This window comes from Patella vulgata, chromosome 9 (assembly GCF_932274485.2).
Source record: "Patella vulgata chromosome 9, xgPatVulg1.2, whole genome shotgun sequence".
Classification (NCBI taxonomy): Eukaryota; Metazoa; Mollusca; class Gastropoda; family Patellidae; genus Patella; species Patella vulgata.
The window spans coordinates 30,477,822-30,579,870 of record NC_065887.2 but is presented as its reverse complement, the minus strand read 5'-3'; the positions used below and the strand labels follow the sequence as shown (position 1 = coordinate 30,579,870).

At 36.7% G+C, this 102,049-nt stretch overlaps 3 protein-coding genes and 1 long non-coding RNA gene across 5 annotated transcripts; 3 read left to right on the top strand and 1 right to left on the bottom strand.

Annotated features, from left to right (window-relative positions):
* The first annotated feature begins 32,117 nt into the window (after positions 1 to 32,117).
* On the top strand, positions 32,118 to 42,878 carry LOC126832649 (dnaJ homolog subfamily C member 28). Of its 2 annotated transcripts, none has more exons than XM_056103156.1 (6): positions 32,118 to 32,170; positions 36,392 to 36,806; positions 38,048 to 38,158; positions 39,430 to 39,596; positions 40,180 to 40,380; positions 40,938 to 42,878. In XM_056103156.1, the coding sequence occupies exons 2-6, from the start codon at positions 36,405 to 36,407 to the stop codon at positions 41,332 to 41,334; spliced, it is 1,278 nt and encodes a 425-aa protein (XP_055959131.1). In that variant the 5' UTR covers positions 32,118 to 32,170; positions 36,392 to 36,404; the 3' UTR covers positions 41,335 to 42,878. The 2 variants fall into 2 exon arrangements, with proteins under 2 accessions (XP_055959131.1, XP_050419465.1); XM_050563508.2 differs by lacking the exon at positions 32,118 to 32,170 and adding an exon at positions 32,178 to 32,336.
* Positions 42,808 to 85,594, bottom strand: LOC126832647 (WD repeat-containing protein 75). The gene is made up of 19 exons (XM_050563504.1): positions 85,464 to 85,594; positions 79,236 to 79,365; positions 76,490 to 76,555; positions 73,710 to 73,806; positions 56,230 to 56,345; positions 55,552 to 55,622; positions 54,803 to 54,898; positions 53,812 to 53,900; positions 53,303 to 53,458; positions 52,574 to 52,770; positions 52,221 to 52,408; positions 51,057 to 51,220; positions 50,149 to 50,335; positions 48,031 to 48,122; positions 47,139 to 47,225; positions 46,144 to 46,355; positions 44,387 to 44,515; positions 43,791 to 43,882; positions 42,808 to 43,520 (listed from the first exon to the last, which is right to left on the bottom strand). Exons 1-19 carry the CDS (start codon positions 85,586 to 85,588, stop codon positions 43,307 to 43,309), a joined length of 2,508 nt encoding a protein of 835 aa, XP_050419461.1. The 5' UTR covers positions 85,589 to 85,594; the 3' UTR covers positions 42,808 to 43,306.
* Positions 59,902 to 66,615, top strand: LOC126832653 (GDP-D-glycero-alpha-D-manno-heptose dehydrogenase). The gene is made up of 2 exons (XM_050563515.2): positions 59,902 to 60,173; positions 62,535 to 66,615. Exon 2 carries the CDS (start codon positions 62,572 to 62,574, stop codon positions 63,556 to 63,558), a length of 987 nt encoding a protein of 328 aa, XP_050419472.1. The 5' UTR covers positions 59,902 to 60,173; positions 62,535 to 62,571; the 3' UTR covers positions 63,559 to 66,615.
* A 13,704-nt stretch (positions 85,595 to 99,298) lies between the features above and the next one.
* On the top strand, positions 99,299 to 101,039 carry LOC126831893 (uncharacterized). The gene is made up of 3 exons (XR_007684412.2): positions 99,299 to 99,407; positions 100,474 to 100,519; positions 100,793 to 101,039. It is a non-coding gene; the product is annotated as an uncharacterized LOC126831893 (long non-coding RNA).
* Positions 101,040 to 102,049: the final 1,010 nt, after the last annotated feature.

Below are 102,049 nucleotides of genomic sequence, written 5' to 3'. Positions count from 1 at the left end.
AAATGATTCTTACAGATCGTAAATGATTCTTTTCTGGTTCTTACACATTCGTAGTATTCGTAGCAGTTCGTACCTCGATCACGAAAGCTTTTGTTCGTCAAAAACTTTTGTGACCGGTCTACGAACTGTAGAATTCGTGGAATTGCGGCATTCTTAGATGTATCGTAAACCCGTCCTAACCCTTTGTTATCGTCCGTAATAGCTTCCTATTCGATTCCTAGAAATTCGTGGTCATTCTTCGTGGCTCCCTAAAATTAGTGGAACGTCGTCGAAACCGCCTCGTATGTCCCGAATCTGCCAGCAATCAACTAGGAATAAATCCGGCCCACCCCTTTCCCCGAATTGAGACGATGATTGGTTGGATAGCAATCGGTGGCTGTTAATAGCGCTCCGGGACTCAACAATATACCAAATTGCCATCAATAGTGTCGAAATATCCTAAACTTTTCACAGCTCTATCGGACCCATTTGTGGAGATAGAAGTGTATTCGTAACTGAATTCGGAATATTCGTTAACAGTTCGGCATATTCGTAAACAATTCGGCCTATTTTTAACTCTTTCGTAACTGAATCGCTACAATTCATGACTTTCGATATATTTTTCTCCCAATTGTCCACGATTTATCTTAGCTCATTCGTAAACTATTCGGGGAGGGTTCGGTGTTTTAGTAGTTTGATTCCAGGTGGATTCAAGACATTCGTACCTGTTCGTCGGTATCACGAATTTTAAGGAGCCACGAATGACCATGAATGTCAAAAGCCAGGCTGACACTTGCACGACTTTTGGCCACGATTTTGTCGTGGCAAGTCGTGCCATTTTAGGGCACGAACTGGGAGGCTCCCGCACTGTTCGCGACTAGTTCACGCATAGTTCACGACGAGTTCACGAATGCGTGCCCATCAGTGTCCACATTGACACGAACTGGCACGACGAGTTCACGCATAGTTTGCGCATAGTTTGCGCATTGTTTACGTACTTCCCGCACTGGCACGACGAGTTTGAGCAATTCGGACGGTGTCGTGCCGGCTTGGGCACGCCATATAAAAAGGGGGCCTCCCCAACCCCTGGTCATTTTTGGATTGGCTGTGGAAGAGACAACATGCTGAATGTCAGAGACACAATCATTGCAGGGAAGAGAAGATGCTTATACCTGGAAGCTGCTCTAGCCATTGTTCAAGAGCAGCAGAAAAGGCTGGAAGAGGCAGAAGAGCAAGAAAAGGCAACCCCACTTCGAAGAAAGACACAAAGGAAAGTGTGGGTCAGGGAATGGTTGACCAGAAGGCAAGAGTTTGGACAGTATGACAGTTTACTGACTGAACTCCACAAGGAAGATCAAAGGGGCTACACAAATTACCTCAGAATCACAAGTGACCTGTTCCAAGAGATGGTTGAAAAGTTAACCCCTCGCCTCCAGAAGCAGTCCACCTTCATGAGGGAACCGCTTCAAGTTGGACTCAAGCTAGCTGTCACCCTCCGCTTCCTAGCCACTGGAAATTCCTATCCAAGTCTGCAGTACAGCTTCAGGGTTGAAGCAAGTACCATCTGCAAGTTCATATCCGAGGTGTGTAAAGCCATCATCGCGGCTTACAAGGACGAAGTGCTGCGCTGCCCCAAAACTGAAGATGAGTGGAAGGAAGTTACTGCCAGGTTCAGCTCCAGATGGAACTGCTACAACTGTCTGGGGGCTGTGGACGGCAAGCACATCGCCATGAAGAAGCCACCCAATGCTGGCTCTTACTACTACAACTACAAGGGCTTCCACAGCATTGTTCTGATGGCAGTGGCAGATGCTACCTACAAGTTCCTCTATGTGGATATTGGGGCAGAGGGTGGTGCTTCGGATGGAGGAACATGGAGTAACTGTTCCCTGCATGATGCTGTAGAAGAGAACAGAGCTGGAGTGCCTCAACCAGAACCACTCCCTAATGATGACCAGCCAGTGCCCTATCACTTCGTAGGGGATGACGCCTTTGCTCTCCGAACCTGGATGATGAAACCATTCTCCCATCGGTCACAGGTCCTACGAGAACGCACTTACAGCTACAGGTTGTCTCGTGCCCGACGTGTCGTGGAGAATTCCTTTGGAATTTTGTCTCAAAGGTTCCGTTGCTTCTTCACGACGATGCATCAGCACCTCGACACTACCAACCTGATCAGCATGCGCGCCTATGTCCTGCACAACCTCATCCTCATCAGATACCCACACGCAATTTCAGAAGTGGACCGCGAAGATCCGGACACACATGATCTGATCCCTGGTGGATGGAGGACTAACCGACACCTGCAGGGGGTGCTGATAAGTTGTCTCTTAGCTGTCGATCTCTGGAATGGCGAGCAGTGTCCAGGAAGCCCTATATATACACCTGCACCGACGCGAACGCCACTGTCGCGCAGTAGTCGTGAACTATTCGTGAACTATTCGTGACAGTCGTGGCATGGCGCGCACTGCCACGCACTGGCACGCATCCTCCCGCATCTTCCCGACGAGTTCACGACGAGTTCTCGAACAGTTTGCGCATAGTTCACGACCCGGTCGCTAAATTTTGTCGTGACCAAAATTTTGAACATTTCAAAATTCTCGTCCCGACATGGCCATGGCACGCAGTCACAACGGGTTTACGCACACTTCACGCCAGTTTACTACTAGTTTGCGCACTGGCACGACTCGAGTCGTGCCAATGCGCGCCACGGAATCGTGCAAGTGTCAGTCTTGCTTTAGAATCGAATGATAGGAAAGGGTTACGACGGGTTTACGATACATCTACACATTCCGAAATCGTAAACTTGCCACATAAGTTTTTGACATACAAAAATGTTCGTTGTCAAGCTACGAACTTCTACGAACAATACGAATGTGTAAGAACCAAATAAGAATCATTCGCGATCTTCAAGAACCATCTACGATTTATCTACGAAACGGGAAAAGTTTGGATTCGGGACAATTCGTGAACTTCGTAGCCCACGCAAAAGCCCGGCATTAAGAAGTCTGTGTTCAGTTGACTAGTCTCGACCTTCCATCTAGCCAATGAATAGTCGCTTTGACTGACGTAAGAATGGTTTTAACCAATTACAATTGCTAAAATTAGACCTAAAATAGCTACATGCGAGAGCATTACGCCCAGACAATAGTGTTTCCGCCTTTTACGTTCCAATTTTTGCGCGAGACCTGTCTTTCTCTTTCTCTTTGAGCGACTAGACACACTTTCCTTGTTAACCCCGCAACCTAGCTCCAGAAATGTCAAATATCCTTACTAGTCAGGGTAAGAAAAAAAACGCAATGGCCGATTCGAATTAAAACAGGACTTCGTCGATGAACTATCACAGAAGAGAACTTTATCTTTCGGTATGAATATATAACATCACTTTCGCATGTATATTATAACAGTAAGACATAGTACTTTTTACGCTTGACCATTGTGAAGATACCCTAACATTTGAGACCGAGTACTGAAAATAGATCACGGGACGGCTGCTGGCGTAAAAATAACCGAAATCAGAGAAAGCACGGCCATGTGAAAAACTACCCGGTGCTGTCTGGACCACGGATTCACCCTGGTCGCACTACGGTTTATTTATTGCCATAAATGAGCTATGCGCCTGAATAAACCTATCTTAATAATTAATGGCATAAATGTGATATCAAGTCCAGCAAATTATTTAATCGATTTCTGGGATCGAAATCATCTCATCTTTCTGTCTATATACGTCCCCAGTATATTAAACCAATGTTTAATGGACCAAATTTTATTGAAATGTATTCACGGATGATTGGATCGCTCCATGCACTATGGTTAGGTTGCCCATGGATAAACGGGCATATCTTTTAAAAGGCAGTAGCACACCCATGATTTGTTGTCGGCGACCAATACAAATTTATTTAAATAGATAGTAAACTAGAATGTAGGTTAGGTCATGTCATGAAGTCGATGTTAACAGATACAATTGAACTTCAAATTTCTACTCCACCCTAGCTAATGAAGACGGTTATACGCCATGCAATGCGTTATGAGGGAATTTTTGCCCGGACATCGGCGCTACGGTCTACTCTTCTTTCCAATTCCAACAGTCAAGGGTTCTTTAACAGGAAGGCCAAGGTGTACAGAGGATCTCGGTTTTTCGTACCATCCCAACGACGTCCCTTCCCAGCTCCTCTGTTCTGCACGACTGACAGGGGGAACAGAGGATTCTCTACTTCTGTCATTAGAACAATAACGGCAAATTCCAACAGTCCGCCGGAACAGTCTCGTACTCGTAACCAAAGTAAAAGGAAACGAGGTATTGATAATATAAGGAAAAGACATCTAATATAAACTACTGTATGTGTTAACGGTTGTTCTCGTGTTGTACCTTTAAGTTACCAGTGTGTATTAATCGACCAGGGTTATTCTCTGGAATGGGATGATTGCTTCTATCTCTTTATGCTAATGGATTACTGTAATTTCTGGGAATTGATATACATGGTGTAAAATGTAATTATACTTTCTAATAATATTATTCTACATATGGATTTCCCTGTGGAGACAATATAACCATCATTTCTAAATAACTTGTTTCGGCATATTTTCTGATTTAATGAGCTCGATATGACCTAACTATTTTTTTTAAATTTATACTTTAATATTAGCATTACATTATTCATATTATTTCCAATAAAAAAGCAGATAGACACGAATTGAAATGGATTATGTTTACCGCTCGTTTATAACACAGTACACATAATACTTTCAGATTATTTTAGGCTAATGCGAGAGGGTATTTGGCCAAGACACCATCATAATTCATCTACTTAATTATCTTTTATGTGCAGGTTTTATAAGGGAACGTCGACTCACATATATCTAGTCTCGGTCACCCAAAACCTCATAGTCTTCAACATAAGGAGGGTAAAATAGACTTTGTTGTTTTGTTTTTTTTATGTGGGGGGGGGGGTGGTCGAATGGTTAGCACGTGCGTGCTGTGTCTGAAGGCCTGTCATTGATTCAACTGGCGTGGTTTCGAATCCCCGGTTGTACGTGACAATGAGTTGGGTCGCCTGTCCAACCTCGTGGGTTTTCTCCGGGTCCTCCGGTTTCCTCCCACTGCTAAAGACCCCTATGCACAGGCGAATTATTGAAATAAAATTAAAGTCCCCTACGCGTAAGCGAATTATTAAAATAAAAATAAACCATATTATGTTAGTCCCGCAATGACCTAGTTTGTGTCGAGTGGACGTTAAACTCTCTCTCTCTCTCTCTCTCTCGTTAAACTCTCTCTCTCTCTCTCTGTTTCTCTCTCTCTCTCTCTCTCTGTTTTTTTTATGTGGTTGATTATCCAGTATCTTTGACCAAGTCAAGTAAGAGTTGCGCTCCTTCCCGCAATAAATGCCATAATTCTTGATTATTATAAACAACCATGAATCGTGGGGAGGAATTAGGATTCATTTTTTAAAAAAAACCATTGATATGACCCATGAAGTGAGAAATATTACAATAAAAAAAATTAAGAATGTTGGATATTGAACTAACAATGCAATCAAATTGATTTTCTTAAATGGTATTCATAAATTAATTTCATCTTGTTTTAGGACTAGTTACCCCCCTTACACTCTGTTTATGATAATGTAAAAGATCAGATAATCCAAGCCAATGACCTATTATTCTCAAACGTTGTCAACGCATCGAGGCATGCGCCAATTCCATTGAACTTCGATGATCAGACTTTATAATTGGACATCCGTTGTTGTAAATTTTGTCCTCTCGCTACATAGCGGTGTCCGCCCATGCAGTAGCCATATATAGCTCGGACGGGGTAGACAGTCTCGTGTCGCCTTCTCACATTAATATTCTTTTATTTGAATTGCGTTAGTCGTCGTTATCTGTTACTAGCGCCTCGAAATAACTAGTAATACAGGCGGGTTTCAAAAAGGTGATCAATATGTAAAATGTTTAGTATATAATCACTTTCACTAAATATTTCTGAGTAGGTTGTGTAAGTAATAATTCCCCACGCCTCGCCGCCATACAATAACATAAACTCCCCCCCCCCCCAAAAAAAAAACAGCTTTGCTTTACTGCGCTTACCAATAGATATGTCAGTTTGACAAAGCAACCCCAAAATTCCGCGCCTCTGCTTAGTAGAGTACAGAGAGGTAGAAAGTGAAGCCCCATTTCATTTCACTTCTGCTCAAATAAACATGGTAAGAAATAGAACCTTTCTTTCTATTAGTCGCCATTATCTTCCAAATTTTAACAATTTGTGACAAATAATAGATACGACGTGTTAAATCTCTGTCTCAATACTCCAGATTCAGAATTTTTTATAACAGATAGCAAACGACATCTGCTAAAAGATACTTCAACTGAATGATATTGAATACGTTTACCGTGTAAACATGAAAGCAGACCATATCGATACTTTTTGCAAACACTTGATCTTTTTCATGAAATATATGAAGTGTTACAAACTTTCATCTGGTCTAGACTCAAAGGCCCATGGGGACAAAGTCCGCCCTCTTGAATTCTTTCATACCTTGGCACAGGTTCAGGTAAATAATGCCAATTCTACTGTCGAATTTATAATGTGTACACATTGGCATTTTATACTTCCAGTTCATAGAATTGCGTTGAGAAATGTAATTTCAGCCAAATCAACTTGTTACATTTCTTTATATCGAGTCAGCATCTGATTGCGTTTCTGGATGTTAATGGTCTTTCATTGACATAAATAATTTTACTTGTGTGTCCCAATAAGTGGTCTATTCGATGTATATGTGATGTTATCTATAATCTTGCACTTCGTGGAACATGTGCATAGCATGCACCAGTAGCCTAAACATGTTGTCGACAGTACGATTGACCATATGATTGTGACCTGTTCACCCTGTGACCCCCCGGAGATCACCGTCAAGAAAGGGCGCATCTTTAGGATCATATTTGTTTGCACTTAATTGTCAATACGATGTATTTTTGGCACCAGAAGACGGTCGTGTGCGGGATCTGTTTAAAACAAATACGATAGTAATATAGTATGGATCATTAACCGAGCATGACGTCGTCGCAGCCATATTGGAATTGGAATTGTCTGAGGCATTCGGCAAACCTCGACAGATCCTACGCATCTAATCTCGGCTGTATGACGAATTCCGCCATATTGGAACTATTTAAAAGGTCCCGGATGAAAAATGGCTGCGCCCATGGAGATTTCTGTGGAGAGTGTATTATATCAACAAACGTCAAGTTTGGCATTGGGTTTGGGGAATTACCAGGGAATTATATCAAACCAGCAGCCTTGAGACAATATCTCTGCTCGTTTAGTAATATACACTCGACAAAAGACGCCATTTTGGGACTTTTTTGTAAAAGCGGCACGTTTTCCTGTTAAAGTAAACCGGTAGCCGCATCGCAAATGTATCATACAGCCGAGGTTAGATGCAGGGTACCGGAATCTGCCGAGGTTTGCCGAGTGTTGCCTGAGGAACACGTTTTCCAGGTTTCTTGTAAAGTGTACGTAAATTGGCGGAGATTAAGGCTTTTTTGGAAGAGCGTCTCTCGCAATAAGACGGAGCAATTATTGGTCCAATAACGTTGTTTTCAAAAATTATGTTATGTTTTCAAAGTCTTCTAAAGTAGAAGGGGATCACGTGGCTAAGTGGGTAAGACGCTAGCTCGCTAGCCTGGGGGTCGGGTGTTCGATCCCTGCATTGGCCGAGAAAGTTCATCCAGATTTTCCGGCGTGGTTCTCCCTTGTCAGTGATGGAGGGGCTGACAAGGAAAGCTGTCTAGTCGTTCGCGTGTACACATTGGCGTGCACGTAAAAGATCCCTTGGCAGTTGGAATTCGATATAAGAGTAGGCCGTAGTGCCGTTGTCCTGGCAAAATTTCCCTCAAAGCACACTGTATGGCGTATGCCCGTCTTCATTAGCCCAGGTTAGGAGCAGAACAGTAGGACGTTAAACTCCATTTCATTTCATTTCATTTTCTAAAGAAGAAATGGGAGATTCTTTATATTTTATTCAATAAGTAGCATTTAAAAGGAGAAGTACAGCAATTGCAGATTCTCTATATTACATGTATACATTATGTGGCATTGAAACAGTGTCAACCATGCACAAATCGTTTCGTTTTTAATTATATGGGGGGGGGGGGGGGTAGCTATACTATAAAACAATGCTATAGTATTCGCAAACACGAGCAAATGATTTTGGTTATAAATAGTGACCGATATCCCGATAAAAATGAGTTGGACTCCGGGTCCTGCATAAAACTGTGGAAACTATATAAAAAATTAAAAAAAATAAACAGAATCTGCAATGGCTTGAACTCCCCATTAAAATTTTTACTCGTTAATTATGTTGCCTCATTTAAGTTACTATTATTAGTGAATTACATTTATACGGACAAAAGCCAGGATTACAGCGGATAACGCCTACATTGGTGAAGTAAATAATCCGTTAAACATTATAATGCAAAATCCTGTAAATGAGAAGGTTCTTTTTTGTAGTAAAGATGATACAAACTAAAACGATTGCATTAAGCAAAAAAGAGTGTCCCTTTCCTCTACGGACAATAGGAGAGTCCCTTGAGAAGAATTTTAATATCATTTATTTTACAAAGAGGCATTTATAAGCCAAATGCATTTTTCTCATTTAATTTACTTAATAGAATACTGACCCTTGTGGAATAGACCGCGCTTTGTTATTAGGCTGTCATCTATATCTGATGTGTCATAGAATTTCGTTTACAGACTTTGATTCAATTAAATATCCCAGTAGCGTTAAATAATCCATGGAATCTTGTTAGTAATATATCTGATATATTGTCTACCGTAAATTTGATATGTCATATAAAATTATTGATATTAAAAATTTGCAGATTTATAGATATCCTAACAATTAGTTGATTTATGGAGGAGTAACACAGGCTTAAAAATTCCAAAACATCGAATATGTTGCATGCTAAATAAAATATTTTAAGTCCTTCTCCCGTAAAAAAGGGGGGGTATCTGTGTGTCCTAATGGGGCGAAAAGGAGTACGTGTATATACTTGTCCGAATGGGGCAAAAAGGACAGACCCGGTATACCAGTGGTGCACGTAAAAGATCCCATTTACATGTATATCGACTGACTTCCAGTCATAATACTATATATGCTTTTTTTTTTTGGGGGGGGGGGGGGACTTTTTATACTGGATTAGGTCAAGGGGTCAAAAATCATGAATTGAAATCAAATCGACAGAATTTTCGATAAAGATTAACACCTCAAACGAATCACTTCATTGGAGCAAATCAGGAACAAAAGCCATCTGAGGAAATCCTTTGGAATGGTTGATAATTGTGAAGCGATTTCGAAATGTTCCTTTGACAAGGGAGCCACGGTGGATCAGTGAGTAAGACGTTGGCTCGCTACCCTGAAGGTCGCCTGTCAGATCCTGGTGTTGACCGATGAAGTTCATCGGGATTTTCCGACCCGGTTCCCCCTTTAAATGGTGCAGGACAGAGAGCCTGGTATAGTCGTTCGGATGGGACGAAAAAGATCACTTGGCAGTTGAAATTCGATATAAGAGTAGGCCGTATAAAGCAGCTGTCCTAGCACAATGTTTGTCATAGCACACGGTATGGTGTATGTCCGTTCATTAGGCAAAATCTGGAGGTGACCTTATTATTTAGACCTAACCGACTGATCAATTCTAGCTTGTGGTCGTGGGTTTGATCCCTTGTGTGAGTGTATGTGGCTTGGAGATATTTGCGCCTTCTTAACCTTATGGGTTTAGCAAAGACCCATGCGCAAGGATTGAATTTACTAAAATAAAGGTTTATCAGTGAAGCGTTGCTATTACCTTTGGAAAGTTTAGGAAAAGCTATGATGACATCGATATTATTATGACGTTTCAAGTTTAGTTACAGATCTAATTGTGTACGCATAGCTTGGTTAGATAAATGATATGGCCAATTGCAGACCAAAAAAGACCCGGCGAAACCAAATATAGATTCTTGCAATTAGCAGGTCTATACAGAAAAACACGTAATTATTTTGTTTCTGTTCTAAAATGTAACAAAAGTGGTGTTGTCACGCCATTTGTACATCCAATGAATTTATTACGCGCATTAAGACCTACAGTTTTTTTAACTATTACGAAACAGATTAATGACCCCCTCGTGAAACTTTGACATTTTCCCCAAACAAATTTGCAGCTACATAAATGGTTGACAGGCAAACCACCAAAGTTATATTTTGGCGGTTAAAAATTGAAAAACAATTGGACTGCCATGTTGGGACAGACCAGAAAACAGCGAACTAACACACTTCCTATTATACACGACAACCTATGACGTTTCGTTTATTAAGGCAATTCCCATTTCAATTCCTAACAAAAAGAAGCGCGGTCTGAAACCATTATCTTCCTTCTAGGCATGACAATCGATCATTCAGTAAAACCGATAAAAATTAAGCGTTTAACTAAATTTTCCCCGAGACATACTTCCTCCGACTTGTCACGTGCTTAATTTTTTTGCCACCAAATCAAAATACACAGTAGAATATCATGTACTTTCTGCGTATTTAAGTGTCGGAAGATTCCATGGAATTTTGTCTAATCTCGTAAAATGTCACGGCAATCCCAAGTTGATGTTAAAAAAACACTAGATTTCTAAACGGGTGTTAAAAAAACACTAGATTTCTAAACGGGTATAATCCTTCATTTTTCATTCTTAATAAAAATAATCCCAGAAGATCTTCAAATTATTCACACACTATACACACGTGATTTAGTCTTGACCATTTGTTGTTGTTCACGTTGGCGATGCACCAACAAATGTTGCAATTGGACATAAGATTAGTCAAATTATATTCTCGTTTGTGTGGTTTTGCCAGATGGCACACATTTTCCAATTTATATCTAACTTCCTTACTAAGAATGCATAGCTGAAGTTGACATAATTAATTATTATAAAGAATTTCTATCTCAGTGACCCAAAAATTGAATTATGTGTTTTTGGTAACTGTACTTGCATGCAAATGTGGTAAAAGTGCTTCTGTTGAATTAAGTGGATTTTACAACATAGATTTCGACACTTACTAGATCAATTTCTACCATACCGTCAAGCTGAAATTGCAAAATTCCCATATTTCAAAGGGGTCATTTTGAATCCAAAATGGTGACTGAATATGGGGCCACATCGCGTGTGTTCCACTATTATTTGAAAAAGAACACACAAAAAACTACCCCCAGTGTGAATGCTCCAGTCAAAAGTGCCCGAAGCATCCGATGCGGACTAGTATTTATTTCCACCGCCTCGCTTTTGGCTACTCGTGCGGGCTTTCTTAAAATAAAAGTCTTTGCGGTGAAATAAAATACAATTTTGAGTTTTGATATATTTGCGAATCAAATTGCGAACCATCTAGCTTTGTCCCCTTTAAAGGACAATATTGGTGCCAGTCATTATCACATATGTGATAGAGCTGGTTAAACACATTCCAAATATTATTTTAACACAGAGATCATTGCTACGATAGCTGAGTAATACAGGTTTCCTGAATCGGAAGTGACGAGTGATAACAGATACACGGCCGAATTTCTGCTCACTAATAATTCCTTCCAAGACCAAAATTTGCTATATTGGACTGTAAGAGGATACCTGACAATTCAATAAAGTAATTGAATGTCATTAGATAAGAGAACACGAGAAAAATAGAAATAGTCCGTACATTCCCTTGTTTATATTCATTTTATACCTTATAAAAACATGGTAATGCACGGACTTTTTCTGTTTTTCTTTCGTGTTCTCTTATCTTGTGGCAGTCAATTCTTTTTATGAATTGTCAGATATCCTCTCAGATAACCTTCCGATTCAGGAAACCACTCAGCTATCTCAGCAATGATCTCTGTGTTAAAATCATATTTGGAATTTGTTTAACCAGCTCTATCATATATGTGATAATGACTGGCACCAATATTGTCCTTTAAGTGTTAGATTTGATTAAAACACAGATATAAATTTTGTTTCGTTATTTTATAACGAAATGTGAGCTATATATGTGAAAAAAAAATATCTCTAGAAAATTGAAAAATCCTAGGTTGTTAAAAAAAAACGTGATCTTTTTAATGAAATCTGTTCGTCTGTTTTTAAGCGATATGTTTTCATAAGTAAATAGATTTGCGAAAAGGACTTTCTTCGGCCATTGTCTGGGTGAAAAAAGATAAAATGAAATATATATCTACAGAAATTGAATCTGCAACTATCATCTTGGGTGATAATTAATTGGGAAAAAATCCTGCAAGGTATGGGTGTCAAAATGATATAAAACTTGTTGTAGGGAGTTAAAAGATCTCTCCGGTGTATTCTAATGGAATTGAATGTACATTTACCACAGATATATAAGCCGGTTGACATTTTCTATATCGAGTTATTGGGTTATTATAACACCATGCATCGCATTAAATCTAGATTTATTCATGTATAAGATAGTTGTATGTGATTAGCTTTCGTCTGGTGAAGACACGAATAACAGAATTTACAAAGTTTAAATGTGTAAAAATACATATTAGGTTTTTTCCCAACGCTATGATAGCATGTAAAGGTTGTTTTTTTTCTTTATGTGGAAAGGCGGGGGGTGGGGTGGCATACTACAGGCGCGGATCCAGGGGGGGGGGGGGGCGCTCAGTCCCAGTGAGGCTGGTCATCACTGTTCAGACCATCACCTGCAGCCAGCAATGGGATTCCCAGATTTTAGTTTCTGTTTAATGAAACCACTAATGCATGCGGCACTCTGATGATTACCATTTGCTCCAATGTATGCCCCCCCCCCTCGACAAAATCCTGGATCCGGGCCTGTACTATCATATATTTCAAAGGTACAACCCCATGGAGTTTTTTTTTATCCGTGTCGTTAAAGCCATTTCCATTTATCAAGGTGGGGACGAATATGGGTGGTACATTACAATGACCCTGTCGTTGCTGGCATCATAATGTGAATAAAAAGTATATTTCTTCTGTTTTGACATTACTTAAAATGTCTTCCTTCACTAACAGGGGGGTTGGATGGCTGAATGGTTAGCGTGCGCGCGCTGTATCATAAAGTCTGTCATTGAGTCGACTGGCGTGGTTTCGAATCCCCGGTTGTACGTGACAAGGAGTAGGGTCGCCTGTCCAACCTCGTGGGTTTTCTCCGGGTCCTCCGGTTTCCTCCCACTGCTAAAGATCCCTATGCGCAGGCGAATTATGGAAATAAAATTAAACCATATGTTAGTCCCGAAATGACCTAGTTGTGTCGAGTGGACGTTAAACCCCATATCTCTCTCTCTCTCTCTCTCTCTCTCCTTCACTAACAATTCTCAATATTAGGTCCTATAAATAATCAAGAAATTTTCCCGGGCACTACTGACGCTTTCTTATATATTGTCAGCATTTGATGACAGATTCTGTTTCCTTTGCACTTTTATAATCATACTATAAAAGCTGGACGCATCCCGGACACGTCCAGTGCAGTCTGTTGTTTTAAAATGTGTTCTGAAATTCATTAACGTGCTCCAATTTGCCAAACTCGATTGTTTTAAACACGATCTATGAATGTGTTCTAGGCGTTAAAATCTAAATAAATGCCAAACGTTCAGGACACAATTGAAAATTTTTTCAAAGATACAAATACATTACTCAAAATTATTATTGAAAAATCACGTGGAAATAACAACTAGAACTCCAATGAGTACTGACGTGTTTCGCTACATCAGATCACGTCTTGTCACGTCAACAATCAAGTTACACCATGCATTATTGAGTATAGTAAGATCCAATACCTATTAAAGTGGAAAAAACTGTCATTTTGAACTCTTAATAAAACCGGAAGTTATACTTCAAGACCAAACATTTTGATATCCATTAGGGTGATTCACAGTTCTCAAATACTTGTGCTAAAAAATACCTTTTTATCAGCCTGTTTCATCTGTGGTCACGACATAAATGAGCAATGTTCAGTCACGTGCACGTGCACTAAAGGCAGAAAACAGGGTGGTACTTTTTACCGCCGATCACCGCCGACTACCGCCGACTACCACCGACCAATACTTTTACCGCCGACCGTCGTGAAATTACCGCCGACCAAATACTTTTTACCGCCGACCGCATTGTAATGACTTTCGACCGTAATATAATTACCGCCGACCAAATACTTGTTACCGCCGACCAAATGCTTAATGATTCCTGGTTACCACCGACTATTTTACGGTTGGTTTATTTTTTGGTTATAAATAAATAACATTTTAGACCTATCTTCTATTAGTGCGAACACTTCTACAGCTTTTGGTTTGATGGGGTTTTTTGGCTGGTAATTTTGCTTTCTTTACTACACAAAATTTTTTGTTTGTTGAACAAATAATTTCTTCTTCGTCGCGCTTCCTTTTCGAGTCTTTAAGAAAATTTGCAAAACATTTTTCTTTTTGCTCTTTGCTGAAACAGCGCCACTTTTGTTCAGAAACAGAATATGCTTTATAGCTACCACAAAGTTCATAATCTCCAGAAAAATACAGGGTAGATCTTAAATTAATTAATTGAAAATTCATACACATATACAGCTTCTCGGTTAATTCTGGAGCCTTTTGGGGTTTCCAGTCAATGGCACATTTAAATATATGGTTTGCGGATTCCGCGTTGTTATTTGTCCATAATTTGACTTCGTCTCCTTTTCTCTTTAGTATATAAACAAAAGCAAAATTTCAGTAGCTGAAACAATCTTGATATATTTGCCCTTCAATATCTAAATTGTAGTTTTGTCCTTCCATATTCTTTAAAATATATATGGATGTTTTTTCGACAATTGTACGTGATTACATCTCAAATAAAAAATAACATTCTTGTTGTATTCTTTTTTATAAAAAAAACAAAAACAACCGTAAAATTATGGTGGCTGAAAGCGTCAACATTTTCAGTGACACTAGGGCAAATTAAAATTTATGAGTGTTACAGACACGTGTACTTTCAAAACCTGTTTAGTTACACTGGAATTAGATTTAAAATGTACACGTCTTTATATCACTAAATATTTCCCCATTGATTTAATGTTAATTCTCATATCTTGGACCAGCTCTAACTTTTTCCCAAATTTCCGTTGGGTAGAGCGCTTTCAGCCACAGATGGAGCAACATGTGGCAAACTCTTGCACAAAAGCATGTATGAGGTTCACCATGAAAAACTTAAAATACACAAGTTGGAAGTAGAGACAAGTAAACATGCAATTTTCGGCCCTACATTTCAACCTAACCGACCTCTCAAAATCATGAATATTCACCAAAACCTGGCAGAAAATGTATTTTCGAACCCCTTTCTTCGATTCTACACCAAAAATCGCCATGCAAAAGGGGGAAAAAGGGAGAGAAAGACTAAAAATAACTTTCGCCCTACATTGGTAGGTGACGGCGTAGAAATATTTGGTGATCTGTGTGCCTAAAATGTAGCCATTGCGCATGACGTAACTAACTATAAACTTCCGAGGCGAGAGTCGCCGATCGTCGCGTGGCTTAACGGCGACTCTCGCGTTGTATCTAGAAACCCGCCGATCTAAATGGACGCTTTCAACCACCATGGTCACCATAGTAAAATAGTCGGTGGTAACAAGGAATCATTAAGCATTTGGTCGGCGGTAATTACACGACGGTCGGCGGTAAAATGCATTTGGTCGGCGGTGGTCGGCGGTAGTCGGCGGTGGTCGGCGGTAAAAAGTACCACCGCAGAAAACATTCGCCCAAAATAGACAATCACATGACAATATTCATTCACTTATTTATCAATGAAGCCATGAAAAAATAATCTTCTTTGCTCGTTGCACTTTTAAAAATACGTAGTTACGAAGTTGATTAACACTTTGGCTAAAACTCGGCGATTTTATTTCTCATTTAGTTGATTGTAACAAATGACGTATATATATTGTAACGGTTCTCGGTTCAGAGTCAATTCATGTAGTTTGGTCCCTTTTCTATCTTTTAAACTCATTATCGTGGCACTTACCGACACCGTAAGACTATGAAATTTACTTTTATTTAACCGTAAAACTACGTGGTTAGTTGTCGCCGTAGTGAGTCTAAATGGTTATATCCTCAAAAATCAAACATGGTCAGACTTCCATTGTTGATGTATGCAGTTTTTATGGTAAGCCTTGTCATATAATGTTAATATAAGCCCCAAATATTGTCTGTCTGTTGGGTTTTCTTCAAACCCTGAACCACTCTATATTAATTGTTAGTAAACATGAGGGTCATCATATATGAAAAGTTCAAGGGTCATGGAAAGGTTAGGTCACCATCTAGAAGGAGAAAAGTCGATAAAGATTCAAAGCGAAACCGGAAGTAAATAAAATGGAAATTCAAAAATTGGTTCAATAAGAGGTTCAATACAAAGAAAAGTTTTCGAAAAATCAGAATTAAAATGGCGGCCAAGCGGTTGAAAATGTTATGGAACAAGGTTTGTGGTAATGTTAGATAACATCCGGGGCTAACACCACATGACATTTTTGTCTATTTGTAAAATGGAGAGAACTATTCATGTTCTGGAAAAATCGGAAGACCTCGGTAATTTCCGAAAGTTTCCGGAAATTTTTTAATATGCCATTTTGAAGGTATCGATGTGTTCCTTATTCCTACCAAGTTTCAACTTGATACCTCAAATAGTGACGGAGATACGCCATCTCGAATGTCGAAAAACTGATGAAGAAAACTATCGCAAATCTTTGATACCAATACTAATCGAAAGAACCTCCGAATTTCGAAAACCCGTCAGTTATAGCCCATATGGGATTCGCCCAAAGAATCTAAAAATGAAAACCCAAAGAAGATCCGTTGAGAAATAACCGAGATATGGGCAATCTGGGATTATTTTTTGTCTCATCCGTTAAACACTTCCTGTCCGTCAAAATGACCCAATTAGAATTTAATAATGTTTGCACCATGTACAGTTTTGGCTGCACAAACGGACTAAATCCCCCCCCCCCCCGTCCAAAAAAAAATAAATAAATAAAAAGAACACTTACAGAAACAATACGTGTTTCGACGTGTTTGCCTGTCATGACTTTATGTTTTATTATGATATATGACTTGCAATGTTTCTCGCGAGAAGGGTCTTTTCGGTTAATGATTTTACCTTCCATAATAATATGTTATCTTTTATTAAACTTTATCAGTTATCTCCCTTTTAATTCAAATGACATCAGTCCTTCTTGCGACCTTGGACGCCATTTCATTTGCTCTTTCTAGAGTGTACTGCCATCGACGTAGAAATCCCAAAACTCAATGGTACGTATGTCAATGAATAAGTGAATAAGTGAAATTGTTTACAAATTGATTAAAATTTTATTTCAGATAACGTATCAAAGGCCTTTTTGACCTAAAATCCAATAATTACAATGTTCGATTCACTCAACTCTAGGCTAGATCGCTAGCCTCATGCAGTGGGTCCTATAATAATGACAATGGTGTGTCTATTTGAGGATTTTTAAAATCTGTCTTGGTGCAAAGATCTTTTTAGAACACAGTGTTCTGCTAAGAATACACAATATTCTCCTAACTTTAAACAGTGTTCTTCTGCTCACAACACATCATGATCTTGTGAGGTTTTTTACGGTGACAAAAATGTTCTGATTACGATTACTTTGTTGTAAATCAACGACATAAACATTTTCGAGCTCTGACCAACAGATAATTAATAGACACCAAAAAAATCCAACTTTTTATGCAGCTTGTGCTTCTATTAATCTGACAATGTTGTTGCTTTCGGGATAAATTAAATAAGATATCATCAAAATGATCCGAATTTGTATGCATTTTGTAGAATAGGATCATGTTCCTTCCTCAACTAAAAAGTGTGTAAATTATCGAGAGCATTTACACAAAAAACACAAATGTCACAATGCAGAAAATGAGGTTTTTAATTTAAATGGTCTCCAAAAAATTATAACCCATTGGGAATGATGCGTGCAATTAAGTATATTGAAGCACTACATCGTGAAGGGAAATCATTAAGAAGTACAGATTGAGACAAATAAAGTAAGTGGTCACAAATGAATCAGTTATTCATGGCATATGATTGTGATGAACTTTGCAGTCTTAGAATTAGAGCTGAATATCACTGATCTTATCAATCATTTAATCAAGCCTTTTTTTTTATTTTCAGAATCTATGCCAAATGAAACTGTAAAGAGGCGTTTCCTTCAAATTATATGTTTTAGTTATTACATATCTCACTAATAGGTTTCCAAATATGTATTCAGATTTTACATGTCCAAATTTGAACAAATGTGGGAGTATATTGTCGCCACGCGTGGCTGGGGGTCAGTACATTTTGTGTATAGACCACCGTTTAAAGTTGTAATCTGCGTTTGATGAAAATATTCGTATACAAGCTAACGTTCGAATCTCTTCCGATTTAAACTTTTTATTCAAGAAGTAATATCCTTGATGTCTAATTCTTATGTGCAAGTTGCAAGCCGATTGTGAAAACAATTGGTACACAAATTTAGGCAGCGATAAGGGCCTAGTGGACTTTACTCAATCCGTAATTTCGTTCTAATTTCTAAACTAGAACAGTATGGGTTTTAACCTAATACGGTATGTGTTCTAACACAGAACAGTACGTGTTCTAAGTGTGTGTTCTAACATGAACTAACAGTATTCAGCACAGAACACATAGCCAAATGGACGCGTCCCCAGTGTTCTCAATCTGCTAATACCTAGTGTTCTCAGTAACAGTAATAGAACTGGAATAATTCTGTAAGATACTTAGAGTGTATAGTATTCTTATAAAACACCGTGGACAGAGTGCAAAGGCCCGGGCAGTATTAATTGAAATAGTACATATAGCTAGACTCCCTGTATGGATTTCCTATTTTTAGATGTCTGGGAGGGAGATTGAGGGGGGTAGAACTAGAAGACCCCTTCATAATCCTTCTGATTATCTCCCACTTTTTGGAGTCCTTCAAATTGACTATAACTACTTCAAGAATATTTATAAAACTGCAATGTAGATTAGGGTGATAGAAATATCAGTTGAGTACCGCGGTTCCTTTATGTAGCAATTGGTGCTCTACTGATAAGGGGATAAAGATGGGTTAGATCGTTACCCCATTTAAGCATATTAGAGAGAAAAATGGGAGATGAAGAACGAGATATTCAAATGCTAACCAGAGATTCTACTCCCTTCAATGGCCTCCATTTATATTCCCTGTAAATGATTTAAACGGTTTGGTAACAGCAGAATAAACAGACTAACATTTAATTTGTAATCAGCTATCAAATCCCTCAAGTAAAATGAACTTTGGTCAAGATAACCGGAACGAATCCATCGGATTTTGATATGAAGTAAATCGCTATGTCGCCATAACAACCATTTTCAACGATCCTGTGGGTTATTGAACATAAGAACGGGAAATCCCCTTGATTGCTTTTAAACAAAGATAACCGAAGTTTATATCTAAAATAAGTGTGTAATATTTATGAAGGCATAGATACAATATCTACATCAGTAGCGTCATTGTTTATCGCATTCTTTATTAATATCGACATAATTCCCTCTTGTATCATTCAACAAATTAAAATGAATCGGTCCTTAATGGGATATGGAAAAATTATACCTCCCCATCGTCGTTAATAGATTACGGTTATACACTGTATTTATAACAATAGCGTTCTGCAGACAAGTAGTACCTTTGGAATTAATTGTTATTAAAATAGTTCATTTTTTTGTGCTACATCATTGTTTAACTAACAACTCTATTAGTCTAATGCATGCAAATGCTATTTATAGAATACTAAATCTAGCGTTTTTTTCCGATTTAAAGGGGCTAAACATCTTTGGTGTGATGTTTTGATTAGCAATGGGACAATCTCTATACGGTTAAATTTTTGTTACGAAATATGAAGTGGAAATCGGTTTGATTAATTTTTTGCTCACTTTGTCGACAGTGGAATGCACAATGCAGATGTAAAATGTTCAATCAACAGGGATTGTCATCCCACAAAAAAAAGCAACATATAAAATCCATATTCTTTAGGAGGCGTTTAGAAACTGGATAGAGCAATACGCAATTACACATATTTATGGAAAAACAGCTACTTATTTATTTGGGCGACGCTTCGAAGAATATTCTCTCAGTTGAGAGAATACTGTTCGAGATGTCGCCCAAAAGGGATTACTCTTCGAAACGTCGCCCAAATAAATCAAATCCAGTGATATGTTTAATTTATATTTGATCCAATCCCAAGAGGTTGTGCCATTTTAAATTAAATGAAAAAAATGATATTATAGCACATGATTAAAATGGACCATTTTTTAATAAAACACTACAAAAACCTTCGAGTTTTTCCAGATGTCCCGGCGATTATAGCATTTTAAAACTGAAAGGCGTCCTTCCGAGCAAAGGTGCAACGAAGACTATTTTCACTAAAGCAGTGGACACATTAGCCGAATCGTTCGGCCGAATGGGTGGACACACTAGCCGAATGCTTCGCCCGATTCAACCTGTCGATTGCATCACCTTTCACGTCACATGATTAAACATGGCGGCGTCTATGTCTTAATCTTTCACGTGACTTCTCGATATGAGTGGTGATTGGCTAATGAATAAAAATTCGGCCGAATGCTTCGGCGAAGCGGACACACCAGGCGAATATAGAATATATCAAACATGTTTGATTCGGGCGAATCATTCGGCCGAATAACAGTGGACACACTAGGCGAATTTCGACGCCGATTGATTCGGCCGAAGCATTCGCCTAGTGTGTCCACCGCTTTAGGGAGCCATTCATCACAGTGGACACAATATTGCTTCAAAGAGAATGAGAGAACTGAGAAAGAAATAAACTGAAGACCAGATGAAAGAAAACAAAAATAAGCTTATCTGTCAAGCAATTAAAATCTCGTTAACTGTAGCAAATGTGAAATGCTTATAAATGTTTGTGTTTAGCGTGAACGTTTAAATGTAAAAGTCATATTATGCTTTATGATATGGGGGTATCAGGAAACGCAAGTGCTACAATTCTCAATTAAAATCTAGTAAAATCAACATCCAATAAACACTCAGTACATTATGTAATGACTAACCGCTGAAGAACACGAGTGAGCACAAGTATATATACTATTCAAAAAAAGTAGGGGATATTTGATTTTGGGGGCATAATACTAAAATATGCAAATGACTACGAAAAAAGTCACTATATAACCTAACAGAAGAAACATTTCCAGTTACATGTGACGCCCAAACGCACCAATAGCTACCGCATGGAATGCAGGTGATGCTTGGGATCATCATGGGGTCCAACCCAAGATTTGCACGACTCTGACTTTGAATGTTACAGTCATTGTGGCATTGAATTCCAGGGTGGAAACATCAGTTTAATTGTTTTAGTGACCAGAAAACAAATTTTTTATATGCGTCGGCTTACCCAAAATGAAAGATTACGTGCCCTTGGCATGCTACAGATCGGCACAACACAGGCGGTTGTGGCGCGGACGATGAATGTTTCTCAGTCTGTCATAAGCAGGCTATGGTCCAGATACCGTGATATACAAACTGTACAGGACAGACCACGCTCAGGTCGACCAAGGGCGACAACTCAAGCCCAGGATCGATTTATCCGTACCTTGGACTTGAGAAATCATGTCATCACAGCAAATCAGATCAGCGCTCGTCTTCAAACAGACACTGGTGTGAGAGTGAGTGGCCAGACGATTCGGAATCGACTGCATAGGGGTCACCTTCGCGCCCGACGTCCTCGCGTGATCCCTTGTTTGAGAGATCATCACATTCAGGCAAGACGTCGTTGGTGTAGGGATCGTCAACACTGGGATAATCGACGCTGGAGCAATGTGATGTTTTCAGATGAGTCAAGGTTCACTGTTGATTTTTTGGACAGACGTAGGAGGGTGTGGCGTCGTCGAAACGAGCGCTTCCAAGACGTTAACGTCATCAGACATGATCGATTTGGGGGTGGTTCTGTTATGGTGTGGGGAGGCATCACTGTTGCTGGAAGAACGGCTTTACATGTTGTTGCAGGGCGTGTTACAGGCCAGTACTACCGGGACAACATCTTGGCAGTCCATGTTGTGCCGTTCGCACGACGTCATGGCCGCCGTTTCATCTTCCAGGATGACAACGCAAGATGTCATAGGGCCAGGATCGTTACAGGTTACCTCCAACAACAGAACATCACCACATTACCTTGGCCAGCACTGAGTCCCGACCTCTCCCCCATTGAGCATGTCTGGGACATGCTTGGACAGAGGTTACGTCAACGTCAACAACGTCCTGCCAATGTCCAAGAACTTGCTGCTGCGTTGCAACAGGAATGGGACAATCTGGACCAAAATGACCTTAGACGTCTCATTAGGAGTATGCCACGTCGGATCAATGCTTGTTTGGCAAACAGAGGAGGATTTACCCGTTACTGACTTGGTTGTGATGCTGTGGTAACTTTGCTGTTTGACCCCGGGTATCATTTTACCCTTATAATGGTCAGTCTGTGCCTTACTTAGTCTAACGATCATTTGGAATAAATCGATGAATGTGAACTTCATTTCATTTTGTCATTTGTTTCTTCGTCAGTTTCATTAGGTGACTTTAATAACACTTAAAAATCAAATATCCCCTACTTTTTTTGAATAGTATAGTATGGTATCGATGGATGGGATTAAATATCTACATCGCAAAAACTATCTTCGGACTGTCATCGACTGGAATAGATTTGACAAGTAAAGACGGAACAGGTTACTTTGGGCACGTCAAGATCAACACTGGCGACGTCAATTAACTGGTGTGTGCCACGGTGGCTCAGTGAGTAAGACGCTGACTCGCTAATCTAAGGTGTTGGGCGAAAAAGTTCCTCGGGATTGTCCAACTTGGTTCCTCCTGATCATTGGTGCAGGACCGAGGACCTGGCAAGGACAGCTGTCTAGTCGTTCGGATGGGACGAAAAACCGAGATCCCATGTACACATTGGCGTGCACGTAATAGAACCCTTGACAGTATCAATTCGAAATAAGAGTAGGCCGTAGCGCCACTATCCGGGCAAAGTTTCCCTCATAGCACACTGAATGGTGTATATCCGTCTTCATTAGCCAGTCGGAGCAGAACAGTAGGACTTTCATACCAATTTTATTTCATTTTTTTTATTTTATAAATTACTACACCAAATCAGTCTTGTACCCAAAAGATGGATTTAAACGCCTAAATGAAATAAGGTTTAACGTCCTAATGTTCTTCACCGATTGGACTAATGAAGACGGGCATGCGCCATTCAGTACGCTATAATATATGGGAGATTTTGCCCAGACAGCGACGCTACGGCCTGTATCTTATTTTGAGGGTTCTTTTACGTTTACACCATTGTGTACACGTGACCTCGGTTTCCCGTTCCATCCCAACGACTAAACACTGTCCTTGCCAGGTCCTCTGTCCTGCAACACTGGCAAGGGGAAACCGCGCCGGATAATCCCGACGAACTTTCTCAGTCAACACAGGGGGCGAAACCGAGATTCCCTGGTTAGCGGGCAAGAGTTTTATTCATTGAGCCACCGTGACTCTTCCCTACATCACCATGTCCTACTTACTATATCTTGGCATCCACCCTTCATTTCACCTGATCGTCAGTTAAAACTATAGAGATCATCCAAAATAAAAACCAGAATGAAATAAAATACCTCAATACAATAGCTAACAATTCTAATGACTTGGCATAGCGGATTGAAACCCATTAAATTTCTAAGATCACTCCGACCGGGGCAAATTTAAATAATAAAAATACCTTTATTGTGATTGTACACAGGAAATAAATATCGATTTCGTTTCTAGACATCAAACAGCTATTTCAGGAACTTCAACTTACATTACGTCAAATACTGTAAATTAGTTACAAATCAAATAAATCACATATTTCCTCAATCTTTATACAGTGCATGTTTCTGGTTTCAAAGGGACCAGTCATTAAAAATAGTGACACTGTTGTCAACATCAAACAGTTTGCAATCCCAATAAAATTTAATTGACTGAACGACCTTTAAGAAGTGCATGTTAATAGCACAATGGTGCTAAAAAAATGACATAATTGAAGATTGATCCAGTTGTAAGACTTTTGGTTATGCCGCCGATCAGTGTTAGAATTGACGTAATCAGATCAATTTTATGCCTTATTTGAGATCCATCTGTCAACCAAATTCCCAAGATCCAGATATTTCTAATACTAATAGATAAAGATAACCCATTTAACCCATTTAGAAACTACATTTTTGTTGAAACGGACAAATTATAGGATTAACATACGGTTAATGACAGTCCCTTGTGGTCCTATTTTGGCTCTCTTATGACCCCCCCCCCCCTCATTATTCCAGATATCCACGAACTAATACAGCGTGGAATTTTGGGACTTATGATGGACACGCAACATGGAACAGAAATCGTGTATCTTTAAACTAAGGGCCTACTTATCGAACCTCGTGGGTTTTCTCCGTGTTCTCCGGTTTCCGTCCACTGTTAAGGACCCCTGCGCGCAAGCGAATTATTGAAATAAAATTAAACCATATGTTAGTCCCGAAATGACCTAGTTTGTGTCGAGTGGACGTTAAACCCCATTTCTCTCTCTCTCTCTGTCTCCTACTTATCAAACTTTAATTAAAGATACATTATGTAAGATTTAGATAAATAACTAGCCATTCTTGCTATAATAGTTCGAAAGTAGATGATGTAAAATGAATAATTTGAAAATTTCATTCAAATTACTCAATTGCAAGCGAAGATATTAGCCTTTGAAGGTTTGACAGACGTGTGCAATAATTTCAACCACCGTACTGGTTGATCGAAGCTAAGTCTTGGTCCTCCATATTTGATTAAATCAGAGTATCGCTGGATCAGTTTATTAATGTCTAATTAATACTTTAGAAAACATTTCAGGCCTAAAGAAAGACCTGCAATAGGCAGATTTAGCTCTTGCATAATGCATGTTTAAGTTGGGTTTCCTTCAAGGCAATAAGTCTGGTGGCTGAAGGGGGGGGGGGGGATCGCCACCCGAGCTGTGAATTTACTAGACCAAGTTTTTCTAGACCAATTTTTTGCGTAGATTCCCAATCTGGGTGGTGATCAGGCGTTTGAGGGGGCGTATTCGAGATATATGGGGGTCCAATGTCTACAATGGGGGGGGGGGTATCATTATGTTGACATAATGTAACACTTTCGTAGTGATAACAGAGGTTAGTTTAATAAATATAGGGTTTATTTACATCGGAACAGAATACAACACATCTACATAACTACAACAGCAATACAGGTACTTAGAATATATACAGGAACTCATCAAGACGGTACATTAATATGTTCACTCTACCATTCCGCCTCTCTGCCAAGGCAGCGGTTGAACTCGGGTGAGTCCATACGCCTGTCTGTGCGCTCTCCGTCTTCTCGAAACAGAGAGACCCTGCTCGGGTGGGCTCGAAAGCTCCACTGATTTGCCCAAAAACCTCAGCTAATTTATACCAAACTTTGATATCTTAAGAAGTTAATTAAAACGTGCATGTACATATATTATTGATATTAACTATATAAAATAAAGAACTACACAATGAATATCATATTGGTGTTGGTAATACTGCGGTCAACAATCGGCCAACCTAATATAATCATATTGATTTTGGTGACACAGCGGGTTAGCGATCGGACAAGTATTGTTTAACTTGAACTCCCTCACCCTGTTACAATAAAGTTAATGATTATCATGTTATATATTAATAAAACATAAATTTCTGGGACAGTCCATTTCTAAAGAAGTGTGTTTGATGCCCCTGGACAACCGTTTTGATATGTGGCGAAGTGGGGTGGGGTGGGGTGGTTGCAGGTTTGCGGGGGGGGGGGGGGTAAGTTGGCGGTAAATGAGCTCACGTCGATTTAAATGATGATTTTCTTAGAGCTTGATGAAACATCTGTAAATATGTTTATAAGATTCCCATTGTCTGGGGGTGGGTGCCCGAGGGGGGGGGGGGCAACATGTGTTTTTGTGGACAGAAATCGTTTGGTTCAAAATTGACCTTACAAGTTTAAAAGTGCTTTCTCGTTAGCCTTTTCGTTCAGTACCTATTTCGTCATTCAATATTTTGAATTATAAAGGTACTTCTCAAGAGATTTGGAAATGTAAATCAAAAACACAGTAAATCAGAGACAAGTTTAGATATTAGTTTATTCTTAGTCTTCATCAGAAGATTCAAAATCAGGGGTCATAATATGAGCGGAATAAATATCTTCTTGGTTGCGGACCAACAGCTCGCATATATCCTTTGCATATGCTTCAGATACCAATTCACATTATAAAGCCTGTCTCCATATTGTTGCAACATAATTGTTGCGTTTAATGTGCAGCAAAAGACTACTCAGGCAAGATGGTAAGAAAGAAAGAAAGGTTTGATATTTTTCATCACAATTAAAATTCCTCCAGAAAATCTTTCTTATATTTATTCCGCTCATATTATGACCCCTGATTTTGAATCTTCTGATGAAGACTAAGAATAAACTAATATCTAAACATGTCTCTGATTTACTGTGTTTTTATGTACATTTTTTAGATCTCTTGAAAAGTACCATTATAATTTAATATTTGGAATAACGAAATTCGTACTGAACGAAAAAAGCAAACCGGTTAAAATACAAATGTATATTTCGTTTGGTTTTTCTTATACTTTAGATGGCCTACACTACATGAAGATCTGACCAGTTGTACTGGGGGGGGGGGGGGGTCGCGTCAGGGGTCATATGAGCGGCTTTTGACCCTATGACGTCAGACATTGATTAATCAATCAGCGTTGACGTTTGGGGGGGTTTACCCGCCGTTCCGTGCAGAGCACGCCAAGAACGCGCCGTAACAGACCGCTTCATTGGCTAATTTTGAACCAAGTGGTTTCTGTCCCCAAAATTACACCCCCCTCCCCCAGCCCCATACAATGGGAATCTTACACCCATATATAGAGGTGTGCAGCGGAATTAAACAGTAATGTTTTACCAAGCTCTAAGAAAATCATCATTCCCCGCCAATTTACCCCCCCCCACCCTCCATACACGCTCACCTGCTACCCCCATCCCACCTCCCCACAAATCAAAACAGTTGTCCAAGGGCATCATACACACTTCTTTAAAGATGGACAGTCCTAGAAATTTATGTTTTATTAATATATAACATGATAATCATTTATGTCAATATAATGACATTGCCCCCAATTGTAGACATTGGACCCCCATATATCTCGAAAATGCCCCCTCAAACGCCTGATCACCACCCAGATTCGGAATCTACGCAAAAAACTGGTCTAGAAAAACTTGGTCTCATAAATTCACAGCTCGGGTGGCGACCCCCCCCCCCCCCTTCAGCCACCGGGCTCTTGTTATATACATGTATTGTCTCGTTATATCCCACTAAACCAGTCCATGGCCTAAGGTCGTCAATGGAAAGATTGCAAAATCATATTTTAACACACCAGGTCGAAGCGTCGGCTCTACCACGTCTTGTCTGCAATGTGACGTTTATGGAAGCAGACGTTAAAAAAACAGTCATTCAGTCATCTCAAATATTATCATTACTTGATAATTACTAGAAAAGCTATAGTCGATACGTCGCTCAGTAATAAGCAGTAATTGTATTCCATAGAATTGTGACCTGTATATTCCAGTTCAATTACTAGGATAAACGTTTGCATGCGTCTTTCGGTCCAAATTAACGAATGTTATTCACTATATTCCGTAAGTGTTCCTTTAATAGAGAAAATGGGTTACAGAGCGAATAGGTAGGTTTATTAATATGTTTATAAATTCCTTGGGGACGATGCTTTTAGATTTAACTCACCCCTGTCTAAACTAAAGTTTATCAATATGTTTATAAATTCCTTGGAGGCGATACCTAGATTTAATCCACCGCTGACAAAACTAAAATTAGTTTTCCATTAAGCCAACCAGTGTATCTGTCAACTTATAAACTAAATATGTTTATTTACCGTTACAGAGAAATCCAATTATATATAGAGTGACCGTATATAATGAATGTTGTCGATACTGATATAGACGGTTGTGTAGTCAGAAGGGACTGGTCTGTAATTCACTAATATAATAAGTAATGCTTAATTGATGTTTTACCCACTGACCTGTGTGAACCCAATTGACAAAATTCTTTCTGTAATATTCCACAATGAATACATGTTTCTGGGTTGAATATGTACAAGTTCGTGTAGTACTGTACTTAATCTGCTTTGGGAATTTAAAGAAACATCGGGCCGCGTAATTGCCCCTCCCCCCACCCACCCACCCACCCAACCCTTCTTTTAATACTTTGATCAAGAAAATAAATATAATTAATTTTACACGAAAGCACATTAAAAACAAATATAGACACGCCAAATTATCAAACATTTAAGCCCTGACCTAAATAGAGCCAGTTTTTACATATTTAAAATATGTTCCTTTCTCACATGGCTCTCGTGGGCATATTATCAAAGAGTTGGCCCCGGAAACCACCAAATTTCAATACGCCATTACATAGAGCAAATTATTGCTTGAACTCCTTGAACCCGGTGAGGGCGGATTTTTCAATATCGAAGATTCGGTCCACTAGAATTTTATATCGTTTGACGGTCGATCTGATCCCGAAACCATGAACGCAGATGTAACCATTCTAAAATTCTGTGTGGGACATATTTGGGACAGTGATTATAGTGCCTCAGAAACACAATTACCTTGTGTTTGTCTTAAAATAACCGAACTATTGTATGAACGAGACATTATACCCAAATCCATTCCATCCATATCCTGGAATGTACAAGCACATCGGTGCCTTAAAATGTTATTTTACTCCACTTATGCAATGCGTTACGATAGGATTCTCCCTATTGAGATCCGTTTGAATACGGTTCGATACGATTAACACGATTGCTACGACTGACCAAAATATATGGTAAGACCTGATAGGATCATCACGATTACTCCACGATCAAAATCACAATTTCAATCGTAGCACGAATCGTGATTGTGGCAGCTTAAAGGCTCAATACCACTCTTGTTGTAACAGAATAACATGTCCCAATCTTTATTCTGGTCAACAAATTGTACTATTTTACAATATTCCAATTAGTTAATGATACAAATTTCATCTTGACACACCTAATTTTAAAAATTGGAAAAATTCAACTAAATGATTTGAAAAGCCTGACGTAAAGCTTTTCAAATGTGACTTGGATTTAAAAATATTTTTGAACCCTTTGGACAAGTAAAATAGGATTTAATGGATAATTTACACAACAGGTAGGACACTTAACACATCTAGTACTTAGAATAAGGCTATTTTATATTTTCTGGAGCTGTCAAGCCAGCAAGAGTGTTATTGTCCCTTTAATAAAATATAAAGCATCGAGATATTTTCTTCTTTTTTTTTTTAGAGTTGACGTTAATACATCAACAGCTGTATGCATATTCTATTATGAACAGCATTTGAGAAAAACTTTAAGTACAAAAAATGTTTAATATAGCTACGTCTCTAACTCAATATCATCCAGAGTCTTTAACTTTAAAAACACGAAGTATTTGTCAATTTAAATCGACGTTGATGTTGTGATCTTACCGGGAAAAGTTGAGCTCCTGATATCCAATTTAAGAAAAAATAATATTTTATGATTGGTACACGATAATGTTTTTCAGCGCCATTTGTAACAAGGGACTCGAAGGACGATGATAGACATACTCCACAAGTCATGTCAAACGGTGACGCCATTTTCTTATCTGTTGTTGTTATTCTTAGTGTTTAACGTCCAGTTCAACCGAAGATGATATCGCAGACAAATCATATTTTTTTTTATTATCTTAGCGCACGCACAGTGGGAGGAAGCCGGAGTACCCGAAGTAAATCCACGAGGTTGAGCAGGTGCCCCTATCTCCATGCCACATACGCTCAAACCAGGGATCGAAACCACAATCGCCAGAGGTGATCGGCCAGCTAGAGGTCGAAGGGCGGCATTCTAAACCACTTGGTCATCCCAATAAATACTATCCGTGTAGACTGGAATAGCCAGACGCTAAAGGATGTCATTCGATTGAGACTTCTGGCGTATTTCGCCGGACATAACTGATTTGAAATTAGAGTAAAATGGAAACGACTGATACCTTATAATATCTATTACAATAAATTGGTTGACATGGGTTATATTTGTAGTCTCAATTCTAGCTATAAAACGTATAAATCAGTTTATATACATTCATATTACATTATTATATGCGTTGCGACCCATTTGTGTCAATTTCTAGGTACCAAATATTAGCGATTTAATGCCTTTAATACATGGAATGATAAAGTTAGTCTTTCTCTAAAGCGCCATGTTTTTCAACAAAATACTGCGAAGATACATGCTGCTTTATCGGTAAATGATATTTACTTAGAAAAAAGTGTAGGATTTAACTGAAGGGAGACAACTACATCCTTGTCATATGGATTAAGACTAGTATTGACTTTCCCCTTTTGAATGGCAATTTAAAAATAATTAAAATACAGATGTGACGTCATCCTTTGATGTTGGAGTACCATTATTTCAAATAATCGTACGGGCTATGTGCCAAGCGTAACTTGGTAAAATATTGAACTCGAGTGACGTATTTCATTGCAAAGCACGTGCAAGTGTCTGTATTTTAAGTTGTTTAATGGTGTCGAGCTTAAGACATTGCGTAATATATTATAAAAACATTCGGGCCTCACGGCCCTCATGTTGTTACAATATATTACTTAATGTCTCGCTCTCGACCATTAAACAATACTGAATCGAAGAAGAGTGTTTCAATTTCCATGTTCTGCCAGGGTTTGCGCCTACTAATATTATGATGTCACTTCTCATAGATTCCTTTGACCAGGTCTACGGGAGTAAATCGAAACATTCAACACCCTTCGCAATTCTTCTTCATACAACGGTACTAGTACTGTCGTGGTGTGATCGTCTGATCAAATCTCCACACAATCAACCTTTTCGTCAATAATTCATCATCTCATTAGATCTTACTTCTGTTTCATTCTTGAAAATGCAGATGCCTGCGTTTGTTTTGTTTTTTTTTTTTATATTGGTTTTTTTTTCTTTGTTTTGTTGTTTTTGATTATTTTTTTGCGAATCAATGGATGTTTCGATACAATAAAATCTTATCTTATATTTTATCAGATGATTGTGGCACACTGGGCTGTTTAGGGTTAGAAAGATTGCGGTCATCGGAATGTTTAAAAAAATATTGTGGTGCAAGAAATATCATGGATTTAACATTGAAGTTAATGGGTTGTGAGAATTACTTGTCTATGTCCAGCGGACTTTATATTCTTCAGAATACGTGTATTTATGTAAGTAATTTAACTACATAAATATATTATGACAATTTCCGTGGATTCGGTGTTTATTTCTAGTGGAAACGTGTTAAGCAAAAGTTTTTTGGTTTGTTTTTTTTTTTATTTTGGTTTATTTGTTTTGTTTTGTCTTTTTTTTTTTCAAATTTAAATAATATTTAGACAATTGTTTTATCCAGTAGGCCTAACGAATATTACATGCCCGGATGGCAGTCTGTAGTCACAGAGTTAGCAGGCAGTAACGCTAAGTTTGCGATAATAGTTGATTAAATTCCCATAACATTTATAAATATTCCACGAAGAATAGTTCACAATTTATTGGGGAAGGAAGAAATGACAGAAGCGGAAGCTGCATGACACCCATCTTCAGGCTAATATTTAGCCTGTGTAAAATTTTAGCAAATTTAATTCTAAAACACCGCTGAAGGAATTTATTTCATAAAATATTTACAAATTAAAAGAAAGTATTTTCATTATTATATTAACAGAATTTAACGGTTACTTTTACTACCAGTTTGGTGAATATTAACGATTTGAAATCCCCTCAGCAAATTATCATTTCAACAATAGGATCAACATTTGGATCCGCATTGTCAAAAACAAATCGTGCGAGTTGCCGGCCTTCAAACTATTTTGAACAAACAATCGTGACATGTTTGAATCTTCTTAATATAAAGTTTACTGTTTATAAAACTTCAACCTTGATAAGTTATAGTACAGGCCTCGATGGCATGAGATCCCTAAATGAGTAGTCTGAATCCTGATAAGTTGGGGAAGATCACTCTAGTGTCTGCAAATTGTAAACAAAAGTTGTGTAATATTAATAACGGTAAATTTCTGATGTTTTCCAGGTTTTCATAGTACAATCAAGTCTATCATTATAAAATGTTTGACATGGGTTGTATTTATTTGTAGTCTCAATTACTGTAGCTAGGCCTATAAATAATCAAAAGGTGTAAAACAAGGACGTGTACCACCACATTAGGCCTTCTCGGGTAAGATTAAAGTAGTTCAGCTCTGAATGTAGGTCTCATTACACTCGACCTGTAATGAGACCTACGTTCAGAGCTGAACTAAGATTAAAGGAGCTAAATTGCTAGCCTAATAGTAATAGCCTATTTCTAGAAATTGACACAAATGCATATTAAATAATGTAGGCTATGCTAATAAAAGGGCCTAATGTAAACTGATTTACATTCAATCGTTTCCGTTTTTACTCTAGCGTATAAATTTCAATCGAATAACAATCTCCAGCATCTGGTTATTCCTGTCTACACCAATAGTATTTATTGCGCATGCTCTCCAGATAAGAATATGTAGGGGTGATGATTTTCCGTGATCGCGGAAAAAACGCGGAAATCGCGGAATTGTCCACTCAAAACGGAATTTGAAATCTCACACGGAAAAAGACGGAAAAGCCGATATTTGCTGATACTAAACACAAACTCAAAATAATTTTGCAGTTATCCAAGTATTTTATCTTTTTATTCATAAAAATCGGAAATATTGAATGATATCGCGTGGTTTTGTTACTGTCTATTTTAGTATTTCGCTACTTTCATTTCATCATTTAGGAATCATAATTTTAATCGAAACGAAAACCCGTCTTTCATGTATCCCATTATAAAATTACTCTGTAGTTTAACTTGAATTAAACATTGTAATGTATATATATGTCTTTAAAAAAACTTCTGTCACTTCATAAAAGTAAAAATCGTTTCATTTACTTCTTATTTTACTGCCGGGCTCGTGACTCGTGTTTATCCGCATTAACCACGTGACATCAGAAATATACCGTAGCCTTGTGAATCCAGCCCTTATTCTCGAAGAAACGGTAGTAACTACGAAGATGTCTGGATAAATCGCGACTACACCTAGCAGCTGAGAAACATGACTTCGTCTGCTAAAAAGATGAAACGAGCTCACAAGATGTAATTTTCTGTTATTTAATTCGGGAAACAGGTTTAAAGAATAACTAGTCATTGAACATTACAAGTCATTCACAATTCAACATTTGTTATCATTGGTTTAAAATGATCCGTTTTGTAATAAAAGGCATTTTAAGATGTTTTATTCATTTATTCATAAAATAACATTTTATCTCGAAAAAACGGAATATGGTCAGTTCAGAAACGGAAAATAACGGAATTAAAAATACTTAAAACGGAATTTGCTATTTTCTGAAACGGAAAATCATCACCCCTAAATATGTCGTCACTGTTTGACATGACTTGTGGAATATGTCTAGCCTCGTTCTTCAAGTCCCTTGCTACAAATGGCGCTGATACGCATTATGGTAGCCTACATGATTTGTGTACCAATGGTAAAATGTTTATTTTGTCTTAAATATTTCTTATCAGAAACGCATCTTTTCCCGCTAAGGTCGCAATATCAATGTTGACTTAAATTGACAAAAAATTCATGTTTTCAATGTCAAAGACTTTGGATGATATTAAGTTAGAGACATAGCTAAGGTAGGCCTACTTTAAGTTATGGTATAGTACCGTAGCTTTTAAACAAATATTTACTTTAATTGGTGGACATATTCTTATACCGGTATCACTCTACTACATGTAAATTACAGTATACCGGTATTTATGCTGATTGATTTGAATTAGAATTATGCATAACTTGGTTAAAATCTGAACTATCAATATTTTATGTGCTGTCATCAAAAGTACAGGCTGGAAATAGATATGGAATTCATAACCCAAGTAGCCAACAGGTTTGAAATAGAAATGGAATTCAAATGTAATATGTATTATTGAATGTATATGACTATGTCTAAGTGTATAATATACATAATGTATGCATGCTGTCCTTCATGGACGTTTTGATGCAATAAACATCTTATCTTATCTTAACCATAGGCGTATGAGCGGCCGCCCCCCCATTTTGGGCACCAAATGCTGGGAAAATTTGGGCACACAATTATACTTTGTAAAAGTTGTATAAAAAAATATTGTGTTCTTGAATGTGTCCAATTTAACAGCGAATTTAAATTCAGAGTGTCTATAGTTAGGCAATTAAATAGAAATCTTAAGACTCGTACCCTCTATTGTTTGGAGTAGAATAAGCCACGAGTTACAGTTACATAAACAACTGTTTTTAGTTGTGTATATTACAAGTAAATAAAATTTAGTTCTCTTTTATTGATGATTTAGAAGTTACGAACTTATTCATCGCAAAAGAGATTATTATTATGTAACATACTAAGAACCTAACTACATTTTTGGGGCACCAACCACCACCGCCCCTCAGTCAAAAATTTCCCCGTACGCCTATGATCTTAACCCAAGTACCGGTACATGAATTCTTTACCTTGGATACTTACATTCATAATTGATATTAGGGGGAATGAAATTTTTATAAGCCAAAATGTTAATCAATTTATTTTTCCCTTAATTAATCCAAATAGGCTACAGGTAGGACTTCCACAGATTGATGGACGCAATTCTTATGGATTGGAAGTAGTCTGCCATAACTATACTATTCAAAAAAAGTAGGGGATATTTGATTTTGGGGGCATAATACTAAAATATGCAAATGACTTCGAAAAAAGTCACTATAGAACCTAACAGAAGAAACATTTCCAGTTACATATGACGCCCAAACGCACCAATAGCTACCGCATGGAATGCAGGTGATGCTTGGGATCATCATGGGGGTCCAACCCAAGATTTGCACGACTCTGACTTTGAATGATACAGTCATTGTGGCATTGAATTCCAGGGTGGAAACATCAGTTTAATTGTTTTAGTGACCAGAAAACAAATTTTGATATGCGTCGGCTTACCCAAAATGAAAGGTTACGTGCCCTTGGCATGCTACAGATCGGCACAACACAGGCGGTTGTGGCGCGGACGATGAATGTTTCTCAGTCTGCCATAAGCAGGCTATGGTCCAGATACCGTGATACACAATCTGTACAGGACAGACCACGCTCAAGTCGACCAAGGGCGACAACTCAAGCCCAGGATCGATTTATCCGTACCTTGGCCTTGAGAAATCGTGTCATCACAGCAAATCAGATCAGCGCTCGTCTTCAAACAGACACTGGTGTGAGAGTGAGTGGCCAGACGATTCGGAATCGACTGCATAGGGGTCACCTTCGCGCCCGACGTCCTCGCGTGATCCCTTGTTTGAGAGATCATCACATTCAGGCAAGACGTCGTTGGTGTAGGGATCGTCAACACTGGGATAATCGACGCTGGAGCAATGTGATGTTTTCAGATGAGTCAAGGTTCACTGTTGATTTTTTGGACAGACGTAGGAGGGTGTGGCGTCGTCGAAACGAGCGCTTCCAAGACGTTAACGTCATCAGACATGATCGATTTGGGGGTGGTTCTGTTATGGTGTGGGGAGGCATCACTGTTGCTGGAAGAACGGCTTTACATGTTGTTGCAGGGCGTGTTACAGGCCAGTACTACCGGGACAACATCTTGGCAGTCCATGTTGTGCCGTTCGCACGACGTCATGGCCGCCGTTTCATCTTCCAGGATGACAACGCAAGATGTCACAGGGCCAGGATCGTTACAGGTTACCTCCAACAACAGAACATCACCACATTACCTTGGCCAGCACTGAGTCCCGACCTCTCCCCCATCGAGCATATCTGGGACATGTTTGGACAGAGGTTACGTCAACGTCAACAACGTCCTGCCAATGTCCAAGAACTTGCTGCTGCGTTGCAACAGGAATGGGACAATCTGGACCAAAATGACCTTAGACGTCTCATTAGGAGTATGCCACGTCGGATCAATGCTTGTTTGGCAAACAGAGGAGGATTTACCCGTTACTGACTTGGTTGTGATGCTGTGGTAACTTTGCTGTTTGACCCCGGGTATCATTTTACCCCTATAATGGTCAGTCTGTGCCTTACCTAGTCTAACGATCATTTGAAATAAATCGATGAATGTGAACTTCATTTCATTTTGTCATTTGTTTCTTCGTCAGTTTCATTAGGTGACTTTAATAACACTTAAAAATCAAATATCCCCTACTTTTTTTGAATAGTATATTAAACATATGTTCTTAACTCTTTTTTCAGAGACTATATTGTCATGTATTCAATTCAAGTGGCAAGTTTCCAGAGGACTTTCTTTCGTCAGGTTGTGAAGCGAATATGTGCTGGATATTATTGTTGTAAAGTAACAGACAGACAGACTGAAGCATCAGTTATTTACAATATTGGTCTGAACTTTTGTGCTAAATTCCAAAGCTTGCAAAATGACAATTGTTCCTTTCGAACATTTTCAACCAGTAGAACATTATGTATTGAAGTCAAGTTAAAATCAGATGTGAACAATGCCTGTACGATTTTAGGTGTCGACCCAGACTGTGATATCGGTGAATTGAGAGAGGCCTATTTAACCTTAGCAAAGAAATATCACCCCGATAGTGGTTGCGCTACTGCAGATCCTCGCAAGTTTTCTCAAGTAAAAGAGGCCTATAGATCCGTTCTGGTAATCACATTTTTGGCATTCTAAAATCCTAAGTAGGCTACTTATCTGAGTATCTTAGTGTGAAGTGTGTTTTTAAATCTATAAATTTGATACAGTATTATTTTCTGTCCAAGAATTGTGATATCTATAATAAAAGCTCGTCCATTCATGGGGGTTGGATGGCCGAATGGTTAAAACGTGTGCACGTTGGGTCATAAGGTCTGTCATTGAGTCAAATGGCATGGTTTTGATTTCCCGCATGTGCGTGACAAGGAGTAGGGTCACCTGTCCAACCTTGTGGGTTTTCTCTGGGTCCTCCGGTTTCCTCCCACTGCTAAAGACCCATTTGCACAAGCAGAATATGAAATAAAATTGATACGTAAGTCCCGAAATGACCTAGTTTGTGTCCAGTGGAGGTTAAATCCTCTCTCTCTCTCTCTCAAAAAAATAGAATACGATCTTGCCATTTCAGGCTTGTGGGGAAATTATGAATTATGAAAATTAGAATCATTGTCCATTCAAAAGACTTAACTACAATCTTTCTATGACTTTTTTCTTCAAAGACATACCAATTATATATACAATATATAGGTTATATTGTGTTGGGCACAATTTCCAGAATACAAGTCGTAGATAGAACTGGGATATTTATTTGGAAAGATAACTGAGCTTTCGATCAATGTACGGTATCAGAATATCATAAAAGATGTTTCGGGAATCTGTTCGAAAATTCTGAAAATCATAAAAGATGTTTCGGGAATCTGTTCGAAAATTCTGAAAAATATCCTAAAGTTTGTTCCGAAAATTGAGAAAAAACAGGGCTTTATAATTTTGAGCTGCCCCTATCCATTATCCCTGAAAATAACCATGAAAGATAGGTTGCCAGGCAACGAAACATACGCCTACAGCAGCTAAGTCGTCCGGGGAGTCAATAAGGATTGTCGCATATTTTTTTTTGAGTGATCAAGGACCATAACTCTGGCAGTAATTATCGGAAATCGTGTAAAACCATTGGGCTTCTTCGACTCACGATCTTAAATACTGTGTACTGTGTACAAATTAAAAGTCCATAATTGCTTGTGGACAGCGGACCGACGGACGGAAGCAACGACAATATACGACGACATTTCATTGTGGGTGTATAAAAAAAGGTTAGGGAAAGAGTAGGTATTTGTTTTGGATCAAAAGGCAGGGATTAGGCCAGTAGCCCCTATAATACGTATGTGGTTAAGCGGTATGATATATCAATTTGTTTATTTCAGGAAGCGAAGAAAGGTGGAATACTTGAAAAAGATGATCCAGATGACCCAGATAAATATATTTATGACATTAAACACACAGCACCACAACATCGTCAGTATCTATCTTTTGAGGTATGACAGCCACTATTTATTAGACTATTAATTAGATTTCAAATAATATATTGGTGTTGGTTAGTGATCATATCAATATAGCCAGTTGAAATCCAATCTACTTTATTATCCCCCGAGGCAAACAAAGGAATGATATTGTATTGTGCTAGTACCTCACGATTTCGTTTCTAAAACATTCGATATATTATACCTTTTGCTGGATTTAATTATTTTCATATGCCCACATATTTATGTGGACGAATTATGCTGTCGTGCCGGTCTGTCCGTCCACAATTTGTTTGTGGACACTCTACAGGTCACAATTTTTACCCAATTTTGTCAAAACTTGAAGTATAGGTCTATCTTGATTCCTTTCGATATTGGCATGTATCTGACCATAACTTCATGGATTATGGCCCCTCATTGTACGATAAATCACGTTTTTAGCTAGTGGACACTCTAGAGATAACAATTTTCATCTGATTTTGATGAAACTTGATATGCATGTTTATGACCAAAAGATATTGGTTCCTTTCGATATTTGCTCATATCGGATCGCAACTTCCTGAATTATGGCCCCTGATTTTACGAGAGAGAGAGAGGGAGAGAGAAATATGCTTTAATGTCCACTCAACACAAACTAGGTCATTTTGGGACTAACATATGGTTCAATTTTATTTAAATAATTTGCATGCGCGTGTAGCTGATTGTACGAAAAATGGCATTTTTAGTTTGTGGTCCCTCTAGAGTTCACAATTATTATCCTATTTTTAAAAAAAAACGTTTGAATATGTCACCGTAATGTTGATTGAGTTTGAATTTCGTGAAAATCCAACCAAAATTGCCAGTCAGAATGGCCGTCCCATGTACACAAATAATGTAAAAATATGGTATATCAAGGTTGTGGACCCTCTAGAGGTCACAATTTTGATCAATGAAACTTGAAATACATGTTTATAACCCAAAGATCTTGATTCCTTTCCGTCCGAATTTGCATATAATGTCACATTGTTTTAACGCGTCAGTTCATTTCTATTAACGTGTTAATCTCATGGTTAGTGTGAAAGATAGCAAGTAAAGATAACAGAAAAATACACAATAGCAGCTATTTTGTCAAGACCAGGTCTGGTGAAGTTGAAGCAAAGACAATACAAGCCAGGAATGATCAGGCAGGACAAATCAGAAATAATTTTTAACCAAAATAAATTACCTCCAAAAATATAGACCATACTGTTAACACTCTGAAAAAATATCAGTCCTAAATTTATTGATCAAATCTGTATTATTTCCAGGGAATTGGTTTTGGTAGTCCCAGTCAAAGACAAAAACAGTATGAGCAATATAGAGTGTGGAAAGCTGCTGCCAATGTTCAAGAGCATCGGATACAAAACTTAGCATCTGAAACTGAGACCGCTTTAGTTGTTCAAGATAAGAAACATGCTAAAAAGATCAAAATAAGGTACAGCACAGAAATATCTGATCAGTTTATTTTAATACCAGATAGTAATCAATTTTATTATTTAACCTTTATAATCGTCAGTTTCATACAGCATGGTTAAAACTTGCTCATCAAACGGATTTATGTTCTTTATGATGTGACTGACATCTGTAACTAATATCAAAAATTCAGTCACTCCCCCGGGTCTATTTGCCCATGATGTATACACAAATTTCAACCCTGTGGCAGCTCTAGTGTAGCTGCTGCCACCCCTTAACAAACAAGTCACAAATATATACACTATAGATTTATGAAATAAGACAATACAGGTCAGAGTTCTTGATGGAATCCTTAAAACTCAGTGGGTTTTTGATAGAGGTATCAGGAAGAATCTTATCAGAGATTTTGTAATTTTCAAAGCATTAATTTCTAATGTGTTTTGTATATTTATCTTTCCATTCATATTTGTTGAAGCTTGGGAGTTCAAGGTTTTGCTTTAAACCTCCCCTGCTGGATTTATTGAACTATTTTTAGAGCTAGTATGGACGACTATGCTGGTGGTTGGTGTATTTTGCAACTTGACAATATCCTGTCTATGTTTCAGTAATGCTATAGAAAGAGTGGTGGAAGACTTAATACAAGAATCTATGAATAAAGGAGATTTCGATAATTTAAGTGGATCAGGCAAACCTCTAGAATATGTTGGCAGAAATCCCATGGTTGACACTGAAACACATAATTTAAATAAAATACTTATAAATAATGGCTTTACACCAGAGTGGATTACTTTACAATCAGAAATAAGGTAAACAAGTAACATATGGTCATATATTACCATACCTCTGTCATTTGTTCCAAAAAACAATTCCCTGTGGACGCTCTATGTAGGCAAAACTTATTGTCGGATCTTTAAAAAATTTGTTTTATTATATTGAAGTAACTGTGCATGAATTACATGTCGGAAAATATCAAATATCTTACGGATTAATCCTCACTCATACATACTCCGGATGATTATTTAATTATGAAACAGAATGGCCATGGGCCTGTTTAAACAGGGAGCAGTACAGATCAATGAAATTTCAGTTGATCATACATTTTACAATATTGTAGTCTACGCTCCTATAGCGCTCAAATCACGCTCAAAGACTTTAAGACAAAGACAGTTGTTGCCCTTGGTGACTTTGCAGAAACCTTGTACAATTTTTTTACTCAGATCTTTATGATTATTACTTGTAAAACTAGCACAATGCAATAATCTTTATGGACTCATGTTTTCGGAGGGTTTTTTGTTATGCAACCTAGTTTTAACAGCTCAATTTTAATAAATCATGATTATTTCTCAATACAATTTCTTTTCAGGAATGAAATGAAAGATGCCCGTCAAAAATTATCAATTTTAGCCAAGAAGCTTAGACAGGAACCAGCAGAGGAAATGGAGAAAAAATGGCAGTCCCAGATTAAAAAGTATAAATTAAAAGTTAATGACATCAATGAGAAGATTGACAAATACAACATGATTGTTCCCTTTATTGATAAACAGTTTGCACATTTTGACGCAGAAAAAGATATCAGAAGGATATCAAATAATTTTGAAAAATATCTTCCCAGTGAAGAGGAAACAGAACGTATGTACAATTCTCAATTTCTGACTCAAGAACAATTCTACATCCAAAACTTGAATCATGGTGAAAAAATCAAATGGAGTGAAGTATGGCATAACATTAAATTAGTCTTTAAATCCACATCCACTGCATAATTTATTATGAACATCTGTGAAGAAAGTTAAACCATGTTTGATTTGGTGTGATTTTCAAACAAACAGTTTATTATGAAAAAAACATGTTAACACTCTCCAAAATTCTAACTTATCTAAGAATATGAATAAAACAGCAGTTGCCAGGCAAGATATGGACAACCTTGGAATGACATACTTTTACACAATTTGTGTACAAGGAGCCGCCATTTTGTCAGGCAGTTTTGGTCCGATTTTCACGAAAATGGAACTCAACTGTCATTAGGGTGTAACGTTGTAATGTTTTTTTTTAAATTAGATAAAAATTGTGACTTCTAGAGGGTCCACAAGCTAAGAACATGATTTTTCGAACAATCCAGGAAGTTACAGTCCGATATGCGCAAATATCACAAGGAATGAAGATTTTGGGATTATAATCATACATTTCAAGTTTCATAAAAATCGAATAAAATTTGTGACTTCTAGTGTGCCCACAACTTTGGTATTACATACTTTTACACTATTTGCATACAAGGAACGACCATTTTGTCTGGCAGTTTCGGTCAGATTTTTATGAAATTCGAACTCAACCTTCATTGATGTGTAAGGGTGGTATATTTAAACAATTTATTAAAAACTGGAAGTTACATTCGGATATGCACAATTATTTCATTAAAATCGGATAAAAATTGTGGCCTCTAGAGGGTCCACAACCTTGATACTATATTTTTACACTATTTGCGTACGAAGGGTGGCCAATTTGTCAGGGTGTAACAGTGATATATTCAAACGTTTTTTTTTTTAAATCAGATAATTGTGACCTCTTGAGAGACCACAAGCTGATTTTTATCCGCTCACATATTCATGCGGATGTATATTGTCGTCGCCCCTGTTTTTGTTTGTTTGTGGGTGTATAAAAATTATATGCATTGACATTGACAGTTTTAGATACGCCCCCACGACCAATTGTCACGTGTTGATGATGTGAGTCCTGGGAAAAATAAAACTTTTCATGATCTACCAGATGGCTTTCATTATATCAGTTTTTAATTATAGCAAATGTTTAAATTATTTGTAAATTGGTATGTATACTATTAAAAGTCTCTGATAATTATTTCAGGGATGAGTAATCTTTTGCCAACTACAGTTATCTGAAAGTTGAGCCTCAAAGGAACTTCAATTCCAAAATATATCGATTCTATTCTGTATTTACAAAGGTATGATATGGTCAAAACACCTATCATCATCCTCCCTAAAATCTCTTTTAAATCCAAAGAAATCTAAGCTTGAGGATTCTCTAGTGTTGATATTTTGTTATTGAAACTAAAGGATTAATAATTAATTTGGGTACATGGATCAGGCCCTGATAATTATATATTATTGTCCTAAAAATACAATTGACGATCAGCAGCTTTTAAAGGATATTAACTCCTTGACTGTATGACTTCCCACAATTTTATGATTGATGTATGTCAGAAATCAGATAAATACATAAAACATATTTTCATGTTTATTTTTATTTTACAAATTTATACATAAACAAATTAAAGAACAGCCCTCTCCCCTTTGATTTAGATACTGACTTGAGTTGAACTGATTTGTTATTTATATTAGTGATAAGACAAACTCTATATGATTAAATAATTTAAGCTGAAGTCAATTAATTTAGTTTAATTTTTTTGCTTTCTGTGTCAACACAGATATGACAGTTGATTATAGCTCAACATTGCCTTTATATAAGGATACAAAATTTTGAACAATGACAGTTTGTCATTCTACAAAACAAATCAACATATACAATCCATTGTTCCAGATCAAAGAGGGGGTGCCATTTAAATCTTTAATAATATTATTCTCTGAATGTCCGAAGTATCATTCCATTAACAATGATTTGCATCTGTAGCCTTTACTATATTTACACAGATAACTCAATGTCACAGACTAGGCTACCACTGTTTATCAAATAAGAGTTTTTATAGCGATACCTTATTTTCATTTAGCTTATATTAAACCACAAGAATTGTTCTGTCATAACTTCTGCAATGGCTGATGCCTCTTTTTCAATGTCCTGTTTTTCATTAGTATTACTACCGTCTACTTTAGGTTCAACTGTTTTTTTAACCTTCTCTGTCATTTCCTCATCAGAATCAAAATCTTGATTAGTTTCTTTTTCTATTGTATCATCTTCATCTTCCATATCCTCTGAAGACCTTTAAAATTAGACACAATCTAAATAATTTTCATTATTACAAAACATAGTTTGCCAGGCAAGGTAACATACAACCCACCACTAGCTAAGTTGTCAGTACTGTACATGCTTCATCTCATAATTTTTTCCCCTCACATAGTTTTCGGATTAGAGGCCTGTAAATACTGATGTGACAAGTTTGAAGATTGTTTCAATAACTGCCACTGCCCCAACAAAATTCTTCCTGTATTCAACCCAACTTAACTAAAGAAATTTAAAATACAATACTTACTTTTTAGATTTATTAGATATAAGTAAAGATTGTAGAAATGTTTTACATAAAACTGTTACTGGTGGTTGTACATGTGGTGATGTCATCAATATCTGTATAATATATAAGTATAAGGGAGTGTTGTGAACCAAAAAATAACAACATACTATATACATGTATTGTAAGGTCTTTCAAATCAAAAACCTGTACTAAGGGCAACATTAATACATAACCAGATTGGTTTCTCTGTGCTTGGGAGTAAGCCTACCCTGCCCTGTGCATGACACCCACCATTAACTTAACTGGCGCAATGCTTCGTTTACAGTGGAAATGACCGCTCCCCTCAAAATGTCAAAATAGCTTGTAACTTGTTTTAAAGATAAAATGATTTGAATGTGGAGTTTCACAGGGTTGAAATTATTTCGGAATTAGATTATGTTAAATATATATCCTTTAAATCTTTAATTATTCTTGTAATCTGCAGGTATTAGCAAATTAATATTTACATGAAAAGCAAAACAAAAATTGCCAGATTTGAACTAAAATAACTGGCATCAGAGACTTACTGAACATAAAGCAGCCATTTTCTACATTAAACTACTTATTTTCATACTGACCTCTTTAACAAAACTATCATTCTTATGTAAAAACTCTGTAGAGGTTGTATCTCTGAGAGGATCTCTAATAGATTTCTCAGCCATAAGTTGTCCAAATGGTGTTTTGGGTAGATTTTGAGATACTGATAACTGGAAAAAAAATATAGAAACTGATAACTGGAAAAAAAATATAGAAAATGTAACTCATTAGGCCAAACAAAAACCTTTTTCTGGCTCTCAGATAATCTTAATAATTAGGAAGGTTTTTGTTTTTATTTTGTCAATGCATAGTGTACTATACTGACAAACATCACATTTCAAGTTTCTGAATTTATCTCTTCTTAAGTTTAATCAAGTTTTACAGGTATTCTCTTAAATAATTTCTAAGAAATGTGTTACATCCACATCTAGACTTTACCTGCTTACTGCTAAGCTAACAATAAGTTCAGATTATAATATACATGCATGTTGCTTAAAAAAAAACAACTCTCATAAATAGAGAGAGAGAAATGGTAACGGTATTAACTTTCACTCAACACAAACTAGGTTATTTCGGGACTAATATATGGTACAATTTTATTTCAATAATTCGCTTTCACATAGGGGTCTTAAGCAGTGGGAGGAAACCAGAGGACCCAGAGAAAATTCAAGAGATTGGGCATATAACCCTACTATTTGTCACATAGAAGATTGGGATCGAAACTATGCCACAGGATTCAATGACAAACTTATAATGTAAAGTGCACGTGTTAGACCACTCATCCAACCAACCTGCCATCATGAATAAAACAAGCCAACAGTGAGGCTGATGTCCCCCGCCGAAATCCCCAAATAAATAGATGACACATATTAATTAATCGCACATCTATTTTTTTCCAAAGTATCAAGCAATCAAACTGATTATCAACTATATACTAAGTTTCATCACTCTCTATCAGATAGAATCAAAGTTATCTTGTCCCAAAGCAGGAAATTGCTTATCTCTGCTTAGCTTTAGCTCGATATGTTAATCATTGAACTCAGTCAAGACGAACATCTACATCAAGTTTAAACATTCTACCTCAATTAGAAGAAGAGTTTGTCCAATCAAAATGCTTATTGCTCGTTAGCCTAAGCAGAAAATTCTCATCATCGAACTTAGTCAAGGTATTGATGTAATGAAACTATACACCAAGTTTCATCACTCTCACTTAATTAGAACTAAAGTTATCGTGTTCCAAAGCATCAACCAATCAAATTGCTTATCTCTGCTTACCCTAAGCAGAAAATGCTGATCTTCGCACTCCATCAAGGCATTGACCTCATAAACCCCTACACCAAGTTTGAACATTCTAGCTCAATTAGAAGGAGGGTTATTGTGTTCCAAAGTCTCGGCCAATCAAATTGCTTATCGCTCTGCTTACCCTGAGCAGAAAATGCTCATCATCGAACTTAGTCAAGGTATTGATGTAATGAAACTATACACCAAGTTTCATCACTCTCACTTAATTGGAACTAAAGTTTTCGTGTCCCAAAGCATCAACCAATCAAATTGCTTATCTTTGCTTACCCTAAGCCGAAAATGCTCATCTTCGAACTCCATCAAGGCATTGACCTAATAAACACCTACACCAAGTTTGAACATTCTAGGTCAATTAGAAGGAGAGTTATTGTGTCCCAAAAAGTGTGACGGACAGACAGACAGACAGACGGACGAACGAACCCATTTTAATAGTCCCCTGCTTTCTTCCAAAGACGGGGGACAACAAGAAAAGATATAATATCTGTATGTGACTTACTGCTGATGTATTACCCTCCACATTATCTTCATAATCTATTGTAGATAGCTGTTGATCACAGTTGATGAAATATAGTTGAGATGATTTCTGCCATGATAACCTTCCCTGATCTTTATTTACATGAGGTATAAACACTGCTGCTATAATCTCACTTGTAGAAGCAGATGAATGATTGTAGATTGGCTCCGATATAGAAGGATCAAATACAAACACTATATTGGATAAAAAAAATGTGGTTTAACGACACAAACCATTTCATTTTGGGGCTAACATATAATTCGGTTTTATTTCAATAATTCGCTTGCACGTAGGGGTATTTAGCAGTGGGGGGAAAAATGAAGGACTCAAGAGAAAACCCATGAGGTTGGCCAGGCAACCCTACTCCTTGTCACAAAAAAGCGGGGAATTGAAACCAGACCACTTTATTCAATCACAGACCTTATGATGCAACATACTTTTTGAACCAGGGACTGGGTCCAATACAAGCGCTACTCATCTCGTTCTTGTTGGAAACGACACTTCAGAAAAAAAAAACAAAGGCACGACCAATTCAAGTATGATCGAAAAGGAACTAGGCGTACTTGTTCCTTGGCTAATTGTACATAGATTGACAGACTTTGATTTTTGAAATATGTAACAATTCAAAGATGGCAACAATGGTGTCATGCTCGGTTCCTGGTTCATAGTACACTCATACTTGTTTAATATACATTTTGGTTCAAAGTTATGGCCATGTTGATGTTTACAGTGGTTTCTATTAATTTCACACAGGGCCTTTTATCTTTATTTTTGTTACATCATGGCTGGAAGACTTATACATTAATTTTACACTAAAATTCCTGCTAGTGGAAGTTCTCGAATGTGGCATTATGTAAAAAAGACTATTTTCCTTGAGTTAATTCCTTTTCTGTTGGGATCTAAATAAAGACTAAAATACAAAAAATTTAAAATTGCTGAATTTCTTATTTAGTTATGATACTATTTACTATACTTACAGTTCCTATCTTTGGTAAAAGCTGCCATACAATTAGTAAATGGATCAGCTACTAGAACATTTACTTTTAAACTCACTGTCCAGTGAACTATAAAAATAATGTATGTGTAAAATATAGATAGATCAATCATACCAAGTAAGGAATTGAAAATCAGTAAAATATTAAAAGAATACTTATTCAACAGTCTTGTTCATTGACAATATATTGTAGGTATTGTGTATAACCAGCTATCTGGTGGTTTCGTGTATACAGATTACCCAATGACTTGTTGAAAATGTTGTGTGAAGCAACCAGTTAACTATGCATTTACATACTTCAAATACAATGTGAAGGTCATAAGACATACACGATTCTCTATATGACCTTTCACACGGTTTACAAATTTAGCAATATTTTATCCAGGCTATGATCCAGACAATATAGGCTTTTGAAGTTGTCAAGAGTTTAGAAACAAAATGTTATTCTATCTAAAATTTGAGACAAATATGACACAAGATCAGTTAGATGTAGATGGTTCAAACTTTCAACTGACAAGCATATAACGTCGCCGCTTGTGCATTTTTCAAACAATATCTTAAATTTTCATGGCCTAATCCACACTAAAGTAAATAAAATGCCGCAAAATGGGGTTTAACATCTACTTTTCTGCTCCATCTGGGCTAATGAAGACGGGGCCACACCAAAGTAGGTTGGGGCTTGGATTTCCCACAAGTGATGTTATGGTTATTTTGAATAAGACATATATCATTCAAAATTAATTACATTTATTTTCATGCTGAAGGTGATAATGCCTCTTTAAGGGATCATATGAACAAGAGAAAATGATCAAATTTGTTTCTCCATTTTTTCCATCTGATCTGTAATTATGTATATCAATAAATTAGTAATATACCTGATAATGTTAAAAGATTCCAGGATGTTATATGTTGATCTGATGCTGTTACTAGATATTGACTGCTACCATTATAACCAAAACATATATGACTGAAAACCAAACAATTATTTGAGAAATGTTGGCCAAAACAAAACAGTTAAAACAAGCCAACACTGAGGCTGATAACCCCCGCCTAAAATCCCGAAATAAATAGATGACACATATTAATTAATTGCAAATTATCTTTTTTATAAAGTATCAAGCAATCAAACTGATTATCAACTATACAATAAGTTTCATCATTCTATCAGATGGAATCAAAGTCAAAGAAATTGCTTAGCTCTGCTTTGCTTTAGCGGGAAATGTTAATCATTGAACTCAGTCAAGACATTCACCTAATGAACATTTACATCAAGTTTAAACATTCTACCTCAATTAAAAGCAGAGTTATAATGTTCCAAAATCATGACCAATCAAATAGCTTATCGCTCCTTAGCCCAAGCAGAAATTTTTCATCATCAATGATATAATGAATCTATACTCAAAGTTTCATCACTCTCACTTAATTATAACCAAAGTTATTGGGCCCAAAATCATCAACCAATTAAATTGCTTATCTCTGCTTACCGTAAGAAGACAAAGTTTATCATCAAACTCCATCAAGGCATTCACCTAACGAACGTCTACACCAAGTCTGAACATTCTACCTCAATTAGAACTAAAGTTATACACCAAGTTTCATCACTCTCACTTAATAAGAACTTAGAAGAAGAAGAGTTTGACCAATCAAAATGCTTATTGCTCGTTAGCCTAAGCAGAAAATTCTCATCATCGAACTTAGTCAAGGTATTGATGTAATGAAACTATACACCAAGTTTCATCACTCTCACTTAATTAGAACTAAAGTTATCGTGCCCCAAAGCATCAACCAATCAAATTGCTTATCTCTGCTTTCCCATAACAGAAAATTCTCATCTTCAAACTCCATCAAAGCATTCAACTAATAACACCTATACCAAGTGTGGAAATGGTGCCCCAATTAGGAGTTATTGTGTTCCAAAGTCTCAACCAATCAAATTGCTTATCGCTCTGCTTACCCTCAGCAGAAAATGCTCATTATTGAACTTAGTCAAAGTATTGATGTAATGAAACTATACATCAAGTTTGATCACTCTCACTTAATAAGAACTAAAGTTATCATGTCCCAAAGCATTAAACAATCAAATTGCTTATCTCTGCTTACCCGTCCAGGCATTCGCCTAATAAACACCTACACCAAGTTTGAACATTCTAGCTCAATTAGGAGAGTTACTGTGGCCCAAAAAGTGTGACGGACAGACAGACGGACAGATCCCATCTTAATAGTCCCCTGCTTTCTTCGAAAGGCGGGGGACAACAATTAATACATTTCTACAAACTATTTTCTACGACCAAGAAAATGTACCATAAACAGAAGTCACGTTTCCTAAACCATGTAAGTAAAGAAAAGTAAGTGATGTGATCCATGATTTTCCTCAAAGATCGAGTAAAAGTAGGGAAATGAAATGGGGTTTAATGTCCTATTATTTTGCTCCGAACTGGGCTAATGATGACGGGCATACGCCATACAGTGAGCTATGGGGGAAATTCCGTCCGGACATCGGCACTATGGCCTACTCTTATATCGAATTCCAACTGTCAAGGGATCTTTTACGTGCACGCCAGTGTGTACACGGGACCTCGTTTTTTTGTCTCCTCCAAATGCATCACTGACAAGGGGGAACCACGCCGGAAAATCTGGATGAACTTTCTCGGCCAATGCAGGGATCGAACACCCGACCTCCTGGGTAGCAAGCTAGCGTCTTACCCACTTAGCCACCGTCACCCCCTAAAAGTAGGGAATTCAGATGGTCAGACAGTAGGCCATTACTCAGTCACATGTATTCAATTTACCTACGATCTTAAGCTGACAATTTGTATGTGAAAATAATCCACCAAAATTCATTTATAAAATTAATGTCAAACCTTATCATATTCTGTCACAAAATTGTCTTGCCAATTAAAGATCATATAACATATGTGAAAAAATTGATCTGCTCTTTAATTAATGTCAGCTCTAGTTCAAACATGGATCTCATGAGGCAACTATTTACTTACTTTACAACTGAGTCCCCCATACTAGCATGTAATGTAGCTTTAAGTTCGTTTGTATCTGGATCCCAGAGTGTAATGGTAGAGAGAAATACAACAGCTAATATAGAACCATCCTGTGTAAATTGTGCTTGTCCAGCTGGTAAATCTCTATATGTACTAGATGTATCACACATCCATTTAGTTACACTACCTGAAACATTTAAACCAACATTTACTAACTTGAGAAACTAAAACCTCCTTTTTTCAAACCTGTTTGATATTCTTTTTACATTCAAATCCAGTGAAATAGTAATTATTTGAAAAAAGTAAACATAGACAAGGGTTTATTAGGTCTCCTTATAAATTATACACCCATAAGAAGCAAAGTTGTTTGTATATGTGCTCAGCTCTAAAATCATTGTCAATAGATCCAGCTGAGCATGATTTTAAATATTCAACTAAATAAATAAATTAAAGAACTGTACTTCCATAAGTATGTGTTATAGTTTATTGCTCTATTTAGTTACTAAAGGATAAATGCCTCTAAAGGATTATTTAGTTTGAAAGCCTATATCAAGAACTCTGAAAACCCACATTAACACTTCCACTAAGGTTTAAAACTTTTAATCATAAACTTTGTACTGTACTGCAATCACAAGACCTCATAAGGTTAAATGCAAAACGGGAGATAACTCCTCAGTTATTTTTAACTTCCGACAGGACTGCCTAATAAGTAGCCTACTTTCTCTCAAAAATACTTTGTCCATACCATCATACATCGAAGATATGTATAATTTGGATAGTATCTTATGACATTGGTTCCTGTTGAATGAACTTGCATTGTGGCAAAGCTAAAATCAACACCAGTAGCCTATTCAGTTACTGAACTATATAAATTGCCATCTAAAAACTAAAACTTCAGTTGTACAAACCATAGAGATCTGTACTGTCTGCTGCCGTCCATAGTTTAAAGCAACCATCTTGACATGTAGTAACTACCATTAACAAGTCTTTATTACGAACACATTGTGGTCGAAACATTAAACAATGTACTTCTTCTTCATGTGGAAACTCCACACAAGTGTTTAAAGTATATCTGAAAAAATAAACCCTCATATGTTGAATAAGTTTCTGTTCAAAATCGTTTATGTTTACCAAAATAATACTGACAAACATGTACCTCAGACATCCCTAATCATACTGACACACTTCAGACATCCCTTATCATACTGACACACTTCAGACATCCCTAATAATACTGACACACTTCAGACATCCCTAATAATACTGACACACTTCAGACATCCCTAATAATACTGACACACTTCAGACATCCCTAATAATACTGACACACTTCAGACATCCCTAATAATACTGACACACTTCAGACAATATTTTATAATATCCTCTTCAAAAAATAAATAATTAACAAAAGAATCGAAGCAACAGCTAAATCTATATAAGCAGACATTGATGGGGTTTTGCAACACTTTAAGCAACTTATCTTTGATGTCAAAGACCATCCAGCTTTGGGTCTTCTCTCATAATGTGACTTTGCTTTTTCTAATTAATTGGCAGTCCAGCAATCAGGGCACTCCCTATCAGAATGTACTGGTTCGAACTGATAGTACACCTAATCATTCAGATTGGATTATAACAATCAGATTTACCTGTGTACACATTGGGGTACATGTAAAAGAAACCTCGACAGTTGGAATTGTCCTCTTAAGTATTGTACCCATGACCATAGTAACAAAATAAACGTATGTTAGTCTAATAATGACAAGATGTTGTAAACTCATTTCAAATTTTGTTTTTTTTCTTTATAATTAACTGGATATAATACAAATTAAAGTAATCATCAATTACAAGAGAGAGAGAGAAATGGGGTTTAACGTCCACTCGACACAAACTAGGTCATTTTGGGACTAACACATGGTTCAATTTTATTTCAATAATTTGCTTGCAAGTAGGGGTCTTTAGCAGTGGGAGAAAACCAGAGAACTCAGAGAAAACCCACGAGGTTGGACAGGCGACCCTACTCCTTGTTACGTACAATCATCAATTACAAACTTCTGAAATCGTATTAAACTCACGTTTGTTTTTCTTCATTAAATATCCAGAATTTCATTCGGATTTCTGGACTAAGATTTTCAGCTGACCAGTATTCTGTAGTAGCCAACCATTTACCAAATTGATTAAATGCTGCCTTGGTTACTTGCGTAGCTGTTGTATGCTTTGACAGTGAATCAGGTGAGATATAATTTTGACCAACAGTATCTAGCTATAATTTAAAAAAATATATTTTGTGAAGCAAGAACTATAACTCTTTTAAAAACATAAATTATTGAACAGGATAAATTGTTATATGCCACTTAGAGTTAAAGAGTTTAACTTAAGCCGGAGGGTAATTATCGGTAACAAAAAACCCCAAATATTTAGAACTTACATTAAATATTTGTGTGTCCGAATGAACATTATAAAACTGAAGATGCCCCACACGTCCATTAGTAACTATAGCTTTAGTATGGGGATCATAGAGAAGTCCTGTAGAAGCTTGATGTTTAACATGTGTCTGTAGATGACCTCTAGTTAACCCCTGATAAAAACATACTGGTTTATATGTATTGGATATAAGTCGAACAGCTGAAATATATAAACATTAAACTAAAAAAAAACTTCAGAAAACTTTTTTGGGGGGTAGATTCCATCTTTTCAACACCAGGTCCTTGATGACATAAAAGAGATATATATGAAAGAAATGTAACATTTTAAATTCAAGTGTATTACAAGTATTATAAAAGAAATAGAGTTTAACATACACTGAACACAAACTAGGTCATTTTGGGACTAACATATAGTACAATTGTATTTCAATAAGTCACCTACGCATAGGGGTCTATACAGTTGGAGGAAACCACAGGACCCAGCAAAAACACTTGAAGTTTGGCAGTCGACTCTATTCCTCATAACATACAAGTGTGGAACCGACTTTATGACCAAACGGTCACCCAATTATTTAGAGCCATGCATAATTTATATGTTCATCAGAGCTACATAGCAAGCCTTTACTTTACATTACATAACCTTTTTGCAATACCAGCATAACATCATGATTCATTCTACAAGAGGAATCTAATATCAGAAAACATTCAATTTTATTGGCCAAAAGTCATACCATTATCTTCGTGGGCTAAAGCATACACTGTATTATCTGGTGAACAGGTAATATGATTTAAAGGTGAACCAAGTCGTGGTAAATAATCTCTTGAACTAGAATTATACTGCCATTTAACTAGCACACATTCATGGCCACCAGATAATAAAGACGAACCTATAATAATAATAAAATTTATAGTCTAAAATAACATTAATTAACACATCGGTACAGAAAACGCATCGTCGCCGAGATTTTCACCCCTAGCGATAATTATATCACCACTCAGTCAATTTCTCATCCCTGTTAATTAACACACCGTACCTACAGATTTTAGCCTCTTCTATTAGATTTGTTGCGATAATTAGAATTTTACCGATATTCATAGAAATTTATCAAATCGAGAGATATCTATGCCCTAAACGTACAAATCTCACCTTTACTACTTCTCAATGTGGGTAGACTGGATGTTCAAGTAGATTTAGATTATTAAATACATAAGAATTGTTCATATGAAAAGTCATTTATACCTTCTGTAGTAAACTGCAGACATTTAACAGGCAATGAATGCCAATGGTATGTAGTTTTCACAACTTTTTGAGCTTTACAAAAATTCCACCTGGAAAAAGTAATATATTAAACTTAGACATAAAAGTAGATATGAGAATTTAAAACTAGAGATAGTAACACAAATTCTGAAAAAAAACCAGATCTGACGTAAGTTACAAGTCTATAAAAATTTTAAATATCCAGCAGAGTTATTTCCTCTAATTATCAGTCACAAGCTAATGAAGACAGTCATACACTATACGGTGTGCTATGAGGGAAATTTTGCCTAGACATCGACGCTACAGCCTACACATTTCTTTTTCTGTCAGGGGATCTTAATGGTGTTCATGAGTCATCCCATCTTCAATAGAAGGCTTGATCTCACTTCAACTACGTACATCTTATCAAGGCTTTCGCGTAATACCCTACATATTTTAGCACTAATTTCGATTGGGTACAAGCCCAAATTGTGAGCCTATCAGATTCCTTGATCGTCGCGAATACCATGTCTAGCGCTTTCAAGCTAAAATGTCTACCTGTGATAATCGAGTTGCAAAGTTCAAGGTTCATTCAATGTCAAGGTTTCCGTGCAGGTCGCGATGTCACAACCTCTGATTGGACGCTACTGCTCACGTGTCTGTAGATAACATAGCTATAAGTTCGAGAATTGTGAAGTAAACAAGCAACGGCCAGATGTTGTGAAACTCGCAGTCGTTGCTTCTGGAACATGGAGTCATCTGAACAACTCTATGGTCAACATCAGGATCAAAGCCAAGACCTGCTGCTCCTACTTAGTGAGACTTATCTTAACTTATTTATATCGTCTGCAGAGAGGATGCTGAACACTGAAAGATTTTCAACTGATGATGCATCTGTAAATACTTAACAGAATTCAACCATCCTGACATTATCTTTTAGAGATTCAATTTCCACAAGTTTGCAAGGGATTTAAAATCAGCAGTTTAAACTTACCAGTAATGTATTTGTCCTAGTTCATCACCTATTACAATACATTTATCTGTTGGATGACAAACTATCGTAGTAAAACAGTTATTTTCACTTTCAAACCTATTAAATTAAATAAATATATTGGCACCTAAAAATACAAATTTCCATTTATACAATTATTAGTATATAGAAGTTTAGAAATGCTAAAGCTATTTTAAACTCAATAAAACCAAATATTAATTCTGCTTCATTTGATTATCAGACATATCTTGTTTAAAAGTCTGCATTCAAATTGTCTGTATTGGTATACAACGCTGCATGTTATGGTGAATTTTAAGCTATAGATTATGGGAATGATTCTGGTAGTTTACGGGTTTATGATCACCAGGAATACAATTTTCTGATATAAATTTTATCTTTCCTACCAGGAATCAAGATCAAGATGACATATGTCTATTTAGATTACAATGTAATGTAAAAATCAAACCCAAAACAAACAAAAAGCAAATGTAATCTGATTTTAATTCAATTCTTTTAGACCTTAAACATCTTTATTATTATTTTATTGCATGTAAAGGGTGACAAATACTGTCAGAGGGTTACATAAATATTTTACTATAACTGCAGTGATGTTAGCACATCGAGCCAATCCAATTTGAAAACAAAAATGATCCTATAGATTGTTTTTCACACTATGTATTCTGAAAATACATGTAACATGCAGGAAAATTGATTTTTCAGTTAATTAACTGACACAATTATTTATTACTCACCTTGTTAATTTCTTTTTTTTCAAGTTAAATATAGATAATGATTTTTCAGTTATAGCTGCTATAAATTCATCCTGCAATAAAACATATATAAAACACAATTCTTTGTGAGATAGTAGGGCAATTATATCAAGTTTTCCTCTAATTTCCAAAGTTTTTGTTAAAAGCTTTTACGAGGACATCACAACGGACTACACCCCAAAACAGCAAAGCTCCTTCAGGTAACAAATGTATAACGATGTTTGAGATTGAAATGGCCATGTAGGGCAATTATATCAAGTTTTCCTCTAATTTCCAAAGTTTTTGTTAAAAGCTTTTTCTTATGGCAAAGTCTCATAAACTTGGATGAAGAATATACTACTAAATAAAACCGAAGATGTGTAAAGCATGGGTCGTGTGGGATTGAAATGGAGTTTTAACGCCTTTTATATATGCTTCATGCTGTGTACTTTGTGGGGAAATTAGCAGCGCCTTCTAACTACTCTTCTTCGAATTCCAACCGCCAACCGTTCTTTTACATCCACGCCAATGGGAATTACAGTTTTTCTATCCATCTTACACCACTGAATAAAAGAAACTAGGTTGGGAAATGCCAAGGATGAAACCCAGGAGCTCCTTGTTAGTAAGCCAGCGCCATGGCTCCCAGTGTCATGTGGAATATAATGTTAATGTATAACTAACCTCAGCACCTAATGCTATATGTTTTCTGTTATTACTACATGTATCAAATAACGAAGTTACTTCTGGTTTACCACTGTCTGTCCAATTAGATAAAATATACTTTACTAACTCACAACCTGTAAATATACATATCAACATAACTTTAGTCAGAAAGTAAATTTACAAGATCAAATTACATATTAAGTTTCATCAGTTAGAATCAAAGTTATCTTGTCCCAAAGTGCCGACCAATGAAATTGCTTAGTTCTGCTTAACTTTAACGGGAAATATTAATCATTGAGCTCAACGAAGACATTCACCTAATGAACATCTATACATGTACCTCAATTAGAACAAGAGGTGTTATGTTCCAAAGTTTTGACCAATCAAATTGCTTATCGCTTCTTAGCGTAACAGAAAATTCTCATCATTGATGTATTGATATAATGAATCTAGACTCAGAGTTTCATCGCTCTCACCCAATTTAAACCAAAGTCTCAACCAATGAGAATGCTTATCTCTGCTTAGCCTTAGTTGAAAAAGTGCATGATCGAACTCTGTCAAGGCATTCCCCCAATTCTACCTGAATTAGAAGGAGAGTTATTGTGTTCCAAAGTCTCGTCCAATCAGATTGAAGTCTCTACTTTGCCTTAGCAGAAAATGCTCAGCACTGAACTTTGTTAAGGTATTGATGTAATGAAACTATACACCAAGTTTCACCACTATTATTCCCGAAATGACCTAGTTTGTGTCCAGTTGTTTAAACTCTCTCTCTCTCTCTCTGGGGGGTTGGATGGCCGAATGGTTAGCACGCGCGCGCTGTATCATACAGTCTGTCATTGAGTCAACTGGCGGGGTTTCGATTCCCCGGTTGTACGTGACAAGCTGTCCAACCTCGTGGGTTTTCTCCGGGTCCTCCGGTTTCCTCTCACTGCTAAAGACCCCTACGCGCAATCGAATTATTAAAATAAAATTGAACCATGTGTTAGTCCCGAAATGACCTATTTTTTGTCGAGTGGAGGTTAAACTCTCACCCATTTTAATAGCCCCCTGCTTTCTTCGAAAGGTGGGGTCAATAAAGAAAGAGAGATAAAAGGGATTTAACGTCAACTCAACACAAACTAGGTCATTTTTGGAATAACATTTAACATATGATTCAATTTTATCTCAATAATTTGCTTGCGCTTAGGTGTATTTAGCAGTGGGAGGAAACCAGAGGACCCGGAGAAAACTCACAAGGTTGGACAGACGACCCTACTCATTGTTACATACAAGCGGGAGTCGAAACCATGTCACTTGACTCAATGACAGACTGTAGTAAGATTGACAGAATTTTTGTTCTTTAAATTGATGGTAGCGTCATTACCATTAAATTCAACGTCATTAGGCTAATTAACCAATCATTATAAATAATTACATCATATTTGACCAATTTGGGCCAAACCCACAGCTACATTAAAACTATCATAATCATATCTCTGAGCATTCGTAAGACAGCCGCTGGATTCCAGAGAGAAGATGTAGCAATTTCTATCAGTAAACCCTGCCTCTGGATCAATCCCTGTGTTTAAGTTTCCATATGAAGTCAACCAACTTTATTTTAATGAACGAATGAATGAAATATGGTTTTATGGCATGTCAGCAAACTTTATTTGAATGTTCACATCTGAATAAGCACCATCTATTCTATTATATACCACTTAAAATTTGATTGAAATCCATAAATTGGAATATTTAGATAGTAGATTATTACATTCATGTATTGATCTCTTCGTTTGTAATTATCAAATGTATTAATAATTATTGAACTGTATCTAGTGTGCAATTTTATCCTCGATTTCATACAAAAATAATTTATCAACATTATTATATTTCAATTTGTCCTGTAATATTTATTGGATAAAATAAATCACTAAGGTATGGTTCATAAAACTATTTAAAGATTTTTTTTTTTTTTTTTAAAAAACGGTGGCTGCCAGGATAGATAGATAACGAGCTAAATAAAAAGAGATTTTTTATACAATCAATGGAAATAATTCAGGAAGGTACTTGTACGATTCGATATGCGCGAATATCAACAAGAACCAAGATCTTTGAGGTATAAAGATATATTTCATGTTTCATCAAAATTAAATCTAAATTGTGTGCAAATATCGAAAGGAACCAAGATCTTTGGGTTATAAACATGTATTTCCAGTTTTATCAAAATTGTGATCTCTAGTGGGTCCATAACCTTGATATACCATATTTTTACACTATTTGCGTACGACAAATAACTCTAGAAGTAATAAACGGAAATTGCTGAAATTTAATAGGATTCTTTACTAATTTAAATGATGCATGTAAATTCATACAGTTCCGCAGATAACTTTTGATGTTAGAGCATTCACGAAGTTTAATAAAGTGAAACAAGGGCCATAACTCTAGACGTAATAAACAGAAATTGCTGAAATTCAATAAGCTTCTTTATTTCACTACTTTAAATAATGCAGAAAGATCGGATGATAACTTTTGGCGTTAGGGCGTTCACAAGGATCAATAAAGTGAAACAAGGGCCATAACTCTAGACATAATAAACAGAAATTGCTGAAATTCAATAGACTTCTTCGTTTCACTAATTTAAATAATGCATATCAATTTCACAAAGATCGGATGATAACTTTTTGCAAAATAGCATTCACAATGTTCAACAAAGTGAAAAGAGGGCCATAACTCTAGACGTAATGAACAGAAATTATTGAAATTAAATATTCTTCTTCATCTCACTAATGTAAACCACATAATATATATCAGTTTCAAAACAATCAGCTGATAAATGTAGTTTGTAGAGTGTTCACAAGAAATTGTGGCCGACAGACGGACGTACGTGCGTCGGATGTACGTACAGATGGGGGCAACGGTAATATACGATCACATTTCCATGTGGGCGAATAAAAATTGCATGTGGACATGGTTGAAGACAGTAAACGATGTTCCCATTATATTTATTATACAAAACATGTATGGGTAATTATAACTTTAGATGTTCATCCCTTTTCAGTAAACATATAATATAACTTTATTCTTGCATAGCCCTACTCCTTGTCACTTGACTCAAGGACAGACCTTATGTTCTAAAGCACACTTGTTGGACCACTCGACCACCCAATCCATCTCATGAATATAAAAGACCCTGTGTATAAATTTAAAATCACAGACTATGGCGAAAACGGCATATCTTTCATCTTCGTGGCCACAAAAGAAAGATATATAAAGTTTAACAACTTTGAAAATTGAAAAAATTATAATTTAAATTAAGAATTATTTCCGTCTCTAATCCTGTCAATATCTGTTCAATTTCCAGTCAATCAGATGATAACTTTTGCCTCTAGAACATCCAGAACTTAGCAAATTGTGGACGACAGACAGACTGACCTTGCAGACAGGGGTTACAGACATACCTATATGACCAAATTAACTATAAAACAAAATTTTCCAAACTTATCTATGTCACTAGAAAATGAATCATAAAGGAGGTCATTTGTTTTAAGCTTGGTGAGTAATAAGTAGACTGGCTATTGTAATAGTCATGATCAGTGACAAATAATGTGACACAATTCATCAGGCTATTAGAAGTTAGCAAGATAATTATAATTAGCAACCTCCTGATTAGAAGACAATATGTTACTATTTTAAATAGTATTTATACAAGGAGGATGACTCCTTTTGTTGTTTTCAATGTATTAACAGGTTCTATACATCAACATGTTTAAATAAATCTGTTTGGTTACCATAACACCAAATAATAAGAGGTTAGGGAGTGTTTAGCAAATATATCCTTGAAAAGTTGACGTTTTTTATAACAACTCTGCAGTTTAAGAGGCATTAGCAGTTTATTTCCCACCCACAAACAACTTGAAGTCCTCACCGATTGGTAATGAAATAATATTCTCTAGAAGACCTGTGCTTTGATGTTTATTAATTAGGTGAGCTTATTTGGAATAAAATATAATATAATATTAATTTATTGTCTTGGTGTATGGGCTCGATGAATGTTAGGGGATAGTACCTGAAATGCCTGAAAAAATTTCGGGTTACAGACGGCAGTGTTGTTCGTAGACGAGAGGAGAAGTGGAGATTACCGTGTACGACCCCCGTGTAGTGGAAACCTAGCATTAAGACGGTTGTATTAACATCTATTTCTATTGTAAAACCTCACTGATTCGCAGAAATAAAATGAATACATGTAGTCACGCCTTTTTATCCTCTTGAAAGATACTTTCCCAGAAAAGTATTTATCTGGTGGTTATTTCCAATAAAAGTATGGCAATTTTGGTATATATAGAAAGTAGAAACATCCAATCTTACTAGAAAAGTACTGGATTCCCTGAAAAACACCCATGGAGCGCATACAGGACAAAGATGCGAGGGTTTCCCTAATTGGCAACCCAATGATTAGGATGTCTGCTCGAGTCAAAGGTTGCATGCGAAGATTGTCTGATCACTCCGCGTTAGGGAGCGCTTGATGTATATATTGATAAACTTGAGGGTGAGTGGACTAAGAAAAAGTGAAAGACTTATACATACATTATACAAGAGCTAAATCTGCCTATTGCAGGTCTTTCTTTAGGCCTGAAATGTTATCTAAATCATTAATTAACTTATCCAGATCATAATCAACTCTCAATGTGATGTTTATTGGATTAGGTTTGGATTTGTTGTTCCGACTTCCATTCATAATTTAATGATGAAATGGATAATTGAGACTATGTTTTTTATCGTACCGACTTTAGTAATGATGATCGAGGCTAGGCCAAAAATTCAATCGCTAAAATCTTGGTTCAGAGTGAATCAATTTGACTGAAATTTTCAGCAAATTCCCTTTACATTATCTAGTTATAGTGAGAACTGCCAGCTCTTTATCTAATCTCACATAATGTATCTTTAAATTTCTTATTAATTTAGTCTGTAAAAAAAAAAAGATTTCATGGTTGATACCACTGAGATATTTTTAATATTAATTTACCTTTCTGTGATATTTTTAATCAAATACCTTAAAGCCAGATATATCATTTAAAATTGTAATTCTGTATATGGAAATTTATATACACATACATGTACTTTTAAGACAGTCAATTTAATCACATTATTTTAATACAAAATGGTTCAAATAATTACATGTAATAGTGAAATAAATCTTTGAGGTATAAAGATATATTTCATGTTTCATCAAAATTAAATCTAAATTGTGTGCAAATATCGAAAGGAACCAAGATCTTTGGGTTATAAACATGTATTTCCAGTGGGTCCATAACCTTGATATACTATATTTTTACACTATTTGCGTACGACAAATAACTCTAGAAGTAATAAACGGAAATTTCTGAAATTTAATAGGATTCTTTACTAATTTAAATGACGCATGTAAATTTCATACAGTTCCGTAGATAACTTTTGATGTTAGAGCATTCACGAAGTTAAATAAAGTGAAACAAGGGCCATAACTCTAGACGTAATAAACAGAAATTACTGAAATTCAATAAGCTTCTTTATTTCACTACTTTAAATAATGCAGAAAGATCGGATGATAACTTTTGGCGTTAGGGCGTTCACAAGGATCAATAAAGTGAAACAAGGGCCATAACTCTAGACATAATAAACAGAAATTGCTGAAATTCAATAGACTTCTTCGTTTCACTAATTTAAATAATGCATATCAATTTCACAAAGATCGGATGATAACTTTTTGCAAAATAGCATTCACAATGTTCAACAAAGTGAAAAGAGGGCCATAACTCTAGACGTAATGAACAGAAATTATTGAAATTAAATATTCTTCTTCATCTCACTAATGTAAACCACATAATATATATCAGTTTCAAAACAATCAGCTGATAAATGTAGTTTGTAGAGTGTTCACAAGAAATTGTGGCCAACGGACGGACGTACGTGCGTCGGATGTACGTACGGATGGGGGCAACGGTAATATACGATCACATTTCCATACCTTAAAGCCAGATATATCATTTAAAATTGTAATTCTGTATATGGAAATTTATATACACATACATGTACTTTTAAGACAGTCAATTTAATCACATTATTTTAATACAAAATGGTTTAAATATTTACATGTAATAGTGAAATAAAAGAAAAATACATGATACTTTTTAAAGTAAGTCAACAAAAGGTTAAAAACTGTGCAAACATTATACTAAATTGCTCATCCGTGCAGATATAGCTCTTTACTTCTATTATTCGCTTCATTTTATATTTGTTCTTACTTTATCATAACACATATTTACTGTCCATATAGCTGGTTAATTTTGTATTTTATATGATTACAGGTTGAAGTTGTTACAATACCCACTACTGTCTATTGAAATGGAAGATAATAATATTAATGTAAATCATCAACCTAATGGAAAAGAAGACAATGGTCATGTTTTAGTAACAGGAGGAGCAGGATATATCGGAACTACCATTGTTCCTATGCTGTTATCTGCTGGTTATGAAGTTACAGTCTACGACAAATTTCTGTGGGGAATTAAACCATTGTTATTCATCTCTTCCCATCCTAAACTAAAGATTATTAAAGGAGACATAAGCAATCTGGAAGAACTGAAACCAGTGGTAAAGGGTAAAATGGCTATCATCCATTTAGCAGCCATTGTCGGTTATCCGGCCTGTGATGAAAATCCTGATAAAGCCGTGGAAATAAATATCAATGGTACGGGTAATATCACTCGACTACTGGAACCTCATCAAAAACTGATCTATGCTAGTACTGGATCTTGTTACGGAGCAGTGGAAGGTGTATGTACAGAAAATACACCAATAAGTCCTATCTCATTGTATGGCAGTAGTAAAGCTGGGGGCGAAAAATTAGTTCTGGAAGCTGGAGGCGTTGCATTGAGATTGGCAACTGTGTTTGGTGTCGCACCACGTCTTCGTCTCGATTTATTGGTAAACGACCTAACCTACAAGGCCCTAACAAATAAAAGTTTTGATTTGTACGAAGGTCATTTCCGCCGCACATTCTTACATGTGAAAGATGCAGCCAGAGCATTTATTTTTGCATTGGAAAACTATAAAGTGATGAAAGGTAAAGCGTATAATGTAGGGGATGAAACAATGAACTATACAAAAGCTCAAGTGGCCCAGATAATCCAGTCTAAAGTCCCATCTTGTAAAATAACAACAAACACAACAGGGGAAGACAAAGATAAAAGAGACTATGAAGTTAGTTATGAGAAAATACAAAATTTAGGCTACAGATCAACAATATCGGTAGAGGAAGGTATTATGGACAGTCTTAAGATATTGCCCATGTTAACAGATGAAGAAGTACTTAATTGTGTAAATGTATAACTTAAAGATACATTATGTAAGATTTAGATAAAGAGCTGGCCATTATTGCTATAATATAGATAATGTAAAATGAATATATTGAAAATTTCATTCAAATTAGTTCTTTCTGAGCCAAGTTATCATTGTTAGTAGTTTTGACAAGATGCGTGAATTGTGGTAACAAGGGGGCCATACTATATACCGGAAAACACAGGAAAACACCGGAAAACACCCGGAAAACACCGGAAAACACCATTTAATACTGAATACCGGAAAACATCCTAAATACCGGAAAACACCCTAAATAGGTAACCCGGAGCCTGGTCCTCTGTGTGCGGTTTTTGACCAAGTGAGCGCCGATGGAGGAAGGTCAAGGTCATTACAATGTTCGTTTTACAAATAGCCGCCCCCCCCCCCAAAAAAAAAATAAAAAAATTTCCAAAATTTTGTTGATGCCTATTATGTTTTGAATGTTTTAAAAGACGCAATCAGTCTACCTCCATCATTGACCATATTTTATTTTGTATTTTAATTTTAGTTTTCAGTAAATTTTAGTAGATTTCAGTGTTTCAGTATTTCAGTAGATTAAACACAGCCCTCTGAGGGCCCCGTTATATGCCGGTTGCGCCAGTCTCCTGATTCTTACCAGTAACGCTGGCATCAGGGTGGTACGAATCAGTGGAAGGCACGATTAGGCCAACTCCTCCCTAGGTAACAAAAAATCGCATCATAAAACAGCAAGTATCATCAAAAGCGAGTTAATAAATCTCTGAATAGTTCGAGTTGAAGTTCCAGGTTTAACCGCTATGTGTCCTAATCACCAAACGAAATGGATGCCACGCAATTCTCGGACAGGCTGTAATCTGAAAAGTGTCTATCCTTTCCAAGAGCTATCCATCTCGTTGGAAGGGCTAAAAATCTACTTGTTTCTGAGCTTACTTTCATTCCAGGGTCAAATATAATCACTTGAACCATAATAATATTCAACATATTCCATCATAATCTGAGGCCCACACACATGATTTTTTTTCTGGATTACTTTTTGAGCTTTATTCCCCAACTCGTTGACCAGTTTTCCTTGAGAAAACCCCAACTTTTGCCCAATTGTCCATGAGGAAACTACATATTCTATCTTACTGCATTGACGGGAAGTGGTAAGCTGGACGTCTGTGAAAAGGGTTGATCCATAAATTTTCAAGGAAGCAATTGTTGTTTTTGTTTGTGAAATAGAGGACTCTAGCCGATGAGGCTACTTTCCCCCCGAGAACCTCAGGCAACCAATTTGTTTTATGTACTACTATCGTAATAAAACATTACTATATTAACCACTTCCTGGTGGCTGAAGACTTACACCGAATGCGTAATCGGAAAAAAATGTCCCTGAGAAAATGTTTTTTCCGACAATCGATATTCGAGATGTCTTCTGTTGCACAAATTATGCTACACTGTGTAAGAACTTTCATCCTTTGATCTGAAGATTGTAGATGGAAAAGTATCATTTGCACCATTTCAAAGTAAACCTGCATTTTCGTATATCATCCCGTAATTTGTGATTAATGACAATGACTGTGGAAATAATATGGGTTGAGGAATGGAAGATCTATGTTCGTCACGTGACTGGACAATTCCACCCCCCGTCCCACCCTGACGATGATCCCTCCTGGAGCGGCACGTTGCGGCGCGCTCTCTAAAAAAAATCTCGGGCACAGTTTACTCTTCTAAGTTTTCCGGTAGGTATTTAGTAATGCGGAGTTTGGTCCTCGTGTGTGGTTTTGGACCAGGTGAGCGCTGATGAAATAAATTCATTAACATACAAGCGAGCGATCGCCTACGGTCAAAGAAAAATTTCTTTTCAGATTTTTTTTAAGAATTTCTTCTCCCAAATTTCTCTCTCAAAAAATTCAAATTTTGTTTCCAGTATTTTTCTCTGTAAAATTATTTCCTACGGAATGTTTTTTTTGTAAAACCAATTTTTCGGAAAAATTCTATTTTTTGGGGGGGACAGAAAAAATTTTTGTCAAAAAAATTTGGGAGAAAAAAAAAACAGATTTATTTTTTTATTTTTTTTTGGGGGGGGGGGGCTATTTGTAAAACGAACATGACCTTGACCTTCCTTCATCGGCGCTCACTTGGTCCAAAACAGCACACAGAGGACCAGGCTCCGGGTTACCTATTTAGGGTGTTTTCCGATATTTAGGATGTTTTCCGGTATTTAGTGTTTTTCCGGTGTTTTCCGGTATTCAGTATAAAATGGTGTTTTCTGGTTGTTTTCCGGTTGTTTTCCGGTGTTTTCCTGTGTTTTCCGGTATATAGTATTGCCGGTAACAAGGGCACTAGTATATTCGAGACTTAGCCTCGCTTTCCCATTTTTAAATTAAATTTTTATGTGGCTAACCGTTCTAATCTAGTTAAAATCTCAGGTATCCGATGCCATCGAGAGTTGATTATGGTCTTGTTCTGTTAATAAATGTCTAATTAATAGTTTATATACATTTCAGCCTGAAGAAAGACCTGCAACAGGCTCTTCCATAATATATGTTTACACAACTGATTTTACATTTTTATTTACATTTGATTGGTTCATATGCATGTAGCTAACAAATTTTTGTTGTTTCTGATTGCTCCAGTTATATATAACACCATAGGTATTAAGCCATATCCTGAGACTGGTGTTATGCAGTATACTCTTTTCTAGAACACCCGATACCACTGTTATTTGTACAGCCCAGTAGACGCTTATGACTGACACCCCCACCCCCACCCCACGTTCTTTCTCTTGATTTGATATATGTTGTTTATTTTTTGCAGTGTCAATATAGTTTGTCTTGTCAGTTTTGTTTCTAACACGGTTCTCCTGCACTTAGGTAGTTCACATAAATTTTGTAGTATATTTGTTAACATTCTCCGTAGATCTTTCATCGAGACTTCATTTGTCTATAGTTACATACACATGTCAATCTATAGACTTTCTATGAGTGAGTCTAAAGTTACTTTGAATATGACATCATTAGTTGTTATGGCTCTTTAAATATATTTGGGTATCCCACAATACCAATCTGATTAAAATACAGATCTATATTTTCGTTTCATTTTTTTATACTTTCGATGGCCTCCATTACAAGGAGATCTGACCACTTGTAGTGGTAAGTCATGCCAGGGGTAATACATCGGCTTTTGACCCTATGATGTTAGACATTTGATTAACCAATCACATCCACCAAAACTCGGCACATATAACAATTCTTCCAGATCCTAGTGTAGTAAAGACAAAACGAAATTTCAAACTATAAAAAAACAAAACGAAATAGGATCAGTGTTTTAATAAGATGCCACAATACATAACTTATAGAGAATATGCAGAGGTTTAAATCTGATTTTACTTTGGTACACATATACTAAAAAATAACTTTATGCATCCCCACATCTTCAAATATTGAAATTAATGCGAACTCACTGTATCAGACATTTTGATTTGTGTTTGCCTTTTACGTGGTTCTCATCCATGAGATGACTGGTCCCAACTAATTAAATCAGATTTAGATTTTATTTCATTCCAGCTTGAATATAACATATATCTAAGATCTAAGTATTTCTTGACCAATTATCTGTTCCCTATATTATATAATTTGGGCTGAAATGAAATGAAATGGGGTTTAACATCCTACTGTTCTGCTCCTACTGGGCTTATGAGGATGGACATAAGCCATTCAGTGTGCTAAAAGTGGAAATTTTGTCTGGACAGCAGCGCTATGGCCTACTTTTATTTGGAATTCCGATCATACGTTGTTCCTTGTCAGGCCCTGCATTCTACACCACTGACAAGGGCGAACCTCGCCGGATCGCTGGAAAACCTATGAACTTTCTTGGCCAACACAGGACCTCCAGGTTAGTGAGTCAACATCCCACTCACTAAGCCACCGTAGTTCCCATGATTTGAGCTACATCATTAATTAAAACATTGATTGCCAAATAAAGAGGATGTTTAAAATAACAGGTTCAGTCCGGTCAACCGTTTCATGTTGTTAGACCATATCGAATGACATAAAAATGACAAAGAAGGTACAATCTAAATTTAACAAGCCAACAGTGAGGCTGATGCCCCCCGCCGAAATTGCAAAATAAATAGATGACACATATTAATTAATCGCACATTTATTTTTTTCACTAAGTTTCATCACTCTCTATCAGATAGAATCAAGATTATCTTGTCCCAAACCATCGACAAATGAAATCGATTAGCTCTGCTTAGCTTCAGCTCGAAATGTTAATTATTGAACTCAGTCAAGACATTCACCTAATGAACATCTACATATACATCAAGTTTAAACATTCACCTAATAGACACCTATGCCAAGTTTGAACATTCTACCTCAATTAGAAGGAGAGTTATTGTGTTCCAAAGTTTCTACCAATCAAATTGCTTATCACTCTGCTTACCCTCAGCAAAAAATGTTCATTATCGAACTTAGTTAAGGTATTCATATAATAAATCTATACACCAAGTTTCATCAATCTCACTTAATTAGAACTAAAGTTATCGTGTCCCAAAGCATCAACCAATCAAATTGCTTATCTCTGCTTACCCTAAGCGGAAAATGCTCATCTTCGAACTCCATCAAGGCATTGACCTAATCAACACATACACCAAGTTTGAACATTCTAGCTCAATTAGGAAGAGAGTTATCGTGCCCCAAAGTATCAACCAATCAAATTGCTTATCTCTGCTTACCCTAAGCGGAAAATGCTCATCTTCGAACTCCATCAAGGCATTGACCTAATAAACACATACACCAAGTTTGAACATTCTAGCTCAATTAAAAGTTATCGTGTCCCAAAGCATCAACCAATCAAATTGCTTATCTCTGCTTACCCTAAGCGGAAAATGCTCATCTTCGAACTCCATCAAGGCATTGACCTAATCAACACATACACCAAGTTTGAACATTCTAGCCCAATTAGGAAGAGAGTTATCGTGTCCCAAAGCATCAACCAATCAAATTGCTTATCTCTGCTTACCCTCAGCAAAAAATGTTCATTATCGAACTTAGTTAAGGTATTCATATAATAAATCTATACACCAAGTTTCATCAATCTCACTTAATTAGAACTAAAGTTATCGTGTCCCAAAGCATCAACCAATCAAATTGCTTATCTCTGCTTACCCTAAGCGGAAAATGCTCATCTTCGAACTCCATCAAGGCATTGACCTAATCAACACATACACCAAGTTTGAACATTCTAGCTCAATTAGGAAGAGAGTTATCGTGCCCCAAAGTATCAACCAATCAAATTGCTTATCTCTGCTTACCCTAAGCGGAAAATGCTCATCTTCGAACTCCATCAAGGCATTGACCTAATAAACACATACACCAAGTTTGAACATTCTAGCTCAATTAAAAGTTATCGTGTCCCAAAGCATCAACCAATCAAATTGCTTATCTCTGCTTACCCTAAGCGGAAAATGCTCATCTTCGAACTCCATCAAGGCATTGACCTAATCAACACATACACCAAGTTTGAACATTCTAGCCCAATTAGGAAGAGAGTTATCGTGTCCCAAAGCATCAACCAATCAAATTGCTTATCTCTGCTTACCCTAAGCGGAAAATGCTCATCTTCGAACTCCATCAAGGCATTGACCTAATAAACACATACACCAAGTTTGAACATTCTAGCTCAATTAGGAAGAGAGTTATTGTGTCCCAAAAAGTGTGACGGACAGACCGACGGACAGACAGACGGACGAACCCATTTTAATAGTCCCCTGCTTTCTTCGAAAGGCGGGGGACAATTAAACACTATGTACCCATAGCAAATTTTTGTCATTTTGTTTACCTGAAGGTGGGTCAGACATTATTTCAAATAGGTAATATTTCAAACATTTTATAGAATGCTTTGCCGACACATGTAGCTGTAGTAAATACAACACTACTTCTGTTTGTCAGTCATATTTCTTCACATTTCTTGTTTGGCTATCAGCTAGTTATATGGAGAAACATTATTAAAGTTGGCAGTTGCTAATTAATTTTACATGGAGTTATTGCCACGGTCACCAAATCCCTCAGATTTTCTTTTCAAACTTGCTAGTGTCTTTTGGCTAGTCTTTACATGACTAGCCAAATTACATGAAATTACATGAAATGTGGTCTAATGTCCTACTTTGCTGCACCATCCTAAAGTGGAACCCCTTTTAAAATTCAGAATTGCACAACAATTTTTCCCCCAAGTTATTACCCCTCTAACTGAAACCTTGTAAATGCTTGCTCATCAAATTTATGAGTTATTGTTCTGGTGAGTGTATATTCATTGCCTGGTATGTAATGTGTGCAGGGTGCCAACCAGTCAAACAACTTATCAAATAAGGCCACACCAAAGCAATTTTAGTTATTTGGTGAAAATAAAATTTTAAATCCAACAAGAACATCGCTAACGCTGCAATATACATCCACATTCCTGCTTTGAATGATATGGTACTTTTTAAAATGTAGAGAATGAAATATAAAATGGCTGCAATGACTGTAATATGACAAGAGGCAAAGAAGGCTAAGTTGTCATGCTCCAAAATAAATAGTTGCTGTCTTTATGGTATAATGAATAAATATGCAAAGTTTGTAGATAATCCATTCAGAATTGCAGCCTGTAGATGATAAATACAAAAATTGGCCGCAGCTCTGCCCCTTGGGCTTGGATATTAAACAATATAAATAGGTACCACCCTGTTATTGAAATGATTGATATGCTGAATTTGAACAAAATTTGTTAATTATTGCAACCTGCAGAGTATTTACAGATAAAAATTAACAAAAAAGTGGGTGAGGTAACACACCCCTGGGGGTCTGGACATGCACCAAAATAAATAGTTGTTATCCTTATAGTATAAGTAATAAATATGCCAAGTTCTAAGATGTTCCATTTAGAATTCCAGTCTGTATACGATAAACACAAAAATTGGGTGTGGCTCTGCCCCTGGGGGTTGGGACATGCAGTTGTCGTCCTTAGGCTATAAGGAATACATATGCCAAGTTCCAAGACGATCCATTAGGAATCGTGGCCTGTAGGCAACACATATACACACAAAAAGAAAATGGGCATGGATCTGCCCCTGGGAGATTGGCATGCACTACAAACAATAGGGATGTTCCTTAGGGTATAAGGAATAAGAATGCAAAATGTCAAGATGATAACTTAAGAAATTCAGCCAGTAGATGACAAACAAATACAAGAAATGGGTGTGGTTCTGCCCCTAGAGCTCAGGCATGCACGAAAAACAATAGAGATCATCCTTAGGGTATAAGGAATGAGTATGAACATTTTTCAAGACGATTTAAGAATTGTGGCCTGTAGGCGACACAGACACATAAAAAGGAAATGGGCATGGCTCTGCCCCTGGCGATTGGGCATGCACCACAAACAATAGGGGTGTTCCTTAGGGTATAAAGAATAAGTATGCAAAGTTTCAAGATGATACGTTAAGAAATGCGGCCTGTAGTCGATAAACAAACAAATACAAGAAATGGGCGTGGCCCTGCCCTTGGGGATTGGACATCCACCACAAAAAATAGGGGTGTTCTTTAGGGTATAAAGAATAAGTATGCAAAGTTTCAAGATGATACTTAAGAAATGCGGCCTGTAGACAATATACAAACAAATACAAGAAATGAGCATGGCCCTGTCCTTGGGGGTCGGGCATCCACCAAAAACAATAGGGATCATCCTTATTAGGGTATAAGGAATAAGTGTGCAAAGTTTCAAGACAACCCATTAAGAATTGCACCCTGTAGGCGACCCAAAAACACACACGGACAGGGGCGACGGCATGATACGTATAAAAATAAGCATCGTTCATGTGCGGCTTTATATTCAGATCCTGAAGAACTAATAATTCCATTGGTTTGGTCTAATTTTGCCTAACTATAAAGTTATCTCATGGTAATGATCAGGTGTAGAAAATTACTACACTTGATCTCCAGCAGTAATGCTTCTGATGTCAATAAACATATAGTTCTGGTGAATCACAATCTCCTGATCGGTCTGAGTGATAACACTTTGATACAGGACACTTAGTCATCCCAGTATGATTTGTGTTCTACAAAAATATAGTTTTTTTGAGATTATCGAATGAAGTTAAATTCATATCACAGTCATTGATTCTCGCCCATACTTCTGTAGATGTTCAAAGGAAATACAAAGCGAGCTTTATGTCTTTCCTTCTTTTGTCAGTAATGAAACATTTACATCACACTTCTACTCGTTGCCACTGGCAACCTTTGATAAAACTTCCTGTTTATTTTCAATGCATGCTTAAAAGTATCCATGTATCAGAAATATACAGAAAGAGTACTGTTCATATCTGATACACGGATACCTTTATACTGTTTTAGATACCTATCAAGCAATAAGTAGCGGACGTTTAGTCTGACCCAGATCGCAATTTGAAACGATGGCTCTATGCAATGCACAAGGATAATGTACATGAAACAACTAGTCATAATCATAGTAACAAAACAAACCGGGGGGAACTACATGGCAGTTCAAAAACATATACAATGACATTAAATTAACATAACAACATATTACAAAAATCAATTATTATACATATCAATTGGCATCTATTTCATAATTTGGTTTGATTTATAATAATATGCAAAATATATAAATTAGAATATTGAATAATTATTTTAATTAATTGTGATGATAGAAGGCGCAGTTCTCTTGCTGGACACTTCACAGGCATTGAAAATAAGCAGGATGAAAAAAAAACGCCTAGAAAGTCATAAACTTTATTACAAATAAATTTCAACGGAAGAACCATCCGCCGATGCATACTTTCACCAGGAATGACCCACCTTTCGCATTTCCTTTACACTACATTTAATAATATCGCAGTCCTCTACACCATAGACAAGTTGTTTTGACGATGTGGTCTAAACAAACACGTGATTGTTTTACGCTCAGAGTATCATAGCAAGACGCACGTGTAAATACTACTCAGGTCGTCTCCACTGCGAAATCATTCTACCATGAAATGTAACGTGAGGCTCAGAAAGGGATAAATGAAAGAGCAGAAAGTATTTGTCACTTTTCGGTTGAAACGACTCTATAATAAAAACTATTTTTCACATTTTGCTTCACAATACTCGATAGAAATGTGATGTAAGTAACTTATTAGCACCTTTCCTCTGTGTATCGGTGAATATCAGGACAGTTTTAGTCGGGGGCCGCTTCGGCTGGGCCCCTCGACCTTAACTGTCCGGATATTCACCGATACACCTCGGAAAGTGTGCTAATAACTATTACTTACAATATACTAAAATCTGATTAAGAGTAAAAACTCATCAAGTAATTATCAGAAAATCATAAGAATTTGTTTGGCCCATGCTAACGTTTAGTATACAAAACATTTAATATCATGGATTTAGCTGTTCAAGTTATCAAAAATCATTGAAAGTCAAAACATTTGTTAGTCTCAAGACCTTAAACTCTGTGTATCAATGAAATGATTATATATAGGCGTAAACACGGTGTTTAAATATAAAATCAATCAGATGATACATGTAACTATGGTCTCCAAAGGATCCACAAGATTTTTCAAAGTGATCAAAGGCCATAACTCTGGCAGTAACTATCGGAAATTGTTGAAAATTCATAATTGAGATTTGATCTTATTAATGCTTGATATAATCTGAGCACCACCTTACGGTCTGTTCCCCAGTCAGTGTTTGATACAACTCTCAATGGGCTTTCAGGCATTTCTTCTTGAGAGTTTCGGGTCATAACTCTGGCAGTAATTATTGAAATCATTGAAAATCAATAAGCTTCTTCGTCTCATGACCTTAAACACTGTGTATAGAGATCTACATGAAGGATACTCTTACCAGCCGACTATTCAGTTTACTTGGATTATGACATCCGGTGAGCAACATGACTAGATCATGATGGCAACAAATTTAAATACCAGACCATTTCTAGTCCTTATCAATTACAACCAGAACAAAGGGCAATTTCATATACATCGCCTTGAACCTTACTGTAGTTTATAGGTCAACAACAGAAATGACAAGAAACCAAACAAAAGCAAGGTCAAATTTTATTCTGATTGAGGAAGAGTTTATGCCATTATCTTTCAGCAAAATGCAGACACCATAAATACAGGAAGTGGACAAATTTCTTACCTTTTTTTTTAACTTTTTTCTGTATAACAGCAACTTCTAATTTGGAAGTGTGTGGAAAACATATTATACCATAGAGAGGCGTTTCAAGATTAAATTTCTAAAAAAAAGCCAAAAAAACAGATCAATCAATCAATCAATAAAAGCCAGTTAAATTTTTATTATCTCAAATCGTGATTTTTCGTACAATCAGCGGCCATAATTCAGGAAGTTATGATCCGATATGCGCGAATAACGAAAGGAACCAAGATTTTTGGGCTAAAAACATGTATTATGGATCACAATTGTGACCTCTAGAGGGTCCACAACCTTGATATACCAGATGTTTACACTATTTGCATACGAGGGGCGGCAATTTTGTCTGGCAGTTTCGGTCCGATTTTCACGAAATTCAAACTCGACCAACATTATGGTGTAACGGTGATATATTCAAACGGTTTTTAAATCGACTAATAATTGTGACCTCTAAAAGGACCACAAGCTAAATAAGCGTTTTTTCATACAATCGGGAACCATAATTCAGAAAGTTACGATCCGATATGCGTGAATATCGAAAGAAACCAAGAACTTTGGGTTATAAACATGCATTTCAAGTTTCATCAAAATCGGGTGAAAATTGTGACCTCTAGCATGTCCACAAGCTAAAAACGTGAATTTTCGTACAATCAGGAGACATAATCGATGAAGTTATGGCCCGATACATGCCAATATCGAAAGGAACCGAGATCTTTGGGAGATAGACCTATATTTTAAGTTTCGTCAAAATCGGATTAAAATTGTTACCTGTAGAGTGTCCACAAACAAAATGTTGACGGACAGATGACAGATAAACAGGTGACAGATAATTATTAATTGCATATTAATCTTTTTCAAAAGTATTGAGCAATCAAACTGATTTTCTATACTTAGTCTAAGCATAAAATGTTCACAATCAAACTCAGTCACGGTTTTGAAGCACCTGGTAGTGAAACTATAATACACTAAGTTTCATCACTCTCCATCAGTTAGAATCAAAGTTATCTTGCCCCAAAGCATCAACCAATGAAATTAGGTAGCTCTGCTTAGCTTTAGTAGGAAATGTTAATCATTAAACTCAGTCAAGACATTCACCTAATGAACATCTACATCAAGTTTAAACATTCTACCTTAATTAAAAGCAGAGTTGTTATGTTCCAATGTTTTGACCAATCAAATTGCTTATCGCTACTTAGCCTATGCAGAAAATGCTTATTATAGAACTTGGTCAAGATATTGAGGTAATGAAACTATACACCAAGTTCCATCACTCTCACTTAATTAGAATTAGAACTAAAGTTATTGTTTACCAAAGCATCAACCAATTAAATTGCTCATCTCTGCTTGCCCTAAGCAGAAAATGCTCATCTTTGAACTCCATCAAGGCATTCACCTAAAGAAAGTCTACATCAAGTTTGAACAATCTACCTCAATTTGATGGAGAGTTATTGTTTTCCAAAGTCTTGACCAATCAAATTGCTTATCACTCTGCTTACCCTGAGGAGAAAATGTTCATTATCGAACATGGTCAATGTATTGATGTAATGAAACTATACACCAAATTTCATCACTCTCACTAATGTAGCACTATCATCGTTCCGACATTGTTTTTAAATTTATAGACAAGGAATAGAGAAATAAGATGGGTTAAACAACATTTTTTATCTTTTACAAATTATTCTCTATTGTCAGTATATTAGCTATGGTATGAGTTTATTTAAAACGCAAATTAATTGTTTGTGAAATAGCATGAGATTAAACAGGAAAGGGGTTCTAAGTGCAAGGATAGATTGTGTCGAAAAACATGTGACAGAAATTTATGATTGCATCATTTGGCTTATTTGACCAATCTCTGTAATTATTTACATAATATTTTACCAATTAGATAATTGAAGATCCAAAGCCAAAAGCTACAAAACTATATCATATCTGTGAGAATTCGTTAGACAGCAGCTTGATTCTAGAAGGGAAAAGATGTAGAAGTTTCTATTCAGCAGACTTGCCCAAATCGAGTCTGGCTGGCTAAAGTTTCAGAATGACTTTAGTTAGTATTGTAATCTGTACTATGCTTGTATCTATGTATACAGCTATGCTATATCAAATGTAAAAACGAACTGTTGCATTGTTATAACTACTGAGAAGACAAACATCTTAAGAAAACAGTAAGAAGAAAATACACAACGTGAAACAGACGCAAAGACAGCTAGAGACAAATTCTAGACGATCACAAGGCTACTAGAATATGTAGTAAGAAAAGATGCATGGGTCGTACGTAGGATGTGGCGACCGGAATTAATGGCCCGCTCTCCACGCCTGACAGAAGGCCCATGGTGCTAAACTAATTAGAACTTAAGTTATCGTGTGCAAAAGCATCAACCAATAAAATTTTATCTCTGAATAGAAAATAAGTGTGTGTGTGTGGACCATTATGCTTTTCAGGTAGACTTCGTTTTATTGTATATGGGATGTTTGTGCTTTAAAGACAACATTTCAACGAGCCTAAATATATAGTCACTGATCAGAAAATCAGAAAATATATCTAAGCTAGCTAGATAAATTTATTTATTACGAAAACCATATCTTATTAGCCCTTACCAAGAAACATGATTCTAATTCCAATCTAAAAGATCTGCCGTAACATGTACAGCCGTCTGCATTACCATGCTAAATATATAGGTCGTACATTTTGACAGCCTTAACCAAAATAATTATTGCCAGGCCAGATATTAAATATATAGAATAATATTTATCATTTTAGTAAAACTTACCCTAAGTATAACACCATCTGTATAATCCCATTGTTTAATCCAACCATCAGATGAACAGGATAATATCTTAAAATATATTAATAACCATGAGTTGTACCAGGAATGGACTGACAAGGAGCTTGAGGGTATAGAGTGGACTGTTACTTCCGGACATCGTACAGGATCAATACAATATGCCAGATTATAATGCATGACGGAATACTCAATTGTCTCAATAAAGGAAGTATTATTGTACCTCAAATACCAGAAGTATTATTTCAATACACCTTCGAATACCCAGAACTTAAAACATGATAAACCTTTCTGTACATTCAAAATTTTATTGCATAAAATTATTAGGTTTCTAATTCGGACACGTACAAACCACTCATGCGTCATTCTGTTGATGTCTTCAAATTTAGAGTTCCAAGCAAAATCATTTCTTTCTGTTTCTTATATCACAATATTCATATGGATCAAGAGTGACAGGTTAGTAGCTGAAGCGACGAGTATTGAAGTAAGAAGTGGTACCCGACATCGCTAGCTATTTTGTAATTAGTACTCAAGATATGATTGGAGTCACAAATAAGACACGTTTCAGTGAATGAAAAAATAGATTGCTAGGGGCAACAGTACGATAGTGTCTGCCTATTATAATATGGTTTCTTATACATTTATTTTTTTTAGCTGTTTTTAACAAGGTTTTTGGGGGGCTTTCAAAAAGTAATTTGTTTTGTATGGTGCTGTACTAACAAAAGGACAGCATACATAGTTACCGCGAATTGCCATATAAGATGGCGACAGCAAAAAGAATTATGGGTAATTCCTGTCTACACGGAACCATCTATTAAACTGTTAACATTCCTTCTGTGTAGGTCATGGAACTTTCTTTAAATCTGCTATAATTTGCTGCTTGACATCTGATGTCAAATCCATACGGGCACGCTTTGCAGGACGATCACACTTTGCAGGACAATCACACATTATGAACACAATATTATAATGATAGTGATTCTTCGTCTCGGCAATTTATAACAAGCCAACAGTGAGGCTGATGTCCCCCGCCGAAATAGGAAAATAATTAGAGGACACATATAAATTTATCACAAATTATCTTTTACAAAGTATTGAACAATCAAACAGTATATCTTTACTTATAGTCTAACAATCAAAGTAGGAGAGTTATTGTTTTCCAAAGTCTCGACCAATCAAATTGCGTATCGCTCTGCTTACCCTGAGCAGAAAATGCTCATTATCAAACTTATTCAAGGTATTACTGTAATGAAACTATACACCAAGTTTCATCAATCTCACTTAATTAGAACTAAAGTTATCGTGTCCCAAAGCATCAACCAATCAAATTGCTTATCTCTGCTTACCCTAAGCGGAAAATGCTCATCTTCGAACTCCATCAAGGCATTGACCTAATCAACACATACACCAAGTTTGAACATTCTAGCTCAATTAGGAAGAGAGCTATCGTGCCCCAAAGTATCAACCAATCAAATTGCTTATCTCTGCTTACCCTAAGCGGAAAATGCTCATCTTCGAACTCCATCAAGGCATTGACCTAATAAACACATACACCAAGTTTGAACATTCTAGCTCAATTAAAAGTTATCGTGTCCCAAAGCATCAACCAATCAAATTGCTTATCTCTGCTTACCCTAAGCGGAAAATGCTCATCTTCGAACTCCATCAAGGCATTGACCTAATCAACACATACACCAAGTTTGAACATTATAGCCCAATTAGGAAGAGAGTTATCGTGTCCCAAAGCATCAACCAATCAAATTGCTTATCTCTGCTTACCCTAAGCGGAAAATGCTCATCTTCGAACTCCATCAAGGCATTGACCTAATAAACACATACACCAAGTTTGAACATTCTAGCTCAATTAGGAAGAGAGTTATTGTGTCCCAAAAAGTGTGACGGACAGACAGACAGACAGACAGACGGACAGACAGACGGACGAACCCATTTTAATAGTCCCCTGCTTTCTTCGAAAGACGGGGGACAATAATATCGCTGTATTTGAAGTGAGAAAGTCATATGAAATACCAAGTGCTCTTTTAAGAGAGATTATAAAATTATCAAGTCAATCAACAAAGACCGACACATGTTTTAAGCTCACCGATAATTGATTGTCGTTTAACACCCACTGATTGAAGGCTGGATTATCCAATGTTAATTCAACGTAAATCGTTTAACGGGACTGCTGATTGATGTCGTTATTTAGAATATTCAGAATACAGACTACTTAAAACTTTTTTGGTTGAAGTAATAAGGAAATAAATTGGGACATGAAAATGATGACCGATTTTACAGAATGCCATAGTATTCAGATGTCAGAAGTGACTGAGTCCACTGTAGTAGGCTTGACACCCCCTAAAGAATATACATGTAATGTTCTCACATAGTTTGCACACCCTTTTTATATGCCCACACCAAGTTTGGGCATATATAGTCGTGGGCCCATCTGTCCATCAACAATAAGCTTGTGAACACAATAGAGACTAGTTTTTGACAAATCCTTAATAATTTGGTGTGAAGCATTGTGGTATGAGAGGATGAAACCTTTCGATATTCAGCTTTCTGCGACATTCCATTCTATAGTTACGTCACCTTTTCTGAATACCTCGTGAACATGATAGAGGTTATAGTTTATACCAGATCTTTCTCAAGCAGCGGGGTCATGATCATGAGCAGACAAACCCTATAAGTTTTTAAAGCTACAGAGTAGAAAAGTATATGACCATAAACTTACCTGTAGTTTATTTTTAGGATTTAGAGAAATATCTGTAATAGGTTGTGTATGCCCCTTTAACTCTCTTATACACCCTCCACCTGTTGTACTAAACACCTTGACAATTGTACCAGATACACAAAATAGGTATCTGAAATAAAAGTCATAAGAAAAGAGTCAAAAAACAATATAACTCGTGCAGTATCAATATATTACTTAATGTCTCGCTCTCGACTATTAAACCACACAAATTGGTCTGTAGTATATTGAGGTTAAGTGGACTTATCTCCCTTTCATCTTAAATATTTTGAGGAGCTGGAATTGATGTGTAGCTTCAGTGTATGCTAACGTGCATGTCTCTCCTTCTTTAATTCACAAGAAAAATGTGACATATGTCATAAATAGACCTGTATATACATAATATGATGGGGCTTTTTTTAATATTATTACGTTATTATTTGGCTGTCAATTGGCTTTTCTCTCTTTCTAAATTGTATGATCTGTATTGTATAATCCCTTGCTTCGGGAAAGCGAAAAACATTTTTAACATTAACTAGACACAAACTAGGTGATTTTGGACTAACATCTGGTACAACTTTAGGTTAATAATTCACTTGTGTGTATATTGTAAGAGCTAGTCTTCAGCTAGGAGGAAAACGGACGACCAAGGGAAAATGCTAGATAAGGCAGGCGACTTATTAGCTGTAATATTTGTAAACGGGATAATTCTTTTTCATGACTACAATTGATACACTATTCGAGGCTTTGAACAAGTAAAATTAGGGTTCAATTGCAAAATTTTCAACACACGTCATCATAGTTTGCATGGAAATAAACAATTATGTTACAAATAGTGAAGAGTGGAACACTGATGTCTTAATCTTATTTTATCGAACAGTTTTTCTGTATTTGCGAGTGACATGATATCATGTGATTCTTGTTCGGCAGCCATTTTAAAATGAACAGAAATTTCGCATAGCAGTTGGGTTTAATCAAATCATATAATTATATAGTAAGGTTTCACCTTTATTTCAATGGGAATTGGTTTACTATATTTGAAGCTATGTACAGTACCATTTTGGGTCAGTGTAATTGGAAATTAAGGGAGTTATGGACCAGTAACGTTTTTGTAGTCAAATGACTACAAAACCTGCTCAAAAGGTGGAGTTAGGACGGTCCACTACTGTCTGTGGCTGCAGCAAGACAGAAGACATCAGTAGTGGAACAATTTCTAGCGACTGCTTGGATTGACATCACATCGACATAGCCCAGAGACAGGCCTTAAGATCTAAAGGAAAAGGGTCAGACCAGGTCCCTGGTTCTATCCACATCCTATGCAATAATTGGCAGAGAAAGTTCCTCAGCATTAGGCCGTATTCTTGGGGTGAAAATCTTGTTACCTTCGCTCCCGCTAAACCGGTCTACAAATCGGACTATCAATAATCGTGCAATCAATATGTCAACAAAGTTCTCCAATTAAATCTGCCAATTTAATAGTTCAAGCTCGAAATAGGCTATAAATCGATGACTTATTTCTTTATAGTGCGGAGCCATATTTGCGTAGATGTGAGTTGGATCCTGCGCATCTATTTAAAATTTGGCCAATCAGCGGTCTCGCTTGTGGGGTTGCGGTCAAAAATTCTGGGGTCAAGTGCCAGGTCATAGCATTTGTAAACAAAGCCATGCGAACGATTTACCTTGCAAATCGCTCGCGGTTGGGACGAACAGAGATCAAATGAACCCCAAAAACGTCCCATCCGTGTAGAGAAGTGGTGTATGAGAGCCACAAAAGGTATTTTGATCACACTGACATAAAATGTGGCAGTCAGTCAGGTTTTTTCGACACTGGTTAAGGATATTGGACCGGTCTATTTCACTAGAAAAATGCCTTAATATCAAGGGAGATTACAGAGAATGCAACAAGGTCACTGCTTCTATAAGTGTAATTCTAATAAAATCATTCATTTTACATAACAAAATACTTAAAACCTGTCTAGCCCGCTGTCTTGATAATGATCATGGATAGGCTAGTGTATAGCTAAGATTAAGAATGAAAAAACATATTTTGAAATAAAGGTTGAAAACTTAAAAAGTTTCAGAAATATTAAGAAGAAATGCTTAAATAATTTGAACTAGCTCAGAATTGTCAGGGAAAAGCCCATATGGACAAAATAAAAATTTTGCATCTACAATGTATAAGCTTACAATAGATATATGAATTCAAAATGGGTTTTGTCTGCAATTGCGAATGAACCAGATGCCCCCGCCCCCCCATCAATATGGGGCTCACCTACGACATAGTTTACATGTAATCATCGATAAAAGTGCCAAACACACTTTCAATGTTGGAATCTTGCTTCTGATTAATAAATATTCTGATTTTTTTAAACAATTATAACAGATACTGTACATGTAGTCGATCAAATCCAAAACTAATTACTTTTGATTTGAAAAATATTTTTGATCACCTAAGATAAATAAAATACAATTTAATGGAGGATTTACACTAAGAGTAAGACACTAACTCATTTAGTAGTTAGAATAAGGCTACCGGTATTTGTTTCACTGGACTTATCAAAACAGCAAAAGTGTTATTGGTGCTTTAAATAAAATAATAAAAATGCTGTTTTTATTTCGCACTGGACTAAATTGTCCCTCTTTTGTATGGCCCCCGCTCGAACATACTTGGATTTTTTCTTGTAAATTATACAGCTCTCTGATAAAACTGACTTCTTTAACTCTGATGAAGTAGTAACAAGTACTGCACCATGATGTGATTCCTTTGGTGATATTAATGAAGGAGTAGGGGTGAATGAGACACACTTTTAGTTTATAAATTTGTTGAAGTACTAGGCCTAGTAGGCCTAGTAGTAGGGGTTATGGACATAAAGGCCCTAAACCAAACTGGCTCAAGTATTTGGTCATAACGGTCAAACATTTTGGTCAAAACTATATAACGGTCAAAACATTAGGGTCATAATGGCCAAAAAGAACATTTGAATTTTGATATATTATGTATCAAATGATATTTATTAATATAAATATTGCATAATATAAATACCAATATTTCTTAATAGATAATATTTTCATATACATTTCTTTAATACATAAATTTAAAAACACTGTAGACATTTAATACTTAATACACTGTATAACTATAACATACATAATTTACAAAGACATCTATTTAATATGGAGGGTGGGTGGCGAATGGTTTAACATGTACACATGAAATCATAAGGTCTGTCATTGCGTCAATGACTTAATTTCAATTCTCTGCTTGTACGTGACAAGGACTAGGGTCACTTGTTCAACCTTGTGAGTTTTCTCCGAGTCCCCCAGTTTCCTTCCTCTGCTACAGACCACTACATGCAAGCAAATTATTTAAATAAAAAGGAACCGTGTCGACTGGACATTAATGGGGTGTGAAAGACTTAATTAGGGATTATCAAAAACTTTGATTAATTAGTATAATTCCCCTCTTTCCTTTGAATCACAGCATGCAATGTTCTGGGTTGACTTGGATGGTTATATTCAATTCTTTCATTCACAAATTTTTCTGGACTTATGGTCTGTAGCCTATATATCAGATGCACCTTTATTTATTACATTTATTTATTACTTCTACTAGTTGGAATAGAAGTGGTCATATCTTGTTGAAGGTTTGGTGAAACCGTGTTTAAAATATTATGTTATGAGTGAATTGCTATTTTTGTCGAATGATTAATATACTAATAGTAAGTTGTTAAATAATGTTTGGTAAAATATATTATGACCACATCACAGTAATACTAATACTAATAGTCTGTATGTATGTCGTGACAGTTTAGTTTTGGTTGGACTGAATGTAGACGCTGCCTTATCACTGAGTCACTCTCTTTCTTTCATCATTTAACTGTTTTGTTCTTAAAACATCTATAAAACGTTGGATGAAATCCAAAACGACTGCCGACTGTATCTACAATATAATATCCTTCGTAATAAAATATCCATTGGCATTTGTATCGAAAAATGCTGCAATGGATTGGTCATTTCCATCCAAATGAAACCAGTCTATAGCTACCTCACGACATTTATCCCACCTTGTGTTTGTAAAGGGTTCTGCACTTCCCTTATTAACACTGTCTAAGTGAACAATACAAGTTAATTGAGCCTTTGTCGCCATTTAGTGTAGCTTCTACATGTATAACTGCAATGTGTTCCTCGTGAAGCACGCCATTTTGTGTTTACCAACAACACACGCGAATGTAGACAATAACGTGATTGGTCAATTGTGGAAAAAACGATCACGTGACGCGGCGAACAACGCTGAATTCTGTCCAGTGACCTCGCGCACTATGAATTTTACTATCAATAAATAGTCCGGATTTCAACGAAGAATATCACCGAAGAACTATGGAATTTTTTGGGGAACATTACAACAAACGAATATCTCTATATGAACTATACACTGACAAAATTTCTTCTAGACCGGATTTGTAGGAACGAAAATATTTTTGCAACGACAATTTGTGCCCATGGAATGCAGCCTACATGCCGTAAGTCTGTGATGCATGGCAGAGACCCTGGCAAAGAAAGTCCAATAATTCCAACTATCCAAAACAAAAAGAGATTCATGTACACATTAGTGTGCACGTACAGGGCAACCTTGGACAGTTGGAATTCAACGTTATTCAATTGGTGCAGAAACGAAGTCTGAGGTTGAAGAGCAGAGGAAATGAAATGAAATGAAATGGGAGTTTAACGTCCTACTGTTTTGCTCCCAACTGTGCTAATGGAGACGGGCATATGCCATACATTGTGCTATGAGGGAAATTTTGCCCGGACAGCGGCACCATGGCCTACCGAATTCCAACTGTCAAGGATCTTTAACGTGCATGCCAATGTATACACGGGACCTACGGGACCTTGGTTTTTTGTTCAATCCGAAAGACTAGACAGCTGTCCTTGTCAGGCCCTTCGTCTTGAATCACCGATAAGGGGGAACCATGCCGGAAAATCTGGATGAACTTTCTCGGCCAATGCAGGGATTGAACACCCAACCTCCAGGCTAGCAAGCCAACGTCTTACCCACTTAGCAACCGTGATCCCCCCAGGAGTGGAGGACGTTAACAGCAATGCAAAAGCTCACTAGAGGAGCCACTGATACTATTTTCCAATGTCAAAAAAAACTGACCGCAAAATGTGTCGTTTTTGTTCCGCGACTTCGGGGAGTTGTATGAACACCAACATCGATGACTTTGCGCTTTAAGTGTTGAGACGAAAACAGAGTTTGTGTTGAGCATGGTTTGGACATTCAGAAACGTATTAATGACTTATTTCTTATATTTTGAAAAAATAAATTTTTAAGGAAAAGGCAAAAACAGTGCTAGTCACTGAAAGTAGACATATTTTCTCATAGAAAGACCCCTATCCTATATCAGTATATCAAAGGAAATAAATCATATAGCCCAAATTTAATAATTACAATAAATAGTTAATGGTTGGAAGGGTGTTTCCTGAAAATTTGATGGCTATATCTTCAATGGTTGCTGAGAAATTGTCTTCGGTCACTTGTTTTGCAAATTTAGAAAAAAAAATGTATACTGACATCGACCAATTTTTTTGGGGGGGGATCGCGTGGCTTAGTGGGAAAGGCGCTGGCTCGCTAGGCTGGAGGCCGGGTGTTCGATCCCTGCATTGGCCAAGAAAGTTCATCCAGATTTTCCGGCGTGGTTCCCCCTTGTCAGTGATGCAGGACGGAGGGCCTGACAAGGACAGCTGTCTAGTCGTTCGGATGGAACGAAAAACCGAGGTCCCGTGTATATATTGGAATGCACGTAAAAGATCCCCTGGCAGTTGGAATTCGATATAAGAGTAGGCGATAGTGCCGCTGCCCGGGCAAAATTTCCCTCATAGCACACGGTATGACGTATGCCCGTCTTCATTAGCCCAGTATAGGAGCAGAACAGTAGGACGTTAAACCCCATTTCATTTCATTTCATTTATCAATTTTGGGTCTAAAAGTGGAATAACATTCTTATTTCTTAATCGATTTTGAAATTGTTTTGGGTTTCTTAAATGAGAGGGGGTTAGAAAACTAGTAAATATTCAATTTTAGTCACATTCAAAAATTTTAAAAAGCTTTTGCATTGCTAACGTTAATTTTAATTAAACACTATTTCTCACATTTCATTTTCATAAAATTTTAGCAATAATATATATAAATACAAATATATCGAGGGGGGGGGGGTATTATCTATCTCTTACTTTCCATCATGAGAAAAGACGGGCTTGACCGAAACAATGCTCTGGCCAGCCCTAAGACAAACTTTGGGCTTTTCTTCCTCATCATCTATCATTTCTATATCCACGTGCTTCATGGTAGCCGACATCTTTGTTTTCATCACGTGATAATTAAACTGAAACTTTTGATTGGACAGCTTCACTACCTGTGGCCAATGACAGCGCTCATGGTGTTTCTTCCGGTTCATGTAGGGCCTTTTTGACCTTCAATGCTGGAAATTCGTTACAAAAGATTTTTCTGACGGCACAAAACTTTAAAATGGTGAAATTTAGCTCAGAAACGAAGCAAAGACTGTCGTCGTTGATGAATACAACTAGATTTCTCTTCCAGTGGGGATTTATCCCGACAGTTCTATACCTGGGTAATTTATTTAAGTTCAAAATAAATCCCCCCCCCCCCATTTTATTTGTCTTACTTTTCTGTTTTTATTGAATTTTAAAGTCATACTTTTACCTTCCCCTAATTTATTGCATTAAATATTGGATGATGTATGTTGAAGTTCGGACTAGCTATCCTGATTTTCCTTGCGGGCGGCAGAAGGATTGGGTGCCAGTTACGTCGTCCACAGTTAAAGTAGCTACTAAGTCGATAACTCAATATCAATAAAATAAAACCAAGAATGAACAATCCAAACCATTAGACAAAATTCGAAGTCCTAATAAAACGGTATAGGCAAAATAGTGTAATACTAATAAAGCAAAATAGTGTAATCAGCATATGGACTGTTCACCGTGTACAAAATACACGATAAACAGTGGTAACAGGTGTCCGGAAGAGTAAGCTTACCCTGTCTTGCGCCATAGCTGCATCCAAACTATTAGGCGAAATCTCGGTAAAATAGCATGATTGGCCAATGGACTATCGGTATGCAAAATGCACGTGATGAACAGTGTTAACAATGTTAGAAGACAAGACATTATCAGGGAGATTGTATACGCGTCAATTAAATATATCTAGAATAATAGCCGAGAGAGACATGTTATATTTACCAATCAAGTCAATATGACGCCCATAAAACTTTTTAAAGGTTTTAATAAGTTTAGTTCGCAAGTATCCTTGTAGTTAAGGCTTAGATGACAAATGCCTCGATCTACTTAAAAAATCAGAATAAAATGAACAAGCTCTCGCGTAACGAATTAGTTGAGACACAAACACTCCATAAGCTGGTGATATTGGAATGTTACTACTAATAAATGGAAAGTTAACAATCGGAAAGTCAAAGTCATCACGTATATCGTACAATTTAACACTAAGTTTATGGCAATTGTCAAAATCGAGACGCAGATCCAAGTAGGAAGCGTAATTGTCACTGTCAGTAGTGTTTTTAATTTCGAGCTCATCAGGATATATGAATTCTACATAATCACTAAATTTTGGATTATTCAGTGATAGAACATCATCGATATATCGATAAGTGAAATTAAAATGTCTGACTAATCGTTTATTTGATTTTACGAGTGCCTGTATGTAATCGGCTTCGTAGGAATAGAGAAACAAATCAGCAAGCAAAGGTGCACAGTTGGTGCCCATGGGGATACCTACCACTTGCTGATAAATTTCCCCTCCAAATTCAACAAAGATATTATCAATTAAAAAATCCAACATCTGAATTATCTTGTTGGCGGTGAATTTATTTTGGAATCACTATGGTTCTTAACAAAATATGTGGAATTGTAATTAACAACTAAATATTGATATCTAACATTTCCCGATTTAGATGAAAAGACACTGTGAATAATGTCTTTTAACCGAGCTTTTAATTTACTATGGGGAATTTTAGTGTACAAAGTAGAAAAGTGAAACATTTGTATAGATGAGATTGAAGCAAGTGATCTAGATTGTAAACCATCAAGTAATTCTTTGGAATTTTTTAATATCCACATTTGATTAAAACCACTACGAAAGTATATTTTGTCACAGTATTTTTGAATACCCTCTTTCACTGCCGTTAGTATAGATGTCAATACTTTTGAAAGTGGTTTTGTGGAACAACGGGATGAACCTGCTATAAAACGTTGCTTGTAGGGATTTTTATGTAGTTTAGGTATCCAATATAACAAGGGCAGATCTGTATAGGTATCTCCGCATGGAGTACCAAATGAAGTGAGTACAGATCTGTGATTGGATATAATTTCATCCTTACTAAGCGTAGAGCGTTTATACGTAGCACTGTCGATTGATTTCCCGAAATTAAGTTCTTTGAACAGGCAGTCATAATAATATCGTTTACATATAAACACTAAGTTATTGGACGCTTTGTCAGCCGGTACAATGACATACTTGTCATGTAAGGCGTTGAGATTTTCAACAATGCTAACATCATTGAAAATAGATTTAGGCCTAGTATAAACTAAAAAATGTTGCATATAAATTCTTCGTTTAAGACATTGAAAACACAAATTATTTGTCTATTTAAATCAATATTGATGTTGCGATCTTAGCAGGAAAAGATGGGCTTCTGATAACCAATATTTAAGACAAAATAAACATTTTACCATTGGTACAGGAATCGTGTACAATAAATTATGATGCGTTTTACTGCCATTTGTAACAAGGGACTCGAAGTACACTGGGGAGCATGCACAATAGACTTGAATAACCAGATGCTAGAGATGAGACTTCTGGCGTAATTCGCCGAACATAACTGATTTGAAATTAGAGTAAAAACAAACGATTGAATGTAAATCAGTTTATATACATTCAGATTACATTATTATATGTGTTGCGACCCATTTTTGTCAATTTCTAGGTCCTAAATATTAGCGATATAGCTCCTTTAAGTTGTCCACAACCGTTGGTGAAGAAGAGTGGGATGTTAAACCTCATTTTATTGTTATCTGCAATGTTCACAAAACTAAAACATGTACATGTTTGTTGTGCCATGTCTAAAATATAATTTATTATGAAATTGATATGAAGTGAAATGGGGTTTAACATCCTACTGTTCTGCTCCGACTGGGCTAATGAATACGGACAGGCATATGTCATAAAGTGTGTTATGGGGGAAATTTTGCCCGGAGATCGGTGCTATGGCCAACTCTAATTTTAAATTCCAACTTTGTTTTTTGTTCCATCCGAACGACTATACATTGTCCCATGCCAGGCCCTCTGAACACAGGACCTCCAGGTTAGCGTCTTACTTACTGAGCCAATCCTCCCTGATCAGACCAAGAATTTTTAGGACCAACGAAATGCAGGTAGAAAATTACTAACAATTATTCTTTGGTGTGTGCAGACCTTCAGGAATGTGTTTTAAACAAAAATTTAAATGTCCCCAAAATATAGACAAAAGAAAGAAACAAACTAGGAGGCTAACAAGCTAATTCAGCACTTGGTTTCACTGTACAACACAATATAAGATAAATGTGGCACGACATGGGTACTGATAAAAATTAAAGCTAGAAATCAGCTATAGTTCAGATGGTGATCTGAAATCAATAGAAAGTAATGTGAAAAGATGGCCATAAAACTACCGGTACTATTTATTGTTTATACTATAAATTTTAGTTTGTTGGTTTATATGCTTTATCATGCCTTTAAAGATCACATGTCCTTGAAGCTCCTGTTATTTTAAACATACCTTTCTTTAATTTCAGGATTTCGTACTGGAAGTGACGAAGGGATGCCTCCACTGACATTACTAAGGTATGTAATATATACTATTCAAAAAAGGTAGGGGATATTTGATTTTGGGGGCATAATACTAAAATATGCAAATGACTACGAAAAAAGTCACTATAGAACCTAACAGAAGAAACATTTCCAGTTACATGTGACGCCCAAACGCACCAATAGCTACCGCATGGAATGCAGGTGATGCTTGGGATCATCATGGGGGTCCAACCCAAGATTTGCACGACTCTGACTTTGAATGTTACAGTCATTGTGGCATTGAATTCCAGGGTGGAAACATCAGTTTAATTGTTTTAGTGACCAGAAAACAAATTTTGATATGCGTCGGCTTACCCAAAATGAAAGGTTACGTGCCCTTGGCATGTTACAGATCGGCACAACACAGGCGGTTGTGGCGCGGACGATGAATGTTTCTCAGTCTGTCATAAGCAGGCTATGGTCTAGATACCGTGATACACAATCTGTACAGGACAGACCACGCTCAGGTCGACCAAGGGCGACAACTCAAGCCCAGGATCGATTTATCCGTACCTTGGCCTTGAGAAATCGTGTCATCACAGCAAATCAGATCAGCGCTCGTCTTCAAACAGACACTGGTGTGAGAGTGAGTGGCCAGACGATTCGGAATCGACTGCATAGGGGTCACCTTCGCACCCGACGTCCTCGCGTGATCCCTTGTTTGAGAGATCATCACATTCAGGCAAGACGTCGTTGGTGTAGGGATCATCAACACTGGGATAATCGACGCTGGAGCAATGTGATGTTTTCAGATGAGTCAAGGTTTACTGTTGATTTTTTGGACAGACGTAGGAGGGTGTGGCGTCGTCGAAACGAGCGCTTCCAAGACGTTAACGTCATCAGACATGATCGATTTGGGGGTGGTTCTGTTATGGAAGAACAGCTTTACATGTTGTTGCAGGGCGTGTTACAGGCCAGTACTACCGGGACAACATCTTGGCAGTCCATGTCGTGCCGTTCGCACGACGTCATGGCCGCCGTTTCATCTTCCAGGATGACAACGCAAGATGTCACAGGGCCAGGATCGTTACAGGTTACCTCCAACAACAGAACATCACCACATTACCATGGCCAGCACTGAGTCCCGACCTCTCCCCCATCGAGCATGTCTGGGACATGCTTGGACAGAGGTTACGTCAACGTCAACAACGTCCTGCCAATGTCCAAGAACTTGCTGCTGCGTTGCAACAGGAATGGGACAATCTGGACCAAAATGACCTTAGACGTCTCATTAGGAGTATGCCACGTCGGATCAATGCTTGTTTGGCAAACAGAGGAGGATTTACCCGTTACTGACTTGGTTGTGATGCTGTGGTAACTTTGCTGTTTGACCCCGGGTATCATTTTACCCTTATAATGGTCAGTCTGTGCCTTACTTAGTCTAACGATCATTTGGAATAAATCGATGAATGTGAACTTCATTTCATTTTGTCATTTGTTTCTTCGTCAGTTTCATTAGGTGACTTTAATAACACTTAAAAATCAAATATCCCCTACTTTTTTTGAATAGTATATTAAAGAGATTAACAATTTTTCTGACTTTGGGAGAAACCAAGTCTTTGGGAGAAACCAAGTCTTGTATATCTTTGCATTTATCAAAAAACCTGCCTCTTTTATAAATAAATAGGCATTTTTTTACCTATGGCTTTTGATGATAAATAAGCAAAGGTACTTTTGGATGGTCAGACTAGGATAAATTAGAACATTACTTATGGTCATACTAGGATAAATTAGAACATTACTTATTGTCTACTTATACTTTATTTACCTGTATTATTTACCTGGAAAGCACACACATCCACAATAACATTAATGACATTTTAAGCCATTTGGGAACTTCACAGTCAAATTTTTGGGCGCTTTGCATGGGAAATGCAGCTCTGAATTCATTGAATGAAATACAAATACAGCATTTATTAACCAAAAAATGGGAATTATAAGGAAATTACCCATGACAGGGACAGTTGTCGCTTTTGACACCATACAAATGTGTATAAACTTTTAGTGACCTATTATTTAATATCCTTGTATTTTGTTTTACAGCTTACTATGGGCGTAAAGTGAGGCTACATTGACTATCTGTACCTTGCTCAGTAGAATTGTGCAGCAAGATGACCAAGAGATGTGTATTAACAAAATGACAATAATAATATACTGTGATTACTGAAAGAAGTGATTCAAGTGTTTATAATAATTCACTGAAGAAATGCTTGATCATTACTATTAAAACATATTGTACAACCGACTTATTGTGTATGTTGATTATGACCCATATTCCTGAAGCAATGGCCCGGGAGATCCCTCTCCGGCCATTGCTGGATTGGCTTCTGATACTTGAGTTTTTGAGGGAGTGTGTCTATTCTTCCCGTTCAATCAAATCTATCCCAAGTAAAGCAACATGGCAGCACTTTGTTTAATCTGGGGTCTTCCCTAAAACTTTGGACAGTGATTTAAGGTATTAAGAGCATGTCCGCGAGAAAACCATGCAGAAGGTGCTAACGCTTCAATCACAGATTTTGACCAAATTTGGTTTATAAGTTGGGATAGCCCCAAAACACATAAATGTGCAATATTAGATAAATCTTTCAATTCCTGTATGAGAAAATTGAAAAAACATTTTTCATATGGTGAAATTGCCAAAATCTGTCTTTTCTCAAATACCAACTTTGGCAAGTCCTTACACCTTTACTATACGTAGCAGAAAGACCAAACTCACACAGTTTATCGATGACTCAGTGCTGTTACCATAATATTAACTTCAGACGATTCTTGCGAACGAGATCTGTATACGGACTGGATATCAAAGCCTGTCTAAATTCCCCATTTTTCGTCACCAGAAGTTTGACGCCCTATAGCTACTTCTTTCATGGGGTGGGTTTAAAAAATTTATGCTCACGTGAACAAGCAACCTCCCAACATTTGATACAAAAAATAAAAATGACCGGAATCGACTTGACAAAAACTAGGTAAAGGAAACAATAACCATGAAATTAACCTGTAATTTCCCTATTTTGGAGATAATTAACCGTAGTAGATAAAAAAAAAAACTAACAATTTATTTTCCTTTTCATTCATATGGTGCTTACTACCAGCCCTAAAATACATTAGTATCTGTTTTATAAAAATATCTTGAAAAAAATACTTTCAAAGGCCTGTAATCGTTCATGGCTCATCTGGCGTCAACGGAAATTGACTTCTGCAGTTGTCCACGACCTTCCATTGGAGTTTCGACGTGCTCAATCTTAACAAACATATCTATTACTCTCAAATAGACATTATTTTAAATAAAATAATCCAACGAAAATGAAAAATTCACCTAAAAGTGAGATTCGAACCACCAACCGCATGACTTCCCCCGACCCACCCTCTCACCGAGTTGCTTGTACCAGGGCCCCAAGGTCCATGTCGTGGGCCCTGTTCAGGGGGTTTGCCTAGGGCCTCTCTTATTCTAAATCCGGCCCTGACGGTGCCCGAGAGCTGTAGCTACAATACTACACTGTTCAATGTCACCCACTTCGACGCAATTAGGCTTCGTTGCCGTTAATATTTAAGCTTCCACTTTTCTGTACTGTAGTGTAGAAATTAGTGGATGTGTCCCAAAATGAATAGTGGAAACATGCTCTGAAATTAAACATTTTGTAGCCATTTTCGGTAACTTGTTTGAAAATGAAATCTTAAAGAGACAATACAACAAATATGTTAAAGGGACAATACGACAATACCAAATATACAATAAATACAAATATACACTAATATAGAGTACAACATGGTACAAATAATGGCTATGGATATGATGAAAACGTATAAAAGTCAAAAATTTTATTTCTCTAATTAAATTCGCAAAAAAATGTATCACAAAAGCTTTTTTTTTAGCACTTTTCAATAAGCTGTATATTTTAAGTATGTTGCATTCCGGTCATTTTTTTACACCTATGGATACTATGTGCTTAGCACTTCAAAACCATCCAAAGAAATTCTACTTGCGACCATGAAAGAAAAAGTTACAGTGTATCTTTTTCTGCACTATAAGGACAATGTCAATATGGTACCCTAAAACAAGTCCACACAAAATTAGTATGTACTGATTTTTTTTTTTTTCAAATAAGTGCTGGGATAGAAGTTGACCACCCGCTTTATCAGACAGGGTCAAAATTAGAAGGTTGCTATTCCACCATAGAATGCAGTCTGTGCTTAAAAAAGGTGATAAATACACTTGTGAAACCCGCAATTTTACCCATAAAATGAATAATTCCTGTACAGTCCTTTAGAGCGACATCAGACTGTAACCACTTCAGCATGTTACCTCTTGCCCCTAGGGGGTGTCATACCATAAGTTTGATCAAAAACTTCCGACCCCCCATCTTAGCACTTTTTGCGATTTTTGCATGGTCTTCTCGCGGATACACTCTTAAAAACGGTGAAAGTATTGTTCGTCTCCAAACAGTATTGTTTACATTGTATCCGTGTTGATAGCCTCTGCTATGCACTGGTTGATTGGGCATAATAAAATCGTGAGTCATGGTCCAATTTGGAGCTCTGTTTAAAGCGTAATGATATTGTAAATTGGACTATTGACCAGTCATAATTTGGAACAGAAATTTGCTTCCATTACAGCAGTGTTAAGTAGGATTAGCTCTGATGAAACGAAACACTGCGAAGAATATGATTATGCCCCCACTCCTCCCCAGTATGATTTGTATTCCAATTTCCAAGTATCTTTGAGTCTGACCAACATGCGCACGAGTCTGTCCTCTGCAATCAGGAGCCACGATGGCTAAGTGAGTAGCCTGGAGGTCGCGGGTTCACTCCCGGTGTTGGCCGAGAAAGTTCATTGAGATTTTCTAGCGTTGTTTCCGCCTGTCAGTGGTGCAGGAATGGAGGAACTGACAAGGACAGCTGTCTAGTCATTCGGATGGGACAGAAAAACAGGTCCTGTGTACACATTGGCGTGCATGTAAAAGATCCCATGGAATTCGATATAAGAGTAGGCCATTGCGCCGCTGTCCAGGCAAAAATTCCCCTCATAGCACATTGTATGGTGCATGCCAGTTTTCATTAGCCCAGTAGGACGTTAAACCACATTTCATTTCATTTTTGTCTTCTGCAATCCCATGGTTGGTTGGTACATGTTCTAGTCAATGTAATCTCCCCTTCTTGTAATAGAGATCTACTAAATGTAACGGTAAATCAAACTCAATCATGTGAACACCTGTAGTTATGAGCCATTTGTTGATTTTGCCAGGCAGTGGAAACTTATTAAAGTGGACTAATAAAAGTGAACATTGCAAGAGAAAGGATTAAACATTTTGGGATCCTACTACTGGTATTGATGCCAAGATGGTTAGGCAGAATAAACAAATCACAAGAATCTGATTCTCATTATGGGCAGATAAATAATCTGAGGAAAGGCTGAAATTGTAACAAATTTTATTCCCTAAAATTAAAAACACCGTCAACCAGCCAGAACCAAATTAGTTGCCCCTAGAAACCATTATAAACCTTGACCCTGCAGTTAAACTCGACCCATATTTTATTCCACGATTTTATTAAAAGAATAGCCCAGTCTACTGGAAAACATCTCGGTAATATTTAATTCATTTTATTTGAAACTAAAGTGCAGCAATATTTATTCCCGTTTATGTGACGCTAAATTCCAGTGTCATAGATGTAGTCTGTATCTGGTGTGATTGGGTTCCTTTAGCATGAATCTGAGTGAAACTTCATGGGTTAACAGTTTACTGATGAAGTTTCATTAGATGCTTCCTTCCCAGTTTTTGAGGTTCCCATTTCATAACAACATAAGGCTTCTTTTGTGTCAGTACGCAATTCTCTATCAGAGGCTTTTTGAATACCTGGCTGTTTATGGATATTGTATACTGTTTTTTTTACCTGTATCTACTAGATCCTTTGGTTACTGTATTGTAAACTTTAGGCTGCCCTACCATTTTACACATTTAAAATTGTTATGATTACGGTCGCTTATTTTGTTACCAAAAAAGAAAGGAAGCGAACAGATAATTATAAAAAAAAATGCACTCTACAATAAATTGGACATCATCTTAGCAGATGTTTGATAATTGTTGGTAAGGGCAGACTATCAATTTTTGAAGTGTTCCTATCACGCAATGTATTCCTTATTGCAAGAACACATAGATCTAGCAACGGACTAACATGATCCTCACAGGAATTGGTGAACTCGCGTAGAGTATCAAATGCCGCCATTTGACGAAATTCGGCTTGATCATATTCCAGCCTAAGCTGCCAACATGTATTCACCAAGACACTTTTTGAGCACACGAGGTTTTCCAACATAAACTGAACACACGATTTATGATTATTAAATACCGCCACTTCTAATGGCGACAGACCTTTGGCGTCTCTATGAAAGTATTGTATATTCGCACGAAACAAAATATCCAAACATTTTTCGTTTCCGTTTTCAGCAGCAAGAAAAAACGCAGAACGACCATAACGATCCAAAACATTGAGATCAATGGTTGTCTTTTCTATGAAATATCGCAGACAATCAATGCTTCCGTAGATTGCTACCTCGTGAATTATATTCGTACCCTTGCTGGATTTTGATGATATATCAACGGACTTCTCCAGAAACAACAAAATCACTTCCAAATTATCCTTTTTTAGCGCTGTCATGAAGGATTTGTTCATATGCCACGTTGAAGGGAAATGGGCACCAGCGTTGATCAAAAGTCTGACGACGTCTGTTCGGTTTTTATTGGCAGCAGCTATAAGAGTGTTCAGACCAGTAATATCTATCCACACGTCCACTGAAGCACCATGATCCACCAGTAGTTTTATAACCGGTAAACTGCTGTTATTCATCACAGCTTGGTACAAAGCAGAAGTATAACCACCGTTGGGGTTAGCTCCCGCTTCTTGAAGCATTTTGCAGATACTAAAGCTATCATTCAATGCCGCGTAGGACAACGCGCAATTTTGTGACGCATCAACTATGTCTAAGGACACATCTTTGCCATAAGTGGACAAGACTTTCTGTACGGTCCTAAAATCATTTTCCTTGCAAGCCAGTATAAGTAGTGTTGCGCCATATTTATCTGTCAGGTTAACGTGATTACGTTTGTTAAAGAAGCCTTGAAGGATCGAATACTTCTTCAGCTTGAAGGCCGAGATCATAGGAGGATCCCCGACACTGTTTGGTTTAGTTGTGTTGCAGCCATCTTGGATTAATATTTCTATAATTTTTGTATTGAAGTATTTATAACTTTCATATTCTGTGTCATCTGGTAGGGCGGCAATAATATTACTCACCAACGATTCTCCAATTGCCTCTAGTCTCGTAAATACCGGTGCCATCTTTTGGTGGCAGAAGTGCAGAAGCGTTTTCTTCTCGTTGGCGTCTTCAATATGTTCGGAGAATATCTGTTCCAAACGCCATACAATTCCACTGTATTGGACTTTGTGCTTGTCGAATAGAATTTTATCCTTTACAACAAGTGCTTTTGGTTGAACATTAGTTGTCGCATCTTTCACACTGCCGGGTCTCCCGGAACTGGAAATACAAATGAAAAAGCCGAACAATTTACTTTTATTAGGTAGTGAAAGTGTACTCCTATACCACTTCATAGTTGTCTTTTTTTACATCTTAATATTGTAATCTGTGCTACACCCTTACAGGTTTCTGTCGATTTCATAAATGTATTTAAAAATAAAATAGACATTAGAACTTTCCAGAATGAAATAAATGCCATTGATTTCATATAATATATTAATATACACCAAGGCTTGACAAAGCATCAAAGATCAAAGCCGTGTTTACCAGCGTCCGCGGAACATCTAAACACCAATGTAGGCTGTAATGGTGTTAGTACGAATCAACGGAATCTTAAAACGGTCATATCGCCGTGACAGACTGGTATATCTGACTGGTGTTAGGCATGTAATTAATGTAAATACCTCCACCCCCGATATAACGGTAAATCACAACAGGAGGAATTGACTATTGAGAAAAAAAATTACCGACCTACGAAGATCTCCAAAGTTCTAATGCCTACTATAAGTAATACATTCCAAAATATATTTCAAATATCGTCTACATACCTGGGTAGTGTTGTTTTTGGACCCGATTTTATTTTTCTTCGCCATTTCCTCCACATGATCAAGATGTCACATCTATAATGTTTTCAATCATTGATACCCGTTATCACTACAGTTTATAGAAATTTCCTCACAACGTAGACGTATGTAAAATAGGCTATTGTGTAACATTTAAACGATGTATTGAAAATAAAATTGGTGTCTGTATATATCTGGAATTCCAAAGATTTACAACCTCATCACTATTGCCAAATATCCTTTTTTTCTTTGTGACACATTAACCTTACTTGACAAGTGTATATTTCGGTCTCAGGTGATCATGTGATAAGGATTATAGTATGTTAATGAAACCAATGTGATATCATAACAGTAAATATTTGGGTTGTTAACATTACTTATAAGTGTGTCGGATATAATGATAATATAACGTCGGCCTAAAATATATAATGGTATACATCATTCTGAACATCAGAGACACGATGGCAAGCAAACATCTTCTGATTCTTCTCTACCAAGAAGTCAAAAAAATCAAACAATTTTGCAACAATTAATTACAAGATTGCATAATAATGGTGCATAACACGAGAAGCGATAACGCAATTATTAAAATCAATAGTGTTCATCCCAGTGTCAAGTCTGTTTTAAAAGTTTACCCGTCGGACTTTTTTCGTTAGGGCCAGAATTAGGTCACAATAAGTCGCCGTCAGGTCGTCGGGGGGAGGGGGCGAATGGTTAGCGCGTGCGCGTTGTATCATAAGGTCTGTCATTCAGTCAACTGGCATTTTTTCAATTCCCCGGTTGTACATGACAAGGAGTAGGGTCGCCTGTCCAACCTCGTGGGTTTTGTCCGGGTCTTCCGGTTTCCTCCCACTGCTAAAGACCCCTACGCGCATGCGAATTACTGAAATAAAATTGAACCACGTGTTAGTCCCGAAATGACCTAATTTGTGTCGAGTGGGCGTTAACGCTCCCTCTCTCGCTCTCTCTCTCCATCCCCTTGATCAAGCTGAATATTTTTATGTGACAAATTCAAACAATGTATTCACAGTGTAGGCCTACCCTGTAATGCGTTAACGAGATTTTATAATTAGGGTGCGGGGATTTCTATGTTAGAGATCAACTGAAATCGTTGGAAACCGATACATGTATATGGTTTATTCTCGTGATAATTACTAACCGATTTTTGTTTGATAATTGTATAATATTATAAAATGGCCAGACATCTTTCATTTGCTTATAAAACAGATTATCGATTTGAGTTTAAATGTTCATTTTGTTGGATGTAAATCTGTTTATAGATTAAACCAGAGTTCTAATTTAATGGATTTTGTGTTTCACTGTCGACAGATAGATACAATTGTTTATAAGGCATTTAGTGATAGGACTATACTGTATATATAACATTGAAAAAAAAAACAGGAACACAACGTTATGGATAACAATCACTAGCAACTAGAAAGATACAAAATGAAAATAACATTAGTGATGAAGCCGACTTCCGCTTAATCTTTCGATACAAAAATTTAATCGGGTACATCTTTCCCCATCATTATCCCTCCTCAGATACAATTTAGGGTCTCCAACTCGAAGTATGTCGATTGCTATATAGGTCTTCGTCTAAAATGAAGGTGAGAAATTGAAAGACGTTCAATTTAATTTACTCTTTGTACGATGTATCTCTCGTGTTAGCCGCTAAATGCTATACTATCTACATACATAATTATGTTAGTATATGTTTATCATACTGTATAAATGCGTATCAAAAGTTTAAATGTAATAAGCGCCCAGAAGATTATCTCTAATAGATAACAAATATAATTGCCCGCAATAGTATATGCCCTTTAATTTGACCAACTATGAGATAGCATGCCTTTCCACGAGAGGGGGGTATTCTAGTAACCGTGTTTGGCTGTAATTTAACACCATTTTGAAAGGCCTGGTTAAGTGGTCGGTAATTGTAATTGATTAAATTATGATATTAATAAAACATTTACAATATAATACCTTGTCAATAAAACTATTAAATATAATTGATAATAATAGGGCAATCTCCTATATATTTGTCGGGTGTTTTCTCTAAATCACTTGGTCAGGATTTTTAAAAGGTTCAAACATGAATGCAGTAAAATATTTGGTAGTATTTGCTCTATCTGTCGCTGTTGTGTCAGCTGCTAAATTAGGTAAGTCTCTAGATAATATTCTGTTTTTTGGGTGGTTTTTTTTTTTTTTTTTTTTTGTATTAAATTTTAGGGTCATTATGGGGGAAAATAAATTTTAAAAAATCGTTATTTAAGTTATAGACGCATTATCATGCTCAAGAAGAAAAAAAGTGTGATAAATGTGAATGGCATCATATTCAAATTAACTCAAGACTCCGAAATCAAGTAACTGACTTAGTTGTTAGTTGGACTATGGCATTTTTGTACCAGCGTACAATATAATAATAATATGAAATTTGCACAACTTATTAATTGAAGGTCAAACGATTTGGGGATGTTTTGACAGAATTGTCTCAAATTTTAGATGCATTGTCGATTGAAAACTTTTCTTACCCCACTTCGCGATTTTCGAAGGATGGTAATTCTCCGTTAAAAACTGAAATAGAGTTTTCTCACACGTCATGATAATACTAATATGAGATGAAATTATATGAAAATCATCAGGCCCCGGTTTCACAAAACATTCTCAGACTTATGAATTAACTCAGCTTTTAATCACTGTTTATGAGAAATATATTTAATCTAGAAACACAAAACTTTGCACATATTTTCTTGTTGATTTGATACATTAAAACATCAAAAGTTTTATAAAGGGCTATATTTCAATTAAAATAGGGCGAATCAATTTTGAGTAAATTCTTAAGTCTCTGGGCCTGATTACAATTGATATAAGAGGTTCCCATATAAGAAAATCAAGATAATTAGTACATTTTAATTGCTGTTTGTTTTATGCCATATTTTGTAATTGAGCAACCGAAATTTATACCTTGTATCGAAAGTAGTGGCCTTGTGACGATGGTGTTAAAGAAATCGTAGAAAAACTGTGAATACAGGCCATTCATTTCGATTTTCAAGTGACGTGCACAATGTAAACCGAACAACTTTTGAAGGCACAAACAATCTATATTAAATTTAATTCCGATGCCGTCTTGATACATAATCAACTTATTAACACCGCTGCCCGGCTTGACTTTCGGAAACGTAACGAAGATGAAAATGTAATCTTTATAATCTTTATACTTTACAGATATATTATTAAATTCAAATGAAAACCACGATGCCGCTCAGGAGAGGTATTTTATTCTTTTTTTTCTTTTCTTTTCCATCCCAGTCCAGTTGAAACTTTCAAATTTGATTACCGCCACTTCATTTTATTTCATTTCTAATTTGATTGATCGGATTTGTTACACTATGTCTAATTTTATCTTTGAAAATTTGTAAGTCATGGGCGTAATCTCGTCGCGTAGAAGAAACCCAGTGCCTTAATTGCAACACCTTCTCATCTTATATAATACACGTACCTATAAATACAAAATTAATCGTTCCATTTTACTTTCCTTTATTAGATCTTTAGAAGAAAGGTCAGAGTGTGCTAAATTTGGTGATGATTGTGCGCTAATGGCGTCATGGTGCTGTGATGGGTTAAAATGTGATTCGGCGTGGAGTAGTGGCACCTGCATGTACCCGTTTTAATATACCAGGATAATCTCGAAAAACAGCAAAACAACTCATAACATCTTACCAGATCTGTTCCAACATCTTTCTGAAACATCATTCGTTTTAATCTTCATTAAAAAATGTTGTTTAGCTGTTTTTGTTTGTTTTGATTGTTTATTTTGATGTGAGCCAAAGGGGAGAGAGCGAGAGAGAGAGAGAGAGATGGGGTTTAACGTCCACTAGACACAAACTAGGTCATTTCGGGACTAACATGTGGTTTAATTTATTTCCATAATTCGCTTGCGCGTAGGGGTCTTTAACAGTGGGAGAAAAACCGGAGGACCCGGAGAAAACCCACGAGGTTGGACAGTCGACCCTACTCCTTGTCACGTACAACCGGGGAATCGAAACTCCGCCAGTTGACTCAATGACAGACTTTATGATACTGCGTGCACGTGCTAACCATTCAGCCACCCCCCCCCCCCAAAGGGTATAGATCTACCTATTTCCGTCAGTGTAACCAGTGACGTAGCGTGGCTTGTCAGCGCCCAGGGCAAGGCGAGTATTGTGTCCCCTAGCGACAAATGTCGTACCGTTAAACTGTGTTTAACGCTACAATTGATACCGTCTAAAACTCGTTACGCAAGTACAAATAGGTTCAAACGCACAATTGTCAACACATGTCATAACAGTTTGTTTTGACATAGGTAGTTCTATCACAAATAGTGAAGACTGGACCACTAAAATAGTTTTTCTTTGTGGTAATGCGTTCTACATTTTCAAAGCGACATTTCTTTTTATGTAAGCCGCCATGACACCAGCCAGATGAAACAGTTGGGTTTCATCAAATCATATAATTATGCGGTAAGACTTCACCTTTATTTCAATGGGAATAGGTTTATTATATGTTAAGCTATGCGCAGTAATGTTAGGGGTCTATAGGCCAGTAAACTTTTTGTAGTCATTTGACTAAATAACTTGCGCAAAGGAACTCCGTAGGACGAGCCACAAGGCGGAAGACATCAGTAGTGGCACTATTTCTATGTGTCCCCTTACACATGGTTCGTTATACTCGCTTTCCACCTGTCCAGTGTTGATTTATGTACCCACAAAACCCAAGCAAATGTATATTTAAGAAAACACTGATGTAATAAAAGTAATTCACT

Coding starts and splice junctions, on each gene's coding strand:
- LOC126832649 (XM_056103156.1), top strand. CDS start 36,405: ATGTATTCAATTCAAGTGGCAAGTTTCCAGAGGACTTTCTTTCGTCAG. Junction 36,807..38,047: donor AGGCCTATAGATCCGTTCTG/GTAATCACATTT, acceptor TGTTTATTTCAG/GAAGCGAAGAAAGGTGGAAT. Junction 38,159..39,429: donor GTCAGTATCTATCTTTTGAG/GTATGACAGCCA, acceptor TATTATTTCCAG/GGAATTGGTTTTGGTAGTCC.
- LOC126832653 (XM_050563515.2), top strand. CDS start 62,572: ATGGAAGATAATAATATTAATGTAAATCATCAACCTAATGGAAAAGAA.
- LOC126832647 (XM_050563504.1), bottom strand. CDS start 85,588: ATGTCGGCTACCATGAAGCACGTGGATATAGAAATGATAGATGATGAG. Junction 56,346..73,709: donor GAAAAAAGTTAAAAAAAAAG/GTAAGAAATTTG, acceptor GTATATTTACAG/GTTGTGAGTTAGTAAAGTAT. Junction 43,883..44,386: donor ATGATAGTTTTGTTAAAGAG/GTCAGTATGAAA, acceptor TATATTATACAG/ATATTGATGACATCACCACA.